Raw genomic sequence first — 141,778 nt, forward strand, 5'->3', positions numbered from 1 at the left:
ACACACATGCACATATGCACACACGCACACACACTGGTCCAGAATACACGAAGCTCCTTCCTGCCTGGGCCTTTGCACTGGCTGTTCCCTGTGCCTGCAACACCCTTCCCCTCAATTACCACACGGCTGGCTCTTGTCACTCAGGTCTCAGCTCTGATCCCAGGGGGACTCAGTAGCTCAGTGCTGTCCCAGGGACCCCAGCACTTTCTGACGTCCCACCCTCGGTGATGACACCTTCCTCAGCTTGTCAGAGACACCTTCCCTCATGGACACGGATGACGGCTCCAGCCCGGTTACCAAGTGCCCTCAGCTGGGAGAGACGGGGCAACAACTTCCTCCCCTGAACAGTGAGGTGTCCTCTTCTCTCCACGAGGAAAACCTTTCCCAAAAGCCCCTCAGCAGACTCTCTCTTACGTTTTATTGGCCAGAACCTGGTGGCACATCCACCCCAGACCTGTCACTGGCCATGGGCAATGGGAAGGCTGGTGCTCCCTCCCTCTAAAGCAGAGTCCTCTTGGCCACAGGGGGTGGCTACTGGGGAGACCACGCCAGGGTGGTTCTCCCACATGTCTGGAACTTGCAGATGACAAAGCTCATTTTGCATCTGGGCCTTCTTTTCATTCTTCCAACAGGCCAAGGGAGCAGCTGGTAGTCTCAAGTCCCATTTTACAGATGGGCAAGTGGAGGATCAGAGAGGCAGAATTACTTACTTAGACTTGGCTGGTCCAACTCCAAATCCCCTGTAAGTACAGAAGTTGCAAGGGCAGGGTGGGAAAAATGTCACGGATGTCCAGGAGCTGGGGGTTCCTTGGGACTGGGAAATGCAGCAGGCTTCCCGGAGGGGGTGGCCCTCGATGGTGCCTGGAGAATGGAGGGGGTTCAGCAGGGACTGGACAAAGTGTCCGATGAAGAGAACAGAGTGACCAGGGCAAGGAGGGGCAGAGCACAGGGCACATCTGGGCACCACGGAGGGGGAGAGCTGGGAGGAGGGTGTGGCCAGATGTCAAGGCCTCCTGGAGCACCAAAGGAGGGGCTGTTCTCTGTTCTGCAGGTAGCGGGGAGCCACCGAAGGTTCTGGGGGCTGAGCCTTGCAGAGCGAGCTGAGAGAGGAGGACTGGAGGGGTGAGATGGAGGCTAGGAGACTGTGGAGGAGGCTGGCACAGAGCTGCGCACGTGGAGAGGACAGTCGGGGGCCACTGCTTTGGGGAGAAAGTCTCGACTTCCGGGGGATTAGGCCTCATCTGTGAAGTGGCATCTGCAGTGCCCCCACCTTGTGGGGCTCTCACGAGGACTGAAGTTCTAACGGCGCCTGCTCATGGGGGCCTCCCCTGCCCTGGGCCCTGTACTGAGAACTGCGCTTGCTTCTCGTCGCACTGAATTCCTGCAGCCCCCTGTGAGGGTCGTGTTATTTGAAAAACCTCATCCACCACACACAGCTAGGGAAGGGGCCTGGCCGCGGTGTCCTGGAAATCGGGGCCTTTGCCCCAGCTGCCATGTGACCGCCTGCCTGCAGCCCCACTGAGTCAGGCCAGCCCAGCTCAAGGGACCTGCAGTGGCCTCTGATGACCTCACCCACCTCCAGCCCACCTCTGGGCCACCTCTCAGGTCCCCCATCCCTGCCTCTGTCCAAGCCTCATCTCCCAGCCCCGGCTCCCTTCTGACAGTGCCTCTGCCCTCTGGCCAGGCAGAGGGATCTGAGCCTCCTGGAGGCCAAGAAGACAGGCTCGGTGCCAGGCGCCTCCTGCCAACCCCGGGGCACAGCAATTTTGGTCTCCAGGAAACCTCCCACTTGGAAGAAGTACCTGGAGTCGGCAGTGAGCTGAGGAGTTCCTTCCACTGCTGACTGATGCAGTCCTGTCAGTCATGGAAATTGGCACAGGGTACAGCTCTTCGCAGCAGAACCACCATTGGCAACAACGGCCTCAGGTAAGCCTCTGGCCGGCATCTTCTGAGATGCTTTGGGTGCAGGATGGGGGGGCTTGCCGGCTTCTCAGGTTCGCTCAGGTTTGGAGGCCCCTTAGGCCTAGATGCTAAGTCTCCGCTGCCTGATAGTCCCCTGTTAGGACACTGGGACTCCACTGAGGCTTATCTCCTGTGGCTTCTTGGGCTGAGAGCCCATCACTGTTCCATCCTCCCCGTGAGCCTGGGGAGGAGGTGCAGGGGTGCAGGGGGTACAAAGAGGGCCAGACTCTGCCCCCAGCCTCAAGGAGCTCAGGAGTAATTGTGCAAAATGCACAATGGTCAGACAAATTACCAAGCTCTGTCCCGTAATTCAGGAGGAGCCCTCTGCTTGGCCTGGGGAATAGGAGGGTGGACCCACAGAGGGGCTGCTCAAGCAAAGGCATAACAGTGGGAAAAGCCTAAAGGAGGGCTTCCCTGGTGGCGCAGTGGTTGAGAGTCCGCCTGCCGATGCGGGGGACGCGGGTTCGTGCCCCGGTCTGGGAAGATCCCACATGCCGCAGAGCGGCTGGACCTGTGAGCCATGGCCGCTGAGCCTGCGCGTCCGGAGCCTGTGCTCTGCAACGGGAGAGGCCACAACAGTGAGAGGCCTGCATACTGCAAAAAAAAAAAAAAAAAAAAAAAAAAAGCCTAAAGGAAAGAGAATCCTTTCATGTGGCTGGTCAGAAGAGTTTAGGGGAGGCAGCTGGCAGTCCTGGTGGAGAGGTAGGCTTATGAGAACTTGAGGGCTGGGCTGAGGGATTTGATCATTCGAAGGGCAATAGGGAGCCACTGAAGGTTCTTTAGCAAGAGAGTGACATGTGAGTTGGCTTTTCCCTAGGGGCTCAAGTGGAAGTGAGCCAGTGAGGAGGGTTCTGGCAGAGGCCGGGCAGGAAGCAGGGCCTGAGTCAGGGACAGGCCTTGGGCATTGCATCCCCATGGCCTGGGGACAGGGACTGACAGGGGGCTGACTGGGTGGGGCATTTAAGCCCCCGTGAAGATCAGGAAGAGGCCAAGAGAGAGGACCCTCTAGGAATTCAAGATGGCTGGGCTTAGCCCCTTTCTGGCACAGGTAGGGCAACCAAGGTCCGAAGAGGGCCAGGGTCCCACAGCAAGTCTGTGGCAGTTCCGGGCCCCAACCCAAGGCTGCGAGCTCCTCATCCCAGGCTCTGTCTGCTCAGACAGCCACCCCCTTCCCTGATCGCTCTGGAATCAGGCCGCCAGGATTCCAGTCCTGCTCTCCTCCCAGGTTCAGTCACATGGGGTGGATTGCTTCATTCCCCTCTTGGCAAAGTGCAGATGATCACAGCACCTGCCTCACTGGGCTTCCGTGAGGATTAAATGAACTAACGCGGTCGGAGAGCTGAGAATAAGAGCTGCACTCGGGCAGGGCTCAGGAGCCTTCCCGCCACCATTACCCTGTCCCGTGTCCCTCCTGCCCCTCACCTTCCTTCCTCTACTCCACAGACAACTCTTCCCCCATTTTCTTTTCCCCTTCTTAAAAAAAAAACAGGCATTCACCTGGTCAGGTGTGTTTCACGAAAACAAAAATATCAAACTCACAGCTCCCTGGGGGATCCGCCAGCCAAGGGGAGCCTCTCCCACCCACATGCTGATCACTGAGCCCTCCCTCCTCAAGGTCCCCCTGCTCCTTCTCATCAAAGAGCCTAAAGCTACCACAGCTCCACTGCACAGGGGAAGAGGCCTTAGCTCAGAGAGGTGAGGTCATTTGCCCAAGGTCACACAGCTTGGACGTATGAGAGCTGGGGCTGTCCTACCTGAGAGCCTGCGTGCTGGGCCCCAGTGCTTTGCTGGGGCGAAAGGCTAGCCCTTGGGGGCATTTACCCAAGAAGATTTCACTCATTCATTGGTTCATTTATTCATTCGTCCATGGTCTCTGTGTCTCCTCATGGATCTCGTGTTTCTTGAAGATGTAGACTGTACTGTTTACTTCTGTATCCCCCAGACCGTCGGGGCATAGGAGGTGCTCCTAATAGAACTGAAGAAATGCATACATAAGAATATTTGGGAACATAATACGTCCACACTGCATGCCTTCCCTTGCTCACCAGCTCCCTCCCTGAGCCACTGTGCTCAGACTTCCGTCTCCTGCACTCCACAGAATCCCATCTCTAGGGCCATTGATGGCTGGCCTCCAGGTGGACACATCCAGTTGTCACTGTCAATCCTCTTCCACTGACTCGGTTAACCCCTCCTCCTCCTTCATGATTCCCATGCTCTTCGCTGGGCTCCCAGGACATGCCCTCTTCCCTCAACCCCCGCCACTCGTCTTCAGGCCCCTTTATGAGCTCCTCTTCTGAAGTCCACTCCTTCAAGGCTGGGGTTCCCTTCTCTCTCAACATGCTCTCTCTTGGGTGTTCCCATGGATTCTAAGACACTAGTCAAGGAGGACATGAAGGGTACCTAACCCCAAGCCACCAACAGGAGACCCTCTATAACTAAGACATGGAGAAGGGAACCAATCTCAGGTGAGATAAAATTGGTGGTAAAACTCACCAACCCCACAAGAGGCCTCACCTTCTTTCTTTCACCTTTGACGCAGGAGTAGGAGAAGACCAGCACTTAGTGGGCATCCTCTCTGTGGCTGGCACTGTCCAAAGTGTTCCTTACTCCTTCCCAGCCAGAGAGGATTGGAAGAGGAGGTATTAGTTAGCTCTAGCTGAGTAACAAACATGTGGAAACTAAGTGGCTTAAAATAGTAGCGACTTATTTGGCTCACAATTCCATGGGTTAGCAGTTTGGGCTTGGCTCAGCTGGGTGGTTCTCTGCTGGCCTGAGTCTATGGTCAGCTGGTGGGCTTCCGCACATGGTCTCTCATCCACCAGTGGGCTAGCTGGGCTTTTTCACGTGGCAGGGAAAGGTTCTGAGACAGCAAGAGCAGAAGCTGCAAGGCCTCTCATGGCCCAGACTTGAAGCCGGCACATCGTCACTCCCGCTGCATTCTATTAGCCTGAGCAAGTCACAGGACAGCCCCGAATCACGGCGGTAGCAGCAGACCCCACCTCTTTTTTTTTTTTTGCGGTAACCGGGCCTCTCACTGTTGTGGCCTCTCCCGTTGCGGGGCACAGGCTCCGGACGCGCAGGCTCAGCGGCCATGGCTCACGGGCCCAGCCGCTCCGCAGCATGTGGGATCTTCCCGGACCGAGGCACGAACCCGCGTCCCCTGCATCAGCAGGCGGACTCTCAACCACTGTGCCACCAGGGAAGCCCAGACCCCACCTCTTAATGGGGAAGACTACAAAGCATCAAGGTCATCTTCCTATGTGCTGCAGAGACAGTCTTCATTTTACAAAGGAGGCTGGTAGTGACAAAACAGCCGGGTGGACTCCAGCCCACTGACCCTCCCACAGACACAGACCTGTGGGCCTTTGAGCTCGGAAAGGCAGGCCTCACCGAAGAGGCTGTTCAGAGGGGTCCCAGGCAGGCCGGTGACAAGCAGGCGCTTGACTCAAGAGGAGGATTAAGGACACTAAATCCGTCCTGAGGTTTGAAGGGTGGCCAAAGCAGCAGGGCACCGCTCCAAGTGCAGGCCTCCCTCCAAGGGAGGGGAGCACAGTGGCCTCCCCACCCGACTGCCTGGCTCCAGCCTTGCTGGCCCAGCCCACTGGGAATCTGAGTAGCCAGCATGTGCCAGGCCCAGGCATCCGATGACCAGCCATGGTTCCTGCCCAGACTAGCAGGGCACACAGGTGCCACTGACAAGAGCCCTTGGTGTTTCCCCTGTGGGTGTCCTAAGGGCCAAGGCTGAGAAAAATGAGGCTTTGGAGCCTGCCTGTGTAGAGCCCAGCCTTCCTGCTTCCCAGTAAGGGTCAGGCCTTGGGCAAGTACTGCTCTCTCTGGGCCTCAGTTTCCTCCTCTGTAAAATGGGATTGAAGATGATGCTTTCCTCACAGGAAGGTGACAAAGATTCAGGAAGACAAGCACATAAAGTGCTTCTCTCTGGGCTGGGCAGATGCAACATTGTCCAGAAATGGTAGCCATCACCAACTATAGCCTAGGGCCCTCAGTCCTCTCTCCAAGGCCCGAGTCCCAATGTGACTGGGGATTAGAAAAGCGATGTGATGCATATACCACATAGTACACGTCACCCCTCGGGGCTAGAGCAGCCCCCATCCATCACACTGATTTGTCTATGGTGGAGCTTGACTATTAAAGGCATCTGGGCTCAAGTTTCCAGATAGCTTCATAGAATTTCAAGTTTTCCCACTAAATCAGTTTTTTTTCTTCAATTTCATTTTTCAACAAATTGTTGGCTATGAGAAGCACAGGTAAGGGATTCTTTGGATCATCGTAATTATTACTCAGCAGTCCTCAGTCTTGGCTGCATATTAGAATGAGGTGGGGAGCAGGTTAAAATGCAGATTCTTGCACCTGACACCAGACCAAAGGAATCAAGTTTCAGGAAGTGGGTCCCGGGGAACAGCATTTAAAAAACGCTTCCAAGGCGAGTCTGATGCATAGGCAGGGATGAACCGTATTCTAGAGATTATAAAACAGGGAAGGGGCTTCACTGGTTTAGGAGGGTCAGGGAATACTTCTCCGAGGGCAGGACCAAGGTTGAGCAAACTGAGTGGGTAAGAAAGGGGAGGAAGAAGGTTCCCAGCAGAGGGGACAGTGGGCACCAGCTCCTCAAGGCAGGAAGGCACTCAACAGCAAGTTAAGGGAACGGATAGGTCCCGGGTGGGCTGGAGGAAGGGCGAGCTGCCTCCTTGGGTTCTTCTTTTGGTGGGGTTCGTGGGGGAGATTTGAGACCGGGACCTTCCTGAGGGCGAAATCTGTGCAAAGAGGCTCTTTCTTCCCAGATAAAAGGGAGCAGCAAGGCCAGGGGAGGGGAATAAATTAAAATCAGCACGTGGGGACTTCCCTGGTGGCACAGTGGTTAAGAATCCGCCTGCCAACGCAGGGAACAGGGGTTCGAGCCCCGGTCCGGGAAGATCCCACATGCCGCGGAGCAACTAAGCCCGTGTGCCACAACTACTGAGCCTGCGCCCTAGAGCCCGCGAGCCGCAACTACTGAGCCCACATGCCACAACTACTGAAGCCCACGTGCCTAGAGCCCGTGCTCCGCAACAAGAGAAGCCACCACAATGAGAAGCCCGCACACCGCAACAAAGAGTAGCCCCCGCTCGCCTCAACTAGAGAAAGCCCGCGCGCAGCAACGAAGACCCAGCGCAGCCAAAAATAAGTAAATAAATAAATGTATTAAAAAACCAAATCAAATCAAATCCGCATGTGTTGGGCTGGGAGGCGTCCCACAATCCGATAACCCAATGGGTTTTAAACGTTTTTAAGTTATTTTGGTGGCTTTTTGTCAAACAAAATATTTTGCCACTGTCCCTGTAATGGTTGGAGGAAAGTGATGGTGATGTAGGCGATCTGGGGTCCTGCCCCCTTTGACCTTCGCCACCAACCCTCCCCAGGTCCCCTTGGGACTCTGAGGAACCCAGTTTGAAAACCCCAGGGAACCAAGGCTCAGAGAGGTATGATGGGATTGCCCAAGGTGCCCCTAGTCACGAGGGCAGGGCTGGGGCAGGACCCTGGCCCCCTGGCTCCCTTTCCTGTGCTCCTTTGTCCTGGGCAGAGTCCCCCAAATCTTTGTCAAGTAGGTCTCCCTTTACAAGTTTTTCTTTTGCTACAACTCACTTATGGGTTGAACTGTGTCCCCCAAAAAAGATATGTTGAAATCCTAACCCCCAGGACCTTATTCAGAAGTAGAGTCTGTGCAGATGTCATCAAGTTTAAGATGAGGACATTAGGGTGGCCTTTATCCAATGTGACCAGGGTCCTTATAAGAAGAGGGAAATTTGGGGACTTCCCTGGTGGTCCAGTGGGTAAGACGCCACACTCCCAATGCAGGGGGCCCGGTTCCATACCTGGTCAAGGAAGTAGGTCTCACACGCATGCTGCAACTAAAGGTCCCGCATGCCACAACTAAGAAGCCTGCATGCTGCAACTAAGACCCGGTGCAGGCTAAATAAATAAATAAATACATTAAAAAAAAATAGAAAGAAGAAGAGGGATATTTGGCTGCAGAGGAAGGTGGCCACGTGAACTCAGAGACACATGGAAAGAAGGCCAGGTGACCCCCGAAGCAGAGGTGGGAGCAATACAGCAGCAAACCAAGAAACAGCAAAGATTGATGGGAACAGCCAGAAGCTAGGAAGTGGCAAGGAAGGCTTCTGCCCAGAGCCTCAGAGGGAGCACAGCCCTGCTGACACCTTGATCTCAGACTTCTGGCCTCCAGAAATGTGAAAGAAAACATTTTAGTGGTTTTTAAGCCATCCAGTTTGTGGTACTTTGTTACGGCAACCTTAGGAAATTAATATACCTCCTAAATCATTACTCATTTAATGTTTTTCCTTCAAACAGACTCATTTTTAAACAACACATTTTGCTAAAGAGCACACATTTTGCTAAAAAGTAAATCTCCCATCACTGCTAGAAATGGAAGCCCACGATCCTTTCCATAAACAGTAGGTGCCTTAAAAGTAAAGACAATGAAAACTGGCTAATCTAGCTGGAGGAAGTTGCCTGACGGCTCTGATCTGGGGATGTCTTTGTTGGAAAAGAAGATGAACAGTTGACAGAGGGCACTGAAGACACACAAGCCCCCAGCAGAGACCTCGCCATGTATCAGAGGGAGAAAATGAGAATTGAAGAGAGAAAACTCCCTTATTACCCGAAAATGTCTCATCCTGAGATGTGTCCAATGATTAGGATTTCAGGGTGGCCATCCCCCACCAAGCCCATCCTCCTCTTATGTTTGAGGAAATTGAGGCCCAGAAAGCTTCAGTGATTTGTCCAAGGTCACACAGTGTTGGTGGCCAAGGTTGGATTTGAACCGAACTCCTATGTGCTTTCCAGGAAATTACATGTGAGAGACTTCTTGGTCCCATCCAGCAGCCCCGGGTCATGCTCGGGTGGCCATGGACCAAGCACAGGGACGCAGAGTAGGGGCAATAAGCTCTGAAGGCCAAGCACAGCCTGTGTGTCCTAATCCCATAGCAGTTGTAGCCAAGTGAAGGCCATGCAGAATTATTACTATGCTTCAAGGCAGTTGGACCTGAGCAAAACTTGGCTCACACCGAGGGTTGTAATTCAAGTGATGATCACAAGATTTTTTTACTTCTTGCTTCATTAGACTGTCTGTATCGAAAATCAGCGTCGATGCAGGCAGCCATCCTTGTCCTGTTACATATAGTCACATGCTAAACAATGGAGGTCATGGGGCCCATCCCCAAACCAGGCATCTCCTTCCCCCTCCTCTGACCAGGTGGCCACCCTCTTCCCTCTCCCTCTGCTTCTCTCTCTTCATCTCTTAGCTTCCATTGCCTGCTATGGCCCCTGTGAAGGAGCAAGGCTTAGAAAGTAGAATCTGATACACTTGAGTTCAAATCACAGCTCCCTGTGTGGCCTTGGGTGAGTGGCTCATCATCTCTGAGCCTCAGTTTCCTCATCTGTGAAATGGGTCTCTTCCTCTGAGGTCATGTCTATGAGCGTTTGACTCAGCGCCTGGCACATGGCAGAAGCTCAATAAACACTGATTTTCTCCACCTTCCAGGATGCAAGCTCCTGGTTTCTCTGCCAAACCTCAACTGCCATGGGAGTTTTCAACATCACCAGCCATAACGCTAACTGTGCCTCTTTATGGGCCGAGTCCTGTTCCTGCATTAACCCATTTCATCTTCCCATCAACTGTGTGCAGGCCATACTGTTACTGCCCCAGACAGAGGGGCACACACCTCAGAGGACCTCTCTGGGATCCTCCCCTGCTGCACACCTTCCCCCAGAATGAGGGTTCTGCAGGGTCAAAGGGAGGTGTACATACAGAGCCGGCACGCTACAGTACCCCAGCCCTGAGTGCTCCACTGTCAGCCCCTCCCCCATCCATCCACCTGAGGGTGGAGAGGTCCACGGTGTGCACCAGGCCCAAGGGTGGATGAGCGGGGCTCCGCGAGGGAGTGCGGGTGCGGCTGAGCTGGAATGGGAGGCCGGGTTGTCCATATAGGTGAGTGTGCAAAGCTGCTCAAGGGTGAGGGCGGAGCCAGGGGTGGCAGGAGAGGGGTGAGGGGGGCCACCAGCCATGGCCACAGGCGGAGGACGGGTTCTCCCTTGCCCCCACTTGAGGTATAGAACTCCAAGGAGACTGAGACATTTTCATTCAAACCTGGCCCCTGGCTCGCCATGAAAATACACCTGCCAAGGTGAGAGAGCAGGATAGCTTCTAGTTAAGAGCGCAGTAGCTTGATGTGTAATTTGTCAATATCAAAACAGTTACATGTGGGTCTCTTTGAAGCCTGGGGGCCACCCCACCAGCTTGAGGAATGGCCTGGTGTCATCTCTGTTTTCTCAACTCCCGACCCATAGAGGACAATGCATTTGTCAAATAAAGGAATGTGCTGGGCCCAAGGCTTTCTATACACAAGTGGAGAAGACCGGGCTTAAAAACAGCAAATAGCGTCTAAGCACAAGCGATGATAACATCCCTGGAGACCAGGTTCAGGGCCCCGGTGGCAGCCACCTCCTCCTTCACTGCCTCGGTCTCCCCACTTGCACAGGAAGCGCATTGGCTTCTCTCCTACCCCAGGGCCTGACTAGGATCCCCCTTGGTAATCTAGACCTAGGCCTGTCTCTTCCCTTCCCATCCTCTAAAACGAGCCTCTTACCCCGGGTCAGGCATCTGAGATTTGACAGATAACGTCCTATCCCCCCTTTCCCACCGCCCTGCACATGGTCTTCTCACTTGCTCATGCCAGCTGGCCTTGTCAACTTGGCAAAAATAATCAGAATGATGGAATCACTTCAAGCACTCACCTTGTACAAGCCCTGACCTTCACAGAGCCCCTGGAAGGGGCTCTAGTGCCATCCTCATTTTACAGCTGGACAAACTGAGGTTCAGTTAGGGACTGGTCCCTTGCCTAAGGTCACAGCTGGTAAGGGGCAGAGCCTAGAACCGAACACACGTCTCTCTGACCCCTAGATCCCACACATCTGCCCTACAGCCAGAAATCACAGAGAAGAGGGGCCTTCTCGGCACTGCTGTGTGTCCTGGGACAAATCACTTGTCCTTTCTGAGCCTCCATTTCCCCAGAGAAGTGGCCACGGAGGGCGCCTGGGGTCGCCTAGAGCTGACAGATTCTGGGATTCCAGGAGTGGAGCTGGGGCGGCTGGCATGCCAGGGGCCCACCCTGTCTGGCTCAGATGACCAGTCCTGAGGGCCCAATCAGGCCAGTCTTGGATCAGGCCATAAGTGGGAACAAAACAGTCAGGGAGCTTGCCTCCTCAGCTTTGTTTATTGTCTGGGAGCTGGGAATATTTTGAATTGTTGTGTTTGGGGAGGGAGGGAAAAATAACCAAATATAAGAAGGCAGCCAGCGAGAGGCCTAGGCAGGAATGCAGAGGAATTAGGCCTGCCTGGGTATGTCTGGGAGACGGTGATGCTCCCAGAAACCCAGCACCCTCTGGGTCAAGGATCCTCCACTCTGACGAGACATTCAGATTGCCTGGAGAACGTCATTTAAAAAAAAAAAAAAAAAAAGCCTCATTTCCTATTAAATTAGGATTTTGGAGGGAGGGTAGGACCCAGATAGAAAGATTTTTTTAAGCTTCCCAGGTGATGGGGATGGGGATGTGCACCGAGGTTGAGAACCAATGCTGCTCTCGGCAGTGCCCGTCAGAGGGCTGGGGAGACGCGATTGCTGGCCCTGACCCAGAATTCCAGATTCCGGAGGGCCGGGCGGGGCCTGGGACTGGGCGTTCCTCACAGGTTCCCAGGCACTGCTGCTGGTCTGGGGGCCACACTTTGAGAGCCTCCCCTCTGTACTCTTATGACTCAAAGCGTGGTCTGGGGAGCAGGGGCATCTGAGCACATCAGAAATTCAGAACGTCAGGCCCCATGCCGGACGGTGCCATCGAATCTGCCTGTGAACCCGTGCCCAGGAGACTGTATGCACTTCGCAGTTGAGGGTCTGACCTAGGTCACCTTGGCTAGCCATTCAGGCCACAGATGGGGAGACCAAGGCACTGAGAAGCAGAGGCCCTCAGGGCTACAGAGCCTTTAAAGATCCCTCGGTGCTTGGATCCAGCTCTCTCCGGGGAGGGGCTTCCACATGGGGTTGAATGCACAGTCTTGAAGATGGGGGAGGGAGGGGCTTTAACCCCAGCTACACAAACGGTTAGTTTTACAGTTTGTGGACCTGAGTGTGTAGGAGGGGGTACCCAGCACAGGGGTGGCGAGGCATCTGTAGGCGGCTACGGTCCCATTCATTCATTCAGCAGAGGTCTGGGGGCACCTACCAAGGGCCAGGCACTGCTCTAGACCCTGGGAACCAGGTAACTCAGCCCTGCCGTGCGAAGCAGGCAGCCCAGATGTGGAAGCAGTTATGGACAGGTGGACATAAAAGCGATCAAGGTACATTGACATGGTTCTCTGAGTCAGGGTGAAAATATAACCAGGGAGGAGACATTGGCCTAAATGATGGGAAGGAGCCAGCCCGGGAAGGGCTGGGGGGAAAGTATTCCGGGAGGGGGAGCAGCCGGCAAAGACCCTGAGTGGAGTCTGGGGTTTGAGGGAAGCCTGAAGGGCTGTGTGTGTGGCTGGAGGGGAGGAAGAGGTGAGTGACAGAGCCGGGGGGCGGCTCTCAGAGGCTGTGAGGAGTGTGGGCATGGGGCCAGCGGGCAGTGCGTGGGCTGCTTCAAAGCAGGAAGAACTCAGGGGCTCTGGGGCTCTTCCGTTTGATTTTTACTGAGGTATTCATCGCATTGAGTGATACGTTCAGATCTAACGTGTATGGGTGTTTGCAGATGTACACACCTGAGGGGGCTTCACTAGATCAGGAGATGGCACCATTCCAACCCAGAAGGTGGTCCTTCCAGCCAGCCCCTCTGCCACCCCAGGGGCAACCACTGCTCCTATTTCCAAGACCATAGATTCGCACTCCTGATTTAGAGTCCATATCAATGGCCATTTAAACGGTGGTCTGTGGTGCCTGGTGTTTCGGCGATCAGCCCTGGTGTGGGGCATCTCAGGAGCCCTCCATCTGTCTGTCTGTTTTGCATAGTCCTCCTCTGGATGTTCCGTCTTTGGGCTCTTAGGAATAACGCTGCCATTCACATGCTTGGACAGCCCTGCGTGGGCGTCTGTTTTCATTTCTCTTCGGTCAGTGCCGAGGCATAGAATCGCTGGCAGATCGTTTAGGTGGATGTTTAACATTATGAGAAATGGCTGAACTGTTTTCTGCAGTCTCTGTGCCATTCCTGCCTCACCAGCCATGGAGGAGAGTCCTGGATCCCTGCAGCTGCCGAGTGGAGATGGGCCGGGTGGGAGGGGACACAGGGAGGAGGCCTGCAGTCACCAGAGGGAGATGAGGGTGGCCTGGCCTGGGGAGCTGAGGACCTGGACAGCTAAGCTCCGTGGTGAGTGAATACACAGGCGCACGTGTTCCCTCCCCACAGGTTTGTCTCCTGCACTGTCCCCTTCCCTGGGGCAGATTTGCTGTTCCCACCAAGGGAGAGAGGGAAGGGCGCCCTGGAGGCCTGCCACCCACAGACCACATCCAGGCAAGGGCTTCCTGGGATCCTCTGTGCTCCGGCCTTGTGCTGGGCACTACCAGGGACCCCTGCCTACTGGGTGCTCCCAGTCGGGCTGAGATCCAGGCTGCTGGAGGGCAGTGGGCAAAGTGCTTTGGGGGAAGGAACAGCATGGGGCAGGGAAAGGCGTGGGTGAAGGCCGGGAGGTAGAAAAGCCCAAGACACGCAGGCGGGAGGGTGGGCAAGCGCCTGGTTAACCAAAGGCTAGACTGTGTGCAGTGCTCTGTGTGAACCTCCACTTACTCCCCACAGCAACATGGCATAGGGGTTCTGACCAGTCTGGTTTTACAAATGGGGAAACTGAGGCACAGAGAGGTTACACAATTCCCTCTGGGTCACACAGCCCCTGAGAGATGAAGCTGGGATTTGGCAGCAGATAGGAGGAGGGTGGGTGGGCGGGAAGCAGATTCCTGAGGCTAGATGTGCCGATAAGGCCTCTATGGTGCCACCATCTGTCCGTCCACATCCAGAGATGTGGACACGGCCGTGCCCAGGAGAAAGTGACCAGGATGGGGACCACTCGGCCACTCCATCACCATCCCTTCCCTCTTCAGGGAATGAGGTTCTGAGAGGCAGGGAGGCCGGCCAGACGACCCTCGGCAGGGCTGGTGCCAGGGCCTCCCTGCAGTGGCCAGATGGCCCAGCATGGCTGGACCCTAGCAGTATTTCAGCAACTCTTGTTGGTCGCCTGATAGATGGATGAGACGGACTATTCCCCGGCAAGGGACGAAGGGTTTTGTTCAAAGCCCTGGATCGATTTTATGTTATTATTGCCAGCTGCTGAGAAAAGCATCATCAAGCAGCCTTTTCAAAATTTCATTCACTGCCTTTGAGTCCAGGGCCTTCCGTGAGCTTTCCCCGCAATTGATTTCTGTTCTTGGAATGGGAGGAGTTAGTCCCCACGGAATTTCAGGCCAGGATGTGGCTTCTGAAGGAAACCTCTGCCTGGGTTTCCTTGAAGGTCCCTCCTCCTGCCAACATGTTCACTTCCTTGGTGCTCACAGCCTTGTCCTGGAGCTTCAGACACCCCACCCTGGCAGGGGGGACAGGGCCGTGCACAAAGGACACCCAGGTCTCACACTCAGCCCTTTGCAGGGAACTGGCCGGGTGGGGACTGGCCTCTGGGGAGCCACATCCCCATGTGAGGGGGTGGTTGATGCCTCTCAGCTCCAAGTGACAGTAGGTAAGTGCTCTGAGGTGGCTCCATCTTGCCGCCTTTTCCAGAGAAAGCAGACATTCAAGTTTGTAAAATGTCAACCCTTCCAAACTTTCATTCACGGCAATTAACTCAAAATATTTTAAAGCACAGTGGAGGCCAAAGAAAGTACATCTGGAAGCCGGATTCAGTGCAGAAGCACCAGCCCCGGCAAGTCTGAGACCTCTTGTCACGATGGCTCAATGAGGCCAAACTATGAACTCCTAATATGGATGAGGAAACTGAGGCCCAGAGAGCGGGCATGCAAGCCCAAGTGCCAGCAGAAGGGGGCTGGAACCTGGGGGTCTCTGGCCTCCATGCTGGCTCTCCCCACCTCACCCGGCCCTTCTCTGCCTCTTGCTGCTTCGCCTTGGGGTGGAGGTTGGAGCATTTCCTGGTGCCTTTCCTCCTCCTCCTCTCCCTCTCCTGCCCTCTGGGGTTGGGTTGCGGTCTGGCAACCACTAAAGGCCCCAGAATCCCTTCAGTTGAGTGTGGCCTCTGGAACTAGATGGCCTGCTGAGTGACCTTGGGCAAGTTACTTAATTTCTTTGTGGCTCAGTTTTCCTTTCTGTAAAATGGGGGAGATTAATAGTACCAACCTCACAGGGTGGTTGCAAGGATTCGGCAGGTTAAGATATTTAAATGCATTGTACAGCGCCCGGCATGTAGCTAAGTGCCATACGAGTGTTCGTTAAAATAAATGCAATGGGGCTTCCCTGGTGGCGCAGTGGTTGAGAGTCCGCCTGCCGATGCAGGGGACGTGGGTTCGTGCCCCGGTCCTGGAGGATCCCACATGCCGCGGAGCGGCTGGGTCCGTGAGCCATGGCCGCTGAGCCTGCGCGTCCGGAGCCTGTGCTCCGCAACCGGAGAGGCCACAACAGTGAGAGGCCCGCGTACTGGAATAAATAAATAAATAAAAAATAAATAAAATAAATGCAACGAATATTTGTTGAGTACCTGCTGTGTGCCAGGCCCAGGTCTCGATGGAGGCACAAGGACAAGGTCCTGTCCCTCGTGGAGTTGATGGTCTAGAGGAAGAAGGCAGGTGGTTGAAAGGGCCTCGTCCGTGGTCCTGCACCGATAGCGTCTGCACTGCACCGCCCCACCTGGAGGTTAGCCGATCCAACAGGCCTTTCCAAATGGCAGCCGTGGACATGCCGCTCCCCATCACAGGTCCAGTGGCCTCCACTGCCCTTGCTCACTCCCTGCGGCCCTCAGGCCCACGTTACCTTTGCTTAGGGCCTCTCACTCCTGCCAGCAGGCCTACGCACAGCAGATTCCTCTGCCTGGAACACGCTCCCTCTCCCTTCCCCTCAACCCTCTGGCTTAGTCACAGCCTCCTCGTGGTTCAAACCTCAACGCCAGGGTCACTTCCCTGCACTGTGACGTGCCACTCTGCACTGTGTGCAGTGACACACGGGGGGTCTGGGGAGTTTTTGCTTGCCGTCTGCTCCTTCAGCTCACGGGGGAGCCTCACGCACATCAGGAGAAGGGGACAGGTGTGGGGACTCAGTTGCTCTATCTCCAGCTTTGGTTTCCTCACCTATAAAAGGGGGGACAGGTACTCTGAACTCAAAGGAGAGAGCTGAGGTGCCCCGAGTAGATGCCACCCAGAGTGGCTGGGGTGCTAGAGGCACTGCTGGTCTGTCGGTGCTTCCTGGAGGAAGGGGCACCTGGGCCAGCAGAGAAGGGCAGGGAAGGCTCTGGAGAAAGGTGCAGGAGGGTATGTGCCAGTGTCTGGCTTAGCTGGAGCTGCCATGAGGGCAGCCTCTAGAAAGTCAAGATGGAGCCAGAGATCAGGAGCCTCAGTGAGGAAACCAGGGAGAGATGAAGGGTCACTCCCGAAATCCTGCTCCTCGCATCCCTGGGTGCCTTCTGGGGCCGCTCCAAAGAGGGTGTTACACAGCACTTTCAGGAGGTGGATACAGGCGGGGCCAGGTCTGGCAACGGGGATGGCTCCCTATGGGGCCTGTTTGGTATTTGTTCTTTCAACCTCAATCTAAAAGGTTCTCTGCACACAGCCTCCCAGGTGCAGAGACGGAGTGAGAGAAAGTGAGAGACCAGCACTGGGCTCAGAGAGGGGAAGGGCATGGTGGAAGTCACACAGCACTTCCCTCAGGCCTGGCCAGGGCGTGGATGTGGAACGTGGTCTCTGAGGACCTGCTCATGCAAATAAGGACAAGAATAATGGCACATTCCCCATTTTTAAAAATTTTTATTTATTTATTTTTGGCTGCGTTGGGTCTTCCTTGCTGCGCGCGGGCTTTCTCTAGTTGCGACAAGCGGGGGCTACACTTCATTGCGGTGCACGGGCTTCTCACTGTGGTGGCTTCTCTTGTTGCGGAGCTCCGGCTCTAGGCGCGCGGGCTTCAGTAGTTGTGGCACTTGGGCTCGGTAACTGTGGCTCGCGGGCTCCAGAGCATAGGCTCAGTAGTTGTGACACACGGGCTCAGTTGCACCGTAGTATGTGGGATCTTCCCGGACCAGGGCTCGAACCCGTGTCCCCTGCATTGGCAGGCGGATTCTTAACCACTGTGCCACCAGGGAAGTCCCACATTCCCCATTTTCATTTAAAAATAGACACTCACTTGGCACTTCTGTGCCGGGAGCTCTTCTGAGCTCTTTGCACTGTTAACCTTGTGTCTTCATAGAAGCCAGAGAAGATAAATTCCATTATACATATTTCCATTTTACAGATGAGGAAACTGAGGTAAGGAAGAGAGCCTGAGTAGTCCCCCAAGGTCAGCCAGCCAGGGCAAAGCCAAGAAGCCGGGGTGGTTTCACATCACTTTCTCAGGTCACCCTCCGGCCTGGGGGAGGCGGGAGGGTGGAGTGGCTGTGCCTGGTTTTGGGGGGGGGGGTTGGGGGGTGCATACAGAGGCTCAGAGAACCTGGATGCCGCCCAGGAAGACGCAGTGGAGTGCTTCAGACCTCACCACTCAAGGAGCCCTGGCCCCACCCCATGAGCCAGGTGGGTGACAAGTGGTGAGCTTGGTGGCTCGTGTTGGGAGGGAGCGAGTAGGCGTCGTGGGCTCTCTCATTCCTAATCGGAAGACAGGAGGGGGCTGAGGACGCGCTGCACTCACTCCTTGTCTCCAGGGTTTGGAGTAAAGAACGCGCTAAGGGGGAGGCAGGGGACCGAGTGCTCGCCCGCCGTAGGAGGGTGTGTGCACGCGCGCTCGGCGAGCCCGGGCTCTTTGTGTCCGAGCCCGAGCGCGCGTGCGTGTGCGGTGTGTGTGCGTGCGTGCGTGTGTGTGTGTATGTGTGTGTCCGTGTGTGGGGCGGGGCTGGCGCCCCGGCCCCGCCTCGGCCCCGCCCCCGCCCCGGCCAAGCTGGTATTTTTCCACCCAGCAGGATGGGTGATGCTGAGAGCTGCCTGCTCAGACAACAGACACGCGAGGTCAGGAAGAAGCCGCTTATAAATTACCGCTTCCTCCGCGCCGCCGCCAGCGCCGAGCTTCGGGTCCTGGCTGCAGCACCGCTCGCTGGCCGGCGCCGAGTCCCGAGGACCGCGAGCTCTGAGGCCGAGCCCAGACTAGAGGGAGCGCCGAGCGCGGACCCCGCGGGCCAGAGATCGAGCCGGCTGGCAGCCCTCGGTGAGCGGAACCGACTGCAGCCGAGTGCAGCGCCGCGGCCGCCCCAGGTACCGAGGGAGAGGGAGCCGGGCGCGCGGAGCCCCCTCCCCATTCCCGCGCCCCAGCTAGCCACGACCTCCTCCCCGCCCAGGGACCCCGTTCCGGCGCCCCTTTCACCACCCAGCGGGGGACGGAGGGTCGCCCTCTCAGTCCCGCTGCGGGGCTGTTATTGTTTCCCGGGCGAAGGGGCTCGGGCTTCTCGTGCAGGAGCTAGGTGTGTGTGTTTGTGTGTGTCTCTTTTGGTGTCTCGATCTCACTGGGGGTCTGCATGTATCTCCGTGTGTGTCTGTGTGTTTCTGAGGGTGGCTGTTTCTCCATGTTCCCAGCAGCATGCACTTGTGTGTCCCAATGTGTGCCTGCTGTTCTGTGACCTGGGCTGTGCATGTGTGTGTTCTAGTGTGTGATACCTGTGTGGCTGTGTCTTCAGATGTTTGCTCTTGTGTGTCCTGGAGTGTGTCTGTGTGAACCTGTGTGTGTGTGTGACTGTATCTCCGAGTGCCTGGCTGCGCACGTGTGTGTCCCAGAGTGTGGCTCTGTCTCTGGGTCCCTGGTTTCGGACACTCATGTGCCTTCGACTGTACCCGAGGGAGTGTCCCCGGTGCCTAGAGGGCCACACAGCCAGAGATGGTTCTCCAGAGCAGGCGCTGAGTGGGTAGAGGTGATAGGGCGGCATGGCTCCAAGGGTGCCGCCTGTGTGCAGCGTGCAGGTGGCAGTGCCAACGTCCAGCAGCCTTCAGTGGCAGGATCCAGGCCCCGAGGGACAGCTGGGAGCCAAGTGGACAGCGGGCAGGGAGAGCAGGACACATCCATCTCTAGACCTTTCCCTTCCTTCTGGGGGTTCCTCTTTTGAGCTGGAGGTTCTGGTCCCCCTCCCACTAGGAAAGCCAGAGAGAAGATCTCAGGGATTTCATCCTCCAACCGCTGAGGTTTCGTCCTGGACCGGAGGGGGACCTCTGGGCTACCCTCCCTGGCACTCAGAGGGAGGTGTGTGCTGGGCAGGGCCACCGGCCTGGCTATTTTGGTCACTGCCCAGCCTCTGCCAGATCCTGGCCTCCCCCAAGACCAGCCCCAAAAGCTTGGGAGGCAGCCTGGACCCCCATTTCCTGCCTGGAGAAATAAATCAGCTCAGTAACCGCCCGGACGCTTGAACAGAGGGTCTTGGGGCTGAGGTTAAGAGGCACGTGGCTCCATTTGGACTTGGGTGAATTGGCCCATGCTTTGGCACCGCTGATGTTCAAATAAATGTCATGGGGGAGATCTTTTTAAGATTTCTTTTTAATTTTTTCTTGGCTGGAAAGGAGGGGATCTCATCCAGAGTCTCCCAGCCAGAAGGAGTTTATTTTTATGAGAAAGAGCGGGTGAGCGCTTAGCAACCGCCTGCCTCCCTCTCGACCAGGGAGTCATCCGGGGAGTGTGGGGTGGGCACAAGGGAGGTGTGGTGTGGGGGCGGAGTGGGGGGAGGAATTTCATCAGGATGGTTTTGGGGGCGTTTGGAGGGGGCCCGAGGGCAGTGGCTGAGAACCCACCATAGCGTAGGAGTGGGGGACTGGCTAGAGGTCTTGGGCCTGGCTCAGCCCCCTGTTGACCTTGGGCAAACTTTTTTTGTCCTCTGTTTCCTCATCTGTAAAATGGGTGGAGTAAAGTGGTTATGGGGTAAGCTGAGAATGAAAGGCAGGAGCTCTTCCCCAGGGAGCTGAGTCCAAGTACTGTGCCTCTGTCTTAGTCAGCAGGCGACCTTGGGTGATTCCCTCAGCCGCTTTGAACCTCAGCGTCGCTGTGTGGGCAGCAAGGACGCCAAAGCCGGCCTCACTGCGTCCTTGAGGGGATTGAGGGAGATGAGGCAGAATAAGCCTGTGGTAAGCTGTAAAGCCGGGCTCGGCTTCGGAGCTGCCGATTAGAGGGTGTCACGAGGTCCTAGGTCACTGTGGTATGTGGCAAGGGCCAAGGCTCGCTCTCGAGCTCTTGTGCTTCGGGGATGTCCTTGTACCGACCTGTGGCGCAGCCACAGTCACCTCTCCTGCCCTTTCCCTCCCATCACATCCTGCGGAGATCCGGTCCCATCTGCTTTGTGGAGTTGGGAGGCCCTAGCGAGCGGGTAGTGCCCCTTTTACAGATGGGCAAACTGAGAGCCGCCCAGAGGACTTTGCCTTGTTTGGACAGCAGCAGGATTGGGCTTCAAAGGCCTTCCCTGGGCCAGCCGCGAGTTTGGGCTCTGTGGGGCTTTAATCCCTGATGTCCCGGGGAGTTGAAATGGGGCCAGAACCTTGGGAGAACAAGGGACAAAGGCTCCGGGTCTTCAGGGTTGGAGGGTGAGGGCATGGGCCCCACTGGCACCTGGATTCCAGCCCTGGTTACTCATTCTCCCTTCTCTGTGCCTCTCAGGGAGCCCTGCCACCCTTCCTACTCAAGTGTCAGCCCCCCACGAGGCAGTGTGGGCTCTGGGGATGGTGTTTTCTATCACCTATCAGCCTATCGGCTTGTCAAAGGATTTGGGAGCCTGTGAGACTTTATCTGGAAGTCTTTCCAAAGGTCCCGAAATGATAAGACACTTGTGAGTCATTCAACACATTCCTGTGTATAGGAAAGAGGTGAAAAATAAATGACAAGGAACACCTGGGATGCAGCCTGGTCACAGCTGGAAGGGGTCTGGGTGGGAATTCGGGCTGGCCTTGGAACCCCAGGGCCACCCGCCAGGTGTGGGCTGACCCCCGCCCCCCAACTTCTGGCGAAGGTCATAAGTGAGGGTCGGATTCTTCAGGGCTGCATCTCCGAAGAATGCAGTCCCGCGTTGCAGTCCCCGTCTCCAATGTCCACGTTGGCCGACTTATCTTGGCCAAAGCGTTTGCTTGACTTTACGGGTTCTGGGGAGGAGCCGTGGGTGTGGCAATGCCCCGGGTGGCCTTCAAGTGTGAATGGGGGCTCTTGTTTCTTTGCTGCTCTCAGTTCTGGCCAGGCACTGGGTTTGGGGTAGAATATTGGCTTTCGAGGATCTCATAGCCCAGAGGGAGATGGGCAGCGCGGCAGCCGCTGTGCCCGTGCTGCGCCTGGGTGCCCGTGCTGAGCGTGCCTAGATGGTAGGGTCACAGGCAGGAGGCATTTCAGCTTCTTAGAGGAGGTGATGCTGGAGCTGGCAGCTTCTGTGGGCAGAGGAACAGGGTGGGCTGGCATTCCGGGAAGGGGGCATAAGAGGTGTAAAGGGACAGGGCATGAAATAGCCAAGCGTGTTTGTAGAACAAGCCTCACAGGGACCCAGCGGGAGAGAGGAATAAGAGCCAGGTGTGGCGGGCCTTGAGCGCTGGGTAAATGGGGCTAGGCTTTATTCTGAAGGCAGCAGAGATAGAAATAGCATCAGGCTGGGTTTGGGGACAGCAGTGTCGAAGCCAGTTAAACCCGGGAGACCCTCATGGTGAGTGAGGAATTAGGCTGAGGTCCAGGACTGAAGGTGGCCGGGCCACTGCTAGTCAGGGCACAAAGCATTTTCCATGCCAGCGAATCTTGCCCTGAGCTCTTTTTGTAAACATGGGGTGAAGGCCTGGACATGCTGTCTAACAAGTACACAGGCCATTAACTGTGCCTCTGACCTCCCCGGAGCACACAGCCCTGGCGCCTTGGGTGAATTACGTCTGTCCTGGACAAGGCTTCTTTTGGGGTTTCCCTGCCCGCCTCACCTGCTCAGAGTTTCCTTTTGGAAACCTAAGCTGAGGGGCAGGGATTAGGGGTGGTGGGGAGAAGGCAGAGAGAATGGAAATTGCTCTTCTCTTTCTAAAAACCAACATAGCAACAACAAATCACCCAAAACAATCAAAGGGGGAGGGGGTGTGGGGGGAGGGGCAGGTCGCCTTAACTCTAGTCAGGCATCAGAATTACCTGAGTGACTTTGTACACATTCAGGTTCCCAGGCCTGGACATATGGAATCTGAATCCCCAGGGGGTGGAGCCTAGGAATCTGTATGTTTAAAAGTTTTCGACTGTGACTGTCAGAAATGTGAATATGAAAATTGAGATATAATTTGCATTCAGTGAAATGCAAAGATTCTGTTACAGTTTGTTGAGTCTTGATACACCCGTGTAACCACCATCCAGATCAAGATATAGAAAATTTCCAGCTCCCCTGGAAAGTTGACTTGTGCCCTTCCGCTCCCAGAGGCAACCAGTTTCTGATTTCTATCACCATTAGTTTTGCCAAGCCTAGAACTGGATGGATTTGTATGGTATATACTCTTTCGTGTCTGGCTTCTTTCTGCTTGATGATTTTAATATACATTCATGCTGTTGAGTATATCAGTAGTTCAGTCCTTTTATTGCTGAGGAGTAAACCATCATATGGATGCCTCACACTGTGTTTATCCACTCTCCTGTGCATGGACATTTGGCTTGTTTCCAGTTTGGGGTGATTATGAATGAAGCTTCTATGAGCCTTCGTGTACAAGTCTCTTTGTGGGCGTATATTTTCATTTCTCTAGGAGTAGAACTGCTGGGGCGTAGGGTAGATATTTGTTAACTTTATGAGAAACTGCCAAAAGAGTCTCTTTTAATTACGAAAACAATAGATCTCAAGCAATACAGCACTGTACAAACAAAAGGTGATTCTTAAAGATCATTTTTTTAAAAAGTGCAATCTAGTCTTCAGTCGTCTGTCCATCATCTCTATCTTCCTATAATAACAATAAAAGCCTTTAAGGTTATACACATTCCTCTGCATACAGCTTTGACTGTACCCCTCAGATATCTAGATGGACTTATATTCCTTTTTATTCTTTTTAGATCAGTTTTCATTTCAGTTTTGATTTCCTCTTTGACCCAGGGTTATTTGGGATCATCTGTTGAGCAAGCTAGCTGTAGTTCTGTTTTGTTGTTAACGAATCATACTGTTCTTGGTTCTGCCACAACACTATTCAAACAGCAGACCATTGTGGAACGGTCACTTGTCAGAACATACAGATCTCCAGGCCATTCTGAACAGCTTGTCTGCATGTGGGAATCACTGACTGAGTCTGGCTTGTCTTAATCACCCCGAGTACTGCCACCTTAGTGAATGAAACGCTTCCACCCAGTGGCTTTGAACTTACTCTGAAGGTGGGCAGAGAAGCAGCCCAAGGCAGCTCAGTATTCTGAGATGGGAAGGAACCAATACTTTTTCAGCACCACTAGGTCCTATCTCCCTTCCTGCGTTTAAGCCCTGTGCCTGACTTGGGGGTTCTTACCTCCATCTTCTGGAAGAGTTCATCCAGTCTCAGAAAAGTGACTTACCGCCCCTCACACAGCTGGGACCTGGGAGGGAGAACCGGAACCACTGCCCATCCTCGTTCCACTGCACATGGTTTTCACTGAGCACCTACAAGGTGTCTGGCATAGGGCCAAAGCCAGAGGGAGGGATAAACAGAACAGCCCCTGGGCTCACGTAGCTCACAGTCTCACAAGAGGGGAGAAGATCTGTATCAGGAAGAGGTTAATGAACAATCCCAGAGGATTATGCCAGGGGCAGGGAACCCAGGGAAGGTGTCAGGGAGGGTGCGCGGTCCACTGGCTGGGAGTGTGGGGACTTTGGGGTCATGGAGTTAAGCCCCCCTGCCCACCCACTTAATGGATGAGGAGACTGAGGTCTGAATGAGGCCTAGATCAACAAGAGGGCCATTATTCACAGACTTAAGGTTCTCCCCCTCCCCGCCCCGGCCCACCTGCCGTTCAGTGCTGATGAAGTTACAGACAGTGTTTTTACTTCTGTCTCGCACTTTCGATGACTCTCTTCACAGCTCTCCCGTCCTGATTGTGTCACAGCAGTGGGAAGGGGGATGGAAGGGCCAAGCCATACAGATCCGAACGATTCCTTGGGCTTGGCTGTGCAGGAGACACCTTCAGCATCTGGAACAGGGCTTCCTGGGCAGCGGGACCGCCTGCTCAGGGAGGAGCGAGGAGCCTGGCTCTGGTGGGCAGCTCTGGCCACTGTGTGGGACGGAATGGAGGCAGTTGTGAGAGGGCTGGCGAGTGTCCCTCCTGGAGGGCGGGGCAGCTGCCTTCTAGTTCCGCTCACCTTGGGTCCTCAGTGGACAGACACCGGCCCTCAGCTTTGCCCCCACCCTCCTCCACTGAGCGGAGGCTGGGACCACATCTCTGTGGGGTCCCTAGGGTGGACATTCTGAGAGTTTTTTCCTTCCCACCGCTCTCCTTTGCGCACGATGAAGGAATTCTACCATCCGCTTTCCTGCAGAAAGTTCTTAACGCAGCCAGGTTGCCAGCCAGGTTGCCGTCACCTGGTGGTGGTGGAGGAGGGGTGTGGTTGGCCTTGGGTTTCAGCAGAGTCATGCTTCCTGGGGGAGGGGCTTCAGAAGGGGGCGGTCCTGAAGGCTCTGCCCTTTTGCCCCATGGCCATTTGGCACCTGGAGACAGAGGGCTGCTCAGTCCTGACGGTGGACTCAGGCCATGGTTTTAAGAACATTCATTCTATCACCAGATGGCACCTGGTGTCTCCTCTCTGGGTGGATGCCACCACAGCTCAAGACAACAACCTCCTCACCAACCTCCACGCCTCCTGGGCTCTATAGCATCGGGGGCCAGCTCTCAGCATGTCACTCTCCTGCTCCCAAGCCTTCTGTGGCTTCCTAGTGCTTTGTGAAATCAAGTCCAAACTCCTTAGCCTGGCATTCAGCGCCCTTCATGATCTGGCTCCTGGCCAATGTTTATTGTCATCTGCCACCACTTCTGTCTGTTCCCTGTGATCTGGCTGGTTTCTGCTCTTAGTCCGAGCCTCAGGCTCTCAGCCCTACCCAGACCTCAGCCCGAAAGGCTCTTCCTCCCTTCCCTCCTAATTCCCACTCTTCGAGGGCCAGCTTGAGGCCACCTGCTTCAGGAAGGCTTCCTGGAACCCGTTAATGGTACATGACACATCGTAAGCACCCAGCAAAGATCCTCTGAGTCAAAGTGGACTTAACCTCGCCCTGCTCTGAGCCCTGTGGACCTTTTCTCTGGCTGGGACCCAGACCTGTGTGGTCTTACCTTTTTTCCAGCCACCTGACCAGAGGCACATCAGGGGAGTGACAGATGCCTCAGCAGCCAGCCAGCACGGGGCCTGGTGCACAGTAGGTGCCCAGCACAGAAATAGAGGCCGTCTGATTCCCTCTGTCCTGAAATGAGAGCCTATGATTTGAATATCTGAGTGGGTCCAAGCTTGGAAATTATATCCACCCGTCACTATCCATCCTTCCAACAAATGTGTGTTCTAGACCCTGTCGTAGGCCCTGGGGATGTGGCTGTGAACAGGATGGACCAACTCATGCCCTCAGGGAGCTGACCACAAGAGTTAAGTGAATTGTTACAGGAGCACTGTGACACCAGGGTTTGGATGCCCTTGGCCACTGACTTGCTGTGTGACCTAGGCAAGTCCTTTCCCTGCTCTGTCCTAACCTGTAAGGAAGCTTCATGTTTGAGGGAAATACCTGCTGAGTGAAGGGGGGAAAGACCCTTGTTTCTCTCTGTTGGGGAGCACATGTCACTACATGGGTGATGGTCCTGTGGGATTTGATTGTAGTCCCATTGGTTTTCAGGATGTTTTAGCCCTCGCTCTGAAAGGGGGCACCCGATGTGGGGACTGGAGTTCAGAGATGCTCTGAGCAGAGCTGTAGCAACAGGATTTTAGTGGAAAACACTTCCTTGGAGAAGAAAGTGGGGTTTCTTTTAAAAATATTTATTTATTTATTTATTTATTTATTTGGTTGTGCTGAGTCTGAGTTGCGGCAGGCAGGCTCCTTAGTTGTGGCACGTGGGCTCCTTAGCTGCAACGGGTGAACTCTTAGTTGTGGCATGCATGTGGGATCTAGTTCCCGGACCAGGGATGGAACCCGTGTCCCCTGCATTGGGAGCGTGGAGTCTTAACCACTGCGCCACCAGGGAAGTCCCAGAAAGTGGGTTTTTATTCCATCATTGGTAGAAGAGTATAGATCAGAATAGACCTTTAAAAAAAAGACCCAACCTGCCAGCCTCTGTCGCCGGGGCTGAGCAGAATCTGTTTCTGCTTCCACTTCTCACCAATGCAAGGTGTGGGCTGTTTGCAAAGGATTGCATCCCAGGCCTGAGAAAACAGTACTAGTCGCTGCAAAATCGTCCCCCACAGGCAGCTCCAGGCCTCCTGTATGCTTTGTGTTGTCCACTCAGAGTTTTATAAAATCGAGCCAGTATTTTTTCAGTGTGGGTTTTGTTTGTTTGTTTGTTTGTTTGTTTTTCTGCATCTGCCTCTGGCCATTTGGTTTCTCTGAACGGCCCTCCGTTGGTTGGGACCCGGCTGCCTTGAGGCAGGGACATGCCGCCGGTGGATCCTGGGCAGGTGGGAGCCTTCCTGCGGTGTTCCTTCAGCAGGACTGATGGTGCAGCGTAGGGAAGAGGGATTCCTACCCCTTTCAGGGGACCCCTAGTGCTTTCAAGGGGCATTTCAGGGCTGGAGCAGGAGAAATCCAGCCACCCCTACCTGCGCACTGCTCTGTGGGTGGCTGGGGGGGTGGCCTGGCTGCAGCACGCACCTCCCAGGGCAGCCCCCTCTGCCAACCTCTGCTGGGAGTTCCGGGTGGTGCTGCAGGCAGAGAGGGTGATTTGCCTCCTTGAATGTAAAGCGTTCAGCCTTCTGGAGAGCAGACCAGGCAGCCGGGTCTCTGCCAAAACCCGCACATCTGAGATCTGTAATTTTTTCGGTGTATTTTGTTGCCTTGACTGAGCCGTGAGTTAAGCCCGATGGTCCGCACCTACTCGCTAAGCCCTGTGTCGTTAACGACAAGAGGCTTGTCGTTAGTTGGGAGGCTGGGGAAGCTGGAGAATTTTTCTTCCCTCTCTCAACATTTCATTACCTTTGACCCCTGCCTGCCATTCCCCCAGGCCTAGGGGTTGTGGGTGCGTCTTGGGTCTGCCCTGGGATGTTGCAGGAACGACAGTAGTAATTATCACGTACACCAGCACTCCTCAGACTTGGAAGACGTAGGCCTCACTCGCGATCTTGTTAAAATGCCCCTTGCCTGGCAGGAGGGCTAAGGTGGGGCTGAGATTCTGCATTTCTAACCAGCTCTCAGGTGCTGCCATGTTGCTGGTCTGTGCGGGTAGGGCACACTTTGAGTAAAGGAGGTTCATCATAGCTTTTGCCACACTTTGTAAGCCAGGCCCTGTGCCTTATAAGCATCATCTTCCTAACCATCACAAAAGGTACCATCTTCCCATTTTGCATGTGAAAAGCTGAGGCCCCAGAGAGAGCAGGTAACTTGCCTGAGGTCACACAGCTGGGAGGCGGCTGAGCCAGGCCAAGCAAGCTCTCTGGGCCGGTGCCACCTTGGAAAGGCTGCTGGTGGGGAAGCCCTTTTCTGCTGAATGGTGTCCGTGGTCCAAAAGCCACAGGAGGCTTTTCAAGGCAGCCAAGTCGGATGTAAATCAAGGAGAGCCAGGGGCCAGCCAGGCCGCGCTGACAGCAGGGTGGCCCAAGGCAGTGTGTCAGGACCAGGCCTGCTGCGGGATTTGGTGCTGGCATACGGCCTGGTTGGGGGAGCAGCTGGGGGATGCTCACAGCTCCTGTACGACCGGTGTGGGGCCTGCCTGGAGCCCAGAGGCACCAAGTCACACTTATTGGCTCCCCATTATTTAGATAACTCCCAGGATGCAGGGCTGGCTGGAAGGGTCAGCAATGGGACAGGCGGAAGCTGGGACCCGGTGCTTTAGTTGTTTAAAGGCTGGCTCATCCTTGCAATCACATGGGCACTTTCCCTTAATTGGCGGTCTGCTATGGGGACTGAGGGGCTGTGGTCTGCCTGTCTGGGCCTTCATTTTTACACTAGACACCTGCCCCAAGCAACTGGGAAGAATAGAATAGATTTAGAGTCTGGGTCCTCAAAATGTGGTCACTGGACGAGCAGTCTCAGCATCACTGGGAGTTTGTGAGAATGCAGTATCTCGGTCCCTACCCCAGCCCTGCTGACTCAGACCCTGGGGTAGTACCCGGTCCTCTGTGTTTTAACAAACCCTCCAGGCTTAACTTTGAGAAGGGCTGATTTCTCCATCTCCAGCCAAATGCCCAGGGGTAGGGGAAAATCAATCCTAACCTTTGCAGTTGGCTAGAGTGCCAGGGCTGCAGGAGGACCGCAGATGTCATTTCATCTGTGCCTCCCTTTTCTGATGGCCTGAGTGTCAGAGAGATAAAGAGACATGCATAAACTTACACCGCAAATTCAAGGCAGATTTGGGTCTGGGTTCTTAGGATTGCAAGTGGCGATAATCAGTTCAAACATTTACTGACTCATTTAACAGAAAAGCCCAGAGTCGTACTTCAGGTATGACTGGATCCAGATGCTGAGAGATGTCACTGGAGCTCAGTTTCTTCCTCTCCCTTTCTGGCTCCATGTCCCTCCTCTGTTGGCCCCATTCTCCTTGAGGTGCCCCCAGCTGCACAGGGTGTTGCCCACCCGCACCCCCAGCAAAGCCATCCCAGCCTAGAAAGAGCTTTCTTTTTTCCCAATATTTTCAGCACAAGTCCCTGTTGTCACTCTCAGTGTCCAGTCTTGGTCATGTGCCTGTCCTGGAGCCACTCATGACAGCCCTCTGATTGGCTCAGCCTGGCTCATACACCCAACCCTGGAAATAGGAGGTGGGCTCAGCCCCACCCAGAACCCCATGGGCTGAGAGTGGCATGTGGGCGTCTCCAGGGGGAATAGATGCAGGCTGTCCCCAGAAAAAAGGGTCCAGCTGCCAGCACAGTAGCTAGAGATACAGGGACTTGGTGCCATTTCTCTTCTCCTCTGAGTTGGACTCATGCAACTGCTAATATCTCACCTCAGATAAAATTATACTCTCACTCCTCTGGTTCCTTTAACGTTGTGCCTGTAATTGTGCATTGAACATGCTACCTTCATTTCCCCTTTGTCCCTCTTCCCTTGGTATGGTCCTGGATAACCAGGAAAACATTGCCACTTCCACCACCCACACCTGCTGCAGACATTACTAATCCACCCAGACTTCACAGAGCCGTGCGTCCACCCAGAGAATGAAGCCTCGATGGCATCCATGTCAGCCCCTCCTATGTGATTCCAGGCTCCAGGAGAGTGGCAGCCTCAGCTGTCTTGTTCACTGCCAGGTTCCAGTGCCTAGCATATAGTAGATGCTCAATAAATAATTGACTCAGCATTCCTACACGCAGTGCCTCAGACACAGTGGGTGCCCACTTGAGCCTGGTGAACGTGGAAGCCCAAACACGGCAATGAGGTTGTCTAATTTGGGGGACAGGGGGCTCTGTAGACTGCTGGAACCCAGTTCTGAGTCTGGGGAAGAGGCTCCAAGGGCAGAGCTGCAGGTACAAAGAGGAAAGAAGTGAGCGGCCCTGGAGGCCTCTCTGCTCTTCCACCACAACCCCCTTGCCTGCTAATCTGTTTAACTGTTCATTGAAGTGTAAGATCTTCCTATAAGGAAGCATTTCCTGGTTTTCTGCATTTTTTATTCCAGGAAACCAGGAGAGCCTTCCAGAACAGCTCTGCCGGTGGAATGAGGCAGAGGTGATCTGCCCCCACTTGCATTGTTTCCCAACCGAGTCCAGAAGAACAGAGGTGGTCTATTTAAAAAAAAAAAAAAAGCTTCAGGGGTCAGTCACACTTGGGGACTACTTGACTCAGCACAGTTCAACAGAGTTCCTTGGCACGGTGATGCTCAGCCTCTAACCAGGTGATGAGTATCGGGTTCTCCATCTGGCTTCGGCGCATCCCTGTGCTCACAGGGGACGGTCACTCACAGACCTGGGCAAGTGGCTGAGCTCGTGGGGGGCTTGGGGGAGCGCAGGCTTTTGGGTTAGGGCTGGGGAGCTGCTTGCCTGTTCTCAGCCAGCCACCCCTCCCAGCTCTGGTTCTTGCCACTGACAATTTCAGGGATGCTGCACCCGGGTGAGGGGTGTGTGAGCACGTGCCTGTGTGTGAACACGTGGTGTGTGTGTGTGTGCATGCATGTGCGAGTGTGTGCAGGAGCACCCGGACGCCTGGGTTTCCCCCGCCCCGGCCCCACTGGGTGTGGACGGGGCCCCTCCCAGTTGTGTGTGCTGGGTGGTCACACGGAATAGAGTCTGGGTCCTGAGTACATCACACCCTGACCAGATCTCTTCTTTCCTTCTCTGCCTTCTTTCCTTGCAATAGGTCCAGAGCGACAGCGCTTTGTGAGGAGCCTCCAAAACGTAAGTGGCATTTGACCTCCCCATGGTCTCGGTGTCTCGCCACGGGTGGCAATGACCCCAGGTGGGCGCTCAGGATCTCAGAGGAAGAGACAGAACCCCCGAGGCCCCAGGACCTTGTGCACAGGTCACCTCTGGGTGGCGGGTCCACGGCACGGCTTGGCCACCTGTGCACATCGGTGGCAGGGAGGTAGCCCTGCAAATGGGCTGAGCACTGATTTCGGAGTCCTGGCCTGGACCCCAGCCTGGCTCTGCACCAGGCGGTGAGGGGGCCTTCGTGGAGCTGATTCTAAGGTTCGGGGTCAGAAGCCTGTGAAAGGGTGAGCTGCTTGGCTCCCAGCAGACAGGATGCTCTAGGAATCGGGCTGCTGTCCCAACTATCTCTTTATTGAAGGTTTTATTTTTTAAAAATTGAATACCTTCAAGAAAGTTGCACGAATGTTACAATGAACTCCTCTAAGTCCTTCACTTAGATTTTCCCATTGTTAACGTTTGCCTCCTTTGCTTCCTCGCTTTAATATATGCTATAAAAACAGTCACATTGATATCCTGAATCACTGGGGAGTTTCAGGCATGATGCCCCTTTACCTCTAATCCTTCAGCATGCATTTTGTAAGAGCGAGGCCATTCATTCTCTTATAGAAGTACACAATGATCAGCCCTGGAACATTTAACAGTGACACAGTTCTGTTATCTAACCTAAGAACTTCATGACGTTTTGCTGATTGTCTAGTATTTATAGAACCTCCCGCGCCTCCACCCCAGTTCAGGATCACAGTAGCGTTTTTAAAAGGGGTTTAATGGGGCAGGAACCTGACGCAGTCACTTTTCTGCAGCTGCCTTCTGCACCTTGATTTAAACATCCTCACTATAGGGGCTTTCAAAGAAGTCTTTGACTCGTGACATTCAGTAAGAAGTATACTTTACAGCAGGATGCCGCGTGTACTTAGCACACACGTGAAACTGAAACGAAAGTTTCACAAAATAAAACTCGTAGCCTCACAGTCTGCAGGGCTCTGTTCTGTTCTGTTCTCTTTTATAAAAATGATAGCCCTGACCTCCTAATTTGATTGCACGACCCACTAGTACACCCTGCTCTGGAATTTGAAAAACCTGGCTTCCTGGGCAGAAACTTCTCGGGATCAAGCTCCCACAGCTCCGGGGCCAGGTTTGGTTGATTGGGGTCCCCTAGGAAGCCAGGACTGGGAGAAAAGCCTGAAGGCCCTTGGCCTCTTGCTGCCGGTGGTGGACCCGATTCCACCCCAGTCATCAAGCTCCCAGCCCTGGGTCTCTGTCACCGGCAGCCACCGGCCTCTGGCACCACCCAAGACCTGTTCTTCATGCTGTGACATCAGACGCAGAGAATCAGGCTGCCATATCCCTGGTGGTCAGGAGATGCCCCGCTCCGGATCAGCCTCCAGAGTCACCACTGTCATAAATAGCAAGAGGAATAATGGCGAACATGTACGGAACTCTTTAACAACGTCCACGATGCTGCCGAGGGTTTAATGATAGCAGCAGATTTTATCCTGCACCTGTCCTGTGACGGGCGCTGTGGTTCCACCATTTATTGAGCGCTTGCTCTGTCTCGGGCAGTGCTAGTACCTTAGTCGCCTGCAGTCCTCACAGTAGCCCTGTCAGGTGAGCACTGTACAATGGTGGTCCCCATTGTACAGATGGGGATACTGAGGCTCAGAGGTGGTGAACTGCCCGCCCCCTCACCCCCAGGTCACACAGGATTTGAACCTGGTTGATCTGACCCTGGTGCCCACACCATCCAGCATGGCCCTCCCCTCCCCCTCCCCCAGGCTGGAGCAGACTCTGGTCCAGCCCCTTCCTGAGGCCTCTCACTGGTTAATGAGTAGCCCAGGGCAGCCAGGAAGCCAGGTGCCTGCCGCTGTGAAGCTGGAATGTGAGTTCTGCTTCCAGATAAAGAGAATCTTGTGCAAGGGGCTTGGCCTTCAGAGGCAATAAACAGAGGCCGGCCTCGGTTCCTCTCCCTGAGGCTTGCTGATCCGTCACACTTGGTGGGAGCCCATTTTACAAGAGAGGCCGCTGAGGCTGAGAGGCCTGTCTGACACCTCCTCCAAGCAGCCCTTTTGGTTTAGTCCTGCCAAAAGTGCTCACTGCCGCCTGACATGGCAGGCAGTGGGATTTGGAGGGAGGTGTCTTCAGAGAACAGTTGTCGTTCTCTGAAGTCTGAGCCCTGCTGGGTGTGCGGCCTTCAGTTCCCACCTGCGAAAGGGGATGGTGATCACTCAGGAGCCTCGGCAGGGTCAAAGAGATGACAGATGTGTGCATGTCCGTTGGGTGTTCAGCAGAGCCTGGGGTATTAATGAACCAGCCAAAAATAGTATTCCTGAGCTGGGGGCAACCCGGGTAGTAGAAAGTCCTTGGAGCTGGAGAGTCAGACAGCCCAGGTTCAAATCCCGACTCCATCCCTGGCCAGCTGTACGACCTTGAGAGGGCAGTCAGAGCCTCTTGGAGCCTCCTCTTCCCCACCTGTGAAATGGAACAATAACAGCCCCGGGAGGAGCAGAAAGTGAGTATGGGATCAGGGGTAACGATCAGTCATCACAGTGGGGTTTAGAAGAGCGCAAGGGGCCTAACAAAGTCAGTGCCCCGCACCCAATAGCATTTCTTTTATTTATTTATTTTTTATAAATTTATTTATTTTATTTATTTATTTTTGGCTGCATTGGGTCTTCGTTGCTGCGCGCGGGCTTTTTCTAATTGTGGTGAGCGGGGGCTACTCTTTGTTGCAGTGTGTGGGCTTCTCATTGCGGTGGCTTCTCTTGCGGCAGAGCATGGGCTCTAGGCACACAGGCTTCAGTAGTTGTGGCTCACGGGCTCAGTCGTTGTGGCTCGCGGGCTCAGTAGTTGTGGCATACGGGCTCAGTAGTTGTGGCGCACAGGCTTAGTCGCTCCGCAGCGTGTGGGATCTTCCCGGACCAGGGATCGAACCCGTATCCCCTGCACTGGCAGGCGCATTCTTAACCACTGTGCCACCAGGGAAGTCCCCCCAGTAGCATTTCTTATCTCATCTCCCACGTGGGATCCCCTGAGCGACTCCCCCCAACCTGAAAATCAGATCCACCCTCTTGGGTGCCCAGGAATTTTAGGGAGGGGGAACCTCTCTGGGCTTGTCGTGAGAATTCCAGCAGGGCCTTCTCCACCTGTGCCTCCCCCGACCTCACCGCCCTCCCTCCCCAGCTTGTAAACTCTGGCAAGAGAGGGGGTGTGTCAGTACGACCTCTGACCATCCACCAAAGCACTCGCTGCCTAGAAGGGCCAAGACAGTGAGAAAATGGTATTTATTGTTTGTTTACCCTGATTATAAAAGTCATACAATTTTTCAAATATTGAGATAGGGTTGGCATACAACGTTGATGTAAATTTAAGGTGTACAGTGTGTTGAGTTGCTCCATTGCTATTGTGGTATGAGTGTCACCATAGCATTAGTTAACAACGCCATCCAGTCACTTAATGATTTTTTCTAGTGTTGAGAAGTAATATGTTTTACATACAGAAAATTTGGAGAGCACAGAAAAGTCAAAACAAGAAAATAAAATTCATCTCCATTCCTACCATCCAGAGATAAGCACCTAATGGTACATTTATACACGTGTGGATAATATACCTTATTTAAAATTTTCCTTTCCAAATTGAACTCGTAACGTGGCTCTTTAGGAGCCAGTTTCTCCCAGCACACCCTCCAACCTATTTCTGATAGCGTTTTGGGGTCTTGGGTCTTCCAAGTCCAGGTTTGGCAAACTTCTTAAAGGGTTGGATAGTGTGTATTTTGGGCTTGTGGGCCATGGGCTCTCACCTCTGCTATTGCAGCTAGAACCCAGTCCAAGGCAATAGGCAAATGATGGATGGAGCTATGGGCCAATAAAACTTTATTTACAAAAACAGTGCTGAACCTAGCCCAGGGGCCGCAGTTTGCTGACCCCCTGTTCTAGTTTGTTTTGATTTGTTTGGGTAAACCATCATTTATTTAAGTAACCCCCTAGTGAGGAGAGATTGGCTGTGTGTAGTTTCTCTTTCTTGAAAACCACTCTGCTGTGAACATTTTTTTGGTCTATTTTTAATTATGGTAAAATACACATAACATAAAATTTGCTGTCCTAACCATTTTTAAATCTACAGTTTAGTCGTGTTAAGTGTATTCACATTGTTGTGCAGTCAATCTCCAGAACTTTTTCATCCTGCAAAACCGTGTGCAGTAAATTACACGTTGGTCTGGGCAGGAAACTGGAATCGCTAGCGTGCAGGGAGTGTGCATTTTTAAGATGCTGGCACTTGTTGCCAAATTATTGACCCTCCAGAAATTGCCCTAATGTCATCAGTGACAGCCCTCAGTCCTTGAGAGAGAGAGGTGGCACGTTCCTGGTGAATGTGCTTTCAGGGTCTTAGGGGGCAGAAGATTTAAAACAATCCATCCCAGAGGAGCTGCTCCCAGTCTGCCAGCCTTCCGTTTTTGGGAAGAACATAAAAACTCAGGAAATATAAAATGCTGTGAATCCTAGGCCTCCTCCGAGGCTGATAAATACACCCTTTAGAGAGAGGAGAGGTGTGTTTAAGACCTAATCTCACCATGAGTCTTCGTGTAACTGTGTTTTGGTCTCTACCTTGCTGTGTGACCCAGGGCATGTCACTTAACCTCTCTGGGCCCCGGGGTCTTCTGTCAAAATAGACATGATGTAGGATCTCCCTTCTGTGGTTGTGGTGAGGATCAGGGAAGAAAAACTATGAACCTTCTCAGTACAGTGACTAGCCCATAGCAATTACTGAAAGTGGTAGTTGTCACTGTAATTGGTCTTCCTATTGCTACTATTACTGTTAATACTTTTGGTACCTCTATCAGGGTAGGCTGAACATACGGACGATAATAGCGTGCACAGCTCTTTGCAATTCTCAAAAAGGTCTCCCATCTTTCATACTTGCATTATCGTATAGCGTAGTTATTACTGTCGCCACGTAACAGGTGAGAGGTGTGAGGCTCAGGAAGGCAGTGGCCAGCTTGAGGTCAGCCGTGTTTCAGGAGGGGACCTGGGGTGAGCCACATCTTTGGCTTCTAGTCTTGAAGTCAAAGGTGCTGGGAGACGGGTCCTCTGGACCACCAGGTCAAGCAGGAGCCTCCTCTTCTGGCTTAACCTGTGGTGGGAAAGCTTGGGCCTCAGGTGGAGAGAAGATTCCTTGGGCGTATCTTCCTGTCTTGGCTCTGACCCCAACGGGGGTCACAGGGATTTCTTCGAGGAGAGAGATTATTATTTTAATGTGTGTGGTTCTCTCCCCACACCACCAAGCAATTCTCCAGCACCAGCTGGGCGTCCTACGACTTAAGTCAATACTGACGCTGTTGGTGTGGAGGTAGCCTCAGGTTCCCCAGGTGAAGGGCTCAGTCCCACAAGACTGCCCCCACCCCCGACTTCAGCCCGAATGGCTATGAATCGGAGGGTCCCACGACCCCCTCCTCGGGTTGGATTAATTTGCTAGAGCAGCTCACAGAACTCAGAGAAACATTTTACTTACTACATCACCAGTTTATGACAGAACGATATAACTCAGGGACCAGATGGCAGAGACACACAGGGCGAGGTGTGGGGAAAGCGAGGAGCTTTCATGCCCTCTGCAGGCGCCCCTGTCCCTGAATCTCCACGTGTTCACCAACTGGAACCTCCCCAAACCCTGTCCTTTTGGGATTTTACGGAGGCTTCATTACCTAGGCGTGATCCATTCAACCTCCAGCCCCTCTCCCCTCCGCAGGGCTGGGGGGTAGTGGGACTGAAAGTTCCAGCCCTCTAATCACTGGTGGGTTCTCCTGGCAACCAGTCCCCTTCCTTAGCTCCCTCCTAAGTCGCCTCATTAACATAACAAAAGACACCTTGATCCCTCTCACCACTTAGGAAATTCCAAGGGTTTTAGGAAGTCTGTGCTGGAAACACGGATGAAGACCAACTTTATCTTTTTTATCATAAATCACAATATCACAGTTTCCACCCCACCCCGACCCCCGGTTTTCAAAAACCAGAGCTTCCCACAGTGGTGAAACCTGTGAGGTTTCTGAAGGATACTGCTAACTGTTAGCCTGTGCTCAGCCACCAGACAGCAAGTCCAGAAACCTGGGCTCCTAAAGCAAAGCAGGCACCTCCCAACCCCTGGGGCTGCATTTGGCCTCTGGCCTCGGAGGGCCTGGCTCCCTGGGGCAGTTCCCTCTAGCACCTCCTTTATTTACCCATTTGCTGGGGGACCTTGGACGAGTCACTTCCCTTCTCTGGGCCTTAGGGTTTCCTCACGTGTAAAACAAGGGTCTGGAATCCTCTCCCTGGGGTGGCTGCTGGCGTGGCAGTGCCGAGCTTTGGCTACGAATGTCAGCTCTGCCATTTCAGAGTCAGGTGCCCTAGTGTAAGGGGTCTCCCTGACTGAGCTGGGTGTTCTCTGTAAAAGGGGCAAAAGTGCACGTGCCCCCCCCACCGGGGTCTGCAGGCTTAGGAAAGGGGCCGCCCCCACCGCAGCCTCGTCGCTGCTGGCACACCCTCCGTGGGGCCTTACACGGGGACACCTGGCATCCCCTCATTGCTCCTCCCCCAGAGGGAGTTTGGGATTGGCCTGCCCTCCTGCCCCTCATTCCCACCCTCCTCACCCCCGAGTCCCCCTCCTCACTCCTCTCCTCCTCCCGGAGCTCCTGCTCTGTGGGTCCACGAGGGCCCACACCTCCCTCCCTCCCTCCCTCCCTCCTGCCACAGTGAGGGGGACGTGGATCTTCTTTCTGTTTTTGGGGTCCAGTGCCGTGAGATTCTGCTTGTCTTGCTGCCCCCCTAGTCTTTTCTGGGCATCCTGCCTGCCCCTGACCATCTCCCTCATGTGAGCGCATTCTCTTGTCCGTTAAGTTCCTGAGGTCCAGAGGGACGGGGTTCTGATAAGGAATCTAAGGCTGAGTCCTGAAGATCGGTGGGAAGTATGCCATGATCGATTAGCAATGTCTGTTGGGGGTGCGGGATAGGATAAGGTGGCATGTAGGTGGTACACGACCCCCTTGGTAGCAGACACCTGCTTTGGAAAAAAGGAGGAGCTGAGAGGACTGTGAAAGTTCTGTGCAGCCACCAGGCAAGAGGCTTCTTCTGGGTGGGAAGAAAGAAAGGAACATGACTATGGGAGAGGGTGACCCTCAAGTCCCAAGTTCCTTAATTCATATTTAGGTGGAGGTTTTTGGACTAGGCACCCAGAGTATTTGATTCCTCTTATTTTCTGGGTCTCATATTTTTGCTAGATATGGGATGGCGGGGTGATAACACATCAAGACCCTCCAGATGAGGTAGCCAGATAAAATGCAGGTGCACCTGAGAGGTGCAGCGACCTGCCCAAGGTCACACAGCACCTTGACGTTGGGCACCTCTCCTCTGCTGCTTCCTGGCTGTGTGACCTCACGTGAGTCCCATCCGCTGCCTGGGCCTCAGTTGCCCCATCTGTTAAATGGGGACAGAGATCAAGATGCCCAGCGGGTGAACTGGCACACGTAGGAGAAAGCAGCTTGGTGTATTGAAAAGTTGATGAGCTGATTTCTTATTAATGTGGCTTATGAATAATAGCTGTAATAAAGTGCTTTCAGGGAAGGGTTAGTCACACTAAACAGACCAGACATTGAGTGAAGTCTCTCGCCCTAAAAGAGACAAAACTAGAAAAGCTTGGAAGGTGCCGGGTGGCTGCTTCTGGGCAGTGATTCCCGACACCTCAGACCTCTGGGCTAGCTGATCCCCATGTGGCCAGTCCTGAGAGCGCCACGGCTTGGGCACCTGGCCTGAAGTGCTTCTGGGGAGAAGGGTCCCCCCTAACTTTATTAAATTAATTTTATTTCATGTTCATAAACATTATGACAGGTGCTGGTGATACAAATATAAGCAAGATAGTGTCAGTTTTTTAGAATTTTACAGTCTAGTAGGTGAGACTGTGTGAACGTGTAAATTACGTTAAATTTTGGTGATTTTTTTTTCCAGGTTTATTGAGAATAAACGACATACATCACTGTATGAATTTCAGAGGTACAGCATGATGGCTTGATTTGCATATATTGTGAAAACAATGACCACAATACGTTCTGTTAACGTCCATCACCTTGCGTAGATACAACAGCCCCCAACTTAAGGTCATGAGGGGCAGACCTTTGCCTTCCCTTGGGCCTTTCCAGTCCATTGAGAAATTCGCATGTTTTCAAACCCTTTCCAGCTCTGCTGAGTGGGGGAAAGGCCCAGGCAAGAACATTTGATGTCAGGGGAAGTTTGGGGAAAACCTGTAAGCATCTGAAAACCGAGAATTGAAAGTCTGCTCATTCAGTCATCAGGGAGTTATGGACTTGTCCCGTGGCTCAGGCCCCTGCTGGGCCCTGGGGACCCAGAGATGAGCCTCTCTCTGCCCAGCCTGGGAACTGCCTGGCCAGCAAATCGGGATGCTGCAAATTGGGCCTCCACTGGCGGGGTCTCTTGAAGATGCTTGGGCACCCAAAGTTCAAAGAACTTTCCCAGAGGCCTTGAATGGCAAAGCATGCCAGCTGGGCACAAAAGGGGAAGGGCATTACTGGTGAGGAAGCAGCCCGTGGAAGGGCTGGCAGAGCGTGAAAGCGTGGAGCGAGGACCCTGGGGCTGAAGGAGCCTGGGTGGCTGGGGGGCTGTGTTCTGGGGCGGGAGGAGGAGCCGGATGGGTGTTGGTGTAGCCTGGTGACCCCAAGTGCCCTGCTGAGTGCTTGGTCTTGAGTCACTTTGGGGAACCAGCCTGGAATCAGAGTACTTATTTAATGCTTCCAGGTGTCCCTTAAAGGTAGTAACTGTTTAGTTGTTTTGACAACTGGCTTCTGCTCAGGAAGAAAAACAAACAAGCCCAGCCCTCACCACCCAGACCCGCTTGTAGGAGAATCACAGGCTCGGCCAGAGGTCCCAAGAGGAAACCCACTCTAATGAGATGTCTAACCTAGTTTTGCTGATTCACGTGGTTTGGGGAGCACACGAAGTGCCTTGGGAGGGGATGGCGGTGCCAGCAGACTTGGCTGCTGGTTTGACACAGAACGCTGGATGGAGAAACTGTTTATTTGGTATTTTCCCTGCTTGACAGATCAGCCCTGGGTGTTTGCTTCTGCCTCTCCCAGCACTTAGCTGGATGATGCTAACAACGGGTGGAGTCCGTGTTTGTTGATTTAACTGCATGAAATGCAAGGTGGCTGATCTCTCTGGTTCAGGGGCAAAGTGTTTCTCCTGAGAGCAAAGCCAGGCTTGTATTGAGGCACTTCCTTGTACCTTCCCTTGTGTAATGTGAGGTGGCCCATTTTACAGATGGTGCAACTGAGGCCCCAAGGGGAAGAGACATGCCTGAGGTTACTATTTGCCGCTGACAAGTGGCAGAGTTAGGTTCCAACTAAAATCTCTGATGGTGACGCAGAACAGGCGAAAGCGGAACCAGGCAAAGGGTATTTGGGGAACAGAGTCTCGCTGGCGGGGTTGGGGGCGGGAGGCTCACTCTTGGGGAATTCAGAGAACAAAGCTGGAGAGGCCAGGAAGGTCTTTCCTCTCCACTGACATTATGCGGGGGAGGGAATTTTGTACAACTCGGCCATCTGGGGGTCAGCCGTAACTGACTGACCAAATAAATAGATGAGTCAGTTAAAAAGGACAACGGATTTCTCGACTATTTATAGTTGTGGCCTAGATCTCAGGTATCCTTGCCCCCAAGGAGTAAAAGGAGACTTTTTCAGATGGCCCAGGCTCTGCACAGGTTGAATAAGCTGATTAAGTCCCAGGCTGCAGTGGATGGGACACTTTGAGGGGGGTCAGGGTGAGAAAGGTCAGAGGAGGTAGGGGCGGGGGGATGCTTCTGGGGCTGAGAGGGTGCAGACAGGCGGGTACACCATTTCCAAAAGCGGTGCAGGCTAGCAGACCCCACACCCCTCCCTTCCTTTCATCAGTTCTCTGAGATTAGCCGCATCCCTGGACATTAGCTCTGGGCAGGCTAAATTTAAAGGGTTAAAAGCTCTTGCTGGCCTAAGGGGCCAGTATTTAGCCATCCCAGCAGGTGTACGTAATTAAATGGGAAGGTCCTGTAGAGCACACAGCCTCAGTGAGGTGGATTCTTTTGGTTGCTGCTGTTCTGTGGTTGAGGCCGCTGGGTCCTAGTCCATGAAGATATGTGTGATGTGGGCCCACTCAGGAGATTCTAATCCTAGCTGGTGAATTTGCCAAATGACACCCCTACCTCCTGCTGGCCTCAGTTTCCTCCTGTGTCAGGTGAAGAGGGAGACTTCCTGGTATCCAGGGTCATGGCCAGGAGATGCCCCAGAGCCCTGTGGTTGAGGACCCAGGACCCTCGAGTCTTGCCTCTTCCTGGCTGTGCAACCCTGGTTAAGTCGATTGATCTCTCTGAGCCACAGATGGGTAAGATCCGTCATCTCTTAGGGTGGTTGGTAAGGACTGGGTAAAATAGGGAACCCAGGTGCCAGGTGGTGCCCCAGGCACACTTGGGCGCTCAGCCCAGGGATCTGGTATTCCTCTCTGGAACTGACTGTGCAGCTGGAGGATTTTTCCATACATTTAAGGTATTTCAAGTGTGCTTTTTCTCCTATCAGACTCTCTGAAAATGCTATAAAATCTCATTACCTTTGGACTGGTTATAGGAAAAAAGTGAGCAGCCATAATCAGTGAAAAGTGATTTAAGGAAATAAAAATATTTAGCTTTTTTTGTGTGTGTGTGGTATGCGGGCCTCTCACTGTTGTGGCCTCTACCCTTGCAGAGCACAGGCTCCGGACGCGCAGGCCCAGCAGCCATGGCTCACGGGCCCAGCCGCTCCGCGGCATGTGGGATCCTCCCAGACCGGGGCACAAACCCGTGTCCCCTGCATCGGCAGTCGGACTCTCAACCATTGGGCCACCAGGGAAGCCCTAGTATGTTTTTAAAAAGTTACTATTAACTAAAATCATATCAAGTGGCCAACACAGTGCCAGGTACATAATGTCAGCCGCAATTATCATTGTTTCCAGGATGTAAGAACAGCTGGAATTAGAACAAAGGGTTGTTATGACAGTGGTAGACCAGGCTCCTCATTCGCTGCCGCCTGGGAGGAAGCCGGGACCCCTGCACTAGAGCCCCCAGATCAGGGGAGGAAGAAGACACGAGGATTACAGCTGAGGAATGAGCACCTCGCTCCTCTGGGAGATGGGCAGGGAGGGGACGGTCAGGGAAGTCTTCCTGGAGGAGGTGGCATTTGAGGATGGAGAAGAGTGGAGATGTGCATTCCAGGGCCTGGAATGGCCTGTAAAAATGCACCAAGCTGTGACAGCCTAGGGTCTTGCAGGCAATGGTGTGTAGAGACGGTAAGCTCTGTGATCAAGGAACCCTCTCTCTGGCTTTAGTTCTGCTAAGGGATGTTCCTAATTGGTGGCATTTTTCTGGAGAACGAAGTCTCTGGGCACCTGGGCTGTGTTGGAAGGGGCATTGTGACCTCATGAGCAAATATTCTTGAGACCCAGAGCCGAGGTGCTGGGCATCTTCTGTACTCTCTCTGGCCTCCGATGGCATCCCCTTTCCCAGTGCCTGGGGTAAGTCACATTTGCTTGTCCACCCGTGTCTCTGTTTGCTCACAGAGCCCCTGTCCCCTTAGAGAGCCACCCTGGGCTGTCTTCTATGATTCAAGCTTGTGAGGTCTCCAACAGCTGCAGTTGCCTAGGAGATGGTGTTCAGGGAGACTGCCCCAGAGGGGGAGCAGGAGACAAATGTGGGAGCCCTTCAGCACTTACAGGTTCTGACCCAGTGGTCCCGCTGGGGGCCTGGTGGGAGGAAGGTCTTCCTCAGAGGCATCCAACTCGGAGCAGGCCATGGCTCCCCTGGCTGGAACTGCTCTACCAGGTCACCCACCCCGGACCACCAGTGGGACCCTCTGTTTACCCACCTCCTCGGCCCAAATCCTTGCTTGATGGAGCCTCTCAGCCCCTGAGCTGACTGCAAGTAGGTCGCCGGGTGAAGAGACAACGGCACTCCCTTGGGGTCAGGGGCCTCCATGGAACTTGGGGCTCTGGATTTCCTGAGCCTGGGAAAGGGTCCTCAAATAAGTAAGGAGTCGAGCTGGTCCAAGGCATCCAAACAGCAGGAGCTGGCGGGAAGGGGCACTGGCTGTGGAGAGCTCAGAGCTGAAACCTTGGAGACTGAAGCTCGTGCACCTGGGCCTCAGTTTCCCCACCTGTAAAATGGGCACATTAGGCCAGATGATGGTGCTGAATTTCATGAACTAGTACATGTTCAAAAATCAAATTGGGGTTGAGGAGCAGAGTGGCCCACCCTCGGGCCGTACACCTATCATTTTACCCCTTCACAGCAGTTCTATAAAAGTGACCATCTGGTCTCACTCCGATGCTGTGAAAGAAAGACAATTTTAACCTCCCCTCCAAATAGGAAGGCTGCAGTTTCAGAAGGTGGGGGCACATGTATCTAAGAAAGAGCCCTTGCAGCCTCCAGGCTTAGCCTCTTACTGCACCACGGGCTGGAAGAGGTTTCATCCCAGTTGGCCCCGCCTGGTGTTGGGCAGCTCGGAGTACAAGCTCTGAGAACCACCCCAGCCCTCGCTGTGACTCGCCTTCCTGCTGCTCGGCCCTTCCCCAAGACCAGCCTCAGTGTGAACAGACGTGAGGACGTGGTGATATAGCACCTGTCTGTGTGCCCGCCCCATGCGGAGCGTCGCGCCTGCATCAGCTCACGCGGGAGCCCTTCCACCCTGAGAGGTCGAGGCTGCTCTTGGCCGCAACTTACAGCTCAGGAAGCAGGGTCACCCTGAGCCTCCTGGCAAGCCCCCTTCCCTTTCAGGCCTCAGTTTCCTTATCTGTAAACTCTGGGTATTGGGCTCCTGGGTTGATCTGTCACTCAGTGATGGCCAGGAGAGGGGTCTCACATACCCAGGGACCTCCAGCTAGGATCCTTGGGCTTTCGAGGCTGCCAGGAGTTGAGGGGTCACAGAATCTGATTTCTGCAGCTTCAGCCATCCTGGGGGACACCAGCGAGACCACCTTCCCCTCATAAAGGTTTTCTTGACTGCTGCCCAGGGCCTCTGGCTGTGACCAGGGGGATGGAGGGAGGCTGCTTGGCCACTCTTCGATTAGCTGGTCTGTAGTTCACGCCATGGGTTGTCACGGCCACTCTGTAGCCCCATTTCCCAGCAGCAAAGCCTTTGTCTGCTCTCAAGTTCAGGTCCAGCCCCTGTAACTTCCACCTCCCCTGCTTGGCAGGTGCCACCGCCCAGGGGCCCGAAGGGTACCAGCACCTTGTATGGGGAGCTGCCTGAAGTGCTCTCCAGTCCCACCCCAGGACTAGGCCAGGGAGGTGAGGAAGGTTTCCATAGCCAAGCTCAGATCCCCAGGGAGTACCAACCCAGGGGACCCCAGGGTCCACCAGTCCCACCCACTGTGGAAGCGGACAGGAAGTTGGAATAAGAGGGGGCAGGGGTGTTAGGGTGATGCTCCGAGTCTCATAGCTGGTTGACCCTGGTCCTGGCTCTGTGGGGTATCTGTCAGGTTCCCAGTAGGCCTGGCACACAGGAGATGCCCAGTAGGGCCTTGGCTGTGAGTCCAGTCTGCCGCTGGCCTCAGGCAGAACATGCGTGAGTTTGTTCACCATCCTGACGCTGATAGCACACACGCTGTCCAGGTGCTGTTCTCAGTGGTCTGTACATACTCGCTTATTTAATCTCAGCAGCCCTAAGAGGCAGGTCCCCATTCACTATTACTGTCCCCATTCTACATTTGAGGAAACTGAGGCACACAGGGTTTACTGATGATGTACCTTTTCTTCTGCTGGGGAGACTGCCTTCGCTGAGGGAGAGAGGGCTGTGTGTACACGTGTGTGGGGAGGGACAGGACACTGCACCTCCAGGCTTGGGGTCTCCTGGTCTGAGGGTCTAAGCCATAGCCCAGAAAGGGGAGGCCCTCTCTTGGTCAAGCAGCTGTCACTGGCAGAGCTGACCCCACCAGGGCCTTGTGCTTGGGCGGCTGGCACTTAAAGGACAGGGGTTTCTTTAGGGAAGGCCCCACCTGCTGCCTCCACCTTAGAAAAAAGTGACTGCCAGGGTGACAACCACGGGGTCCCCGAGTCCCAAGCGATGTGCCGTGCACCTCGTCCCTGTCCTTGGAGAAGCTGCCTGAGGTCTGCTCAGCTGGACTCTGCCCTTTACCAGGCTTCAAAACCAGGTCCTGGCTTCCTTTGTGTGTCCCACTCCCAGGGTAGGGGGCTCTCTCTGATGCTTGTCCCTCCAGGATCACATATACCCACTCAACTCCCTGCCCCAGAGGCCCCAGGTAATGCACCTGCCAGCCCTCACCTTCAGTTCTCAGCCCCCTTTTCACTTAGTAAGCGGATATAAAGGAGCACTGGCCTTGTCCTGGGTTCAGTCCTGGCTCTGTCACTCACTCTCTGGGTAACCTTGGGCCAGGTCCTGTCTCCTCTCAGAGCCTCAGTTTCCTTATCTATAGAACGGGGCAAAAGTGCCCATGCCCCGGGGTGCTGCAAAGAGCAGCGGCAACAGGGAAGATCAAGTCTGGGATGGCCCTGGGCTCAGCAGGGCTGGCAGAGGTGAAACCCAGCCGGCCCAGCCTCCAGCTACTCACAATCTGGTGGAGGAGACCACGCACGTGTGCTCACACACACACACACTCACGTGCTCAGGTGCATTGTCATCACCAACAAGAGTCCTTTTCATTGGTTGGTTTTCTTTTGCATTTTACCAAGAGTCTCCAGTCCATTGGCACCACTGTCCCTGGCCTCACCTGATGCTGAGATTCGCCTGGGGGCTCGTTTAACAGCTTTGAAGATTCAGTCAGGAGAGGTGGGTGTTGGGGGGAGGCGTCGGCATGTTCAGCCAGAGCCCCAGGTGATGCTGGTGTTGAGGCCCGTGTGAGGGTCTTGGGCATCTACAATCTCTGCCCGAGAGCCCAGAGACTTCAGCCAGGAATGGCTTTATAGATTAGGAGGCCCATTTTACAGGAGAAGAAACTGAGGTTTCCCAAAAAGAACTTTGAACTTTGTCCAAAGTTGCACAGTTCTGAACAAGAGCCCAGCACCTGGGAGATGGGGGTGGGGGTGTGGCACTGGCCAGAGGAGGTGAGGGAAAGAGTGGGGTGGGCATGAAGGGCTTCCTGGAGGAGGCGACACTTGGGCCAGGTCTTCAAGGTGGGTGGGATCCACCTAAATATAAGGGAGCCCACAAGCAAAGCACAGGGCGGAAGGGGATAATGCTGGGGAGAACGAGGAGGCCTCAGGGTTCATGCAGGACAAGAGGAGAAATAAGGCGGCAGGGACTGCGGACAGGGCCAGACATGTAGAATGAGCCTTGGTTTCCAGGTGGGGAAATTGAGATGATTAGTCTCCAAGCAGCTGGGATAGTTCCACTGATAGTTCTTGAGCTAAGGGCGACATGGCGGGCAGTGGGGTCTGCCAGAAACAAGCTTGGCTAAGCTGGTGGGAGCAGAGTTCAGGATGCCCCTCTGGGGAGTTTCCAGGGGCTGGGTCGGCCTTGTCTTGCGGCGCTGTTTGAGTGGCAGGCTGTGCCAAGTCCCCCACACCGTGCTCTTGGCAGGCACCATGGAGGCATAAGTGGATCTCAGTGAAAGGTTAGGGGTCATGGAGGCTGTGTGGGGCTGCCTGGGAGGTGGTCTGCACGTGTAGGAAGACCACAGTTGAGGAATGTCAGCCATCCCTGGAGCCCGCCCCGCACCCCTGGGGTGGATTTTAATGCTGAGTTTTTCTTCTAGCCAAGCAGTAGCTGCCGTTAGGCACCATCTTGTAGCCCTGGAAGTCGCCGCTGCTGCTGCACCAACATTCACCAACCTGACGGAGTTAGATATGAATCCGGTCCACTCAGGTTTGGAATAAGACCTTTACTTTCTGCCTCTGGCACCCACTGTGCTCCACTGGGTTGGGGGTGTCGGGAGCATCCCTGCCCTCCATCAGCTCCTTCCAGCCTCAGTTTCCCCTCCAGCTCTGATGGTCTGTCTGTGAAAGAGGCTGATCCTCTTTGTTGATCCGCCGTGGGTCCAGGGCCTCGGTTTTTCCATCTAGAAGGTGGGCTTGCGTTCACACATGCCAAGACCTCTAAGGGCCCAGCTGGAGCCTTCAACTTTTGTGCAGGATCCACTGGGATCTCCAGCACTGGACAAACCTTTAGGGAACCAGAGAGAATTCACTTCAAACTCATTTTTGGAAGATGCCCGGGGAATACAATTAATGAAAATTGATTTCCTGAAGATTTGGGGCTCATCTCTCAATAAAAGGCAAAGCTTTGTGGAGTTTTGATCCTTTGGGGGCAACTGTGCTCAGATGCCAGGGATACATGTAATAGAGTTACATCTACAGCTCTTTGCTCCATCACCCTCATCGAGGGGCCTCACAGCTGCAAAGTGGAAGAGACTTGCTCCTGCAGTGAGTGTCCCCAGAGTCCTGAGCCCTAAGTGTTCCCTCTGACAAATACTCATAGTGCCAGGCCTTGTACTGGGTGTCGGGAAGCAGACCCGGGGAGTATGGGGCAGAGGTGGAGGTGGTGTGGCCTGCGGAGCCCAGGGAAGGCACTGGGGGGTCCTCGGGGCCACCATCCTGGGGGATTGCCTGTGAGTTACTCGGGGAGCAGCGTGCTGGGCTAAGGAAACAGCAGGAGCCGAGGCATGGGAAAGCATGGGCTGTGTGGGTTCAGAGGCCCCTGGGCATCTTGGGTGGGCTCTGGATGGTGGAGGATGCTTGAAACTTGACTTCCAGACAAATGGAGTAAAAGCCCAGGCAACAAGCCCCTTTGCTCTGCGGTGGGCGCAGCAGCAGCCCGTGCCAGTGGATCGCCCCCTCTTCCTTGCTGAATCCCAGGCTGTTTCACTCCACAGGCACCAAACTCTCCTTGAGCTAAATTTCTAAGTGAGGGAGAGGTAAGCGTGGAGCTGGGCAGGAAAAAGAAAGTCCTTCCTATTTGAGAAGAAACATGATTAAAAGAGGAACAGTGAGAACGGGGAGCTTGTTTACAAACACTAATGAGCTACGAGTTGTCACAATGTAGACAGGATGTGATGCCCATCTTACGGAAAGTGCCACCAAGGCTGAGAGCAATGACTTGCTCAAGGCCCTACTGCAAAGGCTGCTCTGGCTGGTTTACCTGGAGCTGTAACTTCCAGCAGAGTCCTGGTGACAGAGTGGGGGATGGCCGGCTCTGAGCAAGCACTGAGCCACGCGTGCCCTTAGCTGGCCTTGCCCCCAGGGCCTGGCTCTCTCCAGTTTCTGTAGAGGGAGGGAGGGGCCTGCCCTCTGTTTGCTTTTTACAGCCAGCTAGAGAGGAGTGAGGAGCGTTAGGGTTCTTACAGCTTGAAAGGGGAAGTTTGAGGAAACAGAAACCGAGCCTTTCTTTTTTCTCATGTCTCTTTTTTTTTGTGGCCTCCAGAAATAATCCTGGGTTCTGCAGAGCCTGCCTCAGGATCCTGGTTGACCTACTCTACCCACACTTCCGGCAGAGCCCGGCTGGGGCTGGGGCGGTGGGGAAGCAGGCGGGGAGAAGAGTGACAGGCTTGCGGCTGGTGAGTCAGTGGCAGGAGGCCGTTGCCTGCTGACTCACCGCCCTGTGCGTGAAAACAGGCCCCCTGAGTCCCCCGCAGCCACGGCGCCCTCCCGGCTCCCTGCTTCCTCTCTTTCACCTGACTGGTGGTTACAGCGCGTGCTGGCAATGTCAGTGGCATTTGGGGTCCAAGCCCCCTCAAACGGATTCATGCAGCCTGACTGTTCCTGGACATCCACCTTACCCCAGGGACCAGGTCCAGCCTGGCCGCGGGCCCAGCCCAGGGGGTGTCACGGGACCTGCTCCTTGAAGCCTCGCTCCAACCAGACACGTGACTCCTGTCCTCCTCCTGAACTGAGAACCATTTTTGTGATACTGTGACAAAATGAGCCCCCCACCCCCGGATATTAGCACCCTAAGGGCAGGAAGGCGGTAGGTGCTCGGTCCAGGTAGGGCAGGTGCTCGGTCCAGGTAGGGCAGGTGGGGCTTTTCCTGGAACCAGTCCGAGGGAAGTGACGTGTCCCAGATCATATAGCATCAAAGACTGACCCTGTTCTTTCCAAAACCCATGGGTTTTATCCACGGAGGGGCCAGGGGTCTAGACTCACAAGGACATTTTCTTCTCTCGGTCACCCATGTTATGGTCCTTGGCCAAGGGACAGCAGTTCTGGCCGCCCATCCTTGGCTGGTCCCTCTTTGCAAAAGATGGCGGTCACTTCAGCCTGTCCCATGGGTGCTCGGCTCACAATGAGGAGGCCAGCGGCTCTGAGGTGTCGGGGTTCAGGATTTGGGCTCTGCAGGCCCCACTAGAAAGTCCCTACTGGCAACAGCTTATAGAGGAAAGCCCAACATGGGCCCTCGAATCCGTTCAGGGTGGACGGGAGCCAGGTGGTCAGGGACAGCCTGAGTTGAGCACTCCTTGGACAGCACAAAGCTCTCCAGGGTCCCTCACCACCCGCTAGATAAATCCAGGTTCTGACCTGGCCTCCAGGCCTGGCTTCCTCTCCGCGTTGCCCCATGCCCTGTCCCCCTTGCTCTGTCCCTCTGTCCCTTTGCCGTGCCCAGTGTGGCTTCTTCACACACGCTGTCCCTGCTCTGAGAACACCGTTCCCCCAGATGTTTGCTGTGCAGATCCCAGCTTCAAGGTGGTTGAAAGCACAGACCCTGAAGCCCATTGCTGTGTGACTTTGGGCAAGCGACTTCACCTCTCTGGGCCTCATTCCTTCATCCAGGCTAGTGAGAGGAGTAGATGAATTGGTACCTGCAAGGGCTTAGCACAGGTCCTGCCCAGAACCAGTCTTTAGTGAGCGTCTGTCACTAGGAAACGTCACCTCCTCAGAGGGTCCTCTGACTCCCTGTGCCCTCATGTTGCTTGGTTGTCTTCTGCTCACCGGTCCCAGTCGTAAATATTTACTCATGTATGTATTTAGTGTCTGTCCTCCCTTCTGGAATGTCAGCTGCAGGGCTCACCTCCGAGTCCCCAGTCCCTACAGCAGCGCCTGGCCCCCAGTAGAGGATGCTCTCAGTAAATGTTTATTCATGTATGTATTTAGTGTCTGTCCTCCCTTCTGGAATGTCAGCTCCAGGGCTCACCTCCGAGTCCCCAGTCCCTACAGCAGCGCCTGGCGCCCAGTAGAGGATGCTTTCAGTAAATATTTATTTGGTACTCACTGCTTGCCGGAGCTGCCCTCTCTCCGTCTTATCCCCAAATATCCAAGAGGCACAGGGGAAGTGCTTGGCCTGCAGAACTGGACCTGGAACCAGACCCAGTTTTCTGACTCTTCACCTACTGCTCTGTCCCCTGACTCGGTGGCCTACTGGGCCAGTGCCTGGGGCACCTCTGTTTTGGGCGTGTTGTGTGCCCAGCGTGCTTTCCCCTCGAGGGCAGCGCCTGCCTTCCTGCACCTGCTGCCCACCCATCCCCGGGCCACCCGGCCACCGAGCAGCCTGTTCGCGCCTTCCTCCTCCCGCCTGCCTGCAGGTTTGGTGCCGGGGAGAGGAGAAGGCTGTACACTGGGCCCACATCCTGCTCCCCGCCCCGGCGTTGTCCTAGAGGCCAGTTCTTTGGAAAACCTGCCCACCTTCACCCACTTTTTCCTCTGCGAACCATAGATCAAGAAGTATGACCTGCTCTGTTAGGTCCCTGTACAGAGGCCACCTTACCCCGGGGTGTCACCAGCTACGTGGAGTCGGGATCTAGGTGCAAATCTTGGCCTCGCCTGGTGGCTGTGTGACCTGGGCCAGACCCTCCCCTTCTTTGAGCCTCAGCTTCCTCATCTGTGAAAAGGAAGGCTCCGTGAGGCTTGGGGCGAAGTCAACGCTCCTGTAGGTTGAAGGCCGAGCCTGAGCCAGGCAGGGTGTTCTTAGCAGAATGGGGGTAGACATGAGCCTTCGTGGGGGCAGAGGAGGGCCTTGCCCATGGACGCTGAGCCCAGGAGATAACAAACCCTGTCCCCAGAGCTGCCGTGCTGAAAACAATTCCCCAAACAGAACTCACTTTCACTAGGACCACAGAATTGTCGCTCATTGTTTCGACTTTGTTCCTGGCAAAACAATGCCGGGCTTCCTGGATGACCTCACTGGGGCGAGCCATCAGACCTTGGAGGCTGGGCTGGTCAGCATCTCCAGCCGAGCCTGCACTGCCCTTTGCTGCGACTGCCTTGGGTGACCTGAGACAATGGTCTGACCAAAGAGGACAAACTGGGTATTTGGCCCACACGATGTTGTAGAAATTGGAAGTTGTATGTGCACATACGTCTCAGATTTCAACACCTCTCCAGAAATTGGAGGATCTGGCCTCGGTGGCCTCGATCCCAAAGGCGGCCACAGTAGCTGGAGCTGAGGAGAGCTGCCCGTGGCGTATTCTGCAGGCCCTTCCCCACTGGCCTCCATTCTTTGCCTGCCAGGTCCCTGGAGGCCTTTGAGCTTGTCATGCTTGAGTTAGCCTGAGTTAGGAATAGATAACCAAGAGAGAAGCATACAGACCTTCTGATTGAAGGTCAATCAGATGATCAAATGATTCAATCAAATGATCAAATCTTTTAAAGTTGTACCTTTTCATGAAAAAGAATAAAAACACTTTTTAAAAATTAATTCCTGCTTTCTTTTCAAAATCAGCTACCCTAGGTAGTGAAATCGTGCTCTTAACACACGTTTTTCTTTTCCTTTGGTGCTTAACTGTTAAATACTCTCTAGGGCCAGGATTGTATGTAAGCAGCGTGCCTGGGGTACACATTATTAATTGATCCTGGCCCTCCTCCTTACTGAGCCTGTCCCTCACCTGCAGTCTGTGGGGACAGTGCTCGAAGGAGCCCCTCCAGGGCTATCAGAGAAGTTTGGGAGAAACTCTTCCTGTTTGCTAGAGGAAGCCTCAGGTCCATGGCTCCATCCACCCTGCCCCAGTGAGCGTTCCATCGGCCTGCTCAGCCCACCCCTGTGGCCCTGGGCACTGACTGCTGCACGGGTCCCCAGGCCCTGCCCTGTCTGTCTCTGTCATGTGGCCCCTCACTTCCCTGTTTGCCTTCACCTACTTCCCTAATTTGTCAGCATAGCCCAGTAGCTTGAAGCTGGCATAAAGGCGCCAGACCTGATTTCACTTTGTGACATATCTAGAGCAAGTGATCCAAAACAGCCGAGTGGTTGAGAACATGGAATTGAGAGGCCAAAATAGACCTGGGAGCCATTCGAAGCTTCAGCGGCCTTTTGCTTACTATGTGACCCTGGGCAAGTAACTTCACCACTCTGTGCCTTGTCAGCGAAAGGCAGATGGAAATGGCCACCCATGGACAGGGTTAATTCAGAAAATGCTTGCAAAGTGCTTAGCACAGTGCTAAATAAGTGTGCGTTGCAGCCAGTACCCAATAAATGCAGCTTGCTTTCTTTTTCTTTTTTTTAAATGCTCAGGATATGATGCCTGCCACACATGTAGTAAAATCCCAGTGTGATCAGATGTTTTCTTCAGTAATAGCTAATATTTATTAATCACTTGTATGTACCAGGCACTGTGCTCAGTATTTTACAGGCATCATCCTATTTGATCCCTGTAAGGCGAGTTTTATTTTTACCCCCACTTTTTTAACCAGTGAGGAAACTGAGGCACAGAGAGGGTTGTCACTTGGACCAGGTCACTCAGCTTAGTTGTGGCCTCTGTGAGCCCAGAACACTGGGTCTGGAGTGGAGACGGGGGACAAGGAAAGGAGAGAGGAGGAGGGACGCTGCTCTGGAAAGGGCAGACAAGGGGTCCAGCCGCTTGCTTGTTTCCATAGCAGGCCCAGCGGGCTGCGGGCCGTGCAGGCTGCAGGCTCCCTACCTGTGAAATGAATGGATCTGTCGTCCAGCTGTCCTCCTGCCCCAGTTCGGGGATTCTGGGAGTCGCTTGCCAAACCCCAGATGTCAGGCCCAGAGATAGATCCTATAGCCCAGCTGTGGGCTACGCCCTTTTGGGGTGGGGAAAGTATTCCAAAATGGAAACAGAAGAAGTACCTGCCCTCTTATTTAAAAACCTTGTAGGGACTCCTGAGTGACAACAGGGGACTTGAGTCATTGTTCTCGACAGGAGAGAGCCACACGGGAAACTGTTTACTTGAGAAAGTTCAAGTTCTGCAGGGGAGGGCAAGGCAGAGAGCCCCCCAGCTTCTGGGCTTGGTTCCCCCAAAGCCTTGGGCTGAGGTGGCAGGTGCTGGGGAGGAGCCTCAGTAGCATCTCAATTTCAAGACCCAGATGGCTGGTGCGTGGGCACCTGCTGGCTCTGTACCTCTGCGGTCCTTTCCCTCTGAACTCAGTGTCCCCATCTGCCAACCCTGCAGAGGCTGCTCTCTAACCTTCGCTCCAGTGCTTTCAGCGTTGGGCAGACCAGCTGGGAATTCTGCCTCCAGTCTCCTTCCCACCTGTGTATCCTCAGCCAGGCCACTCTCTTCCCTGCTTGAGCCTCAACTCCCCCCATCCGTAAAATGGTCCTAAAAATCCCTTCTGCAGTATTGAGGGTGTCTGAAGAATGCCTAGAAAACTGTGTATAGGCAGCTCAGCACAGAATTAAAGTACTCAAAAATTTGGTAGTTTTACATTGGGAGGAAGCAGAGGAACATCTTGTCAACCCACGGCATCTCTGGCCCTAGGCTGACTGTGTCTGAGTACGCGTCACAAGCCAACCAGGTGATCTGCACGTTGGTCTTCAGGCACCGGAAGCAGGCCCTGGCTGTGTCCTCCACCCCAGGAGCAGAGTAGGAGTTTCAGCTGGGCAAGAAGGGAGCCCTCATCGTGGAACCTCTGTATTGGAGCCGATTCTAATCACTTGTAGCTGTAATAAGCAAATAGGAAGCTCTTAAAATGGGGAATAATGTATCACGGTCGCTAGAAAATAGCCCTGGGCCTGGCGCCAAGGAAAACAGCGCTCAGCGGCGGCCTGAAAGGCAGCGGGCGTCTGGGATGCCTCGGAGGGGGCTCGTTCCCAAGTGCTGGCTGCACCGGGGGCGTGATGTTGGTGTGTGACGGGCGAGAGAGAGTTAGTGAGTCTCTTGGGGGCCTGCAGAGTTGGACGGGCTGGACTGGCCAAGGGACAGTGAGGCGGAGCTGGGGGCTCCAGAACATCATGGTCGCTGTCACTCCCAGCTTCGTGACCTCAGGAGTGTCACTTGGCCTCTCTGGGTCTTGCTGATCTCACCCTGAGTAGGACTAAGGCCTTCCGTACCGCATGGTCAGCGTGGACCCCATAATAATTAGAGCAATAACAGCAGAGCAGTACTGGCAGATACCAGTTCAGGAGCACTTGCCATGGGCACCCCCTCGTTCAATCCTCATAACATCCCTATGAGGTGGCCACAGTTATCCCCCTTTACACAGGAGAACACTGAGGGCCAGAGGGTGGAGTAACTCGCCTGAGGTCACTCAGCCAGGAAGCGACTCTCAGCTTCTAGGCCGGGGCTCACCCTTTGATTCCTGCAGGGGCCAGGCTGCCACCAGAGGGCCTGGAGCGGCCATGCAGGAAGCCCGAGCCTGAGGGGTGGGCTGAACTAAAGCGCTTATGTGGGACCAGTGTCCCAAGGAAAAGGGGCCTGTGCTGAGACCCAGTAGCTGTGGCGAGGGGTGTGTCTTTTCTTCCGGGAGGGACGGAGGGTTGCGGCGGGAGGGCATTATGATCTGTGTCTGCTTCGTAAGTTGCCTTCAGCTGCTGTTTTGAGAACAGATTGTAGGGGTGGGGTGCAGCAGCAGGGAGACCCAGGAGGAGGCTGCAGGGGATGCCCATGGAGGGCTGTCAAGCCTGGAGCCACGTAGTTGCCATGGTGATGGAGAAGTGGGTGGATGCCAGGAATGTACAGGAGGCAGAATCCGCGGATCGTGCTGCCGGGACCTCCTTGGACACCCCACAGGAGCTTGGAAGGAGCCCCGCTGAGAGGGAGTTGGGGTGTCTGCACCTGGGTCAGACCACATCCAGGCGTGAGTCTTGAGCGAGGCCATGGACATCCCTGGGCTATGTGTTCTCAATGGCCAGGTGAGCCTGTGATGGCAGCAGCCACAGGTGGGACAGGTGTCAGTGATGCAGGAACACATCTGCAGGTACACCTTGGCAATGAGGAGTGAGGAGACCACTACAACACCAGGACATGACAGGCCTCACCCCCGATCCTGGTTCAGGTACAGGCGTCGGGAAGATGGGGTCCTGAGTGCGGAAAAGGGGGCTAGAGGTCTCATCTTATATGGAGCCAGGGCCTGGAGCCAAGGGTCTCAGGGAGCTTGTTGCTGCTCCCTGCCTCATGTTTCGAGAGGGTTCTCTGAGGGCCAGAGTGGCAAGTGGGCCTGGGGCCCAGAGGGCAGAGCCAGGACTCAGGGTAGCTTTCGCCAGTGCCCCCAGCCTATGTGAGCAGAAGCCGGCCACCTCCCCCCTCCGTCTGGCTGACCTGGTGAAGTGCCTTCCGGCCCCGAGATCCAAGGAGGGCCCGAAAGGGCGGCACCAGCCCTTCTTGGAGGAGGCTCCGGGGTCATTCCCTGGAAAACATCCCCACTAGGAGGGAGTGGAGTCCCACATCCTCCAATTATGCTCCCAGCCAGCCAGCCCACAATGGGCTGCTCAGATAACCATCGGGGGCTGCACGGATCAGCGCTGGAACAATGCTGGCCGCCCGGGCTATTTTTACAGCAGCCGTGCGCTCGGCAGAACCCCGCGTCGCCCCGAGGGAGCGGGCAAAGAAAGGCCTGCGGATGCCGTCACCGGGAGACAGAGGAAGGCCCAGTGAGCCGCCCGGCGACTCCAGGAAGCCTTTTCTTGGTCTGCTCACCACCAGATAGCGAAACAATCGGGGTCCCCCACCCCCAGCCAGGAGAGGAAAGAGGCGTGGGGGAACGGGGGTTCTGTTGTGCTGTGTGCCTCTTCTCCTCAGAGCACGGCCCTGGAGGGCCCACTGCTGGGGCCAGGCCAGCGCGCCCCCTCGGCAGCCCTCGCCTTGCCCTGCCCCGATGCCTCTGGGCCACATGCCGAGGACCTGCCAGTGTCATGGGGTTGGGAAGCGGCAGGGCTGGGGTTGGTACTTGGCCCCAGCTGCTTGCAGACACACTCTGGGAACCATCTACCCAGCAGTCCTTGCCTGACGACCTACTGTGCGCCAGCTCGGGGCACCCAGCAGTGGACAAGGCAGGTCCCGGTGCCACGGAGCCTCTGTTCTAGCTGTGGAGGAGACCATTAACAAGGAAGCAAGGAAGGCATTTTCAGCTAGTGCCACTGTGACAGGCGGGCTCAGACGCCCCTGGACAGGTCCAGTGAGCCGGGGTGATGGCTGCCTCTGGTCCAGCTGGTGGTCACTGTAGGGATCGTGAACCCAACGTGGCCCACCTGCCGATTTTGTAAGAAAACCTAGAAATCTCGACTTTTCTCTGGAATCTGATATTTCAGTGTTGACCACCGAGTTGGATCACGGAAACAAGCAGGTTGTGTTCAGAGCTGCTTGACTGTGAGTCGGTCACCTCTGCCGTCATCCTTTTCGTTCTGCAGGTGGGGAAACTAAGGCTCATCTGTCTTCATGGTCCTCTGCCACGTGGAGGTAGAAGGCACCCTCTCCCCCTGGGCTGGGACTTGGGGTGCTCTTGCCCTCAAGGTTGAGCTGCCAGGGACAGTGAGGACTCGGGGACCTGAGGAAGTACAGAGAGCAGGGGCGCTGCGCTGGCCGCTGGCCGACTTCCTCTAAAATGGGGTCCCAGCAGGGGTGGGCTGAGGGTGACTGTGAACGGCTCCTGGGGGCTTAGAGATTTGTTGTCCCCCTGGGGCCTCCCCTTGCGAAACCCACAGGGTAGTCAGAGGGCCAGGGCCCTGGATGATACAGGGGTCAGAGCAGGCCAGAGCATGGAGAGAGAGGGCTGGACACGTGGGGATTAACCGGCATTCTTCCATAATCCTGACCAGTGCAAATCCCTTACTTCTTATGCCGCAGAGATGTGATAAGTTGCAAATATATTTTATAAGCATCCATCTTCTGTATGTGATGGAAACCCTGTTTTCAAATATCGTCTCCATTCCAGCCTGAAACCCCATTCCTCACTTGTTTGTGTTTATCCATTCTTTAAACAGTGGGGAACGAGCACCTCCTGTGGGCCAGGCCCTGTGCTGAGGTGTGAGTGAAATGGGAGGCATCGCTCTCTGTGCAAACCTGAAATTTGGAGATCATTTCTCGAAAATGCAGGCAGGCTGTTATTCGGAAGCTGCCCTAGACCTGCCTGGAGGGTGCTGTATTCTGCAGAGATGCTGCCAGGGCTGGGTGGCTTCATGCTTATCTCCCTGCAGGTGGAGGGTGCGGTGTGACATTCGGGGATGCCGGGCGTGGGCCCCGCTGCTTCCGTTGGGAATGGCACCTGTCAGTCCCTGGATCACTAGGTCCCCCGATCACCTAGGAGGTCAGAGGAGTGGACAGACGAGGCGGCGGCAGGCCAGAGCCGGCCAGCCGGGTTGTGTTAAGACACACAGGGTGTCCCTTACTGACACACGTTGCGCTCTGTTCTGTCCCCCACAGAAAGCGAGAAGGACATGGCCACCAAGGAGAAGCTGCAGTGTCTCAAAGACTTCCACAAGGATATCCTGAAGCCATCCCCAGGGAAGAGCCCAGGCACACGGCCTGAGGATGAGGCTGAGGGGAAGCCCCCGCAGAGGGAGAAGTGGGCCAGCAAGATTGACTTTGTGCTCTCCGTGGCTGGTGGCTTCGTCGGCTTGGGCAACGTCTGGCGGTTCCCGTACCTCTGCTACAAAAATGGTGGAGGTGAGCCTGGACTGGGCAGAGAGTGGCATTGGAGGAGAAGGGTCGGGCCAGAGCGTGGGTGGCCTCCCCATGCCTGGCTTTCCAGGCTCCCACCTTCACCTCCCCGGGGTCAGCCTGCTTAGCCCCCAGCCCACTCCTCAGAAGCAGGAGATGAGCATGACTAGGAATCAGGTGGTGTTCTGTCAGGGTCTTACTGTGTTACCTTGAACAGATCCCTCACCCTCTCTGATCCTCCAGTTTACCATCTCTGAAGAGTGCCATGAGGCCAGGCCGGAGTCTCCCAAGCCTCAGATATTCGCATGCCCCCTTTGTAAATTCCCTCACAGCTCTGCACCTCCCCAGTCTTCCTTACTTTATAACTTTTTTAACCTTTGCTTTTCTAACTTAAACCAAATGTAGTTCAAAAGCAAGCTTGGTTTCCCACCTTAAATGTAAAAAGCCAGTATCATTTGCCATAATGGAAAGGTGGTATCCAGGCAAAAAAAAAATACAGTGAAGATTTTTAAAATTTTTAATTTTTACTTTTTTCCAGTTTTATTGAGATAGAATTGACATAAAACCTGTTTTAAGTTAAGGGATACAATATGATTTATGTCTGTATTGAGAAATGATCACCGCAGTAAGTCTAGTTAACATCCATCACCTCACATAGTTACAGATTTTTTTTTTTCTTGTGATGAGAACTGTTAAGATTTTGTTCTCTTAGCAGCTTCCATTTTTTGTTTTGTTTTTTTCTTGCCGTGCCGTGTGGCATGTGGGATCTTAGTTCCCTGACCAGGGATCAAACCCGTGCCCCCTGCGTTGGGAGTACGGAGTCTCAACCACTGGACCGCCAGGGAAGTCCCTTAGCAACTTTCAAATGCACAGTCCAGTACGTTGTTACTGGAGTCACGATGCTGTACATGACACGCCCAGGACCAATTTATCTTATCACCGGAAGTTTGTCCCTTTAGACCCCTTCACTTAGGTGAAGGTGTTTTTTAAGTGTACATTCTCTGTTTGGTCTGCTGGTTAGTTGGTTGGTCTGAGTTTTTTGGGTTTTGTTTTTTTACCTGTTGAAGGCTCTGAGCTAGAATCCTCTTCTGTTGGAGAAGTTCAAGTTGGTCAGACACGATGGAGACTTTCTTGCTGATGCAGTAAGAACTGGTAGTAAGAACTCACTCCCAGCTCCTCGTGGCACCCCACGACCGAGGGCTGGCGCACCGGCAGAGCCGGGCATGCGTGTGCTGCTCCCGTCAGGAGAACCACCTTTCGGGAAATTCTGCCTTCGAGCCCGGTTTCTTAACGTTTTGTAGGTCTCAGGTGCCTCTGGGACTCTGATGAGTACCCTACACGCTCCCCAGAACAAAGTACATACACATAGACCCAAGTTGCCCACAGTTTCAAAGGGTTTATGGACCCGCTGAAGCCGTTAGTGGACAGCAGGTAGGAACCCTTGCCCGATTATTTGCCCCTCCCTCGTCCCCTGGCTCCCACCCCCGGCTGGAGAGGCCCACCTCTCGCTTCCCATCACCCTTCCTAACTAGTTCTTCTCAGCTTCCTGCCCTGGGCGGGCCAGGGAAGGCTAGCTGAAGGCTTCAACGAGGAGGCCCGTTTGAGACGGATGTTAAGGGCTGAGCATTCCTTCTTCGGGTGGACGGACATGGGGAAGGCAGGCAGGTGGGCAGGCACGCAGCTTAAACAAAGGCTCAGGGACTTCAAGCACCTGGTAGATTTGCAGAAGGCAAGAGGGCACCCAGGAAGGGTGATGCCGGCTGGACAGGTGGGCAGGGCCTGGAGAAGTTTCAGCCAGGTCCAGGAGTTTGGCCTTTACCCTCATGTCCCTCACCCATGCCCTCTGATTCCACTGGCCGGGAGGGCTTGGGAAGGAGACCTACAGCCTTGGCCCCGTGACAGCCGCCGCCTGAGCCTCACCCCGTTCTTCTCTCTCTGCAGGTGCATTTCTCATACCATATTTCATTTTCCTGTTTGGGGGCGGCCTGCCTGTGTTTTTCCTGGAGGTAATCATAGGCCAGTACACCTCTGAAGGGGGCATCACCTGCTGGGAAAAGATCTGCCCCTTGTTTGCTGGTGAGTGTGGGACAAAAGTCACCTGGGGCCTGGTGTTCATCGGTTCAGCAAATTTTTATTGAGCACCTACTGTTTGCCAGGTACAGTGGAGCCTCACGCAGGCCGCTTGGCACCGTGCCTGACGCAGGTCACAGCCAGCACATTGTACACGTGATGCTGCTGCTCATTCCACATAGCTGTTCCCACCTCTCTGGGTTGTTAAAGGATAAGGGAGCCAGTAGCTTCTAAGCAGTAGAGTGTAGAAGAGAAGCCTTTCAGGAACCGTTCTGTCTGGCTTCAAGTCCCAACTCCTCGTTTTGCTCATTCTTGTGTCTTTGGGAAAGTCACTTAATCTCTTTGTGCCTCAGTTTCCACATCTGTAACATGGAAATAATATGCTTACTTCAAGGATTGCTATGAAGACAAAACGACATAGCCATGTAAAAGTGCTTTGTACACATAGTAAGCCCCAAACCAGTGGTAGCTTTGTTATTATTATAACATTTAGTCCTGTGTCTAGTTCCTAGTATGCCCTCATAAGGTAATACTGTCATGATTATAATTGGCAGGGGTGGGAGAATGTGTGAGTCTGTTCACTCAGTCATCCATGTAAATCTACCCATCCATCTACCCATTAAACCTTTCTTTCATTAAACTAGTCAATAGTTAGGCAATCCATCTATCCATCCAACCATCCTCCATCTACCCATCCACTCGTTCATCCGTCCGTTCATCTACCTAAACTTCCCTTCAACCACCATCCATACATCCATCCAACAAAGTGAATATCCATCATTCCAACATCCATCCATTCATCTATGAGTCCATCTAATCATCTATCAGTCCATCCATCCATCCATCCATCCATCTATCCCTCTTTCATACATCCTTCGATTCATCCAACAATCTGATTTATCTAAGCACCCATTCTTTCACCTATCCATCCATCCAGTCATCCATTCATCCTACAGATATTTGCTGGTCACTGTTGAAGGACCCCTTCTGGCCCCAGGCCTGCAGATTCGGGGGTTTTCTGGTTGAGGGTGTGGCTGTGGTGGGTCTGGCCTCCCTCTGATGCTTGTCTCGCTTACCCACACTTGCAGGCATCGGCTATGCCTCCATTGTGATTGTGTCCCTCCTGAATATATACTACATCATCATCCTGGCCTGGGCCACGTACTACCTGTTCCAGTCCTTCCAGTCGGAGCTCCCCTGGGCAAACTGCAACCACAGCTGGAACACACCCCAGTGCTTGGAAGACACCTTGCGCAGGAACAAGAGCCTGTGGATCTCCCTCAGCACCACCAACTTCACCTCCCCCGTCACCGAGTTCTGGGAGTAAGGCTGGCCTCGTGGAGGACGGAGGGGGCAGGGGAGGAGGCAGTGGACAGCCCGCTCCCTCGTCTTCTCCCCAGGGATATGGGAGCCACTCTCTTGGGGTGGGGTGGGTGGAAGGAGGGGTACAGATCTGGAGATAAATCCATGCCTTTGGTCTCAGACAGGCCTGGAATCGAACCTCAGTTCTGCCATTTTACTGGCTGTTTGACCTCCAGCAAGTCACTGCCCCTTTCTGAGCCTCAGTTTCTTTAACTGTCAGATGAGGGGAATGAATCGTTCCTACACCCATGGGATCTCTGTGAGGATTGTTTCCCAAAGGCAGGTATATGTTCTTATGTTGTCTGAAAATGATACAGTTTTCTTAATGTATTTTAGAAAAGATATAGTTAGCACATGAAACCTGTTATTGCACAGAGAAAAATGCATATATGAAGCTGAAGTAGTTACTCAAGTCAAGAGGTGAGTAGCTAGAGTGAAAAATATGTATCAGTTAGCATTTGCCGGGTAACACCCATCCCCAAATTCAAACAGCCATTTATTCTATTTGGCTCATGGTTCTGCTGTTTGGCAGTTTGGGCTGAGCTTGGCTGGGCAGTGGTTCTGGTCTTTGCTGGGCTCTCTCACTAGTAGGTCAGCTTTAGGGCATCAGGGTAGCTCTTCTGGAAATTGGCTGGCTATTGGCTGGGATGCCACAGAGAACTGGTCCCTATGGTCTCATTACCCTGCAGGCTAGCCTGGGCTTGTTCCTAGGTGGCTCAGCATTCCAAAAACAACAGATGGGGAAGCCCCAGTGCAGGAGTGCTTTTCAAGCCTCTGTTTGCACCATTTTTGTTAATGTCCTCTTGGCCAGAAACAACCACAAGACTAACTCAGACTCAAGAGCTGGGGAAATAGGCTTTGTCTCTTTATGAGAGGAATGGAGAATTATGGGCATTTTTGCAGTTTTCCACGATATAGTCAATAACTGCAGAAGTATACACATAGACCAAACATCAGAAAGGCAGAACATGGAGGCCTGAAGTCTGGGTAGCTCTTAGCTGACATATCGGGAAGTCCTTCTAACACAGTGCTTGGAGACGAATCAAAAATGTATTAGTGCATTGCTTTTCCTGCTCTCCATGAGCTATTAAATTGAGTGCTCAGTAGTCGCTTCGATCCTGGAAATAACAGATGAGGCCTTGCATGGGGTTGAGAGCCAGGGGCAGGGGACGGTGTTAAGGAAGGGGGTGGCCCCTCATGATCAGAAGATGAGACTCCCTCTCTTTTGTGTGTGGATTTGCTGCTTCAAGGTGTCTCTCCACCTCTTAGAACCTGGCCCAGGAGCAGGCCCACAGAAGAGGGAGTTAATTGCTGGCTGGTCCCAGCCAAGCGTTAGGACCAGGCCTGGGGAATCTTAGGCCAGAAAGGGTCAGTCGGCCTACCCAGGTGGTCCACGTCCGTCTCCTGCCACGCGGGCCTTCAGTATGTGCTCACAAATACCCGGGCTCCTGGAACTGGGGCTCTTTTCCATGGACATATTTCCCACTTGCCGACAAAAACCATTACAGACACATTCACCCCCTACCCTTGCTCCCCACCCTCTGGACAGCTGAGTTTATAGACAAAGAAATGCAGGCACTTCATTCTTCTCACTTGAATGGGGCCCGAGACCACAGCCCCGTCCGTTCTCTGCCGTGCCTGGCACAGCCTGACCACCTAGGGCCCTGGCACCCACCCAGCTACTCAGGTGCCCACCGGGGCCTCGTTGCCTCAGGCATGGCTTGGCTGCCTGGGTTGAAACCCTTGCTCTGCCACTGCTAACTCAGGCAGGTGCCGTTTCCTCTCTGGGCCTCAGGGTCCTCAGCTATGCTTGGGGAGATCATAACCCTGCCCTCCTAGGGTTGTAGGGCCGCCCTAATGGAACAAGGTCGTGTACGGCCAGCCCTGAGAGCCTGCTTGATAAATGTGGGCCATTACTGTTAATTTAGTGTCCTCATTGTGGATAAAACTGCCCCCTGGGGACATTTGAAACTCAACTTCAGAGGGACTAAGAATGGCCCATTCTCAGGTGCCCGTATGGTCCCACTATTACAAAGGGGCTGTGCCCACTATCTCAGGCCCGAGGGCTCTTGGGAAGGAGCTCACGTGAGCCGTGAGGTCCTTACCTGTGCCTCCTCTCCTGCCTGTCCCCCAGCCTGGGCCCTCCTGGGGGCTTCTAGGCCTCCTGCCTTCCAGAACCCCCATTCTGAGTGCCCGAGCTCCCTTTCCTGAGCCAGAAGACATTGACAGGATTTATCTTTGGAAACATCCTGGTCCTGCAGGCACCTTCCCAATCCTTGCATGGTCCACATAGACTTGCTCAGTCCAGAGAATGTCGGCCACCCGCCTGGGCTCCCCTCCCGCTCTAGCCTTCACACCCTCCCCTGGGCCCCGGCAGGGCTCTGTGAGCCCACCTGAACATTCACGCATAACCTTCCCTCTTTTTAGAACCCTAGGGAGGACTGGGGTCCACAGAGGAGAGGAGAGGACCTGCCTGCCACCTGTGAGAGCGGAGAGGCTGAGGCCACCTGCCTTCAAGGGCCTTCCCTTCTCTTGGGCATGAAAGAGGGGGAAGGAAAGAGAACTCGTGTGGAATAACTGACTCCCGTGAGCATCGGCCCAGGGACTTGCCCCTGTCATTTTGTCCCATTTTTGCAGAGGCCCTTTATGTAGGGAACATATCTAAGAATCATCCCAAACTCCTTTCTGCCTCAAACCCCACATCCAATTCGCCGGTCCTCTTGGCTCTCCGTTTAAAGTACATCCAGAGCCTGGCCACCCTCCCCACTTGCACTGCCGCCCTTCCCCCACAGGACCCCCTCATCCCTCTCCCGGACCCAGCATGGCCTCTTATTGCTCTCTCCACCTTACCTTTGCATCTCTGCAGTCAGCTGTGAATCCAAACATGTCATTTCTCAGCTTAGAGCCCTCTCATGGCTTTTTCCATGATCATAATCTTGCCCAGCCAGGGAGGATTAAGTGAGAGTGTTTCAACACTGCGTAAGTGCTCACTGAGTGCTGATTCTTACTCATTCCATGTTTGCATCCACCTGGCTGTGTAGCTTGGAGCAACAAGTCACTACCCCTCTGGCCTCATTTCCCCATCTGCAAATGGAGGGGCCATGTGAGCTGGGCTTTGGGGGATGAGTAGGAGTTCGTTAGGCTGGAAAAGAGAGAGGGAAAGACATCCTGGACCGAAGGAACAGCCATGCTGAGGCTCAGCGTTCGTAAAGCATATGAGTAGCAATGAGTCATTGGTTTGGCCGGAGGATAGGACACATGGGGCCAGGGAGAAGGATGGAGGCCTTGGATGTTAGGCAGATAAATTTGGGCTTTGTTCTCTAAGAGGGGGAGCCACGGAAGCTAAGGAGAAGGGAAGGGGAGTCATGTGATTGAATTTGTGTTTTCTAGACTTACTCAAGGAACGCACTGGTGAGAGAGAGGCTGGGACATATATTAAGCGCCTACTCTATACAGGGCCTCAGAGGACTCAGCCATCAGTATGGCTGAGTATGGGTTCCCTTTAAGGTGACACTTAGCTTATGTGATTTCCCCTGAAAATAGCCACCAGCCCGGCAGTGACTAACTCTGGGATTTCCACTGAGAGAGAATTGCTGAGAAGTGACTGAGGTGTCGCTGGCTGGTACCCACTGGGCTGCTGAGCAGTAAGCATCCTCTCAAGGCTGGTCTCCGGGCCCCTCGAGCCAAAGCCCAGCCCAGGCCATCGCTTCCTTCACCTCTCTCATCTGCACCAGACACGTGGGTCCCTGAGCTGGCCCTTCTTTCGGCAAAAGAGGCCTGACAGTGCTCGGGAGCCACCTGGGGTTCCAGATAACAAGACACCACGGAGCTAAGGCTCCCTCCTGGCTCTGGACAGGAAAGGACCTGGTTGATCATCCCTGCCAGCCCCTCTGCCCGCTCTGGTTTCACAAGAGGAGCTACCGGAGAGCCACGGGCCATGCTCCTGTCTCCTAGAGCAGGGACAGTGACTCTGGTCCGGGGTCCCAGCTGCATGGCCTCAGTGCAGTCACCACCTCTCCAGAGCTCAGAGGTAGCGTGGTCCCAACACCTCACAGCCTGGCTGAGTGTTAAAGAGCTAGAACAAGCGATATGCTGAGGATGGAGCCTCTGGGTGTGACTTATTAGGTGGAACGCTGAGGACCAGAATGGTTAAGTGACTTACCCAAGGTTACATAGGCAGCTAGACGTAGCAGAGAGCTCAGCCCTGATCTCCAGTACTGGACGCCACCTCCAGGGTCTACGTCCCCACCAGCCGTAAGTCCAGGGCAAGTCCACGGTCACAGGTAACATTGTGCCGTGTGTGTGTGACCCCACTGTCAGGTTACGCATGGGGTCTTCTCTTGGCCTGGATCCCCGTGCGTACCCCGTCTGCAGCGCTAAAGCACCATCCTCAGTGGAAGCTGGTGAGATGCCCCTCTCCCTTGAAAGCCGCCCGGGCCCCTGAGACAGTCATTTCACGCTGGCTTTATAATTTAACTCTGAATCACTCTGTGATGGGGCAGCAGAGCTTGTGCCCGCAGTCAGCCTCATCCTGCTCGCCCCTGCTCTGAGGTCACCTCAGTCCCGAGGGTCCTGCTTCGCCCCCAGCCCTGGAAGACGGGTGGGGCCAGATCTGGCTAAATGCCCTCCATCATCCTGGAGCCATGCCTTCCTCCCCGGTTCCTCCAGAGCCCCCTGGGAGCTCCGCACATATCATTAGACTTTATTAGAATCAAAGAAATGAGTCATATTTGCAAACAAGCCCTGCTCAGCCAATCTTCCCCTGCAGCTATCGGAAGGGAGAGACGGCGGAGAGAGCCCTGTGCGGCCCCATGCTTGGGGCGGATGGGCTCTTTTATAATTGTTGCCTCCGCTAGTCTCCAGGGAAGAGCCATAGCCAATAAATGGCTGGCCGGCAGTCAAAAGGAAACGATTTGGCCCACTCGGAGGACGTATTTACATCTCTGAGTGCCGGCTGGACGGCAGCGGGGCGGCCGACTCAAAACAGACGTCCAGGCGATTCTTTTTTGGATCCCACCCTGGAATGAATCATTACTATTCTTGGACAAGAATGCAACTCACCTCTAGGTCTCCTCCTCTCTGTATGAGAGAGGCAGGGAAGCCTGGGATGCTGGGGCCCCTCTCGAAGGGTAGCATGGTACCCAGTGCATGGGCGGCTGCTCCCCAGGGTGGGATCAGAAAAAGGAACCAGGCCTAGGGTTGATTTTTTTTTATCTGGGTAATTTCAGATGAATTCCTGAACCTCTCTGAGCCTCAGTTTCCCCATCAGCCAAATGGGTATAATTAATTTACTCAACTAATGTCTATTAAGCATTCACTGTGTGCCAGGCACTGTTGTGAATCCAGCAGTGGTCAAGACAGACACAGGTCCTGCCTCCATGGAGATGACATTCTAGTAGGACAGACAGACATTAAACAGATGATACAAGTAAAATTGTAATATACAACCGATGATAAGTGATGTAAAATAAAGCCAGGGCAGGGGAAGGAGAGTGACCAGGGATGCTTTTTACATTGGGTGGCCAGGAAAGGCTGCCCTGGTGAAGCGGCATTTGAACAGAGACCTGAAGGTGGTGGGGTGGCATGTCATGTAATGAGTGGCCAAGGGAACAGCCAGTTCAAAGGTCCTGAGGCAGGAGCATGCTGGACCTGTTCAGGAAACATTCCAGGAGCCAGTGTGGCTAAAGGAGGAGGGGAAGGGGCCACGAGGATGAGGTTTGGAATGGGACCGCTACACACGGAGCTTGTCCTGGACAGGTGCCATTTATGCCTGTGGTCCCAGCCTCTTATTAATAGGCACCACCCTGGCTCTTTAAGATGTCTGGGTCTGAAGGACAGAGTGTTTGGTCACCTTATTCAGGGAGGCGAAAAGGATATGGGGCAGGTAGGTGGGAGCCATGGGGGTTGTGGAGCAGAAGTGGAGTATCACCTGACTTGGGTATTGCCAGATTCTGTCTTGATAAGAACAGACTGGGGGTGAGAGTGGGGGCAGGAAGACCAGTGAGGAGGCTGCTGAAACAGCCCTGGGGAGCAATGGGGCCTGGACAGGGGTGGTGGCAATGTTGGGGCGATGTGGCCAGATTTGGGGTAACTTGTGCAGCCTCCAGGCGAGGTTAGGAGGCATTGGTGAGGGCCAGTGCACCCAGTCCCTCTGGGGCACAGTACTCTACAGAGCGCTCCCATGCACCAGAGGGAGAAGGGTCAACAGACCCTGGTCTGTGCCTTGTGGCTGAGACTGTGCGGGCCCGACAGGGAAGGGTCCTTCAAACTGGGTCCCTTCAAGAAGGGGTTCAGATGGACTCACACAGTCTCCAGCCTCCTCGGCTATCCCTGAGATGACTTTGGAAAGGATGTCGGTTACTTTGGCCCCGAGCCTACATCAGGCTCTGTTATGACAACTGCTGTTTGATGAGACAAGTTCACTCCATTCCTAGAATGTCTGCATGGCCCCATGCAAGCATTTTTAAGAATTTAAAGTAATTTTTATAAAGGTGATATGAGCACGTTGAAAACATTCAAATCGTTTAAAAAACATATTCACTGCCAAATGAGTCCCCACGCCACCCCCCGCCCCTGCATCCCCCGGGGCAGCGACTGCACCATTGTCTTCTATGTCCTGCCAGAGTCTGCGAATCTGAGCGCGTGTGCCCGCCTTCCGCACAGTGAGGCAGCCTCAGCACTGTTCTCTGTTCACTTATCTCGCCCCTGGGACGTCGCCCCTTATCAGCACACAGGGAGAGTCCCGAGGTCTTAAGGGCTGTGCAGCATTCCGCCAGGAGCCTGCTCCGGGCCTGCTGGGCCCCGACCCATGGCCATCTGGATGGTTTCCAATCATTTGCTCTCTCCGACAGAGTGGAGACGAATAGCTGGGGGTGGACCCTATCATTGGCCACACCTGCAGATGTAACTGTAGGAGAGTCTTAGGATAGAACTGCTGGGTCACAGAAAACGTGCCTTAAACTGTCGCAGGAGGGCACCGCAAAGGGGACTGCCACCAGCAGTGGAGAAGCAAGTGCATGACTCAGTTTTCCTCTTGTGGCCTCCGTGGCTGGTCAGCTGCCCAGAGCAAGGCCATGTGGCAGCCTCCCGTCCATAGTGGGCACCACAGGTTTGCCCAGCACGGTGGTGGGAGAACGCAGAAGGGCACCAGTGACCTGAGCGCGGGCTGGGTGTGGTCAGAATTGGGGCTCTGGGGTTTCAAGCTCTTGGCCAACTTGCCTTAAAGGAGAAAAGGAAAGGCCGCCTTGTGACTGGGCACCCCCTCGGCATTGGCTGAGCGCCTGCTGTGTGCCTGCCGTGGTGTGTCTAGAGTCTGGTAGGCAAGACAGACTCTCACCTGAGGGTGACGTCCAGTGTAAGAGGACGGCCTGGGAGACAGAAGGATGCTGGTCGTCCGGAGCATCATGGGAGGCCTCCCTGGAAGCACGGGGATGGTGTGCCTGGCGGTGGAGAGGTGCCTACCCGACGCAGCCCATTCACAAGGAGGCCTTGGCTGCTGCCCAGCAGGCCCTGGGCTTTCATTGAAGGCGCCGAGCTCTGGAGGCTGCACAGGGAAGGGCTTTTTGTTCTAAAGCTGCCGTAGCCACCAAACCCACGTGCTTGGCAGGGCCCCAGCCGGGACATGGTTGGCCCACAGCCTGCCTTGTGAGGATGCCCCCTGCCCTGAGGCTCCAGTGACCCCTGTTGAAGCAAGGCCCGGAGAGATTCTTTTCAAAGTTTAGGCTCTGTTTTGTCTATTAAGCAGAGGGGCAAGGTAGTGGAGTCCAGAGACCACTGGCGTTGGGGATCAAGACAGCCCGGGTGTAGGGTGGCAGTTCTGCCACCTGGTGGCTGTGTGTCCGTGGATGATTGGTTCTCCAAACCTCAGTTTTCCCCATCTGTAAAATGGGGCAAGTGACTTCTAGTCCTTGGACCAGATGATATAAATTAGAAAAGCTCGTTGATGGAGCCCCTTAATGTCGGTGTGACCAGAAGAAAGGCCTCACTTGAATGCCAGTTGAGGCGGGAATCTTGGATTTATTCAAGGTCCTCGTGCTGAAGCTTCTTTGGGAGAAAAGGAAAAAGCAATGAGAAAGTGTCCTGGGCCAGTGGGCCTTCTGAGCTCTGACCGTGGGGATCATCCCACAGACTAACTGAGAGCTGGGGATGGTCTGGGGGCAGGAGCTAGTGTTCGTGTTTTACAAAAGAGGAAACTGAGGGCAAGGTCGCACGCCCCTCCTGCCTCTCCTGCCTGAGACTGTGGCCCTCGAACGGGGAGCTGACTCATTAGACGGAACCCAGCTTCTCCCCAGGGAGCACGAGCCCCCATCTCCTGTGACTCCTGTGACTTCGGTGGCAGTGACCCCTGTGGACCGATGTCCCTGTGCTCGGCGTGGCTGCCCTTGGTCACTGCCACAGCAGTCGGAGCTCTGGGACCATGGGGACACTTTCTGGGCATTAGGTCTCGTGGTCTCTCGGCTGCAGCGTCCTGCGTCATCCCAACCCAGCTTCAGAAGGCTCCTGCCCCTCGGGGGTGTGTCTGAGTAGGTGTTGCGTGCGTCTGCCTCGGTCAGCAAATTTCTTGGACTCCGAAGAGCCAGGCTTTGCCATGTGATGCTAGTCGGGGTTGGTGGCTGCCCTGTGCTGATTATCCTGGAAACCGTCCACTCACCTCCTCCTGAGCCCTCCACAACCCTGGCAGGGAGCAGGGGAGGAAACGGCACTGCTTAGGTGTCCGGAGCTGCTCTGGGGTCTCTGCGCCACGATAGTAACAACCGCTGAGGTTTACCGACTGCTGGCTGCATCCCAGGCCAGTAGCTAATACTTCGAGTGGGCTTTCTCCTAACCGTGTAAAAAGGTGTGTGAGTGTCCTACAGCCACAGATAGAACAAACACTCTGCCCCCTTGAGGCTTACCTTTTAGAGAGAGATCCAGGTAAGAAACAGGGGCGAGTACAATAAAAGAGGGACAGATTTTAGAGATGAGGAGACTGAGGTCGGGCAGTTGGGTAGCTAGCCCCAAGTCAGTGGTTGCGTGGTGGAGCCCAGTTGGAACCCAGTGTTTGGCCCACAGTGGGCACTGAGGAAGGGTCTGCCGAGAATCAATCACACAGGAATCAGCACTCAATTCACAGATGAGGAAACTGAGGCTTAGGGGTTTAACTTAACTTGCCCGAGGCCTGGCTGGGTAGAACCCAGGTTCGCCTGACTCAGGAGTCCGAAGCTATACCCTTGTTGGCCTCCCCCACGACTGTGACACAGGTGTTAACTATTTCCCAAGGTCAATGGGATTCCACAGCTTGGAGCCAGGATTTGAGCCCCAGCCTGTTGGAATCCAGGCATCAGCTCTCTCGGGCCCCGTCTGACTTGTGTCTCTGTTTGCTTGAAGGCGTAATGTGCTGAGCTTGTCTTCTGGAATTGACGAACTGGGCGCTCTGAAGTGGGACCTTGCTCTCTGCCTTCTCCTCGTCTGGCTGGTCTGTTTCTTCTGCATCTGGAAGGGCGTCAAGTCCACCGGCAAAGTGAGTTGGGCTCCTGTCCCTCCCCTGCCTCATGGAGACTGGCCCTCCGCAGAGACCGTCTCCCGCGCCCCCAGGTCTTCCTGCTCGAAACTGGTCCTGATCAACCAGTCCTCCCAGCAAATACAGAGCCCTGGTTTGTGGCATTTGCCCACCTCCTGATTTAAATATTCCCACCAGGTCCAATTACAAGTTATTGATGGTTCAACGGCCAGCTCAAAAAATTCCTGAAATTCAGCTCTCCTGAGCCTGCACAAGCTCCCACCCACCACTGGCTCCCCATCAGGGAGTGGGCAGCAGTGTGAATGTTAGCAGATAACAAACCTTGGAGATGCCACTGATAAGTTAGCTGGTAATTGCATTGTTAATTACCAGCTGCTCTCCGGCCACATGCACCCTTGTAGCCTCAACATCCCCTGGGGGCTCGTTAGAAATGCAGACCTGTGGGCTGATCCCAGACCAACAGAATCAGAAGCTGCATTTGAACACTTTCCCCAGATGATCCAAATGCACACTGAGGTCTCCGAAGCACCAACTGGGATTTTTGCTGCTAAATCAGATTAACTGAATTATCTGACGATTTGCATTTCAGCTGGTAGCTAAGATGTTAGTTATTAAGGAAAGCTTTCACTGATGATTAAGTCGTTCGCTCATAACCAAAGTGTTAGTTGTAACTAAAGTATCTGCTGCTGCTTAATATATTACATGATGATCGAGATGTTAGCTATTAGCAAAGGTGGTAGCTGATAATTAAAATGTTACCTTATAATGGTTTTAGGTGTAGCTGGTATATTGTCAATATGAAAATGTTAGCCTGTAACAAAAATGTTACCTGTTAGCAGAGCACAGCAATTACCTGATAACCAAGACACTGGCTGATATGATATCATAGTTTTTCTGATGACAGAAATCTGTGCAGAGGGTTCTGTTGGGATCACAGGTGTGAACCCAGCGCACTGACTAAGCCACAGCAAAGGTGTTGGCTGATCTGCCCTACGTGCCCCTGTCTATCATGCCCCGACCCCTGTCGTTTGCATCTCGATAGGGGGAAAATCTCTTTCAGATCAAAAAGCCCTCAAAGGTCAAAAGAGTAAGTTAAGGTGGCATTTGAGGGACATCGATGGGCAGTGGGTGAAGTCATTTGGAGAAGGGGCCTTGCTGTACACATTCACCCCAGACAGAGAGGCCCTTAGGCAAAGTCATGGATCTGAAGAGACCCCAACAGTACTCAGGGACACGCCGGGCAGGAGGTGGGTGTCCGGTGGTGGAGGCAGAATGCGCACGGAGGCCTGCGCGCCCACGCCCTCCGCCTGTTTCTCCGAGTAGAGCCACCTGCAACCCTAAAACCCAATCTGGAAAGGAAGCGGGCCAGGCTTCAGAAATCTGCACGGGCACACCCGCCGCTGACATCACCCACCCCGACAGGCAGGAAGAGGGGACGTGGCGTATTCCCGCCGCTCCTTGGGACGCGCGTCCTGTCTTGTCCCATGTCCTCCACCGTCTTGTGTGCGAGCTGTTTCCTTACCACCTCTCTTTAAACAGTGAGGGAACTGGGCTGGGATTCGTTAATGACTCGTCCAAGGTCGCCCCTCCCTCTGAGCTTCAGTTTCCTCATCCAGAGATGGGTGAGGGTTAAAGCAAGCTGTGTCAGCACCCGGCACAGTGCTCGGCACAGACTGTGCGGTAAGCGACAGTCCCTGCTTCCCTCTGTCCCTGCTCCCCACGTGGAGGCGAGCCCATCAGGAAGCTCTGTGGACCCTGGTCCCGAGCAGTGCTGCAGACACACTTACGCACGCGTGCTTTGAGCCTCTGCCATCTGCCGGGCGCTGCCGTGGGCATGGGGCCTGGGGTGCACAGAACAGACAGAAATCCCTACTGTCCAGGAACCGACAGACTTGTTGGTTGCAACAAGGGGAAGGTGTAAACCATACAGGCGTCAGTTGGCCACAAGAGCTATGGAGGAAAACAGGAGTGTCGGGTGCAGTTTCAAGGGGGGTTGGCCAGGCAAGGCTCTCTGAGAAGGGCACTTCGAGGCAAGGATCTGAAGGAAGTGAGGGTGGGCCGTACAGAGGCCCGGAGGTGTGAATGACCAGACCCTCGGGGAGCCCCCAGTCTGATGGAGGAGCTGATGTCCCCTAGGAACAGTGAGCAGCGCTTGAGACACTTGCTGGGGCCGGAGAGTAGGGTCAACGCGAAAAGGAGAGGGTATGGGGCTGCATCGGGGGCGGGCTGAAGGACGTGACTTGCTAGAGGTCCCCCTGCCCACCCCCAGAGACGAGGCTCCAGGCCCCCAGGGGCGGGTGTGGTTCCCAGAACAATAGCAGGGCCTGGGCCAGCTGGGAGAAGCCAAGACAAACACAGTGAGGCTCAGTGGACTTCCTCAAGCCCCTCTGCCTGCCTACCCGCCCACCGCCAGCCGGGACTTCCAGCCCTGGCCACAGACCAGGCTCGCAGCCGCCATGGGGGCTGGGCCCACGGGCAGCAGGACGGCTTCATTCCTGGCCGTGGCCTCGCTCCAGTGGCTGACCCTGGTGCGGCAGGGGGTGGAAGGAGGAGCGCCGGGTCCTGGGAGGCTCAGGACCTGAGTTCAATCACTTTGCCTCTCTGGGTCTCAGTTCCCTTTTTTGTAATGTTCAGCCTTCTGAGGGTCTGACACTTGGCCCCGAATTTGCTGCCGCTTCATTCATTCAAGAAATTGAGATAATGGCGGCAGATGCTCTGTGGCACGTGTGTGCCAGGCACTGTTCTCAGTGCTGATTATTAATTATTAGTTCATTTAATCTCCTGATGCCTGAGGTATGTGTGGCTCTTACTGCCATTTTACAGATGCGGAAACAGAGGTGCGGAGAGGTTAATGAACTTGCCCAAGGCCACACATGTTGTCGTGGCCGAGGTGGGATTTGAACTCGGGCAGCCCAGCTCCTAGCCTCAGTGCCTGTCGCCTGCTCTCTGCCCTCAGTCCTGTGCTGGGCTGACGGTCGTGTCCGACGCGAGTCCCAGCACGTAAAGTCCAGGGAGGTGACACAGAGGCCCAGATCCTCACACAGGAAGTGCAGCTCTGTGGACCCAAATGGCAGTTTGGTCCCGGACACGACACAGGCGCTGGCCTCTTCATCACCAGCCTCCAAGGCAGCTCTTCTGTCCAGTGCTTAGAAACAGGCAGGGGCAGCCGGCAGAGCCAGACCTGGTTTGGGATTTCAGCTCTGCCCCTATAGCCAGCATGACTGGGTGCCAGTCCTTTTCCCCCCTCTGAGTCTCGGTTTCCCCTTGTGAGAAATGAGTAGCGGTACCCACCCCCCAACAGGAGTGCTGTGAGGACCCTCAGGACCTGCCCAGGCGCTGGTCCCAGACCCTCGGCCCCAGGTCTCTGGGATGAGTGACCCACGCTGCCCAGGCCTTCTCCTCAAAGGAAGCTCAGGACAGCAGGAAACAAGCCCATCTCCCCGCTGCCTGGCTAGCCACCCTCTCCCTACCGTCCCTAAGGAATGAGGTAGCGTTGTCCTTGTAAGTTTCCAGGGCAGTTGGGCCACAGGGCTTTTGGGTCGAGGGCTCAGAGGAGCCACGGAGGTTTGCCAGCAAGAGTGGAAAAATACCACATCCCATGGCAAGGCCTGCTGGGCCCCCGCCAGAGGCCCATTGGTGGCGGCTGGCACCAGAGTCTCCCACGGGCATCCCCGGAGAGTCACAGAGAAGTTGAGAGAATGGCTCTCAGGGGCTTGTCCTCAGCGACAAATTTTGCAAAATAAGGGTGTCTTTCCAAAGAGGCGGCTGGGTGGCATGACCAGGTGGGCTGTCCTGTTCTGGGTTTGGGGAAGACAGCGGACACACACACACACGCACGCACGCACGCACGCACGCATGCCAGCTGGCCTGGACCACATCCCACCTCTGCCACCTACTGGCCCTGGGCCCCCGGGCAGCTGACATGACCTCACTGGGCCTCCCTGTCCTCATCTAGAAAATGCAGGTGATAATAGTTCTGCTTCTTCCAGTTGTGAGTTAACACGCATAAAGCTCTGGCATAGCGCCCGGCACACAGCAAGCGCTATATAAGTGCTTGTGAAACGAATTAAATACGTGGAAACACGGGAAGCCACCCCCACCCGGGAGGTGTCCTGTGTCCGTGACACAAAGCCCTCTGGCCACAGCCCCACGCCCGGCCCAGCCCAGGGGGCCCTCAGGCTTTGAAGCAGCTGCCCTCCGCCCTCCGCCCTCCGCCCTCCGCCCTCCACCCTCCACCCTCCACCCGGCCGCTGTCAGCAGCCATTGTTCTCCGGGCCCTGAGCTAGGGGCCAGCGGGCCTGTCGGCAGGAAGGGAGGAACGGCCTGCGGGCTGGTCTTCTTTCTTCTCTCACCCCTTCCGTGGCTTCCTGACCTGCCTCCACCCTCCGCGTCTGCCTTCTGGTCCCTGGGAAATGGAGGGCTCTCTGCCTCGGGAGAAGAGAGTAAGGTGGCTGGGGAAACTGAGGCCCGGGGGAGAGGGGCGTCCAGGGAGGGTGTGGCAGAGGCGGAAGGAGGGTGGCCTTTTTTCGCCTGGGACCCTCAGGAGGACCCGCTGCTAGGGTGAGTGGGGAAGCTGCCCGCTGGGAGGTTGCAGAGGTGCATACGGACCCCAGTCTGTGCAACCCCAGCTGACCCTCTCGGCCACTCCACCCCTCCCGCTGGCAGAGCTGGAGGAAACCTTAGAGCCCAGCTGGTTTGAGTCCCCCAACTTGGCAGGTGGGGAAATGGAGCCCAGAGAGGGGCAGTAACTTGCCCAAGGTCTCACAGCAAGCTTGTCACTGAGCCTGAATTCTGACCTGAGCCCTAGAGCCCTTGGGGAGTCCAGCTTCCCTCTGGCCTCTGGGAGGATTGAATGAACTGCCAGACGTTGAAGGGCTTTTTACTGCCGTGCTGTCGTCACTGGAGGAGGTTCTAGGCCACCCCCGCTCTGCTGCTTAAATGCTGTGTGACCTGTGGGCAAGGGACAGACTCTCTGGGCCTCAGTTTCCTCGCTTTCAAGATGGGGTTAGGGCAGGACCAGGTGAGTGTAGAAGTCACTGCACTTGGATTAGCACTAGGCACACAGTAAGCGCTCAATAAATGCTGGCTGGTGGTATTGACTGAAGGCAGCTGAGCCCGACAGTCCCTGAAAGCTTCCTTCTTGCCTTTTTCCAAAGCCCCCTGCTAGTTGTTTCTACTCAGAGGGATGGCGGCTGTCTGAGAACTGGGCTCCGTTATGGCAGCTGGGTGAGGTTCAGGGCTCTATCACCCCCCCACCCCCCATCGGTGTCTGTTACCTGCCTGAGTCCCAGAAGTGCCTGGCAGTGTTCTGGCACTGCCCCCTCCCCCACCACCATGAGCCTTTCATCCTGTTCTCAGTTTCCTCACCTGTAAAATGGGTGCATTGGCCATGCAGTGGTCCCTCCCTGGGCCCCTGGCCTCAAGGCCCTTAGAAGGGGTCAGGGGCTCTGTGAGCTAGTCTTAGCATTTCCACTGGTCACCACGGACTTTTGCATGTCCTGCACCTTGCAGTAAGATGCCTCATGCCTTGGCTCGGGGCTGACCCTCCACCCGCTGGGTGCAGGCCTTGAGCACGGTGGTGGCTTGGAGAAGTCTGGGAGCCCTGCCCAGCCTCAGTTCCTTCTCCAGCGGCAGGTTAGCCAACGTACCGATTTGGGGGTGTGGTGAGCATGAAGTGGGCTGGTGCTGGGGAGGCCTGGCTCAGCTGGTGCCCTGCTGAAATATCAGGATTTCACTGTCCATTCAGCCAGGCATCTTTGAGCTCCTCTCAGGCGTAAACCCTGCCCGGGAACTTCTTGTGTTGAAGAAAAAGTTGGGAAAATCCATCCACGAACTGAGGCTACAGGAGGTATGAAGGCTGGTGCTTTCGGGACAGGAGGAGTAGAGAAAGTAGGGCAAGGCCCTTGGAGATGGAAAGGCCTGGCCCGGGTTATCTCTGGTCCCCACCTTGATTGACCTAGGCCTGCCTGGGACGTGCTGTGTGACCCAGGGAAGGCTGTGGCCTCCTGCACCTCCAAGGAAGTGGAGGCCTTCCCCATCCTTGTTTCCCCTCTCCAGAAGTTCCTGTTGCTTCCTGCACAATCACATGGCCAACGACAGGCCCCATTTCTTGCTCAAGCACCTAAGTGGCCACCTAAGTGCCACACACTGTTTTGACCACATCATGAGCATCATTCCATTGAATCCTTGCCTAGTCCCTTAATGAGGGCCTTCTATTACTCTTTCTTTTTTTTTTTTTTTTTTTTTTTTTTGTGGTACGCGGGCCTCTCACTGTTGTGGCCTCTCCTGTTGCGGAGCACAGGCTCCGGACACGCAGGCTTAGCGGCCATGGCTCACGGGCCCAGTCTCTCCGCGGCACATGGGATCTTCCCAGACCGGGGCATGAACCCGTGTCCCCTGCATCGGCAGGTGGACTCTCAACCCCTGTGCCACCAGGGAAGCCCTATTACTCTTATCTTCGTTTTACATGTGAGGCCACAGGCCCAGAGAGGTTAAGCATCATGCCCAAGTTCACACAGCATGTGAGGGGACAGAGCGGGGATTTGAACCTACACTTAGCTGGTTCTGAGCCATGAGTCATACTAATGGTTGGAATGTTAGCTGATCTGTGCTACGTCCTGTGGGCCAACCACTGGGCATACACACTTAATAGTTTACTGTCATATTGTGCATTTTCCTTCTTCACCTGCTAGAATGTCAGTTCCATGAGGGCAGGGATTGGTTCACTGTATTTCCCGGGCCTAGTATATATTTATAGATTTTTTTCATTGAATCTCAGTACATCTATGAGGTAGGTACTTGTATTATACCCAGGTTACAGGTGAGGCACCTGAGGCCCGGAGAAGGTAAGCAGCATGCCCAAAGTCACCCAGCAAGGGAAATATCAAGCTCAGCTCCAGAATGCCTGCCTCGGAGAGGATGCTCGAATTTAGCAGCAGCAGGCCCCCTAAATTGCTCTCGTCCCTTGCAGGTCGTCTACTTCACCGCCACTTTCCCGTTTGCTATGCTCCTGGTGCTGCTGGTCCGGGGACTGACGCTGCCCGGTGCAGGCGCAGGCATCAAGTTCTATCTGTACCCCGACATCAGCCGCCTGGAGGACCCACAGGTACTGTAGGGTAGCCTGGCCCCGCTCCTACCCAGGGCCGGTGTGGGGAAAGGAAGCTGAAGCAGTGTCCGTGGTCCTGGGCACACAGATCTAGCCGGGCCGTCAGCCCTGGTACTTTTCCACTGGGCTGTGGCGGGTTGTTCACGGTGCTCGTGGGCCATTCCGGCTGCGTGTATCTTTTCACATCGAGGACTCTGGAGGCCGGCCAATTATAAAGCTTCTTTAGGTATCGTGCCAGGTAAGGGAGAGAAGTCGCTATGAGCTGTTCTCCTCCTCTGCCACAGCGGCCTTGAGGGCTGCATCGTGGGGGTGGGAGAGTTGGGCTTCCTTGTCTGAGGATGGAATTCAGAGTTGGTGACTACTTAGAAGGTCAGTGGTGGTGGGGGGCAAATACTGAACGTCCACCTCCAGGCACTCAGCCGCATGACCGCAGGCAGTTGAAGAGTTTATTGGCCCATCTGGGGATCTGGGGACCTTCTGTCCCCAGGGTCCTCAGCCTTTAGGTTGCCTCCAAGGGCCTGTACTGCTTCGGGTCTCTTCCCTACTGTCCCCTCGCCCTGGGCAGGAGGTAGGTGGGAAGGGCTTGGCCATCATCAGAGGACAGCTGGGGAGGCAGCTCTCCTGGCCGTCAGGAGCCACTTGATGAAGGTTCTGGAGAACAGCTTTGCCTGCATAATCCATTCAGGAATTCCTCCCCCTTCTAACTCGGGAGTCCCCAGACAATAACAAGTGCAGTAATGGTAGCAGCTTTGACTTACAGGCTTACCGTGTGTCTGGCACTGGGCTAGATCTTAACTCTTTGAACCTGCAAAATAGCGCTGTGGGGCAGGGCAGTGGAGCCCATTTTACAGATGTGAAAACTGAGGCTCCAGGATTCATATTTACATCATTCCACTGTTGGAATCCAGGTCCCTCTGCTTCAAAAGCCAGCCTCTTAACCCTGATGATGAGTGACTGGGGGCTTCTTAGACTTCTGGGATTCCTTGCAGCTTGGATTCCAGCGCAAACGCTCCAATTGCATCGAGAACCTGCATACTCCGAGGTGGTGCCCTCGGGGCCCGGTGGCCAGGGACCCGCGCCATCTCCTCCAGGCAGCCGGCTCTAAAGTCTCCTTTTCTCTCTCCTTGCCACCCTTCCCCTGCACCCTTCCCAGGTATGGATCGATGCTGGGACCCAAATATTCTTCTCCTACGCCATCTGCCTGGGGGCCATGACCTCGCTGGGGAGCTACAACAAGTACAAGTACAACTCGTACAGGCAAGTGTCGCACCAGCGGGCCTGGTGGGCCTTAGAAATGATGATGATGTTTAAAGAAAAAAGAGAAGAAGTAGGGAGCGTGGCTTCCTTGTGTTGTGAATTAACTTGCTCCCTGACATATGTGTAACATAGGGACTGTATGCTGCTGGGATGCCTGAACAGTGGTACCAGTTTTGTGTCTGGCTTCGCAATTTTTTCCATCCTGGGCTTCATGGCACAAGAGCAAGGGGTGGACATTGCTGATGTGGCTGAGTCAGGTATGGTGGTATCGGTGGCAGTGGTGGTGGGCACTGCCACCTAGTGTGTAAGCCGAGTACTGCAGGCATGAAGCCAGACCCCCCAGGGGGCTTTGTGGGGGGGATGAGCCTGGTTTCTGAAATGGACCCCCCCCACCAAGACGTCCCCCAAGTATCAAAGAGTATAAAAGCTAAATTTTAAACACTTCCAATTGCAATTTTGCCCAAGGGGCGGCAGAAACATGGGGGTTGGTTAAGTTGGGGAATATTCAGCTATTCTCATGTGGTCTTTCCCCCTCCCTGTCCTTCCCCAGCAAACTCCTGGTTTCAGCAACAGAAACCACTTCCTAACTCAGGCCCAAGGCAGCCACCAATCGGCATTCCATCACCACCTTCTCAGCTTTGGTTTCTGTATTTTGCACTTTGCTCCCAGCACGCCCCCTCTAAGCGAACCCATTCATTCATTCCACCGCTGTTTCTTGATTTGCTGAGTCTCTGCCCTGTGTCAGGCACCACCGTAGGCCCGGGTGGGGGAGGGACAGGGGGTGTGGCAGGCCACCCTCTGGGACGGTAACAGGTCCAGTTTGGGGGAAGGTTGTTGGGGACACCATCACCCCCCTGGGGTGTGGGCCCCATTGGTGGGGCACTTCCTGCAAGACACCTGCCAGTGGAGAGAGAGTCTTAGAATCAGAGTCTGCAAAGCCTGGGGTCTTAGGCTGGGATCCTGGGGTTCCAGCGAGATGGTTCTGGAACCCGAGAATTGTGAGGGCTTCAGCTGCTAGAATCCTAGAACGTCAGAAGCACAGGTGTCCCAGTTCTAAGACGTGCCTGTGGGTGCTCCCAGTCCTGCACCCCAGCTCTGCGGCTGCGGGGGCTTCGATGTGGGAGTGAGAACCTTATTCCCAGGGTCCCCAAGGTCCGCCTTTCCGGCCTCTGTGCCCTCCTCCCATCCTGCTCAGGTCACTTGGAGGGTAGTTGTTGCTGTTTCACAGCCTGACCACCTGACTTACCACGACCTCTCAGGGGCCACTTGGAAGCAGGTGAGGGCCCTGGGCTGAGGCCCCTCCCAGGCCCAGAGGAGAGCGTGAGGTCCTAATTCCAGGGATCACAGACCAGGGTCAGGCACAGCTGGAGTCCCCGTATGGCGCTGCCTTTGCCCTTGTTGGAAACAAGGGCTGGTGTCCTGGTTCCCCAGCCAGGGACCCTAGTGTTGGGGGGTTGGGTGCCCCAGCATCATGCATTCAGATGTCACCACTGCAGATGAGGCCAACGGCTTGAGACCTAGGGCCTTGCTTGGGCTGGTCAGGGTCAGAGCTGGGATCTCCTGGACAGGCCCCTCTGACACAAGGATATCGCCCTGCAGCCTCCCCCTCCCACCGTGCACACATGTGACCGCTGGCTTCCTCTGGCCTCTCAGAGCCCCAGGCCCCGCTTCCCCGCCTACTTGGTGAAGATGCTCACTGCCCTGCCCACTCCTCCCACGCCCAGTGCTGCAGGACAGGCCTGACAAGCCCGCGCCTCAGCCCCACAGCTGTCTCCACTGTCCCCGCTCCCAGACCGGACCTTCAGACATAGTTTTCCTTCCCTGAGAGCCCCCAGAGGCAGGCCAGAGACTGAGGACACAAAGTAGTTCCAGAAGTGAAATAGCCACACGCGTGTGGAAGTTTGGCAGAGTGACGAAGGGGAGACAGTTGACATCTCCTTTGCAAATGGCTTTTTTTTCCGGTTGAGGGCTTGCAAACCAATTCTGATCGATGGGGAATCGCCAGGAGCATGGAGGGAATTTGGCAGTGGGAGATTATGAAATATGTGAAATAGATCTTTCAGTAGATCTGTCAATATATGAAATAGATCTTTCTCTGTGGACAGCTAGATACTTTTATATATGTCTTCATCGTCAAGATAAGTTGTTTCTTATTCCCGTCCACCTCAAAGACCTTGTCATTTATTCCCCACGGTGATGTCTGAACAGCCGACACATCAAGAGTGATTATTTCGCTAATAAGCTTTTAACAAGCACCATATTGAGCGAAGTGCATTGGAACGAGATAATTATTTAGCCGAACGGAGTGCAAATTGCAAATGAAGCGTAGAGCGGGGCATCTCTGCTGCCCCAGGGGCTCCAGCGGCTGCCGTGTCTCCCCGACTTCTCTCTCTAGTTCCCGTGCTTTCAGAGAAGGATGCTCAGACCCTCCCCCGGAGGCTGGCTTGAAAAAGGCAAAACTGAAATACAGAAACAGCCGTTGAGAAGCTTCAGGGCCCAGCGGGCGGGCGGGGGAGGAGCGGGGCGAGGGCCCCATTTTACATCTGTCTCACAGCGGCTGGATTGATTCCTTCCGGTGCCGCCTACAGTCAGGCCAGAGCTGACCTGGGGGGCCCAGGGGGCCCCAGCCAGGTGGAGATGCGGGTCCTACTCCAGCTGGGGCTTTGGGGTTGGGACGAGCACCCTTCCACTTCTTCGGGGGTTTTTCCCCCATTGCCTCCGAGGACATGGTCACAGTCACCGTTGGGCTTGCCTCACGTCGGGGACTCTGGCTGTACAGGGTCTCGCCCTCGCCACCAGGTGTGTGGTCAATGCCGTACGATATGGTTTCTGGCTCCAATTTATTTCAAAGCTTTTTTTTTTTTTTTCATTCTCAGACCATTCATTTGGTTCCTGATACCTGTTTCAAATATCCTGCCCTCCAGCCCTTCTTGTTTCACATTTCTTGTCTTTTTTAATTGTTTTTGAGTTGTGGATTTTGCTCTATTTTTTTTTCAGCCCAGGCCCTCCCTGTCTCCTTTCTTTGGCGGCTCCCGACCGTCTGGTGGACCCACAGGTCTCGGTTACAGCTCCGTCTTTCCCCCGGCGTCTTCTCTCAGGCCGACTGGAGGCGAGAGGGGACGTTTCCAGTTGGAGGCACCCCCAGAGCTGGTGGGGCTCCTGCCTGCAAATAGTCACGGCCCTCCCTAGAGATCAGAGCCCTTTACCAGGGAAATGGCACCAGCACCCAAGAATCCGAGCAGGAGAAACCTCGTTGGGGTTCACGTACGGGAACCTGCCCCTCACTTCTGGGGGGCGCCTGAGGCCCCGAGAGGGCGTACGGTGACGTGATGCGGAGGTGGTGGGCCGAGGACTGGACTGCAGCCTGGGGGGCTCTCCGCCTGGGGTCTTGCCCCGCACTCGCCTCCCTCCGGCTTTGGGCCTTGGCTGTGACGGTGCTCCAGTGGGTGCACAGATGCACCCCCAAGAGACATCGGCCCCGCGGGGCGTGGTTCTGTGTTCTTTTTTCTGGCCACTCATTTAGTGTTTCAGTAGAAAGCTTTTCTTTGCAAACAGGGCGTTAGTAGTCAGATAACTCTGGTAGTCAGGACGCTCCCTGTTTTTGCTTCCTTCCAGCAAACGTTGGTGTGGTTCTCTGGTTTGGGGGGAGGTCCTCCTTTCCCAAGCCGGCAGACTGAGTCCCAGGCTTGGTCCTATTTCCTACCCCATAACCGGTGTCCGCTCGGAACCTGGCGTGTGAGGAGGCCACCTGTGCTGATGCATAGGAGACAGATGCTAAAACGGGGCCCCGCCTGAGCCCTGGCGCATCCCACCCCACAGTGAGACAGGCCTGGCCTCTTCCCCCAGGCGGGACCCTGCATCTGGGGCTTGGGAGACCCGCCTCAGACCCGAGTGTCTTGTGTGGCTCCGGGGCTCAGGGCGGCTCGGGTGCTGATGTCTCCCCTCTGCCCCTCCCCATCTTCTCTTCTGTTAGGTCCTGGCCTGGCCTTCATTGCCTACCCGAAAGCTGTGACGATGATGCCGCTGCCCACGTTTTGGTCCATCCTTTTTTTTATTATGCTTCTCTTGCTTGGACTGGATAGCCAGGTATGTACAGAGCAAAGGGATGGCCCCTGGGTGGGCCCGCCTCCGCCCCCCTCCACCCCCCCAAACCTGGTTCTGGAAGAGCCTCCCTCTTTGTGCTGTGAGTGAGCTGCTCACACCCCTCTGCAGACCTGCAGCAGCTTTGGCCAGCGAGGGTTCCTCGGGGACCCCAGGAGTGGAAACAGCCCCAGGGCAGCAGCAGGATGTTGTCTGCCCCAAAGCTCGAGTCTTTGACCTCGGCAAGGGGAAACGGACAGCCACAGGGTGTGGTCCACAGGGAGCCATGGGTACGACTAGCAGGGCAAGCCCGAAAAGCAGTGGCGTGTGCCGTGGAGCATGGGGCACCCAGGCAGGCCAAGGAGGGACATGGCACACACGCCGTTTGGGCAAGGGGCCAACACCTCTCTCTAGGGCATGAGGTGGTCACTGGCCAGGCCGTCACTGGCAGACCTAAGTGTGGCCACAGAAGCTGGAACTGCGGCTGTGTTCTCTGCTTCCTGGGGCACATGGGTCCACGAGCTTGGCCCCCACGGGGAAACTGATCCTCTGGAGCCTTGCCAACACCCATCCTGCCCTCCAGCCTTCCCGGCTTTCTGCCCCCTCCCCGCAACAGACAGGACTCCATGTACACCATGATTATTTCCCGCGCTTCTTAACCCCCGCGTCCCATCCCTCCAGGACTCAGGCCTCCCCCCGACCCCCTGGGGATATCAGTGAGAGCCAGCTGGGGCTACATCTGGCTTTGGAGTAACACTGTTCCCAGCCACCATGCTGCTCTGTGTCATGGAACACGTTTCCTCCCCCACTCAGCCTCAGTTTCCTTATCTGGTAAATGGGTATGATTATACCTACATTGCCTTGTGGGAAATGCCAGGCACAGTGCCTGGTAGGGAGCAGTCAGTGGTGCTTGGAGGACCGTAGAGTGAGCCCCTGGGACACTTTCCCTGGAGATAGGTGTGTTTTCTCTGAGGCCTTCTTGAGAGCACAGGTGTGGCTCCAGGGGTGGACAGGTAAGGTGTGCAGGGTGGGCTGGCCCTGTGCGCATGGCCATACGGGCCTTCATCTGAGGTCAGGCACTGAAAGGCAGCTTTGTCTGCAGGCTGGGCTCCGGCTGCCCCACAGAGGTCTGGTCTCACCCTGTAAGAGGTGGGGTCCTGCTCCTGTTCAGGAGAGAGCTTTGCCACTGCCCCCTGGGCAGCAGCCTCAAAGCCCGTGCCCGGATGGTCCCCGCGGAGTCAGAACCAGGCAGGAGGAAGGTCTTAGAAGGTCAGGCAGCGGAGAGGAGGTGGTCCACTAGCAAGGTCAAGAGCAGAGTGGAGGATTTGGCAGAAGGAGGACCAGGATTATCAGAGAAGACGGAAGGAAAACATTTGGGAGACTGTAAACAAAATACTTGTGCAGTTGTTGATGGGCTTGAGCTGTGTAAACAGCAAGAGGACTCCATCCATCATTCCTAGTTAATGAGTTTGGCCTTCAGAGGCCCCAAGCAAATGGCTTTTATAACTTCTTCCAGAGCTCTCAGTGAAAGCCAAAGACAAAAACAGAAAGAGGTTAATAAATGACAAAACATGACATCTCCATGGGCCCAAAATTGGCCTCTTGGGATGCGGAACTGCTTTGTGAACAGGCGGAGGTGGTTATTCATTAGATTCCCCCTGGTTGAGGGTGTGCACCTCTGAGCCAGGCCCACTGCGGCTGTTTGCTTAGGGAACCTCAAAGCTCTCAAAGCCAGCCTCGCAGGGAGCCGGTGCTCTCCTGCTTCAGAGCAAGGAACTCATGGCACTGAACGACCTGCCTAACTGATGTGCCAGGAAAGGGCATGGTGGGATTCGAACCCTGGCATCCCTCCCCTGCATCGACGTGCTCTGTGAAGTCAGGGACGTGGGGGAAGGTTTTGCAGATGCCAGCGACCACCTCGTACAGCACCAGCAGTGATGGGGGCCCTGCCCTGCGAGCTGTCCACTCGGACCAGGCTTCACGTGTCGTGTGTGGCAAAATACAAATAACACAAAATCAACCATCGTATCCTTTTTTTTTTTTTTTCGGTACGCGGGCCTCTCACTGCTGTGGCCTCTCCGGTTGCGGAGCACAGGTTCCAGACGCGCAGGCTCAGCGGCCATGGCTCACGGGCCCAGCCGCTCCGCGGCATGTGGGATCTTCCCAGACCGGGGCACGAACCCACGTCCCCTGCATCGGCAGGTGGACTGTCAACCACTGTGCCACCAGGGAAGCCCCATCGTAACCATTTTTAAGTGCCCAGCTCAGAGCGTTAAGTATGCTCACGTTGTCGTGCAGCCATCACCACCATCTCCAGAACTTTCTCATGTTCCCAAACTGAAACCCTGTGCCCACTAAACACGAACCCTCCCCCCTAACCTAGCTTTTATGCATCAGCTCCTTAATCCACGCAGTGTCCCGATGCCTGGGTACAACTGTTACCCAGAGCCGAGAAAACTGAGGCTCAGAGAGAACTGGACCTGGGCTGAGGCCGCACCCAGTGGGTTAAGGACTGGAGTCATGGCTGCCTGTCCCCAGACCTGCCCGTTTGTCCCTGCTAGTTGGCCTTTCCTTTGAGTTCCCCCCAAAGAACTCCGTTCTTTGGACATGCAGGGATCCACAGCCAGTCTCAGGCAGGGGGCGCGTGAGCCTCGCTCATTAGAGGAGGGAGGGTTCCTAGCATTTGGGGGGAGCACTGTGTTTGGCTGAGGGGCCATCGTACCACTGTGTGTTTCCCAGGGAGAGGGAGTAGGACCGTCACCCATATGGAGGCAGATGCCTGTCGCTAGCTGGCCCGCCCAAGGGGGACACAGTCTGTGAACAAACAGCGCATGGAGAAGAGAGCTGGATTCCCTCTCCCCCAGGAGCTCACCCATTCAGCCCCTGACGTGCGTTAGCAGGAATCACCCCATTGCCAGTCTACTCTAATGATTTCCCATCTTTCTCATCACCCCTGTGGAGTATGCAAGATGCTCCCATTCTACAGAGAAGGAAGCTGAGGCTCAGAGAAGTCAGGGTCACACCACTATTAAGTGAGGGAGGTCTCGAGAGGCTGGTGGAGGGGTGAGGGCTGGGGTTGGTGTCCCCCAGAGGTGCAGTGAACTTGGAAACAAGTTTATTTTTTATCTTTGGCTGCGTTGGGTCTCTGTTGCTGCGCGCGGGCTTTCTCTAGTTGCGTCGAGTAGGGGCTCCTCTTCGTTGTGGTGCGCGGGCTTCTCATTGCAGTGGCTTCTCTTGTTGCGGAGCACGGGCTCTAGGTGAGAGGGCTTCAGTAGTTGTGGCACGCAGGCTCAGTAGTTGTGGCTCATGGGCTCTAGAGCACAGGCTCAGTAGTTATGGCGCACAGGCTTCATTGCTCCGCGGCATGTGGGATCTTCCCGGCCCAGGGATCGAACCCGTGTCCCCTGCACTGGCAGGCGTATTCTTAACCACTGCACCACAAGGGAAGTCCCAGAACCTTTGTTTTTAACTGCTTTTCAAGCTTAATGTTTGAGCTGCGGGTCTGCTATAATCCAGTGGCAATTTAGGCTCAGAACCCCTTTGGCTGACACATCAATCAGAGGTCAAATCGTCAGTCCCCTGTTCTCTTTGGACCCCTTTCAAGAGCCTCTTGATCATCTTTTCCCTGAATTTCCAGCCCCTTTGGGCACATGAAAGGGACTTGCTCCTTGTGTATGTTCCTCAATCCTCCCGTGATGCTTCCCAAAGGAGTCAGCGGTTGGCCATGTCTTGTAGGAAGGCTGGGGAAACCTCCTTCCCAAAAGCCTCTCCCAGATGAAAGAGCAGACGGGTCGAGGTTTTAGCTTTTTAACGTTTAAAGGAATCAGATGGCCTCAGAGGGTGTGTTGGTTGGCAGAGCAGTTTGGCTATAGCCACCCCAATTATAAGTGCATCTGCAAGGCCTTTAACTCTGAAGTGTACTTCTAGACTGTGCTACGGATACTTGTGCACACATGCCTAAAGACAGACTTGGGGGAAGAGTCCTGCCCAGGTCAGCAGCCGCGGAGGCTGGACACTGTCTACCGGGCACTGGTTAGATCCATGATGATAAGCGTCCACAGGATGGAGTTTTATGCCACCATTTAAAAACCGAGGCAGCTGCATGGACTGATGTGGGATGACCTCCGGGATAAATCATTAGGTGCAAAGATGAGAAGATTTAGAAAGATTGAGGGTCACCCTAGAAAGTTACCCATGGACTGGCCTTTTCGATCAGCTATTTTACCTTTGGGAGCCCAGGGGAGGGTTCCTGGGGTCACGGGCAGCATTTGGCTCACACACATGGTCCTTTGGGCGGCATGCACATGTGCAAAATCCCCCCACGGGCCCATGATCCCCACAGGGTTAAAAACCACCATGTGAATTGGATGGGGAGCTAAGGCCCAGATTTGCCTGGGTTACCACCCATTGGTCATGTGCTGCCGTGCGGCCCTTTGTGCCAGGCCCGGCTGGGTGCTCAAGGCCCAGAAATGATGGGGCACCGCCCCTGGCTTCAAAGATGACCCAGACCAAAGTGGGAGGTTGCCGCGTTGACGCACGCGTGCCAGCAAGCGTGCCCAGTGGAGGGTCAGCACGGGCCTCAGAGAAGCGCTCAGGGCCGCAGAGGTGTGGAGTATGTGGGCAGCGGCGCGTGGCCCGCCAGGCCTGGCTCAGCGGGCAGGACTACTCTCCACACGTAGCCCAACGGTGTGGACACTGCCCCACAGCCGACCTCGCCGGGGCCTTGTCTCTGAGCTGAGGGGCTGCTGGACCTCTGCCACTCACCCCTCTCCTTTCCTCCCCAGTTTGTGGAAGTGGAAGGACAGATCACATCCTTGGTTGATCTTCACCCATCCTTCCTAAGGAAGGGTTTCCGCCGGGAAATCTTCATCGCCTCCATATGTTGTGTCAGCTACCTGCTGGGGCTGACCATGGTGACGGAGGTAGGTGGCTCTCTCACCTGGCATGAGGGGCCTCCCCTGGCAGGGCTCTTGTTGCTCTAAATATGTTTCAAAGGTCAGTTTAAGGCCACGCCACCTCCCCGCTCCCCTCTGTGGAGGCAGCTGGGTGAGAGGTCCAGGCCCGCTGAGCTCCCGGCCACCCTACTTCAGGAGTCCTGCCCCATCCAGGGGCAGCAGGAGGCAGCTCAGGACCCAGCACTTGAGCCAGACTCCCTGCCCCACTTCCCTGTTACCCTGGTAGCACAGTGGCCACCCTCTGCCCTCTGTCCCTCCTCATCCCCAGAGGCCTGAGGAGGGGTCCTTCAGCCGAAATCCATTTTAACCACAGCTCTGTCCCCCTCCCCGCCCCCCACTGTGTGCAGTGGCCCTTCTCAGGCCTGCAGGGGAGGCATGTGAGCGTGTCAGCCTAAGCCCGGACCCGGGCTCATCCCTCCTGTGCCCCTCACCCATCTCTCCATCCTCTCCAGCACAGGGTTGCATTTGCCCCCAAATTTGGGGTTTCACATCACCGATTTTCCTTACCAGAAGTAAAAATAAATGCTTTTCTCGAAGTGTCTGTAAGAAACACCCCCTGAAAGGCAGACCACAGGTTCATACACTGAGCAGTGGGGTCTCACTGAAGTCTTCTGTGTTGGCCACAGTGAGTGTTAAGCCCCTCCTTTGGAAACAGGCTTCAGAGAACCCATCATTTTTTGCTAAGAAAGACATGTTTTGCTTTCTTTGCTGTGTGTGTGTGTCTCTTTAATTAAATTTGTCATACATGAAGTTAAGCATCTTTTTAGACATGTGTCTGGTCCTTACACCCTCTGCGCTTTTTTTTCCCTTGGGTTTTCTATTTCTTATTGACAGGCCAGATCTCTTTATATATTGAGGGAATGAGATGCCAAATAACAAATCCACTTTCTCTGGTTTTTTCTTCACAGGGTGGCATGTATGTGTTTCAGCTCTTTGACTACTATGCAGCTAGCGGTGTATGCCTTTTGTGGGTTGCATTCTTTGAATGTTTTGCTATTGCCTGGATATATGGTGAGTAGAGATGTTTACATATCTTACTCAAGTCTCTCCTTTGGGCTTCTCTATCTAGAAGCTTCAGAAACAGAATTCTAGTGGGAATTTCATTTTGAGTCAGACACAGAGGCGCTCCCTGCCTGGACTTTTCCTCTCAAGGCCGCCCCTTCCAGCACAAATAATCTGACCGTAGCCACACCGAAGATTCTCCCCATGCTGAAGGTGCGAGGTGTGAGTGGATGCTTTGACAAATGCAGAATTTGGCCGTGCAGGGGTCTGTCTTTGATGAACCACTCTAGGGTCCAGGAATGGTCCATTCTGACTTCCTTGAGACCTTGGAATGGCCACACGGGGATTTGGGGGTCTGTGTAAAGTTGCCAGAAAAATACCGGGTGCCCAGAGACATGTGAATTTTAGATCATTTCAGATAAACGTCTGCCAACACTTGGGTCTATGTGGTGTGGAGTTGCAGGGACCTGGATGAGGCCCTGGAGACACCCCCTCCCCGCCACCACCCCCAGGGCCCTTGAGCCCCTGCTGTGCTGTTCCCGGGGCGGATGCCTCATCGGACAGCAGGTCAACATCTGTCTGCCTCTGTCTCTTACAGGCAGTGATAACTTTTATGACGGTATTGAGGACATGATCGGCTATCGGCCTGGGCCCTGGATGAAGTACAGCTGGGCCGTGGTCACTCCGCTTCTCTGTCTCGTGAGTGTCCTTCCGCGCGGCCGTGGGCAGTAGCCGTTCCTCCCTGGGGCTTGACAGTTTCACCCGCTAATGCATCGTTCGCTCAGCATCTGCTTAGTGCTGGCCTCTGACAGGCCTAGTGACAGCTGTGCTGGGGAGGGGCCAGGCTGCTCCGGAGGGTTCCCCATGCAGCATGAGCAGGAGCTGGTCAGGAGGAGGGAGTAGGAATGGCAGTGCTGGCAGAGGGGTGCGAGTCGGGCACGCCAATGAATTTCAGGGTTCCATCACTGAGTACATGACCTTTCCCCAAACCCTTCCAGAGTTCATGGGCACAGTCAGGGTCACTGATTAGGTTGAGGGGCCTTGGGGAATGTCGAATGGAGACGTCATAGACCCTGGAAATGTGGTGTTTCCCATGGAGGGTGGGGCTTGTGCCTGGAGAGGGCAGGTCCCAGCAGAGGGGAGCCCTGGGCTCTCCCAGGAACAAGGAAGCTTGGTAGCCGCCAGGACCCAAGGGCAGTGATGTGCACGTCCCCCTTCGCAGCAGGGTTCCTGCACCTGCCATCTGGGGACGTGGCCTTGGGGCCCAGGCACCCGTTACGCTCCGCTAGGAGGCTCTGGCCAAAGGGAGGTCCTCTGCAGCAGAAGCTGCTTCCCTGCCGGTGTTTGAAACCTATCGTGAGCTTGTGTTTAGGAACCAGGTGCCGGGAGATACATGGGCCCTCCCCTCAGTGACCTCTGTTTCCAGGCCTTTCCTCGCAGGGCCCCAGTTCCTGCATTTGTAAAACAAGGAGACTGACTGATGCGGGGCTGAGTGGCAGCGACCGTCTTAGGTTGTCTTAGGTTGTTACTTTATTCCTGAGCGCGGTCTCGGCCTTTTCTTCTGAGATGCAGATTTTCCCCACAAAATTAAGGAAGCTGTGGCAGCCAGTAACCACGATCGGGGAGTGCATTGTTGGAGGTGAATTTAGGTGGGTGCAAAGCCCATGTTCTCATCCTCACTTAATGATTTATTTGTGGGCAACTCCCCTCACCACTCTGACCATCAGATTCCTCCTCCCTCCCTCCCTCGGGGATTGGATAGGTGAGAGGCTGCATTCTGAGGTGGCGGGAAGAGGAACGTGACACAGGCAGGCACGCTGCTTCCCGGGTTGAGTTGGGAGGGCAGAGCTGCCCTCCCTTGGGACCCTCCCCGACTAAGCTTCACCCCACAGGTAGGACAGCAACAACAGGGCCAGGCATACAGTAGGTGCCTAATGAAGAGCTTCCCTCCCACCCCCTCAAACCCCCCTTATTAGATAATGAAGGTTTGAGTCATTTTCACTGGGTTCTACACGGAGAGGCTGTAGTTCTGACCAGAAGCAGCCCTCCAGCCAGCCTAGCGTGCAGGCTTTGGGGCGCAGAGCTGACCCCACCCCACCCCTATGTTCCTTAAGAACTAAAAGCCACTTCTGTTTTTCCTTTTGACGCCACCATTTTGAAGTATCATTGATCATTGGTGAGTCTGACCCTCCCAGAGGAAAAGACAGTCCTAGGGAGGACCACAGGCCCAGGCAGGCAGCGCCACACTGAGAGTGCAGGGGAAAAAGCCTGTTTGGCTGGAAATAGGTCTGTCAGTCAGTGATGTGGACACGCTTAAGGGACAGAGCCCTATGCTGTGTTCTGATAATGGACCCCTGGATGCAAAGGTGGTTCAAAACCAACCTTCAAGATAAAGACAAGCTGATCCTAAAATATAGTTCACTTGAAGTTTTTGGATGCTTATTTTTTTTTTTTTTTTTTTTTTTTTTTTTTTTTTTTTTTTTTTTTTTTTTTTTTTTTGCGGTAGGCGGGCCTCTCACTGTTGTGGCCTCTCCCCTTGCAGAGCACAGGCTCCGGACGCGCAGGCCCAGCAGCCATGGCTCACGGGCCCAGCCGCTCCGCGGCATGTGGGATCTTCCCAGACCGGGGCACGAACCCGTGTCCCCTGCATCGGCAGGCGGACTCCCAACCACTGCGCCACCAGGGAAGCCCTGGATGCTTATTTTTAAGATTAGAAAATGCTTAGGATTATTATAAATCAATATTCATCAAAAAGTAAACATTTTTGATAAATGGCTTGGGCGTGGCTTAGGCTGGACCCCCCCAACAGGGCAGCAAGGCCCAGGTCCACACCCTGCCTTGGGGGCTGGGCCTGGGGCTCAGAGAGGGAGGTGGAGGGGTGGCAGTGGGGGAAGGGAAGCTGTGTGCCCCCAGAGCTACACCACGTGTCAGGGAAACAGGGGAATGAGACAGACAAACCTCCCGCTCTCATTGACTCAGGCTGGGTGGGGGACGAGTAATTGTGATCACGAAGGATCGAAGAATCACGCTTTCTGGGAAGGGAAGTGTGGGCACCTGACTGAGCCTGGGCGGGGCCTGGGCAGGACCATTAGTGCAAATTTAGGGTGAGGAGAAGGTGAGCGAGAGAGAGGTTCCCAGTGAGTGGGAACAGCCTGCCCGGAGGCCCCAAGGCAAGCGGCTGAGAAGCTGAAAGGAATTCCAGCTGGAGTATAGTTGCAGAGGACGAGGCAGTGGGTAGGTGACAGGGAATTGCCGGCCAGACAAGGAGTTTGCATCCCGAAGGTCCTGGGGAGCCGCAGAAGGGTTTTGAGCAAGGAGGCGGCTTGATCAGGTCTACCCTGGGGGCAGCCCTCCTGCACCAGAGGGAGAAGGGTGTGAGCCTCTTGGGTGGAGCCTGCCCTGGTCCCAGAAGCCCCCTGACCGCCCCCGTCTCTCCACAGGGATGTTTTATCTTCTCTCTCGTCAAGTACGTACCCCTGACTTACAACAAAGTCTACGTGTACCCCAACTGGGCCATCGGGCTGGGCTGGAGCCTGGCCCTGTCCTCCATCGTGTGCGTCCCCTTGGTCATGGTCATCCGCCTCTGCCAGACGGAAGGGCCATTCCTCGTGGTAAGCACACAGGGCCCCGAGTCTGGATTTGGGGTGGGGGCAGGATGCTGAAGGCCAGCCAGCTGTCAGTTTGCTGTGTGACCTTGGGCAGGTCACTTGCCCTCTCTGAGCCCCAGACCCCTCACCTGCCCTGTGGAGTGGTTGAGACTGTGGGCAGGAGAGTGTGTAGTGGGAAAATGGGCAGCAGTGACACATTCAGGGGCCGGGCCAGGGGCCGGAGAGGTGGTGGCGCCTTTGGATGCCAAGATGAGAGCCAGGGCTTCACCCGGGAGCAGTGGGGACCAGGTCTCCCAAGCGGTGAGACGGGAGACAGGAGCTCAGGAGCAAGGCTAAGCTGCAGCCAGATGCCTCCCCTGGCCCTGGAGCCAAGTTTCAGACGAGCCCAGCCCGTGCTGGTGTTCTCCTCGCCGGACATGTGGGCCCATCTGCTGCCTGACCCTCAGAAACCACCTGTGCACCGAGCAGACCCTCCAGCTCCCAGGCCCCTGTGCCCGCCAGTCTCCTCCCTGAGCCTCCCTCCCGCCGCCATGCTCTCAGAAATTCCTCCAACAATCCTGGAGATTCCAGGCCCTGGCAAAAGTCGGGGCTCTTTCCAAGAAATCCTTTTCTTAGAATCTCCCTTAACCTTTGGGCTTGGGCTGGCTCCAAGACGGCACTGTTTTGTTCTGGGCTGTTTTTATTGTTATTCTCTTAAAAATCTGGAGCCAGGATGTCCTGGGGCCCTGGCTCCCTCTTGGGCTGGGCCGGTTTCCTTGTGGGCAGGGGATTGGCCTGGAGGTGTTATTGGTGGGGAAAGATGCCAGGCCGGGCAGAAGGAGACCAGGCCAGCCTTCCCGAGACAGAGGAAGTAGGCAGGGGTATGCCAGGAGGAAACCATGAGGCTGGGGTCTGTCTGAGCCAGGAGGACCCTTGGGGTGTTCCTGCAGCACTGGACCCATTGTATTTTCTCAGAGGACACAGGGAAGGACCCCAGCATTCAGCTAGAATGCTGATTAGCCCTATTATTTGTCAAAATACTGAAATACTGGGCCTGGGACGGACCCAGCCCCTCCCCCAGGAATTTCCAGAATGTCCCTACCCCCCAGAAATCAAAGGGTTAGTTGAGGGCACAACAGGGGGTGTTGGATGTCTGTCCTGATTGCTCAGTGCCCACAGCTACACCCAACAGGTCACTGACTTGTGTCTCTTTGAAGCCTAATTTTAAAATATTGTCGCATCCCAAGTTGAGAGGTTTGGGCACAGTGGGGTTGGTGTGGGGGAAGGATTCGAGTCCACCCCAAATTCACAACCGGTCCTCACCCCCAAACCTGACCATTAACCAAAGCCCCCTCCTCTGAAGGCAGCTGGCCGCCATCCACCTGTCTTCACCACATGCCCCTCGACCACCTACCTGCACAGGTTGCCAAGGGGTCCTCCCAGCCATGAACTTCTCTCTGAGCTCCATCCGGGGAGGATTCCAATTATGTCTGCACTTCCTGCATAAACGGGGCCCCAGGTAGCTGCCCGGGGGTGTTTGCCTCGTGTCCCCAGTTCGGGGCTCACACCCACTGTACAGATGTCAGGAGAGGCAAAGTGATGAAGGGGGAGCAGGGCCCTCCCCTCCTGCTGGGTTCCACCCTTGCCCTGTACCTGGGGCCTCTGGTCTGGTTCCTCCAGGGCCCAGGCAGCCAACCCAGCTGGGGAGGGGGACTGGGGAGCGGGCTCAGGGGAAGGTGAGCGCAGGACGCAGCGATGCTCTCAGCTCTGGCCCCCCGTTTTCAAGGAGATGTGGGCCTAGGGTTGCCAGACCTGTGGTTTTTAAAGAGTAGATGGAGGTCTGGATTTTCAAATGAAATATCGTAGCTTTTAACAAGCAGCTTTTACAAATTGTTATACACCTAATTTGAACGTAAATGCTGAGATAGAGGGTTTCTTGTTAGCACCTGCTTCCTACTTAAGCCTCTGAGTGGACGCTTGGCGGGAGGTGGGCCGGGAGGCGGGAGCTCTGAGTTCAAGTCCCAGCTCTGCTGTTGCTTTTCTGGGTGCCCTGGGGACGGCTCTTTCCCTTACTGATCCTATTATCTGGCAACCTGGGGAGGACAAACCGCCGTGTGCCTGGCAGTGGTCCAGCTTCTGGCCCCTCTGTTGGGAGGGGCAGCGCAGACCCAGGCAGTGGTCTCCAGGCCCTCAGTGGGGAAATGGAGAAGGCAGGACATGCAGCTTGTGGGAGACGGAGGTTCTCCTCGGGGAAAGTCGGAGCCATGGGAGGCTCAAGACAGTTACCCAACCTCGGGCATACGAATTGCAGAAACTCAGCTGCTTTGCAAGTAAGAGAGATAGGGGAACGGGAATCACAAGGAGGTGTATTTCAGCTCCGTGGGAGAAAGAATGGGGAAAGAGTTTGGAGGCGTGAGTCCCCTGTCCCTGAGGTATGTAAGCAGGGCTTGGCCAAGGAAATTACCGGCGGGCACTCTGCCCTCATTCAGGGCCTGGAGGGACCTTAGTTCAAGTCCTCTATTTGCCAGTGCATGAAATGGGTGGTCCAGAGAGGGTACTAGTTTGGCAAAGGCCACAGAGCACACTGGCAGGACCCGAGGTGAAGAGGGAAACCAGGCCTGCTGACTTGCCTCCCTATGCCTGTCCCCTTCTTTCTCCAGAGACTCAAGTACCTGCTGACCCCGAGGGAACCCAACCGTTGGGCCGTGGAGCGAGAGGGGGCGACGCCCTACAGCTCCCGCATGTCCGTTAACAGCACGCTCAGGAAACCAACCCACATCATAGTGGAGACCATGATGTGAGCTCTCTCCCAGTCGACGGGCTGCTTTCCTGCTGTTTACTAACATTAGATTCTTATAGGACCAGGTTTACAGAGCTTTATATTTGCACTAGGATTTTTTTTTAATTGTCACAGAAAATGTTTGTGTGTGTGTGTGCGTGTGTGTGTGTGCGTGTGTGGTGTTGTGTGTATGTGTATTTTGTTTTGATTTGGGGATATTTTGTACAAAAAGTATACCCACGGGCAGCTGCCCGGGGTGAGGCACAGCTTTCATATGGAATTAGATGTATTTTATGGGAACTTGGTCAATTTTTCTTTGTATTTTTTTTAACATATAACTGTGTATACACGTAGAGATTGTCCTACACTTTTACCACTTGAATTGATCTTGCCAGCAATAGATCTTGTTTTCAAAAGCAATTCTTCGGTGCTGTGTAGCTGGCAGAAAGTTCTGCCCCCAAAATGCAGGGTGGAATTTTCCTGGGACAGCAGACCCATTTTAAAGGTGTAGTACCTTACCAGCCTGGTTCAAGCGAAGCAAACAGCTATCTGGCCAGACCCCGAAGGGGCTGGAGAAAGGAAGGCTGTCGGGAGACGCCTCACGACACTTGTCTTAGCCAACAAGAGAGATGCCAAAATAATGAACCAACCCCTCAAATATAAAGGGACTCAAAGCCCACAGATGAGGCCCAACAGGAAAAGTCTGATGCTAAGAGCACTGGGAACCATTGCATCAAGAGCAGAGTCCCTTTTACTTCGAGTTTGAGGGGTGGATAGTGAGAAGGACCGTGAGAACCATCCGTGTGCGAGGGGGCGGCGTCCTTCCTGGGGCGTCCCAGGGAGGGAGTGGAGGCTGCCCAGCAGGAGCCGGGGGTCTCAGGGCTGCAGACCTCACACAGATGGGGCTCTGGCCTGGATGGGGATTCCGATCAGGTTCTGGTTGTTCCCCCAGCCGACATCTCTCGCAGCTGCTTGTAGGGGAAGCGTGGCGTACGTATTTGGTGAGGGGCGAGGGGTGAGCAAGTGGACCAAAGGACGTGGCCCCAGGCGCCCGGGACCTGACTTGGGGGAGGGGGCGGTGCTCTTCTTTCCTCAGCTCTCCACCCTCAGCTCTGTATTCATCTCTCAGAGGCTCTTGTTGAAGACCCCAGCCCGGGGCCGCCCTGGTGCCTAGCAGGGAGTGCCAGGAGCGAGCTTTCATGGGGGCGAGGTGCTCCCCAAACTTTCCTGCAAATTCAGGCACAAGTACAACCCGCGCTGGTAACCTGGGAGATAAGGAAAGTCTTTATTCCCCCTTCCCCACAAAAGCTGGGGTCGGGTATGCACTATGTGGGTGATCGAGGTCAGGAGGTGAGTCAGGGTTGTTCGGGGGGCAGGCACCCCAGAACCGGCGTTCCTCCCTGAACCAGGACGGAAGGTGCTCCACCTTTAAAATCCCAAGCACGGACACCCCTCCACCCAGCCCGCATTTGGATCTAAACGGTGCCATTTAAACAGAAACTTCCAAGTTCAGGGTCTAAAGTAAACTGAAACGTTGTCACGCGCAAACGGCAGTGACTGCCTCGGGGGGTGGGGGTGGAGAGCAGGATCCGGCTCTGGCGTTCAGAGCAGGGGTCTCTGAATCCCGGGACCCCCTCCCCAAATCCGGGCAGGGGAGGCGTCTCGGGTGTCCCCCTCCCAAGGGGCAGAGACGATTCTGAACCTCTCGTCTTCAGCAAGCATTCACAGTCCGCTGTCTCCAAAACATACACCCTGCCAAACAGCACCCAATCCTATTCCAAACCGTCAGCAAGTCTGTGTGCCTGTTTTACGATGCATTTATGGTTGCTACTGTGTCTGATTGAATTGTATTGTTTTTGGTTTTTTTCCTAATTTTATCAAGTAGGAATGTGACCTGTTCTCCTTTGTCTTACGGAACTTTAGTAAACTAACCACTGTTGATGACTGGGGACAGGTTACGTGCGGGGGTGATGAGGGCCACAATGTTACGGGTTGGTAGGCAAATTGCAACATTCTGGAAATGGCCCGAAAAAGGCCTCTTCTTATAAGATTCCCAGACCAAATTCTAGACCAAAGACACATGCAGACCAAGCCCCCAGGCCCCGCCTGGAAGGGAGGTCAGCCACTTTCCCAAGCCTGGTCCTCGCCCATCTCCCGGAGCACCTGTCTCCACTTGTGGCCCTCCTGTCTGATACCCTGGCTCTTGTGTATCAGCAGACTCTGCTCTATGAGTACAATGTGTAATGGTGTGTGACTTCTATGTCTCCACATAAAGGAAACTTGTCATTGGAGCTCACGACTCTGGTCCGCCTGTCCCTGGGCAGTCCCCCATCCATGCTCTGCCTGGGATGGGTTGGAAATTCTGATGCTTGCAGCCATATCTGGAAGGGATGCAAGAGAGAGGTTTAAAGGATGTTTTTAGCATGCAGAAATGGGTAATGGCCCCAGGATAATCTCACCTGGGGAGATGCTCTGTCCAGCTGGGCCTGGGCCCTGTTAGTCCCTATGGTGGAACCGCACGGCCACTGATAGAGAGGCTTCCTGGGCGCCCCCGGTCAGCACCCTCGTTGTCAAAGGGGCGTGTTCTCCCTGAAGACCAAAGACCAGCCTTTATGAAAAAGGACATGCTCCGTTCGTCCCTGAACTCTGGGCACGTGGTGAGCTGCAACCCACCCTGTGACCATGCTCATGGGCCAGCTGGATCCCAAGCTATGGCTTAGTGGGACGGGAACACCAGTCCACCCGGCAGCCTCCCCTCAGCAGCCGTCTGGAAGCGAGGCACTGAGACGTCTGTTGCACCACAGGAAACTGAGGGGTCCAGGCAGAGCCCCTCAGGCAGCATTTAGCCTGAGGCCACGTGGGAAATTCCCAGGTGGCCGGAAGTGACCTTGGATGATTTCTGGGCCATACACAGCTCCCTCTCTGTAGCTCCGGTCCCACATTCTCACCCCAGATCCCCAGCACACCCCAAGATGGTGGGGAGACAGAGGGGAGAGGGAGCCCCCCTCAGCCTAGCCCAGAGTGTTCTTGTGTCCCCGGGTGCCACCGCACGGTGGTCAGGGCCCCAGCCAACATCTCCCAGCACTACCCTTCCAGCTGGGGCAATGCTTTGGGCAGCCAGTGCTCCAGCAGGCGTGCCTCCCTTCCGCACCAAGCCTCAGACACAGTCTGGGAAAGGACCCAAGAGAAACCCCCTCAAGGCGGCTACAGGTCCCATCCAGCCCTCAAACCCAAGGTCAGGTGGGCCAGGCAAGGCTGTCCACCTGGATGCTATGAATATCACTGTGCAAAAATCCAGCAAGCACAAACCCACAAAACAACAAAGCTCAGACATCAAAACTTGGAGAGGGGTGTAGGTACCCAGCAGCCAGGAAATAGCATTCCCCCCTCCTCTGTGCTCCCTCTCAGTGCCAGGCTTTCAGACTGCAGATCGGAAGCTGGGTTTCATTGTTCTCTTATGGGTGTCACTACAGACTATTCTGCCGTGTTCCCTGAGGGATTGGAGCATCTTGTTATATACTTGGCTTCAAATTGAGGTGTTGGCTTAATTTTCTTTTTTAAACCCAATTAATTTTCGAATCCTAGCAACTGTGACTGTATTTAGCACAAGAGAATGCTGAGAATGTGGGTCTTGCTTCCTTCCAGAAATATGTCTGGCTCACCAGAACTTTTTTTGAAACTTCAAAATATTTTTAAGATATTTTAAACTTTTGTAAAAAAAAAAAAATCAACCAACAAGAGACTCTTCTGAGGAGGAGCATTTGTATTTGAATAAAATCCTTGGTGTGTAATTCAGTCTTGCAGTATACAAGCTTTTATGTATAAATGTTTTCTGATATGAATCCCTGTATTTTGCAGGGGTTTTCTTTTCCTCTTTGGCTTTTTAGATAAATATGTATACCTATATTTTAAATTCATCTTTGCTTTTTTTTTTTAGAGGAGTTTGTAATCACCTTATAACATGAAAATAAACATTTCCTTTTTAAAATCCAAAACGTGTGGGTTCTGTTCTGACGCAGCTGTTTCTCTTTACGTTTGGCAAGTAGTTTACAGTTTACAAAGGGCTTTCATTTCTGCCCTGGGACATTCCTCAGAGCGGGGTGTTATTCTCTGAGGTTGGAGACACTGAGGTAGAGGTTCAGGAGGGGACAGTTTGCCTCAGGGCTCATGAGTCCCTGAAAGAGTGGGGAATCTCCCCAGATTCCGCCTCTGCTCCAGCTGCTTCTACTGATGTCCTGCGACTGGGAGGTCTCATCACCTGAGCCCACCCCCTTCATGCTGATTGGAGGCGGTGCTCACCACGCCCCAGCACCAGGTGGTATCACTTACACCCAAACGAAGGCTCTGCCCTTCCGGCCGAGAGAGCGCAGGCTGCTGGGAGGCTGGTAAGCGACCAGCCCCGGAGGGATGAAGCCGCGGACACTGGGACCTCAGAAGCGAGGGCAGTCAGGACCCCAGAGGTCAGTGGTTGGCATAGCCGTGGTTGGCCCTGGGAATCATGAGCCCAGTCCGCTGTTATAAACGGGGAAACGGTGGCCGGGAGAGGGGCCTGGCTTCCCTGGGGTCACAGAGCCGGTCCGTGTTTGAGGCAGCCTTTGGGCCCACTGGCCCAGCCACCTTTGTGAGTGTGCGAGGTCAGGGGGCTTGCAGGGTCTTTTCCCCAAATCCCCAGACCAAAAAACCTTTCTCAGTAACTCATTCTACGTAGACAGTGCTAGAGTAAAATCTCCCTCCCCACTCTTTCTGTCTGTCTCCCTCCCTCCCTTCCTTCTTCCCTGAGTATCTTGGTCACCTGGCCTGTGTTCACATCCTGCTTCCATCCCTGACTACCTGTGTAAAGTACTTAACCTCTTGCCTCCTTCACTCCTCTCTATGTTGAGATCATAATACAGCTCCCTCCGAGGCTGTTGGGGAGATCTATAAGGGGATTTCTTTTTTTATTGAAGAATAGTTAATTTGCAAAGTTGTGTTAGTTTCAAGTGTACAGCAATGTGATTCAGTTGTACATACATATATACTTTTTCAGATTATTTTCCATTATAGGTTATTATAAGATATTGAGTAGAGTTCCCTCTGCTATACAGTAGGTCCTTGTTGTTTATCTGTTTTACATAGTGTGTATGTTAATCCCAAACTGCTAATTTATCCCCTCCATCCCTTTTTGAAATTATAAGTTTGTTTTCTATGTCTGTGGGTTGATTTCTGTTTTGTAAATAAGTTCATTTGTATCATTTTTCTATACTCCACAAATAAGTGGTATCATATGGTATTTGTCGTTCTCTGATTTACTTCGCTTAGTATGATAATCTCTAGGTCCATCCATGTTGCTGCCAACTGCTTTATTTTATTCTTTCTAAAGCTGAGTAATATTCCATTAAATATATGTACCACATCTTCTTTATCCATTCATCTGTCAGTGGACACTTTGGTTGCTTCCATGTCTTGGCTATTGTAAATGGTAATGCTGTGAACATTGGAGTGCGTGCATGTGTCTTTTTGAATTATGGTTTTCTCCGGATATATGCCCAGGAGTGGGATTGCTGGATCATATGGTAACTCTGTTTTTAGTTTTTTTTTTTTTTTTTTAAATAAATTTATTTATTTATTTTTGGCTGTGTTGAGTCTTCGTTTCTGTGCGAGGGCTTTCTCCAGTTGCGGCGAGCGGGGGCCACTCTTCATCGCGGTGTGCGGGCCTCTCACTGTCACGGCCTCTCCTGTTGCGGAGCACAGGCTCCAGACGCACAGGCTCAGTAGTTGTGGCACACGGGCTTAGTTGCTCCGCGGCATGTGGGATCTTCCCAGACCAGGGCTCGAACCCGTGTCCCCTGCATTGGCAGGCAGACTCCGAACCACTGCGCCACCAGGGAAGCCCCTGTTTTTAGTTTTTTAAGGAAGCTCCATTCTGTTCTCCAAAGTGGTTGCATCAATTTACATTCCCACCAACAATGTAGGAGGGTTCCCTTTTCTCCACACCCTCTCCAGTATTTATTGTTTGTAGATTTTCTGATGATGGTCATTCTGACTGGTGTGAGGTGATACCTCATTGTAGTTTTGATTTGCATTTCTCTAATAATTAGCAATGTTGAGCATCTTTTCATGTGCCTGTTGGCCATCTGTATGTCTTCTTTGGAGAAATAACTATTTAGGTCTTCTGCCCATTTTGTGATTGGGTTGTTTGTTTTTCAGTGTTAAGCTGTATGAGCTGTTTGTATATTTTGGAAATTAATTCTTTGTCAGTCACATCGTTTGCAAATATTTTCTCCCAATCCGTAGGTTGTCTCTCTTTTTTTTTTTTTAAGAAACACTTTTAATTTTATTTATTTATTTTATTTTTGGCTGTGTTGGGTCTTCGTTTCTGTGCGAGGGCTTTCTCTAGTTGCGGCAAGCGGGGGCCACTCTTCATCGCGGTGCGCGGGCCTCTCACTGTCACGGCCTCTCCCGTTGTGGAGCACAGGCTCCAGACACGCAGGCTCAGTAGTGTGGCTCACGGGCCTAGTTGCTCCGCGGCATGTGGGACCTTCCCAGACCAGGGCTCGAACCCCTGTCCCCTGCATTGGCAGGCAGACTCCCAACCACTGCGCCACCAGGGAAGCCCCATAGGTTGTCTTTTGGTTTGCTTGTTTATTGTTTCCTTTGCTGTGCAAAAGCTTTTAAGTTTAATTAGGTACAATTTGTTGATTTTTCTTTTTATTTCCACTACTCTAGGAGACAGATCCAAAAAAATATTGCTGCGATTTATGTCAAAGAGTGTTCTGCCTATGTTTTCCTCTAGGAGTTTTATAGTATTTGGTCTTACACTTAGGTCTTTAATCCATTTTGAGTTTATTTTAGTATATGGTGTTAAGGTGTGTTCTAATTTCATTCTTACTATAGCTGTCCAGTTTTCCCAGCACCACTTATTGAACAGACTGTCTTTTCTCCATTGTATATCCTTGCCTCCTTTGTCATAGATTAATTGATCATAAGTGTGTGGGTTTATTTCTGGGCTTTCTATCCTGTTCCATTGATCATTATGTCTGTTTTCTGTGCCAGTACCATATTGTTTTTTGTTTTTAATAAATTTATTTATTTATTTATTTTCGGCTGCATTGGGTCTTCGTTGCTGCGTGCGGGCTTTCTCTAGTTGCGATGAGCAGAGGCTCCTCTTCGTTGCGGTGCACGGGCTTCTCATCGCGGTGGCTTCTCCTGTTGCGGAGCGTGGGCTTCAGTAGTTGTGGCTCGCGGGCTCTAGAGCATAGACTCAGTAGTTCTGGCGCACAGGCTTAGTTGCTCTGCGGCATCAACTGGACCAGTGATCGAACCCATGTCCCCTGCATTGGCAGGCAGATTCTTAACCAATTTGCCACCAGGGAAGCCCACTATGTAGCTTTGTAGTATAGTCTGAAGTCAGGGAGCTTGATTCCTCCAGCACTGTTCTTTCTCAAGATTGTTTTGGCTATTTGGAGTCTTTTGTGTTTCCATACAGATTTTTAAAAATTTTGTTCTAGTGCTGTGAAAAATGCCATTGGTAATTGGACAGGGATTGCATTGAATCTGTAGATTGCATTGAACAACATGGTCATCTTAACAGTATTGAGTCTTCCAATCCAAGAACACAGTATATCTTTCTGTTTGTTACAGGGAATTCTTGCAAAGCACTCAGAACAGTGCTTGGTTTGCAGCCAGGCTGTAGGACCAGTGCTGCCTCTCTGTCTTGACTGGCCTGGCCCACACCTCCGTCCTGTTTCAGAAGAGCCCCAAGCCTGTCCCCCTCCCAGTGCTAGGGAGAGCAGCAGTGCCCTGTGCACAGCTCTGGCCCCCAGCGACTCTGGCCCAGCCACATAAATGCACCCGGTATGACCCGGAGCCTGCTTGCACACCCTCCAAGACAAGGTGCTCACTCCCTCCTGCATAGCTTATGCCGAGAGGCTCTTCCTCTGCTCACAGAGCTGTGGTTCTTCCAGCCAGGCCCAGCCCTGCGCTCTGGGCTCATCCTGCCCTGGAGCCCATTTGGAGACTCAAGGGCATCGCTGGGCCCCCACCCAGGCTAAAGGGGCTCCATACAGCAGACCCAGCACTCACTTGCCTCAATGGCTTCCTCTGCACACAGAACAAAATCCGTAGTCCCCACTCAAGCTTCACGCCTGGTCCCTGCAACCTCGAGCCCCACACCCCTTCCTGGCCTCCTTTCTCTTCCTGAGCCCACCAACCTCATTCCACCTCAGGGCCCTTGCACTTGCTGTGCCCTCTGCCTGGGACACTCTACCTCTAGATATCAGCACAAATGTCACCTTCCTGACCCCTGAACTAAAGCCCCCGGTCACTCTATCCCATGACTCTCTGGTTCTCTCCACTGCACTGTCTACCTCTTAGAATAATTCCTTATGACTCACTCACTGGTTCACTGTCTTGCACGAGAATATAACCCTCCTGTACGCAGACAGGTCCTCATCTGTCTTGTTCATGAAGTTTGCCAAGGGGGTAGAATGATGCATACTATATTAGTGCGTTTTGAATGAATGCATTAATCAAAAGCAGGTGACATGTGACAAGATCCAAAAGAAAGATGACTCTTGCCAACCTCTGATTTTCTTTCTTCTTTATTTTAAATTGACAAATAGTTCATTTAAAATACTGTTAGGTTCTGAAATACATCAGAGGGATTCAGATATATATGTATATATAAATTTAAATATAGGGCTTCCTTGGTGGCGCAGTGGTTAAGAATCCACCTGCCAGTGCAGGGGACACGGGTTCGAGCCCTGGTCCCAGAAGATCCCACATGCTGCAGAGCAACTAGGCCCAGGTGCTACAACTGCTGAACCTGCTCTCTAGAGCCCGGGAGGCACAACTACTGAAGCCCGTGTGCCTACAGCCCATGCTCCGCCACAAGAGAAGCCACTGCAACGAGAAGCCCGTGTACCACAACAAAGAGTAGCCCCCGCTCGCTGCAACTAGAGAAAGCCCGTGTGCAGCAACGCAGATCCAATGCAGCCAAAAATAAATAAATAAATAAACATATATATATATATATATATATATATATATATTCTTTTTCAGATTCGTTTCTGTTATAGGTAATTAGAAGATATTGAATCTAATTCCCGGTGTGTATACTAGGACACTGTTGATTATGCATTATGTGTATAGTAGTCTGTATCCGTTCAACCCAACCTCCTATTTATCCTTCCCCCACACATGTCTCCTTTGGTAACAGTAAGTTTCTTGTCTATTTCTGTTTTATAAATAAGTTCATGAGTATCATTCTTCCAAATTCCACATGTAGGTGATATTATAAAATATTTCTTTTCTCTGTCTGACGTCTTTCACTTAGTATGATAATCACTAGGTCTCTCCGTCTTGCCAGAAATGGCATTATTTTATTCTTTTTGATGATTGAGTATTCTATTTTGTGTGTATGTATATATATATACACACACATGCCACATCTTCTGTGCAATTTATCTCTCACTAGACACTTAGGTTGCTTCCATGTCCTGGCTATTTTAAATACCGTTCCTATGAATGCTGAGGTGCATGTGTCTTTTCGAACTATGGTTTTTTCCAATATATGCCCAGGACTAAGATTTCTGGATCGCTAGGTAGCTCATGTTTTGGATTTTAAAAAATACTACATACTTTTCTCCACAGTGGCTGTTCCCAATGTGCATTACGACCAGCAGCTGAGGAGGTTCCCACTTTATCCATATCCTCTCCCAAATTTATAATTTGTATTCATGATACACATTCTGACTAGTGCAAAGTTACCTCAATGTAGTTTTCATTTGCATTCTGTAATAATTACCAATATTGAGCAGCATGTCATATGCGTTTGTATTATTACAAACAGGGTGAGTAAAATTTCCCGCTTGAAATTGGCTACGTGAAAGTCTACTCTGCTTCGAATTATCTTTTGATTAACTACCCCAGGTCATTTTTTTTTTTTTTTTTTTTGCGGTACGTGGGCCTCTCACTGCTGTGGCCTCTCCCGTTGCGGAGCACAGGCTCCGGACACACAGGCTCAGCGGCCATGGCTCACGGGCCCAGTCGCTCCGCGGCATGCGGGATCCTCCCGGACCGGGGCACGAACCCGTGTCCGCTGCACCGGCAGGCGGACTCTCAACCACTGCGCCACCAGGGAAGCCCCCCCAGGTCATTTTTTGAGCACACGTGCCATGAAAAGCCCCACAGGCTTTGTGAACAAAACATGACCTGTAGCACCGGTTGTAAAATTGTTGTTAAGGGAAAAGTCCACAAGGCGGCAGCATTTCTTCGTGCCCAACTCTGGTTACTCGGCAACAAAAGATTTAGGAAAATTCATCTTACTGGGCTGTGAATTAGAGAGGAAGGTGCCAGAGGCAACACCCAAGGGCTTGTGTGTCACTATGTCTTCCCCGTTAAGCCTCATGTCCCCGAAAAATCCGACCCCTGGCTAAACCTGCGGGTGCTGCGGTGTGAAGGTGGGGTGCCTCCTGGCAAGGAGGCTGGATGTGGTAACCCCACCACCAGCAGCCGTGGAGGCTCGGTCACTTTTTGAAGCTCCTGCAGCCGAGACGGTCCCCCATAGTTTGGGTGCACTCGGCTTCGTTTTAGCTCTACGACAGCTCACGTGGACCCTGAAATTGTGGTTCCACCCAGAAGGGAAGAGACACTACATCTTTAATGAGGTGCATTTGCAGGCACATCCTCCTCAACTCTCTCAGTGCACCCTTGGGACCCCAGGCTGCTCAAGCTCCAGAGATGTGACGCTATCGATTATCACAGAGGCCAGAGGCGAAAAGTGTACTCATTTCTTTCCTTTTACGTTCTTTTTGAGCTTCATTCTGATGTTATGTCGCACTAGAGTTGATTTCCAATGTGGTGTTTGCTGTAGGTGTGCAGCAAGTTGATCCAATTACAATATAATATATCTAGAGTTTTTCAGATTCATTTTTCCATATAGGTTATTGCAGAACGTTGAGTAGAGGCCCTGGTGTTCTACAGTAGTCCTTGTCAAGTTCGTGTTTTATACATATGTTTATTGGTATTTTACTGTGTATGTCTTCATGTGAACCACCTAACTTATATCTCCAACCCCACTTCCTTTTTAGTTACCCTTGGTTTATTCTGAAAGTCGATGAGTGAGGCTGTTTCTGTTTTGTAAACTAGTTCAGTTGCATGTATGTTTCCATTCCTCCTATACGTGATATCATATGCTATGGGTCCTCCTCTGTCTGACTGACTTCACTCAGTGTTTGGGCATCCCAGGTCTATCCATGTTGCTTCTAATGGCATTATTTCATTCTTTTTCCTGGCTGAGTAACAGTCCCTTGTATACACGTTGGACCTCCTCTTTATGTATTCATCACTCGCTGGACTATTTCTTTTAGTGTCGTGGCATTTGTAAATACTGCTGCAATAAACATTGGCGTGCTTGTGTGTTTTTCAACTATGGAGTTTCCCGAATAGCACCCAGGCGTGGGACTGCAGAAATATAGGGTCGATCTCTCTTTAGTTTTCTAGGAACTGATATACAGTGCTTTGTAGTGGCAGGTACAAATGTACAGTTCCACTCACCGCATGGGAAGATTCCCTTTTCTCCACACTCATTCCCCATCGATTGTTTTTAGACTTTTTGATGCTGGCCATATGCCTGCTGCGAGATGATGCCGCTTTATACTTTTGATATGCATTTCTCTCTTAATGAGTGATTTTCTGCCTCCTCTCGTGATCGGGTTTTTCTTTTAAACAGTGTGAGTAAACTTTCCCTCCTGAAATTGGGCTTCTTGAAAGTCTGTGTGTTTCCAATTTTTTTTCGGTTACCAAACCCAGGTCATTATTGAGGGCACGTGTCTTTAAAAGCCCCAGAGGCTTTGTGAATATTAGGTGCCCTGAAGCACCGGCTGTAAAGCTGTTGTTACCGGAAATGTCCACAAGGCGGCAGCATTTCTTCGTGCCGAACTCGTTCCTCGGCAACCAAATGCTTTAGGAAAGTCATCTTCCTGGGCTGTGAATTAGAGGGGAAGGTGCCCGAGGCAACACCCAAGGGCTTGTGTGTCACTACCTCTTCCCTGTTAAGCTTCACACCCCCGAAAATTCCAAACGCGGGCTAAACCAGCAGGTGCTGTGGTGTGTAAGTTTGGTGACTCCTGGCAAGGAGGCTGAATGTGGGAACCCCACAACCAGCAGCTGTGGAGCCTTGGTCACTTTTTGAATCTCCTGCAGCCTAGATGGTCCCCCATGGTTTGGGTGCACTGGCTTCCTTTTAGCTCTAGGAAGGCCCACCTAGATTCTGAAGTTTTGGTTCCCCCCAGAAAGGAAGAGACACTACACCTTTAACAGCGTGAATTTGCAGGCACACCCTCCTCATGTCTCTGAGCTAAACCTCCGTGCACCCTTGGGACCCCAGGCTGCTCAGGCTGCGGGGATGTAATACCAGTGCATATCACGAAGGCCGTAGGAGAAAAGCATACCCATTTCTTTCCTTTTCCTTTCTTTTGCAACTTAAATCTGATGGTATGTTGCACTGGAGTTGATTTCCAAATTCGGGTTTGGTGTAGCTGTACAGCAAGCTGATTCTTTTACACACATATTATATCTAGTGTTTTTCAGATTCCTATTCCATATAGGTAATTGCAGAACGTTGAGTAGAGGCCCTGGTGTTGAAAAGTAGTCCTTGTCCGGTGCTTGTTATATATATATATATATATATACATATATATATATATATATATATATATATATATATATATATGTATATATATGTTTATAGGTATTTTACTGTGTATGTCTTCATGTGAACCACCTAACTTATATCTCCAACCCCACTTCCTTTTTAGTTACCCTTGGTTTATTCTGAAAGTCGATGAGTGAGGCTGTTTCTGTTTTGTAAACTAGTTCAGTTGCATGTATGTTTCCATTCCTCCTATACGTGATATCATATGCTATGGGTCCTCCTCTGTCTGACTGACTTCACTCAGTGTTTGGGCATCCCAGGTCTATCCATGTTGCTTCTAATGGCATTATTTCATTCTTTTTCCTGGCTGAGTAACAGTCCCTTGTATACACGTTGGACCTCCTCTTTATGTATTCATCACTCGCTGGACTATTTCTTTTAGTGTCGTGGCATTTGTAAATACTGCTGCAATAAACATTGGCGTGCTTGTGTGTTTTTCAACTATGGAGTTTCCCGAATGGCACCCAGGCGTGGGACTGCAGAAATATAGGGTCGATCTCTCTTTAGTTTTCTAGGAACTGATATACAGTGCTTTGTAGCGGCAGGTACAAATGTACAGTTCCACTCACCGCATGGGAAGATTCCCTTTTCTCCACACTCATTCCCCATCGATTGTTTTTAGACTTTTTGATGCTGGCCATATGCCTGCTGCGAGATGATGCCGCTTTATACTTTTGATATGCATTTCTCTCTTAATGAGTGATTTTCTGCCTCCTCTCGTGATCGGGTTTTTCTTTTAAACAGTGTGAGTAAACTTTCCCTCCTGAAATTGGGCTTCTTGAAAGTCTGTGTGTTTCCAATTTTTTTTCGGTTACCAAACCCAGGTCATTATTGAGGGCACGTGTCTTTAAAAGCCCCAGAGGCTTTGTGAATATTAGGTGCCCTGAAGCACCGGTTGTAAAGCTGTTGTTACCGGAAATGTCCACAAGGCGGCAGCATTTCTTCGTGCCGAACTCGTTCCTCGGCAACCAAATGCTTTAGGAAAGTCATCTTCCTGGGCTGTGAATTAGAGGGGAAGGTGCCCGAGGCAACACCCAAGGGCTTGTGTGTCACTACCTCTTCCCTGTTAAGCTTCACACCCCCGAAAATTCCAAACGCGGGCTAAACCAGCAGGTGCTGTGGTGTGTAAGTTTGGTGACTCCTGGCAAGGAGGCTGAATGTGGGAACCCCACAACCAGCAGCTGTGGAGCCTTGGTCACTTTTTGAATCTCCTGCAGCCTAGATGGTCCCCCATGGTTTGGGTGCACTGGCTTCCTTTTAGCTCTAGGAAGGCCCACCTAGATTCTGAAGTTTTGGTTCCCCCCAGAAAGGAAGAGACACTACACCTTTAACAGCGTGAATTTGCAGGCACACCCTCCTCATGTCTCTGAGCTAAACCTCCGTGCACCCTTGGGACCCCAGGCTGCTCAGGCTGCGGGGATGTAATACCAGTGCATATCACGAAGGCCGTAGGAGAAAAGCATACCCATTTCTTTCCTTTTCCTTTCTTTTGCAACTTAAATCTGATGGTATGTTGCACTGGAGTTGATTTCCAAATTCGGGTTTGGTGTAGCTGTACAGCAAGCTGATTCTTTTACACACATATTATATCTAGTGTTTTTCAGATTCCTATTCCATATAGGTAATTGCAGAACGTTGAGTAGAGGCCCTGGTGTTGAAAAGTAGTCCTTGTCCGGTGCTTGTTATATATATATATATATACATATATATATGTATATATATGTTTATAGGTATTTTACTGTGTATGTCTTCATGTGAACCACCTAACTTATATCTCCAACCCCACTTCCTTTTTAGTTACCCTTGGTTTATTCTGAAAGTCGATGAGTGAGGCTGTTTCTGTTTTGTAAACTAGTTCAGTTGCATGTATGTTTCCATTCCTCCTATACGTGATATCATATGCTATGGGTCCTCCTCTGTCTGACTGACTTCACTCAGTGTTTGGGCATCCCAGGTCTATCCATGTTGCTTCTAATGGCATTATTTCATTCTTTTTCCTGGCTGAGTAACAGTCCCTTGTATACACGTTGGACCTCCTCTTTATGTATTCATCGCTCGCTGGACTATTTCTTTTAGTGTCGTGGCATTTGTAAATACTGCTGCAATAAACATTGGCGTGCTTGTGTGTTTTTCAACTATGGAGTTTCCCGAATGGCACCCAGGCGTGGGACTGCAGAAATATAGGGTCGATCTCTCTTTAGTTTTCTAGGAACTGAAATACAGTGCTTTGTAGCGGCAGGTACAAATGTACAGTTCCACTCACCGCGTGGGAAGATTCCCTTTTCTCCACACTCATTCCCCATCGATTGTTTTTAGACTTTTTGATGCTGGCCATATGCCTGCTGCGAGATGATGCCGCTTTATACTTTTGATATGCATTTCTCTCTTAATGAGTGATTTTCTGCCTCCTCTCGTGATCGGGTTTTTCTTTTAAACAGTGTGAGTAAACTTTCCCTCCTGAAATTGGGCTTCTTGAAAGTCTGTGTGTTTCCAATTTTTTTTCGGTTACCAAACCCAGGTCATTATTGAGGGCACGTGTCTTTAAAAGCCCCAGAGGCTTTGTGAATATTAGGTGCCCTGAAGCACCGGTTGTAAAGCTGTTGTTACCGGAAATGTCCACAAGGCGGCAGCATTTCTTCGTGCCGAACTCGTTCCTCGGCAACCAAATGCTTTAGGAAAGTCATCTTCCTGGGCTGTGAATTAGAGGGGAAGGTGCCCGAGGCAACACCCAAGGGCTTGTGTGTCACTACCTCTTCCCTGTTAAGCTTCACACCCCCGAAAATTCCAAACGCGGGCTAAACCAGCAGGTGCTGTGGTGTGTAAGTTTGGTGACTCCTGGCAAGGAGGCTGAATGTGGGAACCCCACAACCAGCAGCTGTGGAGCCTTGGTCACTTTTTGAATCTCCTGCAGCCTAGATGGTCCCCCATGGTTTGGGTGCACTGGCTTCCTTTTAGCTCTAGGAAGGCCCACCTAGATTCTGAAGTTTTGGTTCCCCCCAGAAAGGAAGAGACACTACACCTTTAACAGCGTGAATTTGCAGGCACACCCTCCTCATGTCTCTGAGCTAAACCTCCGTGCACCCTTGGGACCCCAGGCTGCTCAGGCTGCGGGGATGTAATACCAGTGCATATCACGAAGGCCGTAGGAGAAAAGCATACCCATTTCTTTCCTTTTCCTTTCTTTTGCAACTTAAATCTGATGGTATGTTGCACTGGAGTTGATTTCCAAATTCGGGTTTGGTGTAGCTGTACAGCAAGCTGATTCTTTTACACACATATTATATCTAGTGTTTTTCAGATTCCTATTCCATATAGGTAATTGCAGAACGTTGAGTAGAGGCCCTGGTGTTGAAAAGTAGTCCTTGTCCGGTGCTTGTTATATATATATATATATACATATATATATGTATATATATGTTTATAGGTATTTTACTGTGTATGTCTTCATGTGAACCACCTAACTTATATCTCCAACCCCACTTCCTTTTTAGTTACCCTTGGTTTATTCTGAAAGTCGATGAGTGAGGCTGTTTCTGTTTTGTAAACTAGTTCAGTTGCATGTATGTTTCCATTCCTCCTATACGTGATATCATATGCTATGGGTCCTCCTCTGTCTGACTGACTTCACTCAGTGTTTGGGCATCCCAGGTCTATCCATGTTGCTTCTAATGGCATTATTTCATTCTTTTTCCTGGCTGAGTAACAGTCCCTTGTATACACGTTGGACCTCCTCTTTATGTATTCATCACTCGCTGGACTATTTCTTTTAGTGTCGTGGCATTTGTAAATACTGCTGCAATAAACATTGGCGTGCTTGTGTGTTTTTCAACTATGGAGTTTCCCGAATGGCACCCAGGCGTGGGACTGCAGAAATATAGGGTCGATCTCTCTTTAGTTTTCTAGGAACTGAAATACAGTGCTTTGTAGCGGCAGGTACAAATGTACAGTTCCACTCACCGCGTGGGAAGATTCCCTTTTCTCCACACTCATTCCCCATCGATTGTTTTTAGACTTTTTGATGCTGGCCATATGCCTGCTGCGAGATGATGCCGCTTTATACTTTTGATATGCATTTCTCTCTTAATGAGTGATTTTCTGCCTCCTCTCGTGATCGGGTTTTTCTTTTAAACAGTGTGAGTAAACTTTCCCTCCTGAAATTGGGCTTCTTGAAAGTCTGTGTGTTTCCAATTTTTTTTCGGTTACCAAACCCAGGTCATTATTGAGGGCACGTGTCTTTAAAAGCCCCAGAGGCTTTGTGAATATTAGGTGCCCTGAAGCACCGGTTGTAAAGCTGTTGTTACCGGAAATGTCCACAAGGCGGCAGCATTTCTTCGTGCCGAACTCGTTCCTCGGCAACCAAATGCTTTAGGAAAGTCATCTTCCTGGGCTGTGAATTAGAGGGGAAGGTGCCCGAGGCAACACCCAAGGGCTTGTGTGTCACTACCTCTTCCCTGTTAAGCTTCACACCCCCGAAAATTCCAAACGCGGGCTAAACCAGCAGGTGCTGTGGTGTGTAAGTTTGGTGACTCCTGGCAAGGAGGCTGAATGTGGGAACCCCACAACCAGCAGCTGTGGAGCCTTGGTCACTTTTTGAATCTCCTGCAGCCTAGATGGTCCCCCATGGTTTGGGTGCACTGGCTTCCTTTTAGCTCTAGGAAGGCCCACCTAGATTCTGAAGTTTTGGTTCCCCCCAGAAAGGAAGAGACACTACACCTTTAACAGCGTGAATTTGCAGGCACACCCTCCTCATGTCTCTGAGCTAAACCTCCGTGCACCCTTGGGACCCCAGGCTGCTCAGGCTGCGGGGATGTAATACCAGTGCATATCACGAAGGCCGTAGGAGAAAAGCATACCCATTTCTTTCCTTTTCCTTTCTTTTGCAACTTAAATCTGATGGTATGTTGCACTGGAGTTGATTTCCAAATTCGGGTTTGGTGTAGCTGTACAGCAAGCTGATTCTTTTACACACATATTATATCTAGTGTTTTTCAGATTCCTATTCCATATAGGTAATTGCAGAACGTTGAGTAGAGGCCCTGGTGTTGAAAAGTAGTCCTTGTCCGGTGCTTGTTATATATATATATATATACATATATATATGTATATATATGTTTATAGGTATTTTACTGTGTATGTCTTCATGTGAACCACCTAACTTATATCTCCAACCCCACTTCCTTTTTAGTTACCCTTGGTTTATTCTGAAAGTCGATGAGTGAGGCTGTTTCTGTTTTGTAAACTAGTTCAGTTGCATGTATGTTTCCATTCCTCCTATACGTGATATCATATGCTATGGGTCCTCCTCTGTCTGACTGACTTCACTCAGTGTTTGGGCATCCCAGGTCTATCCATGTTGCTTCTAATGGCATTATTTCATTCTTTTTCCTGGCTGAGTAACAGTCCCTTGTATACACGTTGGACCTCCTCTTTATGTATTCATCACTCGCTGGACTATTTCTTTTAGTGTCGTGGCATTTGTAAATACTGCTGCAATAAACATTGGCGTGCTTGTGTGTTTTTCAACTATGGAGTTTCCCGAATGGCACCCAGGCGTGGGACTGCAGAAATATAGGGTCGATCTCTCTTTAGTTTTCTAGGAACTGAAATACAGTGCTTTGTAGCGGCAGGTACAAATGTACAGTTCCACTCACCGCGTGGGAAGATTCCCTTTTCTCCACACTCATTCCCCATCGATTGTTTTTAGACTTTTTGATGCTGGCCATATGCCTGCTGCGAGATGATGCCGCTTTATACTTTTGATATGCATTTCTCTCTTAATGAGTGATTTTCTGCCTCCTCTCGTGATCGGGTTTTTCTTTTAAACAGTGTGAGTAAACTTTCCCTCCTGAAATTGGGCTTCTTGAAAGTCTGTGTGTTTCCAATTTTTTTTCGGTTACCAAACCCAGGTCATTATTGAGGGCACGTGTCTTTAAAAGCCCCAGAGGCTTTGTGAATATTAGGTGCCCTGAAGCACCGGTTGTAAAGCTGTTGTTACCGGAAATGTCCACAAGGCGGCAGCATTTCTTCGTGCCGAACTCGTTCCTCGGCAACCAAATGCTTTAGGAAAGTCATCTTCCTGGGCTGTGAATTAGAGGGGAAGGTGCCCGAGGCAACACCCAAGGGCTTGTGTGTCACTACCTCTTCCCTGTTAAGCTTCACACCCCCGAAAATTCCAAACGCGGGCTAAACCAGCAGGTGCTGTGGTGTGTAAGTTTGGTGACTCCTGGCAAGGAGGCTGAATGTGGGAACCCCACAACCAGCAGCTGTGGAGCCTTGGTCACTTTTTGAATCTCCTGCAGCCTAGATGGTCCCCCATGGTTTGGGTGCACTGGCTTCCTTTTAGCTCTAGGAAGGCCCACCTAGATTCTGAAGTTTTGGTTCCCCCCAGAAAGGAAGAGACACTACACCTTTAACAGCGTGAATTTGCAGGCACACCCTCCTCATGTCTCTGAGCTAAACCTCCGTGCACCCTTGGGACCCCAGGCTGCTCAGGCTGCGGGGATGTAATACCAGTGCATATCACGAAGGCCGTAGGAGAAAAGCATACCCATTTCTTTCCTTTTCCTTTCTTTTGCAACTTAAATCTGATGGTATGTTGCACTGGAGTTGATTTCCAAATTCGGGTTTGGTGTAGCTGTACAGCAAGCTGATTCTTTTACACACATATTATATCTAGTGTTTTTCAGATTCCTATTCCATATAGGTAATTGCAGAACGTTGAGTAGAGGCCCTGGTGTTGAAAAGTAGTCCTTGTCCGGTGCTTGTTATATATATATATATATATATATATATATATATATATATATATATATATATATGTATATATATGTTTATAGGTATTTTACTGTGTATGTCTTCATGTGAACCACCTAACTTATATCTCCAACCCCACTTCCTTTTTAGTTACCCTTGGTTTATTCTGAAAGTCGATGAGTGAGGCTGTTTCTGTTTTGTAAACTAGTTCAGTTGCATGTATGTTTCCATTCCTCCTATACGTGATATCATATGCTATGGGTCCTCCTCTGTCTGACTGACTTCACTCAGTGTTTGGGCATCCCAGGTCTATCCATGTTGCTTCTAATGGCATTATTTCATTCTTTTTCCTGGCTGAGTAACAGTCCCTTGTATACACGTTGGACCTCCTCTTTATGTATTCATCACTCGCTGGACTATTTCTTTTAGTGTCGTGGCATTTGTAAATACTGCTGCAATAAACATTGGCGTGCTTGTGTGTTTTTCAACTATGGAGTTTCCCGAATGGCACCCAGGCGTGGGACTGCAGAAATATAGGGTCGATCTCTCTTTAGTTTTCTAGGAACTGAAATACAGTGCTTTGTAGCGGCAGGTACAAATGTACAGTTCCACTCACCGCGTGGGAAGATTCCCTTTTCTCCACACTCATTCCCCATCGATTGTTTTTAGACTTTTTGATGCTGGCCATATGCCTGCTGCGAGATGATGCCGCTTTATACTTTTGATATGCATTTCTCTCTTAATGAGTGATTTTCTGCCTCCTCTCGTGATCGGGTTTTTCTTTTAAACAGTGTGAGTAAACTTTCCCTCCTGAAATTGGGCTTCTTGAAAGTCTGTGTGTTTCCAATTTTTTTTCGGTTACCAAACCCAGGTCATTATTGAGGGCACGTGTCTTTAAAAGCCCCAGAGGCTTTGTGAATATTAGGTGCCCTGAAGCACCGGTTGTAAAGCTGTTGTTACCGGAAATGTCCACAAGGCGGCAGCATTTCTTCGTGCCGAACTCGTTCCTCGGCAACCAAATGCTTTAGGAAAGTCATCTTCCTGGGCTGTGAATTAGAGGGGAAGGTGCCCGAGGCAACACCCAAGGGCTTGTGTGTCACTACCTCTTCCCTGTTAAGCTTCACACCCCCGAAAATTCCAAACGCGGGCTAAACCAGCAGGTGCTGTGGTGTGTAAGTTTGGTGACTCCTGGCAAGGAGGCTGAATGTGGGAACCCCACAACCAGCAGCTGTGGAGCCTTGGTCACTTTTTGAATCTCCTGCAGCCTAGATGGTCCCCCATGGTTTGGGTGCACTGGCTTCCTTTTAGCTCTAGGAAGGCCCACCTAGATTCTGAAGTTTTGGTTCCCCCCAGAAAGGAAGAGACACTACACCTTTAACAGCGTGAATTTGCAGGCACACCCTCCTCATGTCTCTGAGCTAAACCTCCGTGCACCCTTGGGACCCCAGGCTGCTCAGGCTGCGGGGATGTAATACCAGTGCATATCACGAAGGCCGTAGGAGAAAAGCATACCCATTTCTTTCCTTTTCCTTTCTTTTGCAACTTAAATCTGATGGTATGTTGCACTGGAGTTGATTTCCAAATTCGGGTTTGGTGTAGCTGTACAGCAAGCTGATTCTTTTACACACATATTATATCTAGTGTTTTTCAGATTCCTATTCCATATAGGTAATTGCAGAACGTTGAGTAGAGGCCCTGGTGTTGAAAAGTAGTCCTTGTCCGGTGCTTGTTATATATATATATATATACATATATATATATATATATGTATATATATGTTTATAGGTATTTTACTGTGTATGTCTTCATGTGAACCACCTAACTTATATCTCCAACCCCACTTCCTTTTTAGTTACCCTTGGTTTATTCTGAAAGTCGATGAGTGAGGCTGTTTCTGTTTTGTAAACTAGTTCAGTTGCATGTATGTTTCCATTCCTCCTATACGTGATATCATATGCTATGGGTCCTCCTCTGTCTGACTGACTTCACTCAGTGTTTGGGCATCCCAGGTCTATCCATGTTGCTTCTAATGGCATTATTTCATTCTTTTTCCTGGCTGAGTAACAGTCCCTTGTATACACGTTGGACCTCCTCTTTATGTATTCATCACTCGCTGGACTATTTCTTTTAGTGTCGTGGCATTTGTAAATACTGCTGCAATAAACATTGGCGTGCTTGTGTGTTTTTCAACTATGGAGTTTCCCGAATGGCACCCAGGCGTGGGACTGCAGAAATATAGGGTCGATCTCTCTTTAGTTTTCTAGGAACTGATATACAGTGCTTTGTAGCGGCAGGTACAAATGTACAGTTCCACTCACCGCGTGGGAAGATTCCCTTTTCTCCACACTCATTCCCCATCGATTGTTTTTAGACTTTTTGATGCTGGCCATATGCCTGCTGCGAGATGATGCCGCTTTATACTTTTGATATGCATTTCTCTCTTAATGAGTGATTTTCTGCCTCCTCTCGTGATCGGGTTTTTCTTTTAAACAGTGTGAGTAAACTTTCCCTCCTGAAATTGGGCTTCTTGAAAGTCTGTGTGTTTCCAATTTTTTTTCGGTTACCAAACCCAGGTCATTATTGAGGGCACGTGTCTTTAAAAGCCCCAGAGGCTTTGTGAATATTAGGTGCCCTGAAGCACCGGTTGTAAAGCTGTTGTTACCGGAAATGTCCACAAGGCGGCAGCATTTCTTCGTGCCGAACTCGTTCCTCGGCAACCAAATGCTTTAGGAAAGTCATCTTCCTGGGCTGTGAATTAGAGGGGAAGGTGCCCGAGGCAACACCCAAGGGCTTGTGTGTCACTACCTCTTCCCTGTTAAGCTTCACACCCCCGAAAATTCCAAACGCGGGCTAAACCAGCAGGTGCTGTGGTGTGTAAGTTTGGTGACTCCTGGCAAGGAGGCTGAATGTGGGAACCCCACAACCAGCAGCTGTGGAGCCTTGGTCACTTTTTGAATCTCCTGCAGCCTAGATGGTCCCCCATGGTTTGGGTGCACTGGCTTCCTTTTAGCTCTAGGAAGGCCCACCTAGATTCTGAAGTTTTGGTTCCCCCCAGAAAGGAAGAGACACTACACCTTTAACAGCGTGAATTTGCAGGCACACCCTCCTCATGTCTCTGAGCTAAACCTCCGTGCACCCTTGGGACCCCAGGCTGCTCAGGCTGCGGGGATGTAATACCAGTGCATATCACGAAGGCCATAGGAGAAAAGCATACCCATTTCTTTCCTTTTCCTTTCTTTTGCAACTTAAATCTGATGGTATGTTGCACTGGAGTTGATTTCCAAATTCGGGTTTGGTGTAGCTGTACAGCAAGCTGATTCTTTTACACACATATTATATCTAGTGTTTTTCAGATTCCTATTCCATATAGGTAATTGCAGAACGTTGAGTAGAGGCCCTGGTGTTGAAAAGTAGTCCTTGTCCGGTGCTTGTTATATATATATATATATACATATATATATATATATATGTATATATATGTTTATAGGTATTTTACTGTGTATGTCTTCATGTGAACCACCTAACTTATATCTCCAACCCCACTTCCTTTTTAGTTACCCTTGGTTTATTCTGAAAGTCGATGAGTGAGGCTGTTTCTGTTTTGTAAACTAGTTCAGTTGCATGTATGTTTCCATTCCTCCTATACGTGATATCATATGCTATGGGTCCTCCTCTGTCTGACTGACTTCACTCAGTGTTTGGGCATCCCAGGTCTATCCATGTTGCTTCTAATGGCATTATTTCATTCTTTTTCCTGGCTGAGTAACAGTCCCTTGTATACACGTTGGACCTCCTCTTTATGTATTCATCACTCGCTGGACTATTTCTTTTAGTGTCGTGGCATTTGTAAATACTGCTGCAATAAACATTGGCGTGCTTGTGTGTTTTTCAACTATGGAGTTTCCCGAATGGCACCCAGGCGTGGGACTGCAGAAATATAGGGTCGATCTCTCTTTAGTTTTCTAGGAACTGAAATACAGTGCTTTGTAGCGGCAGGTACAAATGTACAGTTCCACTCACCGCGTGGGAAGATTCCCTTTTCTCCACACTCATTCCCCATCGATTGTTTTTAGACTTTTTGATGCTGGCCATATGCCTGCTGCGAGATGATGCCGCTTTATACTTTTGATATGCATTTCTCTCTTAATGAGTGATTTTCTGCCTCCTCTCGTGATCGGGTTTTTCTTTTAAACAGTGTGAGTAAACTTTCCCTCCTGAAATTGGGCTTCTTGAAAGTCTGTGTGTTTCCAATTTTTTTTCGGTTACCAAACCCAGGTCATTATTGAGGGCACGTGTCTTTAAAAGCCCCAGAGGCTTTGTGAATATTAGGTGCCCTGAAGCACCGGTTGTAAAGCTGTTGTTACCGGAAATGTCCACAAGGCGGCAGCATTTCTTCGTGCCGAACTCGTTCCTCGGCAACCAAATGCTTTAGGAAAGTCATCTTCCTGGGCTGTGAATTAGAGGGGAAGGTGCCCGAGGCAACACCCAAGGGCTTGTGTGTCACTACCTCTTCCCTGTTAAGCTTCACACCCCCGAAAATTCCAAACGCGGGCTAAACCAGCAGGTGCTGTGGTGTGTAAGTTTGGTGACTCCTGGCAAGGAGGCTGAATGTGGGAACCCCACAACCAGCAGCTGTGGAGCCTTGGTCACTTTTTGAATCTCCTGCAGCCTAGATGGTCCCCCATGGTTTGGGTGCACTGGCTTCCTTTTAGCTCTAGGAAGGCCCACCTAGATTCTGAAGTTTTGGTTCCCCCCAGAAAGGAAGAGACACTACACCTTTAACAGCGTGAATTTGCAGGCACACCCTCCTCATGTCTCTGAGCTAAACCTCCGTGCACCCTTGGGACCCCAGGCTGCTCAGGCTGCGGGGATGTAATACCAGTGCATATCACGAAGGCCGTAGGAGAAAAGCATACCCATTTCTTTCCTTTTCCTTTCTTTTGCAACTTAAATCTGATGGTATGTTGCACTGGAGTTGATTTCCAAATTCGGGTTTGGTGTAGCTGTACAGCAAGCTGATTCTTTTACACACATATTATATCTAGTGTTTTTCAGATTCCTATTCCATATAGGTAATTGCAGAACGTTGAGTAGAGGCCCTGGTGTTGAAAAGTAGTCCTTGTCCGGTGCTTGTTATATATATATATATATACATATATATATGTATATATATGTTTATAGGTATTTTACTGTGTATGTCTTCATGTGAACCACCTAACTTATATCTCCAACCCCACTTCCTTTTTAGTTACCCTTGGTTTATTCTGAAAGTCGATGAGTGAGGCTGTTTCTGTTTTGTAAACTAGTTCAGTTGCATGTATGTTTCCATTCCTCCTATACGTGATATCATATGCTATGGGTCCTCCTCTGTCTGACTGACTTCACTCAGTGTTTGGGCATCCCAGGTCTATCCATGTTGCTTCTAATGGCATTATTTCATTCTTTTTCCTGGCTGAGTAACAGTCCCTTGTATACACGTTGGACCTCCTCTTTATGTATTCATCACTCGCTGGACTATTTCTTTTAGTGTCGTGGCATTTGTAAATACTGCTGCAATAAACATTGGCGTGCTTGTGTGTTTTTCAACTATGGAGTTTCCCGAATGGCACCCAGGCGTGGGACTGCAGAAATATAGGGTCGATCTCTCTTTAGTTTTCTAGGAACTGATATACAGTGCTTTGTAGCGGCAGGTACAAATGTACAGTTCCACTCACCGCGTGGGAAGATTCCCTTTTCTCCACACTCATTCCCCATCGATTGTTTTTAGACTTTTTGATGCTGGCCATATGCCTGCTGCGAGATGATGCCGCTTTATACTTTTGATATGCATTTCTCTCTTAATGAGTGATTTTCTGCCTCCTCTCGTGATCGGGTTTTTCTTTTAAACAGTGTGAGTAAACTTTCCCTCCTGAAATTGGGCTTCTTGAAAGTCTGTGTGTTTCCAATTTTTTTTCGGTTACCAAACCCAGGTCATTATTGAGGGCACGTGTCTTTAAAAGCCCCAGAGGCTTTGTGAATATTAGGTGCCCTGAAGCACCGGTTGTAAAGCTGTTGTTACCGGAAATGTCCACAAGGCGGCAGCATTTCTTCGTGCCGAACTCGTTCCTCGGCAACCAAATGCTTTAGGAAAGTCATCTTCCTGGGCTGTGAATTAGAGGGGAAGGTGCCCGAGGCAACACCCAAGGGCTTGTGTGTCACTACCTCTTCCCTGTTAAGCTTCACACCCCCGAAAATTCCAAACGCGGGCTAAACCAGCAGGTGCTGTGGTGTGTAAGTTTGGTGACTCCTGGCAAGGAGGCTGAATGTGGGAACCCCACAACCAGCAGCTGTGGAGCCTTGGTCACTTTTTGAATCTCCTGCAGCCTAGATGGTCCCCCATGGTTTGGGTGCACTGGCTTCCTTTTAGCTCTAGGAAGGCCCACCTAGATTCTGAAGTTTTGGTTCCCCCCAGAAAGGAAGAGACACTACACCTTTAACAGCGTGAATTTGCAGGCACACCCTCCTCATGTCTCTGAGCTAAACCTCCGTGCACCCTTGGGACCCCAGGCTGCTCAGGCTGCGGGGATGTAATACCAGTGCATATCACGAAGGCCATAGGAGAAAAGCATACCCATTTCTTTCCTTTTCCTTTCTTTTGCAACTTAAATCTGATGGTATGTTGCACTGGAGTTGATTTCCAAATTCGGGTTTGGTGTAGCTGTACAGCAAGCTGATTCTTTTACACACATATTATATCTAGTGTTTTTCAGATTCCTATTCCATATAGGTAATTGCAGAACGTTGAGTAGAGGCCCTGGTGTTGAAAAGTAGTCCTTGTCCGGTGCTTGTTATATATATATATATATACATATATATATATATATATGTATATATATGTTTATAGGTATTTTACTGTGTATGTCTTCATGTGAACCACCTAACTTATATCTCCAACCCCACTTCCTTTTTAGTTACCCTTGGTTTATTCTGAAAGTCGATGAGTGAGGCTGTTTCTGTTTTGTAAACTAGTTCAGTTGCATGTATGTTTCCATTCCTCCTATACGTGATATCATATGCTATGGGTCCTCCTCTGTCTGACTGACTTCACTCAGTGTTTGGGCATCCCAGGTCTATCCATGTTGCTTCTAATGGCATTATTTCATTCTTTTTCCTGGCTGAGTAACAGTCCCTTGTATACACGTTGGACCTCCTCTTTATGTATTCATCACTCGCTGGACTATTTCTTTTAGTGTCGTGGCATTTGTAAATACTGCTGCAATAAACATTGGCGTGCTTGTGTGTTTTTCAACTATGGAGTTTCCCGAATGGCACCCAGGCGTGGGACTGCAGAAATATAGGGTCGATCTCTCTTTAGTTTTCTAGGAACTGATATACAGTGCTTTGTAGCGGCAGGTACAAATGTACAGTTCCACTCACCGCGTGGGAAGATTCCCTTTTCTCCACACTCATTCCCCATCGATTGTTTTTAGACTTTTTGATGCTGGCCATATGCCTGCTGCGAGATGATGCCGCTTTATACTTTTGATATGCATTTCTCTCTTAATGAGTGATTTTCTGCCTCCTCTCGTGATCGGGTTTTTCTTTTAAACAGTGTGAGTAAACTTTCCCTCCTGAAATTGGGCTTCTTGAAAGTCTGTGTGTTTCCAATTTTTTTTCGGTTACCAAACCCAGGTCATTATTGAGGGCACGTGTCTTTAAAAGCCCCAGAGGCTTTGTGAATATTAGGTGCCCTGAAGCACCGGTTGTAAAGCTGTTGTTACCGGAAATGTCCACAAGGCGGCAGCATTTCTTCGTGCCGAACTCGTTCCTCGGCAACCAAATGCTTTAGGAAAGTCATCTTCCTGGGCTGTGAATTAGAGGGGAAGGTGCCCGAGGCAACACCCAAGGGCTTGTGTGTCACTACCTCTTCCCTGTTAAGCTTCACACCCCCGAAAATTCCAAACGCGGGCTAAACCAGCAGGTGCTGTGGTGTGTAAGTTTGGTGACTCCTGGCAAGGAGGCTGAATGTGGGAACCCCACAACCAGCAGCTGTGGAGCCTTGGTCACTTTTTGAATCTCCTGCAGCCTAGATGGTCCCCCATGGTTTGGGTGCACTGGCTTCCTTTTAGCTCTAGGAAGGCCCACCTAGATTCTGAAGTTTTGGTTCCCCCCAGAAAGGAAGAGACACTACACCTTTAACAGCGTGAATTTGCAGGCACACCCTCCTCATGTCTCTGAGCTAAACCTCCGTGCACCCTTGGGACCCCAGGCTGCTCAGGCTGCGGGGATGTAATACCAGTGCATATCACGAAGGCCGTAGGAGAAAAGCATACCCATTTCTTTCCTTTTCCTTTCTTTTGCAACTTAAATCTGATGGTATGTTGCACTGGAGTTGATTTCCAAATTCGGGTTTGGTGTAGCTGTACAGCAAGCTGATTCTTTTACACACATATTATATCTAGTGTTTTTCAGATTCCTATTCCATATAGGTAATTGCAGAACGTTGAGTAGAGGCCCTGGTGTTGAAAAGTAGTCCTTGTCCGGTGCTTGTTATATATATATATATATACATATATATATGTATATATATGTTTATAGGTATTTTACTGTGTATGTCTTCATGTGAACCACCTAACTTATATCTCCAACCCCACTTCCTTTTTAGTTACCCTTGGTTTATTCTGAAAGTCGATGAGTGAGGCTGTTTCTGTTTTGTAAACTAGTTCAGTTGCATGTATGTTTCCATTCCTCCTATACGTGATATCATATGCTATGGGTCCTCCTCTGTCTGACTGACTTCACTCAGTGTTTGGGCATCCCAGGTCTATCCATGTTGCTTCTAATGGCATTATTTCATTCTTTTTCCTGGCTGAGTAACAGTCCCTTGTATACACGTTGGACCTCCTCTTTATGTATTCATCACTCGCTGGACTATTTCTTTTAGTGTCGTGGCATTTGTAAATACTGCTGCAATAAACATTGGCGTGCTTGTGTGTTTTTCAACTATGGAGTTTCCCGAATGGCACCCAGGCGTGGGACTGCAGAAATATAGGGTCGATCTCTCTTTAGTTTTCTAGGAACTGATATACAGTGCTTTGTAGCGGCAGGTACAAATGTACAGTTCCACTCACCGCGTGGGAAGATTCCCTTTTCTCCACACTCATTCCCCATCGATTGTTTTTAGACTTTTTGATGCTGGCCATATGCCTGCTGCGAGATGATGCCGCTTTATACTTTTGATATGCATTTCTCTCTTAATGAGTGATTTTCTGCCTCCTCTCGTGATCGGGTTTTTCTTTTAAACAGTGTGAGTAAACTTTCCCTCCTGAAATTGGGCTTCTTGAAAGTCTGTGTGTTTCCAATTTTTTTTCGGTTACCAAACCCAGGTCATTATTGAGGGCACGTGTCTTTAAAAGCCCCAGAGGCTTTGTGAATATTAGGTGCCCTGAAGCACCGGTTGTAAAGCTGTTGTTACCGGAAATGTCCACAAGGCGGCAGCATTTCTTCGTGCCGAACTCGTTCCTCGGCAACCAAATGCTTTAGGAAAGTCATCTTCCTGGGCTGTGAATTAGAGGGGAAGGTGCCCGAGGCAACACCCAAGGGCTTGTGTGTCACTACCTCTTCCCTGTTAAGCTTCACACCCCCGAAAATTCCAAACGCGGGCTAAACCAGCAGGTGCTGTGGTGTGTAAGTTTGGTGACTCCTGGCAAGGAGGCTGAATGTGGGAACCCCACAACCAGCAGCTGTGGAGCCTTGGTCACTTTTTGAATCTCCTGCAGCCTAGATGGTCCCCCATGGTTTGGGTGCACTGGCTTCCTTTTAGCTCTAGGAAGGCCCACCTAGATTCTGAAGTTTTGGTTCCCCCCAGAAAGGAAGAGACACTACACCTTTAACAGCGTGAATTTGCAGGCACACCCTCCTCATGTCTCTGAGCTAAACCTCCGTGCACCCTTGGGACCCCAGGCTGCTCAGGCTGCGGGGATGTAATACCAGTGCATATCACGAAGGCCGTAGGAGAAAAGCATACCCATTTCTTTCCTTTTCCTTTCTTTTGCAACTTAAATCTGATGGTATGTTGCACTGGAGTTGATTTCCAAATTCGGGTTTGGTGTAGCTGTACAGCAAGCTGATTCTTTTACACACATATTATATCTAGTGTTTTTCAGATTCCTATTCCATATAGGTAATTGCAGAACGTTGAGTAGAGGCCCTGGTGTTGAAAAGTAGTCCTTGTCCGGTGCTTGTTATATATATATATATATACATATATATATGTATATATATGTTTATAGGTATTTTACTGTGTATGTCTTCATGTGAACCACCTAACTTATATCTCCAACCCCACTTCCTTTTTAGTTACCCTTGGTTTATTCTGAAAGTCGATGAGTGAGGCTGTTTCTGTTTTGTAAACTAGTTCAGTTGCATGTATGTTTCCATTCCTCCTATACGTGATATCATATGCTATGGGTCCTCCTCTGTCTGACTGACTTCACTCAGTGTTTGGGCATCCCAGGTCTATCCATGTTGCTTCTAATGGCATTATTTCATTCTTTTTCCTGGCTGAGTAACAGTCCCTTGTATACACGTTGGACCTCCTCTTTATGTATTCATCACTCGCTGGACTATTTCTTTTAGTGTCGTGGCATTTGTAAATACTGCTGCAATAAACATTGGCGTGCTTGTGTGTTTTTCAACTATGGAGTTTCCCGAATGGCACCCAGGCGTGGGACTGCAGAAATATAGGGTCGATCTCTCTTTAGTTTTCTAGGAACTGATATACAGTGCTTTGTAGCGGCAGGTACAAATGTACAGTTCCACTCACCGCGTGGGAAGATTCCCTTTTCTCCACACTCATTCCCCATCGATTGTTTTTAGACTTTTTGATGCTGGCCATATGCCTGCTGCGAGATGATGCCGCTTTATACTTTTGATATGCATTTCTCTCTTAATGAGTGATTTTCTGCCTCCTCTCGTGATCGGGTTTTTCTTTTAAACAGTGTGAGTAAACTTTCCCTCCTGAAATTGGGCTTCTTGAAAGTCTGTGTGTTTCCAATTTTTTTTCGGTTACCAAACCCAGGTCATTATTGAGGGCACGTGTCTTTAAAAGCCCCAGAGGCTTTGTGAATATTAGGTGCCCTGAAGCACCGGTTGTAAAGCTGTTGTTACCGGAAATGTCCACAAGGCGGCAGCATTTCTTCGTGCCGAACTCGTTCCTCGGCAACCAAATGCTTTAGGAAAGTCATCTTCCTGGGCTGTGAATTAGAGGGGAAGGTGCCCGAGGCAACACCCAAGGGCTTGTGTGTCACTACCTCTTCCCTGTTAAGCTTCACACCCCCGAAAATTCCAAACGCGGGCTAAACCAGCAGGTGCTGTGGTGTGTAAGTTTGGTGACTCCTGGCAAGGAGGCTGAATGTGGGAACCCCACAACCAGCAGCTGTGGAGCCTTGGTCACTTTTTGAATCTCCTGCAGCCTAGATGGTCCCCCATGGTTTGGGTGCACTGGCTTCCTTTTAGCTCTAGGAAGGCCCACCTAGATTCTGAAGTTTTGGTTCCCCCCAGAAAGGAAGAGACACTACACCTTTAACAGCGTGAATTTGCAGGCACACCCTCCTCATGTCTCTGAGCTAAACCTCCGTGCACCCTTGGGACCCCAGGCTGCTCAGGCTGCGGGGATGTAATACCAGTGCATATCACGAAGGCCGTAGGAGAAAAGCATACCCATTTCTTTCCTTTTCCTTTCTTTTGCAACTTAAATCTGATGGTATGTTGCACTGGAGTTGATTTCCAAATTCGGGTTTGGTGTAGCTGTACAGCAAGCTGATTCTTTTACACACATATTATATCTAGTGTTTTTCAGATTCCTATTCCATATAGGTAATTGCAGAACGTTGAGTAGAGGCCCTGGTGTTGAAAAGTAGTCCTTGTCCGGTGCTTGTTATATATATATATATATACATATATATATGTATATATATGTTTATAGGTATTTTACTGTGTATGTCTTCATGTGAACCACCTAACTTATATCTCCAACCCCACTTCCTTTTTAGTTACCCTTGGTTTATTCTGAAAGTCGATGAGTGAGGCTGTTTCTGTTTTGTAAACTAGTTCAGTTGCATGTATGTTTCCATTCCTCCTATACGTGATATCATATGCTATGGGTCCTCCTCTGTCTGACTGACTTCACTCAGTGTTTGGGCATCCCAGGTCTATCCATGTTGCTTCTAATGGCATTATTTCATTCTTTTTCCTGGCTGAGTAACAGTCCCTTGTATACACGTTGGACCTCCTCTTTATGTATTCATCACTCGCTGGACTATTTCTTTTAGTGTCGTGGCATTTGTAAATACTGCTGCAATAAACATTGGCGTGCTTGTGTGTTTTTCAACTATGGAGTTTCCCGAATGGCACCCAGGCGTGGGACTGCAGAAATATAGGGTCGATCTCTCTTTAGTTTTCTAGGAACTGATATACAGTGCTTTGTAGCGGCAGGTACAAATGTACAGTTCCACTCACCGCGTGGGAAGATTCCCTTTTCTCCACACTCATTCCCCATCGATTGTTTTTAGACTTTTTGATGCTGGCCATATGCCTGCTGCGAGATGATGCCGCTTTATACTTTTGATATGCATTTCTCTCTTAATGAGTGATTTTCTGCCTCCTCTCGTGATCGGGTTTTTCTTTTAAACAGTGTGAGTAAACTTTCCCTCCTGAAATTGGGCTTCTTGAAAGTCTGTGTGTTTCCAATTTTTTTTCGGTTACCAAACCCAGGTCATTATTGAGGGCACGTGTCTTTAAAAGCCCCAGAGGCTTTGTGAATATTAGGTGCCCTGAAGCACCGGTTGTAAAGCTGTTGTTACCGGAAATGTCCACAAGGCGGCAGCATTTCTTCGTGCCGAACTCGTTCCTCGGCAACCAAATGCTTTAGGAAAGTCATCTTCCTGGGCTGTGAATTAGAGGGGAAGGTGCCCGAGGCAACACCCAAGGGCTTGTGTGTCACTACCTCTTCCCTGTTAAGCTTCACACCCCCGAAAATTCCAAACGCGGGCTAAACCAGCAGGTGCTGTGGTGTGTAAGTTTGGTGACTCCTGGCAAGGAGGCTGAATGTGGGAACCCCACAACCAGCAGCTGTGGAGCCTTGGTCACTTTTTGAATCTCCTGCAGCCTAGATGGTCCCCCATGGTTTGGGTGCACTGGCTTCCTTTTAGCTCTAGGAAGGCCCACCTAGATTCTGAAGTTTTGGTTCCCCCCAGAAAGGAAGAGACACTACACCTTTAACAGCGTGAATTTGCAGGCACACCCTCCTCATGTCTCTGAGCTAAACCTCCGTGCACCCTTGGGACCCCAGGCTGCTCAGGCTGCGGGGATGTAATACCAGTGCATATCACGAAGGCCGTAGGAGAAAAGCATACCCATTTCTTTCCTTTTCCTTTCTTTTGCAACTTAAATCTGATGGTATGTTGCACTGGAGTTGATTTCCAAATTCGGGTTTGGTGTAGCTGTACAGCAAGCTGATTCTTTTACACACATATTATATCTAGTGTTTTTCAGATTCCTATTCCATATAGGTAATTGCAGAACGTTGAGTAGAGGCCCTGGTGTTGAAAAGTAGTCCTTGTCCGGTGCTTGTTATATATATATATATATACATATATATATATATATATATATATATGTATATATATGTTTATAGGTATTTTACTGTGTATGTCTTCATGTGAACCACCTAACTTATATCTCCAACCCCACTTCCTTTTTAGTTACCCTTGGTTTATTCTGAAAGTCGATGAGTGAGGCTGTTTCTGTTTTGTAAACTAGTTCAGTTGCATGTATGTTTCCATTCCTCCTATACGTGATATCATATGCTATGGGTCCTCCTCTGTCTGACTGACTTCACTCAGTGTTTGGGCATCCCAGGTCTATCCATGTTGCTTCTAATGGCATTATTTCATTCTTTTTCCTGGCTGAGTAACAGTCCCTTGTATACACGTTGGACCTCCTCTTTATGTATTCATCACTCGCTGGACTATTTCTTTTAGTGTCGTGGCATTTGTAAATACTGCTGCAATAAACATTGGCGTGCTTGTGTGTTTTTCAACTATGGAGTTTCCCGAATGGCACCCAGGCGTGGGACTGCAGAAATATAGGGTCGATCTCTCTTTAGTTTTCTAGGAACTGAAATACAGTGCTTTGTAGCGGCAGGTACAAATGTACAGTTCCACTCACCGCGTGGGAAGATTCCCTTTTCTCCACACTCATTCCCCATCGATTGTTTTTAGACTTTTTGATGCTGGCCATATGCCTGCTGCGAGATGATGCCGCTTTATACTTTTGATATGCATTTCTCTCTTAATGAGTGATTTTCTGCCTCCTCTCGTGATCGGGTTTTTCTTTTAAACAGTGTGAGTAAAGTTTCCCTCCTGAAATTGGGCTTCTTGAAAGTCTGTGTGTTTCCAATTTTTTTTCGGTTACCAAACCCAGGTCATTATTGAGGGCACGTGTCTTTAAAAGCCCCAGAGGCTTTGTGAATATTAGGTGCCCTGAAGCACCGGTTGTAAAGCTGTTGTTACCGGAAATGTCCACAAGGCGGCAGCATTTCTTCGTGCCGAACTCGTTCCTCGGCAACCAAATGCTTTAGGAAAGTCATCTTCCTGGGCTGTGAATTAGAGGGGAAGGTGCCCGAGGCAACACCCAAGGGCTTGTGTGTCACTACCTCTTCCCTGTTAAGCTTCACACCCCCGAAAATTCCAAACGCGGGCTAAACCAGCAGGTGCTGTGGTGTGTAAGTTTGGTGACTCCTGGCAAGGAGGCTGAATGTGGGAACCCCACAACCAGCAGCTGTGGAGCCTTGGTCACTTTTTGAATCTCCTGCAGCCTAGATGGTCCCCCATGGTTTGGGTGCACTGGCTTCCTTTTAGCTCTAGGAAGGCCCACCTAGATTCTGAAGTTTTGGTTCCCCCCAGAAAGGAAGAGACACTACACCTTTAACAGCGTGAATTTGCAGGCACACCCTCCTCATGTCTCTGAGCTAAACCTCCGTGCACCCTTGGGACCCCAGGCTGCTCAGGCTGCGGGGATGTAATACCAGTGCATATCACGAAGGCCGTAGGAGAAAAGCATACCCATTTCTTTCCTTTTCCTTTCTTTTGCAACTTAAATCTGATGGTATGTTGCACTGGAGTTGATTTCCAAATTCGGGTTTGGTGTAGCTGTACAGCAAGCTGATTCTTTTACACACATATTATATCTAGTGTTTTTCAGATTCCTATTCCATATAGGTAATTGCAGAACGTTGAGTAGAGGCCCTGGTGTTGAAAAGTAGTCCTTGTCCGGTGCTTGTTATATATATATATATATATACATATATATATGTATATATATGTTTATAGGTATTTTACTGTGTATGTCTTCATGTGAACCACCTAACTTATATCTCCAACCCCACTTCCTTTTTAGTTACCCTTGGTTTATTCTGAAAGTCGATGAGTGAGGCTGTTTCTGTTTTGTAAACTAGTTCAGTTGCATGTATGTTTCCATTCCTCCTATACGTGATATCATATGCTATGGGTCCTCCTCTGTCTGACTGACTTCACTCAGTGTTTGGGCATCCCAGGTCTATCCATGTTGCTTCTAATGGCATTATTTCATTCTTTTTCCTGGCTGAGTAACAGTCCCTTGTATACACGTTGGACCTCCTCTTTATGTATTCATCACTCGCTGGACTATTTCTTTTAGTGTCGTGGCATTTGTAAATACTGCTGCAATAAACATTGGCGTGCTTGTGTGTTTTTCAACTATGGAGTTTCCCGAATGGCACCCAGGCGTGGGACTGCAGAAATATAGGGTCGATCTCTCTTTAGTTTTCTAGGAACTGATATACAGTGCTTTGTAGCGGCAGGTACAAATGTACAGTTCCACTCACCGCGTGGGAAGATTCCCTTTTCTCCACACTCATTCCCCATCGATTGTTTTTAGACTTTTTGATGCTGGCCATATGCCTGCTGCGAGATGATGCCGCTTTATACTTTTGATATGCATTTCTCTCTTAATGAGTGATTTTCTGCCTCCTCTCGTGATCGGGTTTTTCTTTTAAACAGTGTGAGTAAAGTTTCCCTCCTGAAATTGGGCTTCTTGAAAGTCTGTGTGTTTCCAATTTTTTTTCGGTTACCAAACCCAGGTCATTATTGAGGGCACGTGTCTTTAAAAGCCCCAGAGGCTTTGTGAATATTAGGTGCCCTGAAGCACCGGTTGTAAAGCTGTTGTTACCGGAAATGTCCACAAGGCGGCAGCATTTCTTCGTGCCGAACTCGTTCCTCGGCAACCAAATGCTTTAGGAAAGTCATCTTCCTGGGCTGTGAATTAGAGGGGAAGGTGCCCGAGGCAACACCCAAGGGCTTGTGTGTCACTACCTCTTCCCTGTTAAGCTTCACACCCCCGAAAATTCCAAACGCGGGCTAAACCAGCAGGTGCTGTGGTGTGTAAGTTTGGTGACTCCTGGCAAGGAGGCTGAATGTGGGAACCCCACAACCAGCAGCTGTGGAGCCTTGGTCACTTTTTGAATCTCCTGCAGCCTAGATGGTCCCCCATGGTTTGGGTGCACTGGCTTCCTTTTAGCTCTAGGAAGGCCCACCTAGATTCTGAAGTTTTGGTTCCCCCCAGAAAGGAAGAGACACTACACCTTTAACAGCGTGAATTTGCAGGCACACCCTCCTCATGTCTCTGAGCTAAACCTCCGTGCACCCTTGGGACCCCAGGCTGCTCAGGCTGCGGGGATGTAATACCAGTGCATATCACGAAGGCCATAGGAGAAAAGCATACCCATTTCTTTCCTTTTCCTTTCTTTTGCAACTTAAATCTGATGGTATGTTGCACTGGAGTTGATTTCCAAATTCGGGTTTGGTGTAGCTGTACAGCAAGCTGATTCTTTTACACACATATTATATCTAGTGTTTTTCAGATTCCTATTCCATATAGGTAATTGCAGAACGTTGAGTAGAGGCCCTGGTGTTGAAAAGTAGTCCTTGTCCGGTGCTTGTTATATATATATATATATATACATATATATATATATATATATGTATATATATGTTTATAGGTATTTTACTGTGTATGTCTTCATGTGAACCACCTAACTTATATCTCCAACCCCACTTCCTTTTTAGTTACCCTTGGTTTATTCTGAAAGTCGATGAGTGAGGCTGTTTCTGTTTTGTAAACTAGTTCAGTTGCATGTATGTTTCCATTCCTCCTATACGTGATATCATATGCTATGGGTCCTCCTCTGTCTGACTGACTTCACTCAGTGTTTGGGCATCCCAGGTCTATCCATGTTGCTTCTAATGGCATTATTTCATTCTTTTTCCTGGCTGAGTAACAGTCCCTTGTATACACGTTGGACCTCCTCTTTATGTATTCATCACTCGCTGGACTATTTCTTTTAGTGTCGTGGCATTTGTAAATACTGCTGCAATAAACATTGGCGTGCTTGTGTGTTTTTCAACTATGGAGTTTCCCGAATGGCACCCAGGCGTGGGACTGCAGAAATATAGGGTCGATCTCTCTTTAGTTTTCTAGGAACTGATATACAGTGCTTTGTAGCGGCAGGTACAAATGTACAGTTCCACTCACCGCGTGGGAAGATTCCCTTTTCTCCACACTCATTCCCCATCGATTGTTTTTAGACTTTTTGATGCTGGCCATATGCCTGCTGCGAGATGATGCCGCTTTATACTTTTGATATGCATTTCTCTCTTAATGAGTGATTTTCTGCCTCCTCTCGTGATCGGGTTTTTCTTTTAAACAGTGTGAGTAAACTTTCCCTCCTGAAATTGGGCTTCTTGAAAGTCTGTGTGTTTCCAATTTTTTTTCGGTTACCAAACCCAGGTCATTATTGAGGGCACGTGTCTTTAAAAGCCCCAGAGGCTTTGTGAATATTAGGTGCCCTGAAGCACCGGTTGTAAAGCTGTTGTTACCGGAAATGTCCACAAGGCGGCAGCATTTCTTCGTGCCGAACTCGTTCCTCGGCAACCAAATGCTTTAGGAAAGTCATCTTCCTGGGCTGTGAATTAGAGGGGAAGGTGCCCGAGGCAACACCCAAGGGCTTGTGTGTCACTACCTCTTCCCTGTTAAGCTTCACACCCCCGAAAATTCCAAACGCGGGCTAAACCAGCAGGTGCTGTGGTGTGTAAGTTTGGTGACTCCTGGCAAGGAGGCTGAATGTGGGAACCCCACAACCAGCAGCTGTGGAGCCTTGGTCACTTTTTGAATCTCCTGCAGCCTAGATGGTCCCCCATGGTTTGGGTGCACTGGCTTCCTTTTAGCTCTAGGAAGGCCCACCTAGATTCTGAAGTTTTGGTTCCCCCCAGAAAGGAAGAGACACTACACCTTTAACAGCGTGAATTTGCAGGCACACCCTCCTCATGTCTCTGAGCTAAACCTCCGTGCACCCTTGGGACCCCAGGCTGCTCAGGCTGCGGGGATGTAATACCAGTGCATATCACGAAGGCCGTAGGAGAAAAGCATACCCATTTCTTTCCTTTTCCTTTCTTTTGCAACTTAAATCTGATGGTATGTTGCACTGGAGTTGATTTCCAAATTCGGGTTTGGTGTAGCTGTACAGCAAGCTGATTCTTTTACACACATATTATATCTAGTGTTTTTCAGATTCCTATTCCATATAGGTAATTGCAGAACGTTGAGTAGAGGCCCTGGTGTTGAAAAGTAGTCCTTGTCCGGTGCTTGTTATATATATATATATATATATATATATATATATATATATATGTATATATATGTTTATAGGTATTTTACTGTGTATGTCTTCATGTGAACCACCTAACTTATATCTCCAACCCCACTTCCTTTTTAGTTACCCTTGGTTTATTCTGAAAGTCGATGAGTGAGGCTGTTTCTGTTTTGTAAACTAGTTCAGTTGCATGTATGTTTCCATTCCTCCTATACGTGATATCATATGCTATGGGTCCTCCTCTGTCTGACTGACTTCACTCAGTGTTTGGGCATCCCAGGTCTATCCATGTTGCTTCTAATGGCATTATTTCATTCTTTTTCCTGGCTGAGTAACAGTCCCTTGTATACACGTTGGACCTCCTCTTTATGTATTCATCACTCGCTGGACTATTTCTTTTAGTGTCGTGGCATTTGTAAATACTGCTGCAATAAACATTGGCGTGCTTGTGTGTTTTTCAACTATGGAGTTTCCCGAATGGCACCCAGGCGTGGGACTGCAGAAATATAGGGTCGATCTCTCTTTAGTTTTCTAGGAACTGATATACAGTGCTTTGTAGCGGCAGGTACAAATGTACAGTTCCACTCACCGCGTGGGAAGATTCCCTTTTCTCCACACTCATTCCCCATCGATTGTTTTTAGACTTTTTGATGCTGGCCATATGCCTGCTGCGAGATGATGCCGCTTTATACTTTTGATATGCATTTCTCTCTTAATGAGTGATTTTCTGCCTCCTCTCGTGATCGGGTTTTTCTTTTAAACAGTGTGAGTAAACTTTCCCTCCTGAAATTGGGCTTCTTGAAAGTCTGTGTGTTTCCAATTTTTTTTCGGTTACCAAACCCAGGTCATTATTGAGGGCACGTGTCTTTAAAAGCCCCAGAGGCTTTGTGAATATTAGGTGCCCTGAAGCACCGGTTGTAAAGCTGTTGTTACCGGAAATGTCCACAAGGCGGCAGCATTTCTTCGTGCCGAACTCGTTCCTCGGCAACCAAATGCTTTAGGAAAGTCATCTTCCTGGGCTGTGAATTAGAGGGGAAGGTGCCCGAGGCAACACCCAAGGGCTTGTGTGTCACTACCTCTTCCCTGTTAAGCTTCACACCCCCGAAAATTCCAAACGCGGGCTAAACCAGCAGGTGCTGTGGTGTGTAAGTTTGGTGACTCCTGGCAAGGAGGCTGAATGTGGGAACCCCACAACCAGCAGCTGTGGAGCCTTGGTCACTTTTTGAATCTCCTGCAGCCTAGATGGTCCCCCATGGTTTGGGTGCACTGGCTTCCTTTTAGCTCTAGGAAGGCCCACCTAGATTCTGAAGTTTTGGTTCCCCCCAGAAAGGAAGAGACACTACACCTTTAACAGCGTGAATTTGCAGGCACACCCTCCTCATGTCTCTGAGCTAAACCTCCGTGCACCCTTGGGACCCCAGGCTGCTCAGGCTGCGGGGATGTAATACCAGTGCATATCACGAAGGCCGTAGGAGAAAAGCATACCCATTTCTTTCCTTTTCCTTTCTTTTGCAACTTAAATCTGATGGTATGTTGCACTGGAGTTGATTTCCAAATTCGGGTTTGGTGTAGCTGTACAGCAAGCTGATTCTTTTACACACATATTATATCTAGTGTTTTTCAGATTCCTATTCCATATAGGTAATTGCAGAACGTTGAGTAGAGGCCCTGGTGTTGAAAAGTAGTCCTTGTCCGGTGCTTGTTATATATATATATATATACATATATATATGTATATATATGTTTATAGGTATTTTACTGTGTATGTCTTCATGTGAACCACCTAACTTATATCTCCAACCCCACTTCCTTTTTAGTTACCCTTGGTTTATTCTGAAAGTCGATGAGTGAGGCTGTTTCTGTTTTGTAAACTAGTTCAGTTGCATGTATGTTTCCATTCCTCCTATACGTGATATCATATGCTATGGGTCCTCCTCTGTCTGACTGACTTCACTCAGTGTTTGGGCATCCCAGGTCTATCCATGTTGCTTCTAATGGCATTATTTCATTCTTTTTCCTGGCTGAGTAACAGTCCCTTGTATACACGTTGGACCTCCTCTTTATGTATTCATCACTCGCTGGACTATTTCTTTTAGTGTCGTGGCATTTGTAAATACTGCTGCAATAAACATTGGCGTGCTTGTGTGTTTTTCAACTATGGAGTTTCCCGAATGGCACCCAGGCGTGGGACTGCAGAAATATAGGGTCGATCTCTCTTTAGTTTTCTAGGAACTGATATACAGTGCTTTGTAGCGGCAGGTACAAATGTACAGTTCCACTCACCGCGTGGGAAGATTCCCTTTTCTCCACACTCATTCCCCATCGATTGTTTTTAGACTTTTTGATGCTGGCCATATGCCTGCTGCGAGATGATGCCGCTTTATACTTTTGATATGCATTTCTCTCTTAATGAGTGATTTTCTGCCTCCTCTCGTGATCGGGTTTTTCTTTTAAACAGTGTGAGTAAACTTTCCCTCCTGAAATTGGGCTTCTTGAAAGTCTGTGTGTTTCCAATTTTTTTTCGGTTACCAAACCCAGGTCATTATTGAGGGCACGTGTCTTTAAAAGCCCCAGAGGCTTTGTGAATATTAGGTGCCCTGAAGCACCGGTTGTAAAGCTGTTGTTACCGGAAATGTCCACAAGGCGGCAGCATTTCTTCGTGCCGAACTCGTTCCTCGGCAACCAAATGCTTTAGGAAAGTCATCTTCCTGGGCTGTGAATTAGAGGGGAAGGTGCCCGAGGCAACACCCAAGGGCTTGTGTGTCACTACCTCTTCCCTGTTAAGCTTCACACCCCCGAAAATTCCAAACGCGGGCTAAACCAGCAGGTGCTGTGGTGTGTAAGTTTGGTGACTCCTGGCAAGGAGGCTGAATGTGGGAACCCCACAACCAGCAGCTGTGGAGCCTTGGTCACTTTTTGAATCTCCTGCAGCCTAGATGGTCCCCCATGGTTTGGGTGCACTGGCTTCCTTTTAGCTCTAGGAAGGCCCACCTAGATTCTGAAGTTTTGGTTCCCCCCAGAAAGGAAGAGACACTACACCTTTAACAGCGTGAATTTGCAGGCACACCCTCCTCATGTCTCTGAGCTAAACCTCCGTGCACCCTTGGGACCCCAGGCTGCTCAGGCTGCGGGGATGTAATACCAGTGCATATCACGAAGGCCATAGGAGAAAAGCATACCCATTTCTTTCCTTTTCCTTTCTTTTGCAACTTAAATCTGATGGTATGTTGCACTGGAGTTGATTTCCAAATTCGGGTTTGGTGTAGCTGTACAGCAAGCTGATTCTTTTACACACATATTATATCTAGTGTTTTTCAGATTCCTATTCCATATAGGTAATTGCAGAACGTTGAGTAGAGGCCCTGGTGTTGAAAAGTAGTCCTTGTCCGGTGCTTGTTATATATATATATATATATACATATATATATATATATATGTATATATATGTTTATAGGTATTTTACTGTGTATGTCTTCATGTGAACCACCTAACTTATATCTCCAACCCCACTTCCTTTTTAGTTACCCTTGGTTTATTCTGAAAGTCGATGAGTGAGGCTGTTTCTGTTTTGTAAACTAGTTCAGTTGCATGTATGTTTCCATTCCTCCTATACGTGATATCATATGCTATGGGTCCTCCTCTGTCTGACTGACTTCACTCAGTGTTTGGGCATCCCAGGTCTATCCATGTTGCTTCTAATGGCATTATTTCATTCTTTTTCCTGGCTGAGTAACAGTCCCTTGTATACACGTTGGACCTCCTCTTTATGTATTCATCACTCGCTGGACTATTTCTTTTAGTGTCGTGGCATTTGTAAATACTGCTGCAATAAACATTGGCGTGCTTGTGTGTTTTTCAACTATGGAGTTTCCCGAATGGCACCCAGGCGTGGGACTGCAGAAATATAGGGTCGATCTCTCTTTAGTTTTCTAGGAACTGATATACAGTGCTTTGTAGCGGCAGGTACAAATGTACAGTTCCACTCACCGCGTGGGAAGATTCCCTTTTCTCCACACTCATTCCCCATCGATTGTTTTTAGACTTTTTGATGCTGGCCATATGCCTGCTGCGAGATGATGCCGCTTTATACTTTTGATATGCATTTCTCTCTTAATGAGTGATTTTCTGCCTCCTCTCGTGATCGGGTTTTTCTTTTAAACAGTGTGAGTAAACTTTCCCTCCTGAAATTGGGCTTCTTGAAAGTCTGTGTGTTTCCAATTTTTTTTCGGTTACCAAACCCAGGTCATTATTGAGGGCACGTGTCTTTAAAAGCCCCAGAGGCTTTGTGAATATTAGGTGCCCTGAAGCACCGGTTGTAAAGCTGTTGTTACCGGAAATGTCCACAAGGCGGCAGCATTTCTTCGTGCCGAACTCGTTCCTCGGCAACCAAATGCTTTAGGAAAGTCATCTTCCTGGGCTGTGAATTAGAGGGGAAGGTGCCCGAGGCAACACCCAAGGGCTTGTGTGTCACTACCTCTTCCCTGTTAAGCTTCACACCCCCGAAAATTCCAAACGCGGGCTAAACCAGCAGGTGCTGTGGTGTGTAAGTTTGGTGACTCCTGGCAAGGAGGCTGAATGTGGGAACCCCACAACCAGCAGCTGTGGAGCCTTGGTCACTTTTTGAATCTCCTGCAGCCTAGATGGTCCCCCATGGTTTGGGTGCACTGGCTTCCTTTTAGCTCTAGGAAGGCCCACCTAGATTCTGAAGTTTTGGTTCCCCCCAGAAAGGAAGAGACACTACACCTTTAACAGCGTGAATTTGCAGGCACACCCTCCTCATGTCTCTGAGCTAAACCTCCGTGCACCCTTGGGACCCCAGGCTGCTCAGGCTGCGGGGATGTAATACCAGTGCATATCACGAAGGCCGTAGGAGAAAAGCATACCCATTTCTTTCCTTTTCCTTTCTTTTGCAACTTAAATCTGATGGTATGTTGCACTGGAGTTGATTTCCAAATTCGGGTTTGGTGTAGCTGTACAGCAAGCTGATTCTTTTACACACATATTATATCTAGTGTTTTTCAGATTCCTATTCCATATAGGTAATTGCAGAACGTTGAGTAGAGGCCCTGGTGTTGAAAAGTAGTCCTTGTCCGGTGCTTGTTATATATATATATATATACATATATATATGTATATATATGTTTATAGGTATTTTACTGTGTATGTCTTCATGTGAACCACCTAACTTATATCTCCAACCCCACTTCCTTTTTAGTTACCCTTGGTTTATTCTGAAAGTCGATGAGTGAGGCTGTTTCTGTTTTGTAAACTAGTTCAGTTGCATGTATGTTTCCATTCCTCCTATACGTGATATCATATGCTATGGGTCCTCCTCTGTCTGACTGACTTCACTCAGTGTTTGGGCATCCCAGGTCTATCCATGTTGCTTCTAATGGCATTATTTCATTCTTTTTCCTGGCTGAGTAACAGTCCCTTGTATACACGTTGGACCTCCTCTTTATGTATTCATCACTCGCTGGACTATTTCTTTTAGTGTCGTGGCATTTGTAAATACTGCTGCAATAAACATTGGCGTGCTTGTGTGTTTTTCAACTATGGAGTTTCCCGAATGGCACCCAGGCGTGGGACTGCAGAAATATAGGGTCGATCTCTCTTTAGTTTTCTAGGAACTGAAATACAGTGCTTTGTAGCGGCAGGTACAAATGTACAGTTCCACTCACCGCGTGGGAAGATTCCCTTTTCTCCACACTCATTCCCCATCGATTGTTTTTAGACTTTTTGATGCTGGCCATATGCCTGCTGCGAGATGATGCCGCTTTATACTTTTGATATGCATTTCTCTCTTAATGAGTGATTTTCTGCCTCCTCTCGTGATCGGGTTTTTCTTTTAAACAGTGTGAGTAAACTTTCCCTCCTGAAATTGGGCTTCTTGAAAGTCTGTGTGTTTCCAATTTTTTTTCGGTTACCAAACCCAGGTCATTATTGAGGGCACGTGTCTTTAAAAGCCCCAGAGGCTTTGTGAATATTAGGTGCCCTGAAGCACCGGTTGTAAAGCTGTTGTTACCGGAAATGTCCACAAGGCGGCAGCATTTCTTCGTGCCGAACTCGTTCCTCGGCAACCAAATGCTTTAGGAAAGTCATCTTCCTGGGCTGTGAATTAGAGGGGAAGGTGCCCGAGGCAACACCCAAGGGCTTGTGTGTCACTACCTCTTCCCTGTTAAGCTTCACACCCCCAAAAATTCCAAACGCGGGCTAAACCAGCAGGTGCTGTGGTGTGTAAGTTTGGTGACTCCTGGCAAGGAGGCTGAATGTGGGAACCCCACAACCAGCAGCTGTGGAGCCTTGGTCACTTTTTGAATCTCCTGCAGCCTAGATGGTCCCCCATGGTTTGGGTGCACTGGCTTCCTTTTAGCTCTAGGAAGGCCCACCTAGATTCTGAAGTTTTGGTTCCCCCCAGAAAGGAAGAGACACTACACCTTTAACAGCGTGAATTTGCAGGCACACCCTCCTCATGTCTCTGAGCTAAACCTCCGTGCACCCTTGGGACCCCAGGCTGCTCAGGCTGCGGGGATGTAATACCAGTGCATATCACGAAGGCCGTAGGAGAAAAGCATACCCATTTCTTTCCTTTTCCTTTCTTTTGCAACTTAAATCTGATGGTATGTTGCACTGGAGTTGATTTCCAAATTCGGGTTTGGTGTAGCTGTACAGCAAGCTGATTCTTTTACACACATATTATATCTAGTGTTTTTCAGATTCCTATTCCATATAGGTAATTGCAGAACGTTGAGTAGAGGCCCTGGTGTTGAAAAGTAGTCCTTGTCCGGTGCTTGTTATATATATATATATATACATATATATATATATATATATGTATATATATGTTTATAGGTATTTTACTGTGTATGTCTTCATGTGAACCACCTAACTTATATCTCCAACCCCACTTCCTTTTTAGTTACCCTTGGTTTATTCTGAAAGTCGATGAGTGAGGCTGTTTCTGTTTTGTAAACTAGTTCAGTTGCATGTATGTTTCCATTCCTCCTATACGTGATATCATATGCTATGGGTCCTCCTCTGTCTGACTGACTTCACTCAGTGTTTGGGCATCCCAGGTCTATCCATGTTGCTTCTAATGGCATTATTTCATTCTTTTTCCTGGCTGAGTAACAGTCCCTTGTATACACGTTGGACCTCCTCTTTATGTATTCATCACTCGCTGGACTATTTCTTTTAGTGTCGTGGCATTTGTAAATACTGCTGCAATAAACATTGGCGTGCTTGTGTGTTTTTCAACTATGGAGTTTCCCGAATGGCACCCAGGCGTGGGACTGCAGAAATATAGGGTCGATCTCTCTTTAGTTTTCTAGGAACTGAAATACAGTGCTTTGTAGCGGCAGGTACAAATGTACAGTTCCACTCACCGCGTGGGAAGATTCCCTTTTCTCCACACTCATTCCCCATCGATTGTTTTTAGACTTTTTGATGCTGGCCATATGCCTGCTGCGAGATGATGCCGCTTTATACTTTTGATATGCATTTCTCTCTTAATGAGTGATTTTCTGCCTCCTCTCGTGATCGGGTTTTTCTTTTAAACAGTGTGAGTAAACTTTCCCTCCTGAAATTGGGCTTCTTGAAAGTCTGTGTGTTTCCAATTTTTTTTCGGTTACCAAACCCAGGTCATTATTGAGGGCACGTGTCTTTAAAAGCCCCAGAGGCTTTGTGAATATTAGGTGCCCTGAAGCACCGGTTGTAAAGCTGTTGTTACCGGAAATGTCCACAAGGCGGCAGCATTTCTTCGTGCCGAACTCGTTCCTCGGCAACCAAATGCTTTAGGAAAGTCATCTTCCTGGGCTGTGAATTAGAGGGGAAGGTGCCCGAGGCAACACCCAAGGGCTTGTGTGTCACTACCTCTTCCCTGTTAAGCTTCACACCCCCGAAAATTCCAAACGCGGGCTAAACCAGCAGGTGCTGTGGTGTGTAAGTTTGGTGACTCCTGGCAAGGAGGCTGAATGTGGGAACCCCACAACCAGCAGCTGTGGAGCCTTGGTCACTTTTTGAATCTCCTGCAGCCTAGATGGTCCCCCATGGTTTGGGTGCACTGGCTTCCTTTTAGCTCTAGGAAGGCCCACCTAGATTCTGAAGTTTTGGTTCCCCCCAGAAAGGAAGAGACACTACACCTTTAACAGCGTGAATTTGCAGGCACACCCTCCTCATGTCTCTGAGCTAAACCTCCGTGCACCCTTGGGACCCCAGGCTGCTCAGGCTGCGGGGATGTAATACCAGTGCATATCACGAAGGCCGTAGGAGAAAAGCATACCCATTTCTTTCCTTTTCCTTTCTTTTGCAACTTAAATCTGATGGTATGTTGCACTGGAGTTGATTTCCAAATTCGGGTTTGGTGTAGCTGTACAGCAAGCTGATTCTTTTACACACATATTATATCTAGTGTTTTTCAGATTCCTATTCCATATAGGTAATTGCAGAACGTTGAGTAGAGGCCCTGGTGTTGAAAAGTAGTCCTTGTCCGGTGCTTGTTATATATATATATATATACATATATATATATATATATATGTATATATATGTTTATAGGTATTTTACTGTGTATGTCTT

General features: G+C 51.7%; 1 protein-coding gene across 3 annotated transcripts; it reads left to right on the forward strand.

Moving 5' to 3' along the window:
• Positions 1–18,103: 18,103 nt before the first annotated feature.
• SLC6A6 (solute carrier family 6 member 6) lies at positions 18,104–99,022 on the forward strand. Of its 3 annotated transcripts, none has more exons than XM_081245403.1 (15): positions 18,104–18,386; positions 30,516–30,553; positions 57,095–57,337; positions 59,273–59,407; positions 60,490–60,724; positions 70,130–70,262; positions 77,233–77,367; positions 78,521–78,624; positions 78,757–78,881; positions 82,598–82,710; positions 87,489–87,626; positions 88,568–88,670; positions 89,260–89,360; positions 92,102–92,272; positions 94,909–99,022. In XM_081245403.1, exons 3-15 carry the CDS (start codon positions 57,109–57,111, stop codon positions 95,047–95,049), a joined length of 1,863 nt encoding a protein of 620 aa, XP_081101529.1. In that variant the 5' UTR covers positions 18,104–18,386; positions 30,516–30,553; positions 57,095–57,108; the 3' UTR covers positions 95,050–99,022. The 3 variants fall into 3 exon arrangements, with proteins under 3 accessions (XP_081101529.1, XP_081101530.1, XP_081101531.1); XM_081245404.1 differs by having other exon boundaries at positions 18,104–18,339; XM_081245405.1 differs by lacking the exons at positions 18,104–18,386; positions 30,516–30,553; positions 57,095–57,337; ... (3 more) ...; positions 77,233–77,367; positions 78,757–78,881 and having other exon boundaries at positions 78,546–78,624.
• Positions 99,023–141,778: the final 42,756 nt, after the last annotated feature.

The sequence above is a fragment of the Mesoplodon bidens genome (assembly GCF_964165515.1).
Source record: "Mesoplodon bidens genome assembly, chromosome: 10".
Taxonomy (NCBI): domain Eukaryota; kingdom Metazoa; phylum Chordata; class Mammalia; order Artiodactyla; family Ziphiidae; genus Mesoplodon; species Mesoplodon bidens.

Coding starts and splice junctions, on each gene's coding strand:
- SLC6A6 (XM_081245403.1), top strand. CDS start 57,109: ATGGCCACCAAGGAGAAGCTGCAGTGTCTCAAAGACTTCCACAAGGAT. Junction 57,338..59,272: donor CTGCTACAAAAATGGTGGAG/GTGAGCCTGGAC, acceptor CTCTCTCTGCAG/GTGCATTTCTCATACCATAT. Junction 78,625..78,756: donor TACAAGTACAACTCGTACAG/GCAAGTGTCGCA, acceptor TGTGTAACATAG/GGACTGTATGCTGCTGGGAT.